Source organism: Diabrotica undecimpunctata, chromosome 6, assembly GCF_040954645.1.
Source record: "Diabrotica undecimpunctata isolate CICGRU chromosome 6, icDiaUnde3, whole genome shotgun sequence".
Lineage (NCBI taxonomy): Eukaryota > Metazoa > Arthropoda > Insecta > Coleoptera > Chrysomelidae > Diabrotica > Diabrotica undecimpunctata.
The window spans coordinates 48897165-49037245 of NC_092808.1; the positions used below are offsets into that span (position 1 = coordinate 48897165).

Below are 140081 nucleotides of genomic sequence, written 5' to 3' on the forward strand. Positions count from 1 at the left end.
ATTACAATTTAGTTAGCAAATTATAAAGTTATTCGCTGGATCTTATTAGAATTTATTAAAAATAAAACGTTAATTGTATTTTGATAGTTATGGCGATATTGCATTGTGAATAAAGTCATGAATAAAACGATACCTAGGAGATACGGCGGCAACATAATAAAAAAATCAACTAGTTCTTACAAAAAATATTTTTATTATTATTATTACAAGTGTGTACAAACATTTTTTTATTTACTTTTAACCAAGTCCTCATAAAAATCGTGATGAACAGGTATTATTAAGTTTTTATTGCACAGTTCCAAAAGGTGTTGCTTGGTTTTTGCGGATATCGATGGTGGCTTTATGTACGCCTTTTTTTAAATCGATTACTGCTTCCGCAGTTGCTGAGCGCCCCCTTGTCGATGCTTTAAAATGGACCTCTTCGAACTCATCGGCATTATAATTTATTTTATAGAAGAAAGATCCAGAATTGCTTTTGACAACTTTAATAACTTGGATATCATTCCAGACTACCTTTTCATCTTTTTTATTTTTTGCAAAATTTCCTCCAAGTTTTGAATTGAGATCTTTAAAGTCATAAAACTCTTCTGTTGACATTTGTTTTACATTGTAAGGATTTCCCTCTTTTTTGCAGATCTTGTGATGACAGGACATGGTGCAGGAACATAAATGGGACCTGTTTTAAGTACATATTTTCTTCTTTTGCCTTTCAATAGTTGCGTGCATGGCGTCCCCTTCATTTTGGGTATGTCCCACTGTTAACAATTTATGTGTGATTGATTTTATATTAATTTTTGCAATTGCATAGAGATACATGGTAACTATAAATTCATTTTTATTTTATTTAACACAATTGTCGCTATAAAATATAACGTCTTTATCATTACAATGAGTTGAACGATAATCAAACAGACACGTAGCTATTCCGTTTGAGCCGCGGTTAGCGATAGCCTCGTGCCAAAAGTAACAGTAACCACTGTTTTGTACCATCTGAAAAATTGTTAAGTTTAAGTAGTTCAGGCTGCATTTATAGTAGAAGCTTGAAACATCTCCACAAGGTGTAGGAAGGATCACCTGCAAATCAAAACAAGCTACCAATACATGAGAATCATCTTTTGCTCTTGCTACATCTTGTGCTTTTTCTTCTCTGCTTCTAATTTTATTATGGATATGTTTATTATAAGTTTGATCAAGAGTAGCTTGCTGTTCAGCAGAAGAATTTTTATATGATTCACAAACCGCGCACTGATCTTTTTTTGCTGAAAGAAAATTTTAAACTCAGTTTTGAAAATATGCTCGTAAGTGCATTTTTTAGCCACAGGCCTTCCTTCATTCCCTTCCTGTAGTTTGTAGTAGCGATACATTTGTGCGAAAGTAAGTGAACCATCTATGTATTCCTTTGTAGTTTGTGCTCTAAGATAATGTGATTCTACCCTTTGGAAAGAATTTATGTGCTCTCTTATTTTATTTTTCACCGGTCCAGTAACAGTTTCTGGTTTCATAAAATTTCCTGCAATTACCTGCAATTCCTAAATACCGCGGTTACTGCCTTCAACCGTTCTTCTGTATTTAGTAACCAACTTTTCCAAATAGGAAGCAACAAATTGTCTTTGAAGAGCGTTGTCTTTCAAATTCCAGAAACGTGAATGTATATCAAATCTATCAGCATTGCTGAATTTTTGGCTGCATTTTGTACGACATTTTTCTCCACATGCAGGTTTTAAAGTCTTCATACGTTTTTATTTGTTGCCCACGTACATTAATAGTTAATACAGTTCTGTAATTATATTTTAAGCAATGTTAAAAACTGTACTGTTTTGATATTAGTTCACAAACTTCAACAAAAAATAAGAAAGGATAATAATACAAATATATTATATTACAAAGATTTACGTTTCTTTATTTTATATGAACGAATAAAACAATTATTAAATTCTGTCGTTATCTTATCAATCAGCATACAAGAAAATAAATCAAATTATTATGATAATAAGATTATAAAGCTACATACATTTATATTACGTGAAAAACCAATTTTACTTAAAATTTTCTTTACTTGAAAAAAAGAAACCACAAAACTTTAAACTTTTGATTAGCCTAACAAAACCTCAGTTCTTAAATTTGAATGCTAATGACCATGATGTCGAAACGATCCTTCACAGATATAAAATCTAATTGTACAAACACTTACAGTTTATTTTCTTCTTGAGTTGTATGTTGGAACATACCCAGAAAAGTCCAGTCTCCTCAAAGATGTGATCTCCCCTCTTTGGCACCTCGGCTCCTTCTTTACGTCTCTGCAAACCTTCTTCAGACTACACAAAAAACACCTGATTCACTTCTCCAAACTCCGCTACTTATTTATGACACCAGGACCTCCTTTTGTCAACTTGATGCCGTAAGAATACTTTCACATATACTTTATAAAATGCCCACGGTAGATACAAGGACCTCTTTTAATCTACTTGTTATCTCCTTCTTCAAACTATTCACTTCTTTTCGTTACGCCGGTATCCAAACTCACGAACCACACCCTATCTTGAGACACACGACTGTTTCCTTTCGATGACCAAAATATGACTGACCTCTCCTCTTTCATGATCGACTCCCAAATTCCCATTTAAAACGACCGTCCAATCAAAAAGCTTAAATTGTGTTTACCATGATTTTGGAAAAGCCTAATTTCGGTTTCAGAGAAAACTAAATAGCTTACTTTAAAATTGGTTTTTTTCAATACATCATTTATACATATTTCAAAAGATTAGAATATGGTCATTTAATACTCGACTATACAAACAAAGAAAAGATTAACTTTCAGGTAAAATGTCTTCTAATTCTAAACAAAGGTTTTTTTGATAATTTTGTTTGCAACGGTAAAAGTTCGTTTGCCAAACAAATTTCTATTCTTATCTACACTAAATCTTATCTTAAATTAATATATACATTTTTGTTTATAATGATTTCTTAAAATTTTATTCCGATGGATATTTTTATTTATTTTTCTTTGGTTGGGAAAGAAGAAACATAACAAATCCCCGCCTTTGCATACGATAAAAATTACTGAATTATTTAGGGATTTTTCTCTATGCAAAAACAATAAAGAATAGTCTTCCAACATTTTTTTAATTTCTTCTTTCACCTGTTGTCGATATTTATATGGGATCGGGTACGTCTTCGATTGAAAGTTTCCCAAGTTTTTAACCTCAAAAGAATGTTGGTCCTTTTTTTCCACTCTGTTTTCCTCATTTATAAAAGTTTCGTGTTCTTTTAACATCAGACTCACCTCATTTTCTTTTTTTCTCCACATATCAATTTTCTTTCTTTTTCCTCAGATTCTTGACACATATTTATCGCACATTTTTCCTCCTCTTTTTCATCAATCTCTTCCTTAAATACCACTGTTTCAATCATATCCTTTTCATTTTCCTTTGTTGATACTATTTCTTTTTCTTCTTCGGGGCTTATCCCTTCTTTTGAGGAATCTCCGGTAGTGACTTCCTTTATCCTTTTCTTAAGTTTTCTTCCTTTTCTTCTTTGTCCTCGCTTCGTTGCCAAATTCATTTCCACTGTTTTTTCTTTTTCCGAATTATCAATTTTCTTTTTCCCATGTTCATTTTCCTGACTGTCCTGTTCTTCTTCTTTTTCCTATGTGATTTTCATCGTGTTATTTTTGAAATCTATCACCACATGTTTTTCTGCCAATTCATCCACTCCTACGATCATATCATGCGACATGTTTGGCATCACAACACATTGTAGTGCATAAAATTTCTTATCCAATCGTACTTTTATTCGTATTCCTTCATTTATCGTTGCCAAATTCCGTTTATTTGCGCCCACTAAATTTACCTTGGGAATTTTGTAAATCAAATTCGTTAAATTAACTTCCTCTATTAGTTTTCTGTTGATCAGTGTAATTTCCGATCCAGTATCAATCATAATTTTAATCGGTGTCTCGTTGATATAACCATCTACAAATTTCAGATTTGTTCCACTTATTTTGTCCTTATTTTCTGCCAATTTAATAAATTCCTTCGGGTGACAAAAAATTCCTGTTTGTTTCTTTGTCTTTAGTGAGAGCCTTCGTGAGAAAGACGCTTGCTGTTCTTGTTCGCTTCTACTTCTGTCGCTTTGTCTCTCATCCTCACATTCTTCTATGTGTGTGTTGTTGACCGCTCTTCTATTTTCTCTTGGTCTCTCGGACCCGTATCGGTTTCCGCGATTTTCCGGTTCATTCGTTCTATTATTATTTCGGTTTTCCTGATATGTGCGAGTGTAGTTTCTATTCTGATTCTCTCGATATCTGTTTTCGTTCCATTGCCGATTTCTTTGTTCATAATTTACTCTTCCGTTGTCTCTACTTTCGTTTTCCCTCCTCGGGACAAATTCTCTTCTCGTGTACTCTCTCCTAAAGTTTTGTCCTCTATCTCTATAGTCTTGATTTTCTCGTTGTCTATAATTTTCTTGCGTTCTCCTCATTTTTCTTTCTCTTAATTTTGCTTCTCGTATTTGTAAGAATTGACATAAACTGTCAATATCTTTGTAGTTTTGAAGAGTTATGTGATCTTCTAAGGTATCTTCAAAATGTCTGGCTATTAGTTCCACCAGCTGTTCGGACGAATAGTTGTAATGTAAGTGTCTTGCATTGTTGTATAGTTGTAAGGCATATGTTTTTTCTGATATACCTATACTATCCTGGTATCTCCCATTTTGTAATTCCTTGTTTATCTCTATCTGTTGTATTTTCCCCCAGAAATAATTCAGAAATTTTTGTTCAAATGTTTGCCAATTTTGCAATTCTTCTTCTTTGCTATCAAACCATAAACTTGCCTCATCTTTAAGATGGTTCCTTATCGTTTCCTTTGCTGTTTCGAAATTACCGATATGTCGTACTTTCTTTTTTAAATTGTTAATGAAAATTACTGGGTGTAATTTTTTTACGTCCCTGCCAAACTGTATTTTTACCTCGCTTGTTCCATGGATAACCATTTCCCTTCTTTCCCCGGAATTTTGTTCCTTCTTGATTTCCTCCATTTTTCTTTCTATTTCTCGCATATCTTCTTGTAACGCGTTTTCAAATTTTGTTTCTAATTTCTCTAGTTCCTTTTTCTGGCAATTTCGTATCTCTTTCATTGTATTTTGGATATCTTTAATCTCTGTCTCTTGTTTTGCATTCTTTAGGGTTATTTCTTCTATCTGTTGTGTCAGTTCTTTCTTTATCCCCTCAACACATCCTTTAATTTCCTGTTCATAGTTTTCCAGACGCTGCTCTATATTCCTGTTGTTTTCTTCCATTGTTTGTTTTGTATCTTGTTGATTTCTATCCATTTTCTTTGATGTTTCATTCATTGTTTGTGTCTGTATTTGCATCATTGCTAATAATTTTTCTAACATCCCTGTTTCTTTTCTTTCCTCCATTATTGTGGCATTTCCTGTATTATCCGATCCTTCATCAATAATTGTTTCCTCTTCTATCTTATCCTCTTTCCTTTCTTGCGTTTTACTGTGACTCCTTGTGGTCGACATGTTCGTTAGATTATTTATCCCCGCCAAATATGAAGCTTTGAAATTTGTGCAATAATATCCCCGCCAAATATGAAATTCGAGTAATGTGGCAAAGACGAAAACTTTTCCTCTTATCCCAAACGCAATAAATTCAAATAAATGCAATAAAATTTTAAAACTTTTGTCAGTTGTAAAAATCAATCAAATATCATAAATTATATCATGTAAAAATTTGTACCTAGAGAAATTTGAAATGTAATGTCATAAAAGCAAGTATTATAAACTTTAACCATCGGCAAATAAATTTTCAATCAATCTGCTTTCTTTCTCTATCCGTTTAAATTTTAACTAGAAATACTTTCTACGCCTTACACGTTGGGGGCCATTTGTTAGGATTGTTTATTTTGAGTTCAAACTTAGTTTATTGAGCCAATAAAAAAATTATAACTTATCTGTTATCAAAAGTAAAATAATCCTTATATTACCTGTGTTCGATGGATTCAAAAGATTTTCTAGTTGTCTTTTATCGGGAGAGAAGAAAGGATAATAATACAAATATATTATATTACAAAGATTTACGTTTCTTTATTTTATATGAACGAATAAAACAATTATTAAATTCTGTCGTTATCTTATCAATCAGCATCTTCTTCTTAAAGTGCCTATCCGTTCCGGACGTTGGCGATCATCACGGCTATCCTCACTTTGCTTATTGCAGCGCGGAACAGTTCAGTGGTAGTCGTGTTATACCACTTTCGCAAGTTTTGAAGCCAGGAAATGCGTCTTCTTCCCGGTCCTCTCTTACCATTTACTTTCCCTTGGAGAATCAGCTGGAGAAGGCCGTAACGTTCTTGATTTCTCATTACATGACCTAGATATTCCAACTTTTTAGTTTTGACGGTCATGAGAATTTCACATTCTTTCCCCATTCTACGCAGGACCTCCACATTAGTAACTCTGTCAACCCAGGATATACGTAAGATGCGCCTATAACACCACATTTCGAAAGCTTCGAGCCGATTCATAGATGCAACAGTCAGTGTCCATGCTTCCATTCCGTAGAGCAGAACTGTGAATATGTAGCAGTTCAATAGACGGCATTTTGTTTTTAATGATATGTCTCGACTGTTGAAAATAGTTCTCATTCTAACGAATGCTGCTTTTGCTTTTATTATTCGCTGTTTAATTTCTGTTGAGTGGTCCCATTGGCTATTTAAATTGGTGCCTAGATATGTATATTGCTCGACTCTTTCGATATTCTGTTGGTTGATTGTAAGGCGAGCGTTTAGTATTGGTTTTTTACTAATTGTCATAAATTTGGTTTTCTTTATGTTAAGAGCTAGTCCGTATCTGTTGCTGACTTCTGTTATGCGATTTGTTAATATCTGTAAGTCATTCAGATTATCGGCAAAAACTATAGTGTCATCTGCATATCTAATGTTATTCAACCATTCACCGTTTATTAGTATTCCTTTCGCACAACCGTCTAAAGCTTCCTTAAATACCCATTCAGAATAAATATTGAACAACAATGGAGACAAAATACAGCCCTGTCGCACTCCACGTTCTATTGCAATTTTATCAGTTAACTGGTCTTCTATTTTGATTTTGGCCGTTTGATTGTAGTAAATGTTTCTGATAATTCTAAGATCTTTCTTGTCAATTCCAATTTCTTGCATTAGAGTCATTAATTTGTCATCTTTTACTCTGTCAAATGCCTTCTGGTAATCTATAAAGCATACGTATATATCACAATTCACATCCCTGCATCTCTGAAATAGCACCTGTACAGCAAAAAGGGCCTCCCGTGTTCCCAGAGCATCACGAAATCCGAATTGTGTTCTTGTTAGTTGTTCCTCACATTTTGTATATATTCTTTTGTGGATGACCTTTAGAAATGTTTTAAGTAAATGGCTCATAAGGCTTATAATTCTATAGTCTTCGCACTTTCTCGCATTGGGTTTTTTTGGAAGATTTATAAAAGTTGACACTAACCACTCTTGGGGAACCACGCCCGTATCATATATACTGTTAAATATATTTGTCAACCATTTTATGCCATCATAGTCCATAAGTTTTAAGAATTCTGAGTGAAAATTATCAGGGCCTACTGCTTTACCATCTTTGGTGCTTTTGATGGCATATTTTACTTCTTCGACTGTAAATGGTGGTCCAGATTCGCAATTGGTGTTTGTTGTAATACCAGTGTTACTTCGTATATCTTCAAAAGTTTTTTCCACGTATTTGATCCAAATATCTCTTTTATGCTCTATTTCCAGTACTATGTTTCCCTGATTATCTGTCAGGAATCCAGTGTTCTTGTGTTTATATAAGCCTGCCGCTTCTTTAATCTTTTTATGGAGGTTAAATGAATCATGTTTTTGTTGTAATGACTCTATCTCTGTACACTTCGAGCTAAACCAATTTTCTTTTGCTATTTTAATAGCCCTTTTTATTTCGTTATTTATGTTGTTGTAGTAATTCTTATTATCTTTAGCGTTTCTTCTGTCTTCCATCATACATAGAATCTCCTCCGTCATCCATTCCTTTTTATTTGTTCTTTCAGGTTTTAAGTATTTTTCTGTTATTTCTTGACTTACTTTGTGCAAATTTTCTAGTTCTACATCTGTGTTATCTGTTTCTGTACGGGCCCATGGTTTTTCTGTACGAGCCCACGTTTTTTCTTTTAGGCGTTTTTGTACCTTTTCCTTTACTGTTTTATTTTTCAGTTGGTTAATATCGTACTTCTTGTAAGTATCTCTAGTACAATTATCATGGTGATCAATCAGCATACAAGAAAATAAATCAAATTATTATGATAATAAGATTATAAAGCTACATGCATTTATATTACGTGAAAAACCAATTTTACTTAAAATTTTCTTTACTTGAAAAAAAGAAACCACAAAACTTTAAACTTTTGATTAGCCTAACAAAACCTCAGTTCTTAAATTTGAATGCTAATGACCATGATGTCGAAACGATCCTTCACAGATATAAAATTCAATTGTACAAACACTTACAGTTTATTTTCTTCATGAGTTGTATGTTGGAACATACCCAGAAAAGTCCAGTCTCCTCAAAGATGTAATCTCCCCTCTTTGGCACCTCGGCTCCTTCTTTACGTCTCTGCAAACCTCCTTCAGACTACACAAAAAACACCTGATTCACTTCTCCAAACTCCGCTACTTATTTATGACACCAGGACCTCCTTTTGTCAACTTGATGCCGTAAAAATACTTTCACATATAAAAATACTTTCTTAAAATTTTATTCCGATGGATATTTTTATTTATTTTTCTTTGGTTGGGAAAGAAGAAACATAACAATATATATATATATATATATATATATATATATATATATATATATATATTGAAAAAGTTGTATTTTATTAATTTTATTTTTATTTATAATAAATGTTGTAATTTTTAAAATATGTGGTTCGTTGTTTAATTTAATACCTCAGCTAGCTCTATGTGTTCTAAGCAATCTGTCACTGTGTGACGTCGACTCTGTAGTCTCCTGGTAGAGTTCAAAAAGAAATTAAACCAAAATTTACTTTAGACTTTTGATAAATTAACCCAAATGAAGCACGTTATTTATTAATATTAAACAAATTTAATATAAACAATAAAATTCGTCTGCAACTTGGGTTGCCTTTAAAAATTTACAAAAATAGGAATCGTATAAATCTTAATGTGGTTTAGTGTCGTGACAATAAAAATTTATTACAAAATGTGGAGACTCTCTACAAGTACCTAAAAACTAAATAAATATTGCAACTTTATAAAGTGTTTAAATGAACTATAAAGAAAAAGAAAATGAACACTTTATTCCGCTGACTTTTAACTTGCATTCAAATATAATCAAAATTTCAAATGATCCCCAAAATTATTATCCAACCTCACTTTAAAACAGTTCTGATTTATTTAAAGAAAACTAACTACTTGCAAAATAATCGATGAAACTGGAATATCAATCCTCTCTTCGAATGTTAAGGTACGTACTATTCTATTTTTAATTTAATGATCATTAATATTTTCAAATTTTTAAGGCCTATCGCAATTATGGTAATTCATGAATTTTAATTTTCTCAATTTAAATGACATTTCTGTACTTAAATAATAATTTATAAGTCAAAATGTTTCTCTTACTCTCTGGAACAAATTCTGGATATCTCTGCTGTGGAAACTGTGGAAAAACTAAAATTCTAATTAGACGAGTTAAAAAACACTCCCGACCTATTCCACAGTTTCAGGGCTCCCCTTCGTCGAAAAATCCTCGTCCGCCTCCCCAAAAAAAAACTATCCTCCGTTGCTAACAGCAACCAACGTTCTTTTTCTTTTCGTCTTCTATTTTTTTTAAACCATAAAACTATCCTGTTCTGACATATTTGTCAATCCACATTAATTTCTCATAATCACTTTAATCACATCTAATTTGGGAATTTATAAAAAAAAATGTTCAGATATAAAACTTATTCTATTACAATGCTAATACAATTTATTCTTTTCATCTCCACATCATTGTAATTTCTTATTTAACAAAACCCCTATTAATTTAGCTCCCACAGACTTGCTTGACAGTTTATTTTCTGACGTTTTTTAAAATTTCTATGTTTAAATATTTTTTAAGATTCTTCTTTTTTTGTTCTTTTTAAGGTTTAGACGATTCACCTATACACTAGGCAACTATACTATTCAGAAATTATTAACACTATACCAGGTAAGTCAAAATTAATTTATTTAACAATTTACTAATCTTTTTCTCTCTTTTATTTCAGAGTCGAACCCACATTGTGATGGCTTCATGAAATTCATGAACAACAAACTCATATAAAAATCCATTTAAGTTGTATCCTTTTTAACATATTGAAATCATTTCAATATATATATATATATATATATATATATATATATATATATATATATATATATATATATATATATATATATATATATATATATCTATATATATATATATAATGGAAAAGGATAATGCGAGTGAATAATAAAAGTAAAAAGTAATGGCATGTCTCTCAAAACAGAAAACCAAAAATGGTATATCGATGGAAGGCAACCGTATATACGTATTTCTGACTATTGGTCGTCTTCAGTACGGTGCAGCCAAGTTAGAAAAGGAGCATATTAACTTGGGAAAGGATCACTACAGGAGCAATGCAACCAATTTGTGGCATTAGAGTTAGAAGACCCTGATGGTTTCCAGGGCAACAACTAACACCAACCACGGAGGAAGCTACAGCTACCTGGGGAAAGGAATGCCAAACGTTGAAACGTTTAAAACAAATGGAAAAGGATAATGCGAGTGAATAATAAAAGTAATAAGTAATGGCATGTCTCGCAAAACAGAAAACCAAAAATGGTATATCGATGGAAGGCAACCGTATATACGTATTTCCGACTATTGGTCGTCTTCAGTACGGTGCAGCCAAGTTAGAAAAGGAGCATATTAACTTAAGAAAGGATCACTACAGGAGCAATGTAACCAATTTGTGGCATTAGAGTTAGAAGACCCTGATGGTTTCCAGGGCAACAAGGTAGCTTCTTTCTAGCATTCCTTTCCCCAGGTAGCTGTAGCTTCCTCCGTGGTTGGTGTTAGTTGTTGCCCTGGAAACCATCAGGGTCTTCTAACTCTAATGCCACAAATTGGTTGCATTACTCCCATATATTTTGTTCAAATTTTTGACATCTTTTTTATCATTTATTGCATTATTATTATTTTTTATTTGTATAGACTCTAGAAGCTCTCTCTTCTTCTTGTTGGGTTCACTTCCCAGGATCTTGGTTTTCTCAAAATCAAATTTATGTTTTTTTTTCGTTTTAATGTTTTGTGAGGGCGGTTGAGTTTTTTTTTTAACTTAATTTAAAAACACATAAAAAGACAATCTCAGAACGCCTATGATGTTAAAATAACTGATTGTTTAAACGATAAACTAACATCAGTAAACAACACATTAGATTTAAAATACATTTTACATGTAGTGACTTAGTGGGTATGTCCTATGTTTTTAATATTATTTTAATTGTGACGTCTACTTGTTAGTACCGAATTTTTACATGCTTGGTAAGTCAAAAGTTTAACTTTTAAACCGTATTATGTCTGTCATAAAATGTTTTTTTAGTCAATATTACTTCTTGAAAAAGACATGGATTTCCTACCGAAACGTCGAAAAAATATATGAAAATGTCTTAGTATCAAATCAAAATTTTTTTATGAACCTAAGCCCAAGAAAATCCACTAAAAAAATATATATTAAGGTTCAAGAACTAAACTCAAACTATATATATGTATATATATATATATATATATATATATATATATATATATATATATATATATATTTTGTACACACAACCAATCTTTATGGAATCACCATGTATTTCGAACCAATATTTATTTATTTTGAAAAACTTGTTATTGTTGCAAAAATAAAGGTTTTTATTGAAAATTAAGGAATCAATATACCAATCAGATAACACAGCTCAGTACGTTATGGATTACTTGCTTTAATTGTACATTAAATGAAAACAAATAAACTTACTTTTGCGTTCAAAACCGAAAATATGCCTTATGTGGGGTTAACGCAGGTGCAAAGGGAAAATATTATTGGTCTTGTGGAACAAGGAATGTCTCAGACGGACATAGCGGCAGAGGTTGGCGTACCACAGGGCGTTGAGTCAAAAACTTATGCTAGGTATCAGGAATTAGTAACGCTTAAGAATAGACTAAGACAAAATTGACAAAAAGTAACAATCGTTTCATTGGCCAAGTAGCTAGAAGAGAGTTTCAGAGTTTCAGTTGAAATGATAAGACAAAGACTTTGTACCCAAGGACTATACAGCAGTAGACAGTTACGCGTTCCTGAGTTATCTAGACAGCTCATAAGGTGTCTTTAACAAAAAAACTGGAACATTAAAAATTGGCAAAATGTGCCATTTTTAGTAAAAACCAGGAAGTATGGAATATCAAATGATCGACGAATTCGTGTACTTAGTAAGCGAGGAAGACAAGCAAAAACGGAAATTACCAGATCAGTTCACAGATATAAAGGAGGAAGTGCCATGTGCTGAGGAGGCATTATGATTACTAAACAAACTTTTTATTTTTCATCCAACCAACTTTAACGGCTCGTAGGTATTTTGATTTAGTTCTAGAACCTGTAGTTAGGCTCTGGAGAGGTGCGATGGGAGAGAATTTAATTTTCATTCATAATAATAGGCCTCCACATACCAACAGAGTGAGTATATACTTCCTTTAAGCAGAAGTATCACTGTTCTAGAGTCACTTGCTTGCTCACCCGACCTTAACCCTATAGAGCAATTGTGGGATATGCTTAAAAGAAGAATAAGAGGTTACCGGGAGAATTTACAAATCACTGCACAGCTAGTACAAGCTGCTCTTGAAGAATGGAACAACCCGATACAACAAAATATTGACAATTTGTTTAGGAACATGCCTACGCAAATTGAAGCTTGCATAAGTGTGAGGGGTGGTTACACTGACTACTAAAAAAAAACACAAATAAATAAAAACAATTTAAACATTAGTCGTTTCGCATTAAAATTTTTTTATGTTATTAACCTTCAAACAAGTGGTTTCAATTTAATATTTCAAGCGTTTACCATTTTTTTTTTAAATTGTTATATATTGGTGATTAAATTGCTTTAAAATACATATTCTTTGACATCGTATGTTGGTTTTTTTAAATTGGTTTGAAATAATAAGAAATACCAGATGATTCCATATAACTTTGGTTGTATGTACATTATATACAGAGGGCCAGATAGAGATTCTGAGAAGCTTTGGCGCTAAATTTATAAATTAATCAAAATAAATCAAAATTAGTACTGTCATTCCAGGATGACCGTCATATGAAAATCATATATGATACTACTAGAAGAAGAATAAAAGCAATATTTTAATGCAGATTATTGCTTTATATCTTGCTGGGATGGAATGGTTATAGATTTCTAATAAGTGCTCTTTATCAGTGGCTTAAGCGGAGTTATTAGATTTCGATCACCTGCATTTTTATTTTAGTCATTTAAAAACCTCATTAGTTAACCGTTTTAATTATTACCTCATATTATCGTTAACCGCTCATTAGTTTGATAAATGTTATTTTCGACATTCAAGTTATAGTACAATGGTATTACTGATGTTTGTTAAGTTAATTAAATATATTAGTTTGTAGTAATATAGAATATACGTCTTGTTCAGTTAATAGTGATATTAGTGCCAGCATTCAACAAAAAAAAAACATACAAAAACATGACCATACGGAGTTCGATAGTTAAAGGTAACTTTATCTTTAGCTACAAGTATATTTTTGTAACGACTTTGTTATTATATTAAATATATTTCCTATTTCGATTAATACTTTAAAATATGAAATTAAAAGTGGATTAGAGTGCATCCATCCACAAAAATAAGAGCTTGCATTAATTTTATGTTTCTCAATATGAATAAACAATTTTTTTTTCTTCATTTTCAAAAACCTTTTGTTTCATTGTGAATTGTATAATTTCTAGGTGAAAAGGTAATATATATAATTGTTTTGACGGATCTTTTCTGGAATCGTTATTTGTTATTATTGATCGTGCGATTTTTTATATGATTTACTATTACATTCTTATTATCTTTCTTAAGAAACTACAACTTGTATCTTATTTTTGTTCTTATAATCTTTTTTAATTTATATTAATATACCTCTTAGATTATCCACTTCATCAAATCTTAATATATTTTAATAGCTTGTTTGATGTATCTTCAAAAACAAATTTACAGTTAAGAGGGTCGTAAAAGATGGTTACAGATTCACAGAAAGCAAATGTAGCTGTCTCTCAAAACCTGCCAGTTTAGGATTTTCTTAATTTTTGTGTTCTTTGCTTGGATAAGTCCATATTGGTAGCGTTCTTGAGTAGTGTTTATAAATTGTATTGTTATATATTGTTTATGAAATATACGTATTTGGGTTACGAAATAAGAATCAGCAGTGATAAGCAAACATGCAAAAGACGAATTGCTTTAGCGTGGGCAGCCTTTGGAAAACTGCCAGACACAGTTAGGGTCAACATACCAATTAGCCTCAAAAGGCGGAAACTATGACTCTAACCATAACCAAGACTACGGCTTCGAAATTGAGAGTGGCACAGAGACGAATGGAACGATCTATGCTGGGAGTGACGGTACGAGACCGAATAAGAAACGAAGATCTGCGAAGAAGGACGAGTATTGCTGATGTTGTGGAACGCCTAGCGGAACTTAAATGGAATGGACCGTGGAAGTGTGACGTCACGGTGGCCATATTGATATCAAAGAATATAGAGTCTATATTCTTTGTTGATATTCTCACTTTCCAAACAAACTTTGAAAAGCAAGGGTTTATCCAATCTTAAGACTTTTTAATTAATATAAACTTAAAATTTTGCTTCCTGTGCTGCTTTTTCTGCCGAAGTATAGTGTTTTTTACGATAATACCATCATAACTCGGTGTTATATCTGTATGAAATATAGTTTTTTAGTGATATTTGCCAAGCAAAGGTTAGGAACTTTTTGAACTATTGTATTTTGTTTAATAAAAATGGTAATGTGCTTTGCCCTGGATTGTAAACACTATAGTGAAAGAGAGATATGTAGAGTCTTTGTGTTTCCAAAGAAACTGGCTGAAAAGAAAAGGTGGATTTCTTTATTAAGGTAAGAAAATATAGCGAAGAAAAAGAACTGAATTTATCGCTTTATTATTGATTCACAGACGGAAAGACAGGAAACCATCTATCTATTCTTTGGTTTGTTCTTGCCACTTTGTGAATTCTGATCGAAAAAATGGCCCAACAATATTCGAGCATAACAAAGCCAAACGGTTCCTTGATGGACAATTAACCCTTACATCTAAACCAAAAAGAGTAAGTAATAAAGTAAGTAGTTTTAGTTGTATTGAGATATCTCTTACAATCTATTGAAATTTTGCAGAAATCAAATTCAAAATATGGAAACTGAAGCGTTAGTCAGTACTTTCCAGGAGCCTTTACCAGGACCTAGTACCTCTCATCCAAATCCACCTACTTCCCCAGTAAGAAGTGAAAAAAGTAAACCTAACACTGCCAATGAAGCTACTCAGTTTCCTTTGGTTGCAACGATGGAAGCGGAAAATTACTTTTTAAAGAAAGAACTTCAGGAAGCCGTAGATAGTGCAAAGAAGTTGTCTTCTTGTTTTTCATTTGCATGTATTGAAAGTAGTGATGAAAAAGTTGCGCTTTATACTGGTTTACCATGCAAAGATGTATTTATGTGTTTATATGAGTTAATGGACTCATATCAATTAAATTATTATAAAGGTTGGACTGTTGTCAACGTATCTAAAATTGATCAGTTATTAATTACATTGATGAAATTAAAATTAAATCTTTTGAATGGAGATTTAGGCATTCGATTTAAAATCTCAAGGAAAACAGTAGCTAATATTTTCTACACCTGGTTATATGCCCTACATGAAATATTATATAAAAATATTATGAAGGAAATTCCTAGCAGGAATAAAAATAAATTATGTATGCCAACATGTTTCAACAATTTTACAAATTGTAGAATAATTTTAGACTGCACAGAAATATATTGTAACCAACCAAAAAATATGGAAAAACAGAGAGCAACATATAGCTCATATAAACATAGAAATACTTTTAAACAGGTTCTAGAGGTTCAGTATCTGACAAGAAAATAGTAAAACATTGTGGTATATTAGAGCAGATGGAACCAGGTGACTTAATAATTGCTGATAAAGGGTTTTTAATTTCCGATTTGCTTCCTCCAGGTGTAAGTTTAAATATACCACCTTTTTTAACAACTACACAATTTACACCACAACAGGTAATTCAAACCAGAACAATTGCTAAAGCAAGAATACATGTAGAACGTGCCATAAGGCGCATTAAATGCTACAAAATTTTAAGTCTTATACCTGCTAGTCTAGTACCACATGCTTCATTTGTATACCAAGTCTGTGCAGCATTAACAAATTTTCAATATCCTCTCATTCAGGAAGTTATAGATTTATACAATAAAGAAAACGAATGATATTTTCTAATAATCAATCCTATGGTGCACACAATCATGGAACACATAGAATCACAAAAATATCCTTTTAAGAGACTCATATAGCCAAAGTAATATATATAAAAAATATGTAAATTATTTTGCTTATTATAATTTAATATCTAAAAATAAGTATGAGACTTAAAAAATATATTCAAATTTAAATGAAAATCCTCAATATTTTACATAAAAATACATTGTTGTAATGCACCTCCCCTGTTTTTGTATTGCTCTAACATATGATTTTGTTCCTTAGTTTAAATAAAATAATTCCCTTCATTTGGAAATTGCATAACTTATTGTCACAAATAACATAGTTGCTTTTGTACTTTGTTATACTTTCTCTGTAGAATTAGCGAAGCTTCTATGGAATTCAAACACATACCAAAGAATATAGACGCTTTATAAGCGTCTATATTCTTTGCACATACATATATTACCAATATATCTAGATGTTTAAATATTTTTTATTATATATTATGTTTTTATAAGACAATATATTAAGGGTATCTTATTTTATTATTATTGAATCAATGAGTGAATGAATTAATTCAATGATCTAGTTAATTAGTTTCAAGTAACATTTTAACATTAAAACTGAAATTAAAAGTCTTTCTATGGATGTAATCTGGTAAATAAAGACAATGTTCTCTTTTTGCTATTTTCAATATGTATAACATTTATATACACAAAATAAACAAAAAAATGTAATTTTAAAGTGTTTTATTTCCACATAAAAATGGTACATACTTATTTAAATAAAAATATTTTAATAATAGTATATTTTTTTTCCAGCCTTCTTTATAATTGACATCATAGATGATTGATTCTGAAGGAGTCCAAATCACTAAGTGGCACACCTTTCTTTTTGTGAAATACAGGTTGCCTTGTATTTGATGGTAATAATTATGTTCTGTGTTTAGTACTACCTCGTTTTTTTTATTTAAATATATGATATAGTTTATATCATTTATATCATTAACCAATGATTTGGACTCCCTCAACTTGTAAGGGCACTTCACCTCAACAATATAATTATCGCCACATAAGCCATCAGGGCTGCCTCCAAGAAATCCACATTTGTCCAGCCATATTCCTGTGGGAACAACTGTAGTTTTTCGATTCTTCTCGAATACAGAGATTCCATTACCCTCATGCTCTTTTTCCCATTTTATAGCCTTTATTCCATCCAAAGTATAGCTTTCTGACAAAATAAAAAGCGATATACTTTTGTTTTATCACTTTATTTTCTAAAAATATAATCTTCACTTAATTATAGTTCAAAATTTTAAATCAATGTAATATAATTAATATATTTAAATATTTTTAATTTATTTATAATATAATTATTTATAAAATATGTTACCTGTCAGTCTTTTAAACAAGGATGCTGAAAATCTATTCCTCTTTATTGCCGATAAAACAATTCCAAAATTGCTGGAAGTTAGCCTATTCTTTCTAGTAATCAGCCATGTTGCATTTGATGACTGCCCCACAGTTTTCCCACATATTTCATCTATTGTTGTTTGAAAAATTTTTAAGTGTTTTAGAAGATATGCCACTTTATCATCTGCATCCAGGTACTGTTGGGAAAATACAACATTCTCTACATCTATTATAACATCTGGGACCATGGGCTCCTTTTGAAGAAGCCATGTACATCCCACAACATTTTCAAATGACCCTAGATTGTCCTTAAGTCTGTCAAATGCATCAATGTTAATAGGTCCACTGATAGGTTGATATGCCTTTCCCCCATATAGCTTATCGATAGTTTATACTTTATCACATATTGGTGGCTTCTTGCTAGTCCAAGAACAAGCCACATCTGTCACAGATACATTGTGATAAGCAAAAATTAGCAATGCTGCCATATGGTGGCACATCAACTGACCTCTTGAGCAAGTGCATGTTACTTCCTCAATATCACGGTCGCTATCAAGTTTTATCTAGAAATAAAATATTTATATATTAAATTATATATTATAATCCATTTAAGATGTATCCAGAATATTATACTACCCACCTCAACCATGTAAATACGATCTCTCATACTGGCATGAACATTTCCACGAATAATAAGCAGTTGCCCATCAAACACCATGTCTTTTACATGGTTTGACTCCACGGCATTTTCCCCACGAGACACAAGTTTTGCATCTTCCTTAAAAAAAATCCATAATTGTGGAAAAACGTACAATGTGTTTTGCTGCCATAATCTGAAAATTAAAGAAGTTCTAACCTTACTTTACTGATACATGTATTTTATTGCTATTTATATTAAACGACATGCTTTATTATTTATACAATGTTGTAAAATTGTTGTAGTAACTATAAGAATACATATTGCAAAAAGCGGAAAGATTCTGTAAAAAAACTGAAAAAATTACGAAAAATACAAATTACCCACACTAAACAAGGTTTGTTTGGAAAGTGAAACTGACAGATGTCAATAAAAATACGTCATCACTTCCACGGTCCATTGGGCAGGCCATCTAGCGAGAATGCATGACTTACGATGGACGAGTAAAATTACACATTGGAGGCCAAGAGCAGACAAATGTAGTAGAGGAAAACCACCTACACGTTGGGCTGACGACATCAGGCGTATCACAAAAAATTGGCAACAAAGAGCACAAAATCGCAAAGAATGGAGAAGTTTAAAGGAGGCCTATGTCCAGCAGTTGACGTGATAAATGAAGGCTGGATGATGATGATAATGATTTGTTACCACTAGATTGTTTCCACTGACAAACTCTTGGGGACGTTCTCCCCTGTTGTTTTATTTTCAGATGTGGTTCTTTTTAAGTTTTTCCCACCTGGAGTTAAAGTCTCTAATAGTATGTACTGGCTCCTTTTGTGGTGTTCTTCAAACTGTTTTTTATCTTATTGTAAATGCCATCAGTCTCTTCATCTCTTGTGGGTATATTTAACTGAATGATATGGAAATCTTCTGGTTTGGCTCCCATTGTTATTTTTATGATTCTATCGTTTTTTTTTCGTATTGCCGGAAGTTCTCGAGTTTGGGAGAGGCCTTTGACAATATGTGTTACTATATTCATTGATTTTTTGCTTAAAAGATTCTGTGTTTTGTTTTCTTTTCTAGTCGTCCACTTACCACGTTTGGCCTGATTGCTCACGCGCTTGAATCAGCACAGCGTCGGTCGCTAACCGGATATGTTACCGGATCTTTACCGTATTTTCATATCATTTATTTATTATTATCTAAAGAATAAATGTATGATCTAGATTTTGTTTTGCTTTATATTATAAATCGTATCTTTTCTTATAACATCTTGCTTTTCTTTATAGAAGAGTATTACCTGTTTTAGTAAACCAGTAGTAGGATTGACGCATTATATTGTCACTGTGTAGTTTAGGATTTTCTTGGCGATCAGAAGTTTTTACTTATTAGTCTAATATTTTATTATGTTTGGTTATTAAATTATTGAATTTTTAAATACTAACTGACCCACAGAACTTTGTATCCTGCCTTAAAATTAAATATTGTATCATAATAAGTTGAATAAGCTTCACTTTTGAGTCTATTAAGTAACAGAAATTTCCGGGTAATGAAATGAATTACAATTACACTTTGATCATGTTGCACAAACACTCGCCTATTATTTGTCAATTGGAGCGTCTTTATATGCAGCCACAAATTGGATGATGTTAGGCATGCGTTTAGTTTGTCCCCAGCAGTTAATTGGGGAATATTTATTAAATAAGGAACAGTCTAAAAATAAAATCATGGCTCCACCAACAATGTTTTTAATTGTCATGAATATCTTTCAAAGGTCTTTCCAGTCTCTGTAATTACCTCTTATGGGCCAATGTATCTACATTCATCCCAAACGATTAATTTGCATACCTGTAAAATCCTCGCCATTGTATTTTTCATTCGCCTACCAATAAAGTTACAGATATTTTAGATGAAGCCAACGCTAGGGCTGCTGCGATCTGATCCTTGCCAATAACAATAAAATTAGTAATGTTTATTCTGTAAATCCCCAGCATCAAGGAAGTAAATCCCACCAAATGCAAAATTTACAGCTTCTATTAAAGTATCGTACGCAATCGTTTGTTGTTGATTAATTTGTAGAACATTGGTATGAACTATTTTGACGAATACTTCAGTGTTGAAATGTTGTTCTCTTTGTAACTGTTATTCCCTTTCATAAAGTCACAAAGTAAATGAATAACATTTATTTACTGTCAAATATTAATGGTGCGTCTTAAATTTTCTTTGAAAAATATATTAAGCTAACTAAAAAACTAAGTCTTGAAAATAAACTAAAATAAAAAAATAAAATAAAAGATAGACCAAATGACAGACCAAACAATTGAATTAACATATTGCGGGTCAGTTAATATTTAAAATTATTAAATTTTATTCTACTGTATTCCATTTTATTTCATTTTATTCTATTTTATTTTATTTTATTCTAGTTTATTCTATTTTGTTTAGTTTCATTTTATTTTAATTTTATTTAATTTTATTTATCACATTAAATATTTTTGTATAGTATAAAAATAACCTATAAATAAATATAAGATCCTATTTGTTACTTATATACCTAATCCTAGATTAAAAATTAAAATAAGATTATTGAAAAGAGTAAAACGTTGAATTTAATTAAATTGTTATTTAGAGAATACTATAATCCATAATACTCATCTTACAATATGGAAGAACCATTAGATATGGCTAGTTTAAATGGCGCAAATGATGAAGAAATAGAGTTGTTATAAATACTTCTAGGTTATACCGAATATTATCGGTATAACGTAAAACAATAATAATGAAGATTTACTAATTAAGAACAATAATGTTGCTAAAAACAATTCATTTAATAAAACAAAAGACAACAAATTTGATCAAATATCCATACAAATATAAGTGAGGTTAGCGGTCTTTTTTCTTTCTACACGTAATTTGACAGGTTACATCAAAATAAGGGATCTTTAAATAAAAGTTCTCTGGTCTGTATTTAATTTAAATGCAAGCGGCGTTTATTTTATTAAGGCACAGTCTGCATAAAGAACGCACGACTGCGACTGCGTATATGTCAAAATAAACGTGCTTTTATTAAAGGATGACATATAATACGTCTTTAATGACTCTCTATTTTACATAGCTTCCTTTGTGAGTCAAAATTGATGCTATCTATTAGTTATATTGCGATTTAAAATAAGAGAAAAACTGTTTCTAAGATCTTTTCGTACAATTTTTTTGAAAACTATCTTTTACACAAACCTTTTCCTGATAATAACACATACAAAAAAAAATAATAATGACCTAATTTGGTGCCGTCGTTCTGAAGTGATGCCAGTACAAACATTTTAGCGATTCATTTTTGTTAATATATATTTTAATTTTTTAAGCCCACTGTCAGAATACAAGACAAAAGGTTGCTAGGAGAAACAACCTTCTTAGTTGTACAATCTCGGAAACTTGTAGGAATCAAATGACGAGCAAACGAAGAGGTTTTGAAGTTAATAGCCGAGGCTTTGTGTTTTACAGCCGGATAATATACCTGTCAAACTACCAAACTAAACATGTAAAATAAATATCAGTTAATGAAATCGACTCCTCTACCCCAACTATACCGGGTACCGCTATCTCTTCACCTGAAGACCATAGATAGGCCTCAATATGTAGAAAAGTTCAGGCAAACTTTCGATGAAAGACACCGATTATACGAGTTCGAGGATCCGCCAGGAACCAACCGGCTTAAATCAAGAAAAAGGTTGATGAGAAATGCTAGTGTTGAACACTCCGAATTGGTCATCACATGGAATGGACCTGGACTATGAAGAGGAAAATGAATAACATTGGCTTGTCAGAAAGTGCGATTTACAAATTTTGTCAAGCTTACATTTTACATTCAAAGGACATACGACTTCTAGAAGTGTGAACAAAGGCTACAATAGACTTGGTTAAAACGGCTGTACTAGAAAGAAAACTTTAACTTAGGAATGAGCCACAATAGACCTCTTAGGTCAAGTGGAAGAGTGGTTAAGCGTCTACTCATATTGAGCCTAACCTAACCTAATATAACTACCTGCTGAGCTATCTGCAGAAAACGTGCTAATAAATATTTTTGTTCAAAATTATCTCAACTACATTTTTTATTTGAAATATTTTTTTTAACAGCATACAGATTTTTGGTAAATCGATTCTTTCCGTCCATCCCCCTACGAGGGGTTTAGGAGAAGCCTTGGGGTAGAAGCAGTAAACTTTTTTGCATCTTTTTGGGGTCCCAGAATTGACATTCTCAGCAAATTTCAGCTAGTTCGTATCATTTTTAGAGGTTAAATCTCTGGCGACTGCAATATTATTAGCAAATTTGTTAATAAATACGTCTTTTTAAACACTGGATAATGACACAGAGATATTCGTTTATGTAATTATGTTTAGTTTTGGAATATATATTTTTTTTGTAGCCGAAGTGTAAATAACTTCAAGAATATTTCTTCTCCAAGTTTTTATGACAAAGATGGCATCTAGGAATTTTAAGATAACTTTTGTTACTGAAGCATGAACAATTCATTTGTAGTCAATATTAGATCTGATAAGTGTTTTATAAAGAATGAAAAATGTCGTGAGGTCAGATCGCTAGACGCGATTTGATGTTTGTTGTTGTCTTTTTTTGCATGTTAGCGTAAAGTGTGATATGTGCTCTTTCCAAGAAAGTTTTTGGTCCAGACGGAGACCGAGGAATTTTACAGATTTTAAAAAAGGAGTTGGTATTGGGAAGATACTGGTGTGAATAGCATTTCAGGTATTTTTTTAACAAACAATTGAAGTATTCCAATTCTGAGTTTGCGGTCCATACATTCAATTACGATAGGGAGCTTTACATTATTCTTCATATCGAGTATTTTTGTGTTTTTTTGATATAAACTATCATAGACGAGCTTTGCGTGGTTTAGCATATTGTTCAATAAAATATACTGGAGACCTGAGGATTTTCCCGTGACATTCGTTGATACAGATTATTAACAACTGCTTTTAAGTTGGTGATAACAATCTATATGAATAAAAATGAATCGTCTAAATGTTTGGAAGGGCACCACTTTAGAACGACTGCACCAAATTAGATAATTCTTTTTTTTTTTTGTGTTTTTTATTATCAGAAGGTTTGTGCAAGAGAAAATTTGCAAAAAAATCTACGAAAAGACATGAAAAAATGTTGTTCTCTCATTTTAAATCGCAATATAACTAATGGATGGCCGTTTTTTTTGTGTTTTTTTTGCTTCTTCTCCTGAATATATTTTTGTAAAAAAATATTTTTAACGTTAAAAGTGACATTTCGATAGAAAATTTAATTTTGAACACTTTTCTATACACGTATATGAAAAAAAAGTGTATAGAATTCACCTAAATACACCCTAGTGCTTAGGGACTAATTCACCGTTTTCTCAAAAACACACCCCTTTCAATGGGAGCACCCTGCGGTTTGTTATATTTGTGGTGAATTAACCATATGAAACATTATATTTTTTTATTGTTGTAGTTCCTTTTAACCCCTTTTTTTTATAATATATAGCCCTTAGTTGGGTTTAAACTTTTTATATTATTAAAATATTGCACCAATTTTCAAATTATCATATTATTATTAAAAGTTAACAAATTTTTAAAAACATTTAAAAATAAGTGAAACTTTATGTGTTCTTAAAACTTTACCAATAATTGATTTAAAACCCGATTTTACCTATAGTCGTTCTCCTTGATCCAAAACCAAACATTTTTTGGTTTTGCTTTTAATGTATTTTTAAATTAATAATAATGATAGCTTGTTATAATCTTAACTTTAGAATAAATTAATTACTATTTTAATGGAGATAAGTTACAATTGAAGCTTAACATAAGTTTTTTTCGGAAATCGTTCCTAAAATACAAACATTAATAAATTTATTAATCTTTGAATTTTGAGAACGTATTTGAGAACAAGTACAAAACATGAAAAGTAATATATATATATATATATATATATATATATATATATATATATATATATATATATATATATATATATATATATATCTAGGACATGCAATTAAAAACGAAAAGGAAAATCAAACCCTAGAAATTAAAAGAAGGACACAATTATCATGGGCTGCTTTTGGGAAGTTGAGCTTCATTTTAAGACAGAAAAATCCCAATACACTTAAAACGAAAAACCTATGACACTTGTATACTACCAGTTGCAACTTATGGATTGGAAACTATGGCAATAACAAGAAAAATGGCAGAACAATTAAGAGTAACTCAACGGGCCATGGAGAGGGCCATGTTAAATATAAGCCTCAGAGACAAAATTCCTAACACCGAAATACGTCGAAGAACTAAAGTAACCGACATCATGGAAAAAATAGCGACATTGAGATGGCAATGGGTAGCACATGTAGCAAGACAAGACACCAACAGATGGTCTCATAAAGTGACATTCTGGAGACCTCGAGAAACAAAAAGAAGCGTGGAAAGACCCAAAAGAGATGGATAGACGATATAACAGCTGTAGCTGGAAAGCAATGGATGAGAATTGCAAAAGATAGGGAAGCGTGGAAACAATTGGAGGAGGCCTATGTCCAACAATGGATGAATGAAGGCTGAAGAAGAAGAGAAGAAGAAATAAAAGGAAGATAATAAAAAAACTGATTTTACAATAGGAAAACAAGAAATAATAAACACAGCATGTTAGAGAATTAACAATACACAACAACAAATAAATTACTCCAAAAAAGTTGTATAGTCTATAAAATAATATTATTTAAATAAAATAATAAGTCACAAAAACATATGTTGATTAAATCTTCCAAATTTAAGCAAACATGAATTTACTGAATATTCAAAATAAGCAATTTACACGTCATTGCAAACATGTATTTTTTAGATCTTCAAACACATTAACCTACGACCATATTGTCGTCAATAATCTCATAAATAAACAGATTACAGCTCATGAAATATAAAAAAGTCATTTAAACATAATTTAATTTAATAATCTCTTAAAATGTCTTAAAAATAAATAAATACATAAATAAGAAAACGTAAAAGCTTTTCGTTTCTACCTCAAATATGATATATAAAAGAATAACGAATAACAGTTTTTTAAATGCAGAAGAAATCATTACTTTTTAATGTATATTAAATAATAAAAAATTGAATGAAATACTTTAATTACTTCACAGACGTAAGATCACAAGACGTAATATATAAATACGTCGGTAATTAAACATACAAAGGAAAACTGGTTTCCAGGTTTATCTATTTTGCTGTTTGTTTTCCTATTTTGCGATACGTGCCATTACATTTTACTTTTATTACCCACTCGCATTAACATTTGCGAAACATGCCTTTGACTCAGTGCCGCATGAATGGCTGCTAGATATATAAAGAATATATAAAGTCAATGATAATATAGTGACCTTCGTAAGACATATAATGACAGATTGGAAGACTAAAATTCACCTAAAAATACCTGGTGAAAGCAAATATTGTAATGAAACGGAAAATATTGTAATTAACCGAGGCCTATTCCAAGGAGACTCGCTAAGTCCATTGTGGTTCTGTCTAGTGATGAACCCACTATCCCAGCCATTGAACTCCACTGACTCAGGTTTTAGCTTAAAAACAACAATACTGTAGTGGCGAAGCTTAATCATCTGTTGTATATGGATGATCGTTGACATCTGTTGTATATAAATACGTCCGTAATTAAACATAAAAAGAAAAACTGGTTTCCAGGTTTATCTATTTTGCTGTTTGTTTTCCTATTTTGCGATACGTGCCATTACATTTTACTTTTATTACCCACTCGCATTAACATTTGCGAAACATGCCTTTGACTCAGTGCCGCATGAATGGCTGCTAGATATATAAAGAATATATAAAGTCAATGATAATATAGTGACCTTCGTAAGACATATAATGACAGATTGGAAGACTAAAATTCACCTAAAAATACCTGGTGAAAGCAAATATTGTAATGAAATGGAAAATATTGTAATTAACCGAGGCCTATTCCAAGGAGACTCGCTGAGTCCATTGTGGTTCTGTCTAGTGATGAAACCACTATCCCAGCCATTGAACTCCACTGACTCAGGTTTTAGCTTAAAAACAACAATACTGTAGTGGCGAAGCTTAATCATCTGTTGTATATGGATGATCGTTGACATCTGTTGTATATAAATACGTCCGTAATTAAACATAAAAAGAAAAACTGGTTTCCAGGTTTATCTATTTTGCTGTTTGTTTTCCTATTTTGCGATACGTGCCATTACATTTTACTTTTATTACCCACTCGCATTAACATTTGCGAAACATGCCTTTGACTCAGTGCCGCATGAATGGCTGCTAGATATATAAAGAATATATAAAGTCAATGATAATATAGTGACCTTCGTAAGACATATAATGACAGATTGGAAGACTAAAATTCACCTAAAAATACCTGGTGAAAGCAAATATTGTAATGAAATGGAAAATATTGTAATTAACCGAGGCCTATTCCAAGGAGACTCGCTGAGTCCATTGTGGTTCTGTCTAGTGATGAAACCACTATCCCAGCCATTGAACTCCACTGACTCAGGTTTTAGCTTAAAAACAACAATACTGTAGTGGCGAAGCTTAATCATCTGTTGTATATGGATGATCGTTGACATCTGTTGTATATAAATACGTCCGTAATTAAACATAAAAAGAAAAACTGGTTTCCAGGTTTATCTATTTTGCTGTTTGTTTTCCTATTTTGCGATACGTGCCATTACATTTTACTTTTATTACCCACTCGCATTAACATTTGCGAAACATGCCTTTGACTCAGTGCCGCATGAATAGCTGCTGGATATATAAAGAATATATAAAGTCAATGATAATATAGTGACCTTCGTAAGACATATAATGACAGATTGGAAGACTAAAATTCACCTAAAAATACCTGGTGAAAGCAATATTGAAACGGAAAATATTGTAATTAACCGAGGCCTATTCCAAGGAGACTCGCTGAGTCCATTGTGGTTCTGTCTAGTGATGAACCCACTCTCCCAGCCATTGAACTCCACTGACTCTAGTTTTAGCATTAAAAACAACAATACTGTAGTGGCGAAGCTTAATCATCTGTTTTATATGGATGATTTGAAAGTAATGGCTTCCACTTGAAATCACTTAGATCAAATGCTAAAAGCTGTAGAAACTTTTTCAAATGATATCAGTATGAACTTTGGGGTAAACAAGTGTCGTGTACTAAGTATAGTCAAGGGAAAGGTTCAGCCCGGAGGATTTGATATGCAAAATGGCCATATGTGCTTGCTAGTAAGTAGTTTGACGTTAGTGGTGAAACGCGCAGATTAAAGCGATATAAACAAACAGACTTAATAAGTAGATTTTTAAGATTCGACTGAAATAGTATGTTCTGTCCACGAAAACTAAACTAAACACGAAAAAGTCCAAAGGTGCAAGATCAGGAAAGCGAGGGGGGATTTTTATGGTACCTTTTGTACTAATAATTCTATCTCGAAAAGTAATGTTTAAAAAATCTAACACCTTCCGTGAGTTGTGAGCAAGACAGCCGTCTACTGCAACCTAATTTCATCCATATTAATAGGTAATGCTCGAATTGTTGGAATTATGTTATTTCTCAGGAGATCTAGGTATTTACGACGACTCAAAATACCCACACTAAAAAAAGGCAATTATGTTGTCACCTAAAATACCAGCACAGACGTTGAGTTTTTGACGGTATTGTATTTTGCAAGGAACACTTATGTGCCTATTTTCTGTAGAGTACCCTACGGTAATAGATGGATTATAATGGTCAGTTAAATAAAAAGAAGACTCATCTGTAAACAAGATTTTTTTCATGAAATCTTCGTCACCATTATATCCTCACAAAACACCATCCGTCGTTCATAAGCAGCGTCGTTTTTTAATTTTAAGATCAGAGTTTTCTGCAATTTGTAGCAATGGTACCTGTTTCTTTTTAAAATATTTCGTACAGTTCTAGCAGTAATACCAGTTTCTCTTGAAATTGTGGTACTGTTACAAGGAAAATTGATTTCAGCTAGACTACATACGACAGTTTCACGCTGTTCTCGTTCTTCATTAATTGCACGATCTGGTTGATTTTCATCTTCATCACTATCTGTGCATTTTCTACAATTCTTGAGTAAACCTATTTTTTCAAATTTAAAAATAATTTGAATTGTAGATTTTGTTAGTAGAGGGCCTTCGAATGAAAACGAAAACCTACCGATTATATCGTCAGTACTACTTTCAGAGTAGTCTAAGTAGTTTAAGTTGTAAAGGTTTTTTTTTGGACTGAGGTGGAAAGATTCGTAAAATCGACTAGGGAAGGTGTCCCTAGTACTGTTGAATTCAACCAAAAGAACCAGAGACATACGCCGACGGCACGATGTCAAACTATGTGACAGAGGGCCCCCTTCGGACATCCCTGCCAGGTCGCCTACCAACTAAAACCACCCCCTCTTCGACCCGTGGTATCCCTGGACGAGTTCATTAGCGAACGAAACATGGGAATACCACGCGCAGACTGGGTTAAAGGTGCCCTTAGGGCTATTTATTTTAGTTACAGCACTTACCTAAAAGCAGTAAGCGTGTAGGAAGGAGACCTAGTTCCCAAGCGGAGAAACTTGAGAGCTTAAAAAAGGGGGGTTACCGTAAAGGAGAACATTTGGTACATTTTTGTAGAGAAAAGAAAAAGAAAGAAATAAAAAAAAGAATGTTTATGTTTTTTTTTATTATTTATTTTTGTATTTGACCCCTCACCCAGCTTGTTCGGCTCTCTATTATAGTCTTCCTTTTCATGATACCTGTTATATGGTTGATTATATTCAAAATTCTCTTTGCTGGTCATTGCAATCTGCATGATGTTGTTGGGCGCGATCGCGCCGAATCTATTCTGCAGCCTTTGTTGTTCGTAGGCGAAAACATTGCACCGGAAGATGCAATGTTCCGCATCGTCCCTCTCATCACATCGCATCAACCGTAAGTTGTAAAGGTTACAATTTACATTTAAAAGATTACATTTTCCTAACTTGAAATATCAATTTCTTTATTCTGTTTTTTTTGCGAATAAAACCAGAATTATTACTAATGAAAAAAATACACGTATATTTAACGTTTCCGTTATCAAAACTGAATGTCACTTTGACAAAACTAGAATTCAATCTAATAGGTGGTTTAAACAAGCTCGTATGTCGGTACTAATTTCATACTATATTCGGTCTCTCTCTGTTAGCAGAACAACCTCTTCTTTTCGTACTAATTATGCGTGCTATACTTCTTCTTCTTCTTCTTTTTGGCTTTTATTCTTCTGAATAATCAGCCAGTACATTTGTTTTGTTAATTTTTGGGCCACTGTCGTGAGTCTGAGAATATCTCATGCCCTATTATCAATTTATCATTAACATATAGACATTTTTTCTACAAATCTACATTTTATTTATGTTTTCTATTTTCTTATCGTTGGTTTAAATGTTAATATTGGATAGGTTATTATTAAGGTTATAATTTTATATGGTTGATCTGTAGGAATCTGATAAGAATTTTGATAATTTTAGGGTTAATCTCGCATAGAAGCATTGGTATGTTAATTGGGGTTTTAATATTAATTTTGATCAGCTCCTGATAGACATCATAATCTTTTATTTTGTTTATTGGGCATTCCCAAAATATGTGTTCTAGTGTATCCATTTGCCCACATTCACAGTATGGGTTATCGCGAATGTTGATTTTATATAAATGTACTCCTGTCAGGCAATGACCACTCCTCATTCTAATAATGGTAGTAATATGCCGCCTATCTATGTATGTGTCAAACCATGGTTTATTAGGAAAACAATTTTGTATGTTGTTATACCACTTGCCTTTATATTGAAAAGAATTTAACCAATTATTTTGATGCATAGAACATATTTTATTTTTTAATAATGGCATGATATCCTAGTTACTTAATCGAATTTTAGCAGGAATATTTAATTCAGCCCCAATCTTTGCCAGTTTGTCAGCTATTTCATTTCCCTTGATATCATTATGTCCAGGAATCCAACATAATCTAATATCTTTTCCATATTTATTTAAATAGTATAGTTTCTTTTTAACTTGCAAGACTCTGTAATCTTTTGTTGCAGTTATCATATTGTTATTAATGTTGTCTATAGCGCTCTTTGAGTCCGTAAATATTATAGCTTTATCAAAACTTTTTTCCTCACAAATCATTAGACCCTTTTGAATAGCTATTATTTCTGCTGTACAGATATTAATAAGTGAAGGAATTTTTTCAGAAAAGGAATAATTTATACTAGGTATGTGTAATGTGTATTCCTATGCCCATTTTGGCTTCCTCAAGGTTTTGATTTTTTTGTTTTTTTGAAGCATCTGTAAATATTTGTATGTAATTATAGTAATACGAATTTACAAAATTGTAATATTCCCAAAGGTTATGGGAACTATTTTTTTTTAATAATGTTTTTATAATTGGTACATTATAAGTGTAGATATCATATTCATTTGAGTAGCAGGCTGGTATGTCACTTGTGTTCATTGATGGTAAAAACTTTTTAACTTCTGTTAGAGCGTCAATCAAATATGTTGGATTTTTTCCCTTCCAATATCCTTGTTGATAACCATGATATTTTTTTAAGTCTAGAAGCATATTTAATAATGAGTGATTTGGAGTTGTGCTAATCTTTGCTATGTATTTCGTGGCAATCCATTTAAATCTATGGTGTAGATCGATAGTTGCACTTTCTGCTAAAATGACATTAGTGGGAGTAGATTTCATCATCCCATGTGTTGTTCTCAAAGCTTGGAATTGTATTCGGTTTAATTTCATAAAATTTTGTTGAGAGAAGTTATTAATTATACTAGCGCCATAATCTAATTGTGATTGTATCAAGCCATTATATATTAATTTTAGTGTTCTTGGGTCTGATCCCCACCATACTCTACAAAGAGCACGTATTATATTAATGCCCTTTTGGGCTTTATTAATCATGTTATCTATTTGGTCTGACCAATTTAGATTGTGCTTAAATATTATACCTAAATATTTTTTCGACAGAACATTAGGGATTATATAGTCATTAATTTTTATATCTGGTGGATTACTAATAGGACGGTTCATTTTAAACCACAAAGTCTCGCATTTTGATGAGGATAGTTTAAGATTATGTGTATCAAACCATTTGGATAATTCATATAGGATAAAGTTTACCTGATTTGCTATATGGTTAAAATTACTACCTTTTGTTAAGATAATTAGATCATCTGCATATGACAGAAGTACACAATTTTCAGGCATTATTGTGTATATATTTTTAAGATAAATATTGAATAATATTGGGCTTAAAGGTGAGCCTTGTATTAGACCTTGTGTAGTATGCGATGGTCCAACCATTTCGTGATAATGATTTTTAACATATAGAGTCCTATTGTTTAAGAATTGAAATATAAGGTTATTGATGTCTACTGGAATATGAAGATTATTAAGAAGTCTGTATAGTATGTAAATATTCACATGATCGAAAGCTGCTTTAATATCTAAGAAAGTAGCATTTACATATTGGTTTTGTGAGAAAGCCAATTGAACATAAGTATTTAAATAATTTAAATTATCGTTAACTCCCATACCTTTTCTAAATCCTACTTGAAATTGGCTAAATGTTTTTTGATTTTCCACGATCCAATCCAGCCTATTTTTAATCATTGATTCCAGTAGTTTTACTACACATGATGAAAGTCCCAGAGCTCTATAATTTTCTGCTTTTAAATTATAATTTTGAATTTTGTTGTTCTTAGGAATACTTATAATAATCTGAGTTTTCCACTCATTGGGAATCAGTTCACCTTCTTTAACCTTGTTGTATAAATTTAGTAGCCATATTAGCCCTATTTCAGGTAAATGTTTTAACATATTAAAGTTAATATTATCAAGGCCTGGTGATGTGTTTTTCTTTAAAAATAGACTATTTTTTAATTCCGTGAGATTGAATTCACTAGACAAGTGATCAATGGTCTGTAATTCAAAATCCGGTTCAATATTAGTTACCGAAAGGTTAGTTAATATTTCATAACTTATTTTTTCATTGGGAAGTTTATTGTTTGAAGGTTGAGAGAATGCATTTTTAAATTTTCTTATAGTTTGCCAAATAGAGCTGATGTCTACGTTTCTATTAATACTCCCACAATATTCCATAAACTTTTGCTTCTTTATTGTTTTTAGAAGTCGTTTTGATTTAGCAATTATGTGTTTTGCATTGATATAATTATTAAGATTAAAATTATTTTTAAATTCCTTTAACGCTTCTTTTCTTTTATTTATTATTTCAGTGCATTCCTGGTCCCACCAAGGTACTCTTTTTTGATATTGCAGTTTTCTTATGCCTCTGCCTTGTTTATTTGGGATAGCAATTTCTACTGCTTGGTTAATTATACTTGTGAAGTGATCATAGGATTGATTTTCTATATTTAAATGTTCTTCTATGTATTTACTATACTTGTTCCAATCAATTTCTCTAATGTTGTTTCTAAAATTTAAGTTTTTATTGGTTGTAATGCTTTTTCCTTCACTATAGTTAATTTTCATTAGAATAATTGTAGGAAAATGATCGCTACTACCACAATCTTTCAAGACATTCCATGTACATTGTATTGCTAGAGAGTCAGATACAAATGATAGATCTACAGGACTGGATCCCTCTAGTGTGGTATGAATTCTAGTGCTTCTTCCATCATTTAAGTATATATAATTAAACTCGTCAAAGATTTTGAATAAAAGGTTACCATTTCTATTACTTACTTGACTACCCCAACATGGGTGATGTGCATTCAAGTCTCCCATAATGAGCACATTGTTCCAATTATTATATATATATATTCAAAAAAATTATATGATAATTTATTTTTTGGGTTTGAGTAAATGTTTATAATTGTATATTTATCTATTTTGATAGCTATATATCTAAAGTTAGGGCTTTGCCATTTGGAGTCTAAATTAACCCTACTGTAAATTAGATTATTTTTAATGAGTGTGGCAATACCTCCTGCTCCATTTTCTATATCTTCCCTAATTACATCATAACCTTTAATTCTACATATTTGATGAGGTTTAAGTTTGGTTTCATTTAACATAATGATATCAGGAGAATGTTCTGTTATCACGATATTCAGGTTGTAATTATTGGATTGAAAGCCATTCATGTTCCATTGCATCAAACTAATGTTTTTAAGTGAGTTGTTGGTATAACTCATAATTTGTTTTATTTTTTTAATAATATTTGTCCTGATCGTCTAGATCAGGAACTGATTTGTTGAGTTCTGAATATGTTAATATTAATTCTCTAATTTTAATTTGTTCTTCTTTATTCATATTTGTAAATTTTCTGTATAAATCATCTATTGTATTACAGTAATTTTGCGATGCACTAACAGGCGTTGATTTATTAAAATTATGTTTTAAATTGTTGTTATTAATACCAGATATAGATGGAGTGTCATTAATTTGAACTGTACTATTTAGTTGAGATAATCTACCATTTTGATTTATTAATTGCGATTCATGTATAGTTTTATCATATGAAATATTTCTTTTCTTTATTGTTCCCGTTGATTTGGCTGCAGAAACGTAACTCCTTTTAGAATTTATGCACTGGCTTGCAGTAGTTCTTCTTTGATTAATATTAATACTGTTGTTTTCTGTATTTTGTTTTGGTTTTATACTTGGGAAGTTAGCCGGATGGTATTGACTATCTTCTTTTCTATAGTCTTTACTTAAATAATTTTTTGGTGCTAGTTGTGCAGCTTCATAAAATGATAAGTTTTCATATGCCATTAACTTTTTAATTTCTGTTTGTCTGGTATATTCAGGACACTTTTTATTAACTGAGTTATGCTCAGGACTCTTACAATATATACACATCGTTAGGCATTTTGCCTCTAGATGTGACTCTAATTCACCCTCTTCCACCTGTTGTCCACAATTATGACATTTTGGTTTAGTTCTGCAAAGAGTCCTGGTATGACCATATATCAAACATTTATAACATTGTGTGACTCTCGACACATATGGAATAATGTTGAATTTAAGATAACTAATTTTTATTTCTCTTGGCAATATCTTACCATCAAAAGTTATAAGTATTGTGCCTGTAGGAGCATATTCAACCGAGTTATCATCGTTAATAATTTTCCTGTTTAGTCTTTTGATGTCTATAACATCGAAGGGTGAGATTAATGATTTTTTGATTTGATCTTCGGTTAGTGACGGGTTAACATCTCTGATGATGCCCTTACATGTTATTTGATTATATGGAATATATATTTTATATTTATCTTTAAGATTGATAGGGTTATTAATAAAATTGTTAGCCGCTTCGCTGTTTGCGAAAGAAACACCAATTTTATTTATACCTTTGACTTTAACCTCCAAGATATCTTTTAAATTTAAATTGAAGAGGTCATTTGCTATTTGTAAATGATTATACTTGCCTATTTTGAATTTTTTCTCGATTCCTTCTACTACAACTAAGTATGGCCCTACAGCATTATTCTTGTATCTGTTGTCGCTTTGATTAAATTTATTTTTTTTCTCATTATCAGACTTATCATTTATTATTGTATTATTTTCATTATTCGAAATATCCATATTATCGTTTTCATTATTGATCGCTTGGAGATCAGGTGGCTTTTTCTTGCCGCCATGCGGTGACATATCAGTAGCTGATCAAAATTTTACTAATATAGAAAAAAATATGTAATGGAAAAGACTTACCAATGCTCTAGAAGTTATTTTATATATAAAGGGTTATATAAAAGTAGATTAATTATCTCTATCTCTTAAGACTCTTGTCTGAAATTTCTTTAACCCAGCCAGTAAAAATTGTAGTATATTACGTTGTATATCGAAACTGTTGTTTCTACGCTGTAATTGTGAATTATTATATATTAAATTTTGCGATATACTCTCGTAAGTATAAAGACAACCAATATTTAAATTTACCGCTAGAAAGATTCAAACTTTTGACGTTTCGGTAAATTTGACCTATGCGTGCTATATGTAGTTTTCAGGTTACCACAACTGTAAATAAAATTAGATTGCATTCCGTTTTCAACTGTTCTGTATTATAATTATTTATATGATTTTGATGATATGGGCATTATTTTAAATTTTTTTTTTTATTTTCAAGGTTCAAGACTAGGCGTCCGACACATTCAAATACTGTTTATGTTTTTACTGTTAGCTGTGGGATGTGGAATGAGAGTTCAATTCTCTGTTGCAATAGTAGCAATGACAGACAATTCTACCACAACCAATCCTAAAGTTCCTGTAGGTATATATTTAATTTATTTATAAACACTTTTAGATTTTTCGTAGTCTTATTAATTTTTGACAGTAATGGAATGTAAATGTCAATTTCGCCAATTCTGGCGTTACAATCATCTATGGACATCTATGTTTTGGAGGTATTTATAGATTTTTTTTATTAGCATGTAAGTTATTCGCAAGTGCGTGACATCCAATTTAGTTTGACGCTAACTATACTGTCAGAGATATTTACATTTTCGTACTTAGTGGATAAATTATCTATGTATTACCAGTACGACTCACTCTTTCTGCACACTACTGCGCACCATCAAAAAATTATCTGGCATAATTTGACCCTTTCCTTTTTTCTGTTTCTTGGAGTGTACATATATCTAAATTTTTTTCTGTCAATTCTTTGGTTACAGTTGAGTCCATGGTTCTTTACCCGTGTGTTATTATTAAAAGCTTACAAAATAAATCGGAAATTTACTTGCAACAGAAAGTGACAGAAAGGTCAGAAAGTGGTTACTGCTCCGATCACGGATTAAATTATAAAATTTGACGTTATCAAATAAATAGAATATAAAATGTTAGTTCTGTTTTAAAATTTTGGTGCGGGATTACAGCTACATTTGAAGTAGCTTAATCAATATTTTTAATTGAAATTGAAAAAAACCAAACAAAAAGTTCCTAATCATAAATATTTTATTACGTAATAAAGTTGGCAAGTAAATAATATTAAAAATATATATGCATCATTAAAGCTTTATAATAGTGCACATTTGAGAATTGTACTTTTTGTACCTCTTGAACATATAACAATGGTTTCAATGGTTTCCCATTTCTTTTTTCATATTTAAAGTACTGAATTAAATTTAAAACGAGTTCTTGTGCTTGTGAGGTAAAAGTTTTATTAGGCATAATTTAAAAAAAAATTAAATAAAATATTTTCTTTATGTCATTTTTTTTTACGGAAACTTAAACAAAACTATTCCTTAACTGTGCGAATGAGATTAACTTTGTATGTAAATTAATGGCAAAATAAAATACACTTACCATAAAATTTCAAACTCCAATATAAAATTAGTTGTAAAAACAACTATTTTGTGTAATATAATAAATAAAATCATGAATGTGTTGCTTGTGTGAGTCCATTTCAAATAATCAGATGAAATAAAATAAGACTTACTCATAATCAATTTAATTTTACTACCAAAACGACAGGTTTCGCTTCCTACACTTTGCAAAGCATCTTCAGGTCAAATGGAACAAAGTATATTAAATGATGCCGGTACAAGAATTATTAGTTGATGATTCGGGAAACATATGTAGTTCAAACTATCATGTATTGCTGATGATGGGTGATCTTCGGTTAATATTGTAACTATCTGACAATTAGCGGGGAAGTTTCTTAGGGGGAGAGATGTTAACAAATGAAATAGGAATAAGGTATATGTGATTGTTTGTTAAATGAAAGTGATGTTTTATATTATTTAAATTATTAAAAGTTATTTATATTTATTCAAGAGATATATTTTAGAAATGTGTGTTAATTTATTAAAATTTTTTTACAATAAAAGGACAGTTGTATGCCAACGAATGAAATTAGATGTACAATTTTGTGGGTGTGCAATTTCTTTTTTTTGTGTGTAAATGTTTTGTATGTTTTATGTTTAAATTGATTGTCTTCTTCTTGCAGTACCGTCTCCTATCGGAGGTTGGCTACCATCACAGCAATCTTCACTTTGTTGGCTGCAGCTCTGAACAACTGTACCCATACCACTCCCTTAAATTTCGCAACCAGGAAATCCTCCTACGTCTTTTTCCTTGGATTATGAGTCTAAGCAGAGAGTACTTTTCTCCTCTCATTATGTGGCCCAGATATTCCAGTTTTTTCGTTTGTATGGTTTTTATGACTTCGCATTCCTTCCCCATCTTCAGCAGAACATCTTGATTTGTTACTCTTTCTGTCCATGGTATTTTCCACATTCTCCTGTAACACCACATCTCAATTGATTGTGAGTAAGTCTAATTTTATTTCTTTTGCCTATTTATAATAAATAACTTAATGCAAAAACAGTCCAAAAAAACAGCAAAAAATTCAACAAACTGACAGCCACAAGTAAACAAACCAAAAACGTCATAAATTGTACTTAAAATCTGAAAACGTCCCCAAGCGACTTTTTTTTACTTTTCTTTTTTCGATGTACTGAATCTAGAGCGTTCAGAAAAATAACGTGTGTCTTTACTTAATAACAGGCGGTAGCTGGTTTGTCTTTAGTTTCATGCGTGGAAAAAATAATGCTAGATAAAAAGTGTATGTGTTTTAAAAACGCAGGTATTAATGACGCAGGGATAAAGAACCATGGACCCAACTGTATTTCTTGTTCTCTTGTGTTTAGTGCTGTTATATTCAAAGTAAAAAATCAAAGTACGTTTTTTGTTTTTCATAAATTCGTTTTCCCCTTTCGTGTTCTGGCCGAGAACACTACAATAGGATAAATTAAAATTAACCTAAACTTTAAAATGTTAAAGATGGAAAAACATACATAACGATGATGAGCTATGCTGCAATTCTTAAGAAGCTTAGACATTTTTGAAAAAATACTAATAAGTAATGTTAATCATCTAGAGGTAATTACTTTAATACTTTCTCAATTTGCTTACTTGTATTTTAGATTTATGATTGGAAGAATAAAAATATAATACTTTCCTCCTTCTTCTGGGGATATCCATTTCTTCAGATAGTAGCTGGAATACTAACGAGAACTTACGGTACTAAATATTTCTTGCTGGCTTCCATTGGCGTAAACTCAGTGATCTGTCTTACAATACCTACTATTGCTAAAAGATTTGGATCAATAGGAGTAATGGTGTGTAGAGCGTTAATGGGTCTTGCGCAGGGAGTATTATATCCTTCGGTCTATACAATATTATCTAAGTGGGTACCAGTTTCGGAGCGAGCACAAATGGGAGGATTTGCACTTTCAGGTAATATTGTACATTTAAGATAATATTTATTTAACTTAAACAAAATATCTAGAACAATATTTAATTATCATCAATATTATTTACATTATCAGAACAGGTCCATTTCAAAACTTCTGTTAACCGGTTAAAATACCTATGACGTATTCCTTCTCCAATGATATTTACATAAGATAAAATATGTATAAATAATTAACCATTTTCTTTAACTTTATTTCTATAAAATATCGGTATATCGTATAATAATTTATAATATTAAAGATCTCATTTACTTCTTTTAACTTCCTTTATAACTACCACGTCTCTTTGAGCTTAGACTCGCTTTCACAATACAATTTATTTTTTCTACTATGTTACCTTAAATAAACCTTCTTTCTCATCTTCTTGTTTCCTAATACCGTAATAACCAGAGTCACCATATCTACTTCTATTGCTAGTTTCAACGTATCATTTCCAGTTCCTAAACCTAGTTCTCTAAGTATCGCTTCCATTGGATTGACCTTGTGCGTTAAAATCACTCCCGACTATTAATTTCTTCTCAAGTGCAATATCTTTATATACGTTTCCCATTTGATCACAAAAAGCTCTTCTTTAATTCTAACACAGAACGACTTGACCAGCATACACTACACACAAAACATTCGTCTATTAAGTACAAGATTCACTGAGACTATTTTATTACTCATTCTTACCAATTTTACTACATTTTCTTTCATTTCATTACTTTTATGATTCGCCTCTATCTTTCACATAGTTCTTTCACCATTTTTGTCCTTTTCAATTTGTATTAAAATGCAAGCAATGTATACCTCCCTTGTTGCTTTCAGAATATGTAACTTAAGAAGATACAGTGATTTTTATTATTTTTGAAAGGGAATTTGGCCAACATACTACCAATGCACACAATGTGTAGTATTACCCCTCACTTTTCACTATTTATATTTCTGTAAGGATAGGATTTCTATGTATTCAAGAGATGCATACATTATAACGGGAATTATAATGATGTTTATGTCATAATTTGGTTTTTATTCGGTCGCGTTTGCGTGTAGTGTGAACGTTAAACCTTGGTCCATTATGACTCCTAGATATTTAGCTTTATTCTTCCATTCGATGGGTCTATCTTGCTCTGTGCGCTATTTTTTTCTTTTTACCGATATCCGCGATCTCCATCCACCATCCAGAGTCTTTCTGGATTTATACTTCATTCTTCTACTGGATCCAGTGTCGTTTTTAGATTTTTTATGGCTATAATCTAGGTTCCTGTGTGTTGCCGCGATTGCAGTGTAGTCAACATGTCGTTGGTATACCCATTATGGCCCCTGTGTTTACGAGGCAAGCAGTCTTTATACCTTGCTAAGTTTGAGGATGACACTTTTTTTCTGCAGTTTTGGATACCATACCACTGATACATATATATTTGTTGGTTTCACAACCATGTTATTATTCCTATATGATATGTCTGGTTTTAAACCCCAAATTTTTTCATGAGTGCGTCTGACTACCGTTAACGTAGTTACCGCTCTTTTAGTTATTCTTTTTATCTGCTGATACCAAGTAAGCCTTGAGTCTAATTTTTTTACACCAACATATTGTACTTCACTCATCAGACTAAGATATGTACTACTGTACAAGTATTTCGCAGGCATATAATTCTTATAACAAATTAATAAAAAATAAATAAACTGAAAATTCAGCACAAAAACAGCAAATTAATTTGCAGCACAAAACACAGCATCGGCATTATTGTACCAAAAAATAGCTGAGAAAACACTGACATGGTGCTGATATGACAAAGAACTATGGATAAATAAAAATAAGATACGGAGACTAAATCTTAAGGAATGAAAATTGGTTTTGGAACTACGGAACCCTAAAATTAGAACTTGTATCTTTTGTATATCTTTAACTTGATACCATTTATGGAGCTCTGCAGGGAAGACATGGCAGTATTGAGGGTAACTGAACTGCAATGGGTTGGTTATAGAGATGATTATTGTGTTAGTATACCTTCACATGGATTATAAAGAACAACTTCCAGGGGCTACCTCAGAGAACCTTCAAGAATATACTAAAAATCATACGAACAAGCTGAATTTTGTCAAGAGTATTAATTTTGGGACAACAAAAAAGATACAACCAAGTTTACCACTGTTACCACCGGGCTTCCCCATAAAACACCCTTGAAATATGAATAAAAAACGCAGAATTTAATGTTTTACATTGCAAGCGAAAGCACGCCACGAGAAATGCCTCCAAGAAGACAGTTTTGGATGTAGTTTATAGCAGAAGTTTGATTCTTAAACGTACTAGTTTAACTAAAAAAAAAAAAAAAATTTAAACGTTTTCTTTTCTTATGTGAAAGTTTAAATCCAGCGTTTTTTAAGCATATTTCAAATGCCTCACATTTGTTGGCAAAACTCAAAACTAAAATTTCATGCAATAGGTTTTGAATGTTAGGCTTTAGTAATCGAAACTTTATAGTGGCCAGTCAATGAAGGGGATATATTGTGTTGATCTCATGAGTATAATAAAAAATGGCAAAACTTATGCCACGTTTATTTATTTGACACCTTTATAAAATTAAAATATAAAGTTTATTGGTGGCAAAATACAAAAATTGCGTACAAAAGCTGAACTCTTTACCTTTAACACATCTTAATTTTGTCGATACGACACTTGAATGATATGATATCGAATTTTTACCGTCGAGCTAATACAAATTTTGTTGAACATTGATTTCGCGCACGTAACAGATTCAAAATCGTTGGTCGCTTCAAGCGTTGTTTGTGAGAGAACGGTTCACTCTACACAAAAAGTGCTAATAAACATTTTTGTTTAAAATTATCTCTGCTATATTTTTTATTTAAAATATTTTTTTCTCTCATATGAGGGGGGTTTTAGGGGAAAGTCCGGAGATAAAAGTGGTAAACTTTTTGCATTTTTTTGTTGTCCCAAAATTAATATTCTCGGCAAAATTTAGCTTGTTCATATAATTATTAGTATTATTGGAGCTTACTCCAAGGCTGACCACACCATTTATGGTAGCTGAGATATAAACAAGAGTAACAACAATAATGCTGATTTTTTTATCAACTTTTCCATACTGAGCTTGATTTGCTAAACAAGAGTACCCTGAAAGTGTCAGATCAATTCTTAAAAGAGAGAAGACTAATAAACCAATTTAATAAAAGTCAGTTAAATTTACCAATGGAAAGTATACAGACACTGAGGAGTAGGCTCTAGAGTATCTTCAGAGTGTTCACTTCCAGAGTTGACGCAACTGACTACTGGAAATAATCAACAAACAAACTTTAGCCCAATAAAAATGAACTGGTTGACCTTTGAAGAGATCTTTGGTAATCACAAGACTAGATGGTCTATTAAAACAAACTTTTGAAATAAAAACTGCAGCACCGGATGGTGTGTTTCTCAGGCTACTCCAAGGTAGACTTTAAATTATTGTGGGTCCCCTGATCCAATAAATTACAGCTAGCGATGCTCTGGAGTATATTTCCAAAGCTTGGAGAAGAGCGAGGGTGACGTTTATTCCTAAACCAGGAAAAACAGATTATACGTAAGTAATGTTGTATACGCCAATAAGTTTGACTTTATTCATGTTGAAAACCATGGAAATAATCTTCAATAAATACATTAAAAAAAACAATCTTAATATAAACCCATTACACCAGCAACAAAAGGCATATCAAACAGGGAAATCAGGTAAAGCCGCCTTGTACAATCTGATATCGGAACTTTAAATGAATTTACATCAGAAAGAAGTTGCCCTAGTTAAAGTTTTAGACAGCCAAGGTGTATTTTATAATACCTCTATCAAATCGTAGTGCACTGATGGGAAAGAAAGTTAACAACACAACATGCAAGCAACAACAAACAGAGCAGAATACTATTAAGATCCACAGCTACATATGAAGATGTCATAAGCCTAAGAGCAACTAAAAGCTGCTTTCAATGCGATGTAATGTCATTAACACCATAGCAACAGGGTTTGGCGGACAATAGTGTAAAGTGTAGTTGTTTTTCCCCTTTACGTGCCATATTAGAGTTATCTGACGTCGGGATCACCATTGCGCAGGCTTCTTGATCTTATGCCACATGGAATTATTGTCCTGCATTTGATATTTCAGTCTATTCACGAATGTTTTTAACCAAGAAACCTGTTTTCTTCCTACACTTGTACGGCCTTCTATTTTGCCTTGAAGGATCAGTTGTAATACCTCAGATAAAACATTTTCCAATGTTTAACAGTCTTTAGCAATTCTCTTTATTGGTTGACCCTTCTTAGTACTTCCTCATTAGTTTTTCTTGCTCTTCAAGGTATCTTCAGCAACCGTCTGTGAAAAGTGTAATTATAACAAGTCAATTAACAGCAAACCTATAATTATAACAAATCCTACAGCCTAGGTCAATATACAACTGTGTAACAGGCTAAAGTATTTTCTTTTGTGGTCTGTATTGCCGAAATCTTAAATGGAGATCCCGAAACAAAGAGAATCAACATTGATTACAAATAGCCAAGCGGCTATTCTGAACATTAAAGAACCCACTATCCAAATCAAAATTGGCGAAGAACTACAAAGATCTACTACTGTCTAAGAAAACAAACTGTCTATAGAATGAGTGCCGGGTTATAAAGGGGTGCATGGAAAAGAATTGCAGATTTGTTGGAAAAACAAGGCTCAAGATGCCTTTTAAGGCACAGAACCATTATGTGGCATTACTAAAAATTCTGCAAGAAACGAGGTTAAAAAGTGGCTAATAGGAAAAAAATTGAGAACAACTTAAGAGCTACTCAGTCAGACTAAAAGAATAATCAAGAACATTGACAAGAAACGCTCAGAATATTTGATGAACCTCAATAAACGAGGGATTACAACGGTCACCAAAATAGACTTGACATTGTCATTTAAGAACACACATATACAAAATAGGCAACATTCTAATCGATATCAGACAGAAACTCACTTGCCAATTAAGGATTGAACTTAAAGTGATTCTAACACTACTAATAAGGAAACGGCTTTAAAAAGTCTAACGAAAAAGAGAAAAAATAAACCAAGATACAAAGGTTCAAAGATCAATGATCAAGTAGAAGAAGAAAAAGAAGAATACTCTTAGTAGCATAGAAAATATTTCTATGATCATATTCATGGGTTGTGTTGTTTGAACATTTAGAACCGCTAGATATTCAGTAAGATGGCTGGGTTTTAGATAATTTAATCACTTTCTAGAACGATACTTCTTACAAGAAGATATAACGGAAGAAAATGTAGCATTACCACTAAGGCTAGAGTGAACAAGCGTTATTCTTTCCGTATATCTGATACAAGCAATTCTTTGAACTTTTTGTAACTCTATTATTGCCATTTGCTACGTTTTTGTTTTTTCCACCATACCGAAATCCCACTAGTAATTATGGATTTGGTAGTTACATATAAACAACAGCTAATTTTAATCTCTTATTTTTTCTCTATCTAGATCTCTCTATTTAACAGATGACTAATTGCGACGAAGGAAAAACTACTTTGTTGTTAATCAATATTATGTTTTAGGAGCTCCATTTGCTACAATTGTAACTATGCCCATAGTTGCTTATATTTCTGCTTCTTGGTATGGATGGCCATGGTCGTTTTACTTTTTTGGCATTTTGGGTCTTTTATGGATGGTTCATTACTGCATATGGGGAGCTAGTAGTCCTGGTTCCCACAGCACAATATCTGAAAGAGAAAAAATGTTTATTGAAAGTAATATAGATGAAGTTGACACCAATGTAAGATTTTTTTTTGATGATGGGTTTAACGAATGTTTAAGAACATTCATTTTTTGAATGAACAATAACAAAGTTTATTAAGGATCACATGGAACTAAAATGTTAAATCATAAAATATCCTTAAATTACTACTTACTTAAATAATTTCATTATCTAAAGTTATCATTTTGTAGTAGTGGTGATAATTGTATTTTTAAATCAACATACTATGAGTACCTTCTTTTTTTCTGCTTAACTTTGAACAGCTTGTCTACAAGGAGCTGTCTCCACTGTATCAATGTTTGTTTCAATTACATTTAGTATTTTTAAGGATTTGGTCTTAGCTTTAGATATATTCATGCTGTAGTTCTTTGTCACTGTATTGATCGCCTGTGCCATGCGCTGTAGGCTATTCTCATTGTCGGAGATTAAGATTTCGTCGTATGCATAGCAGAGGATTTTTATTTGTTTTTCTCGAAACTTATATCCTTGTCCTGTATTTTTAATTTCTTCTAGGATGTTGTATATTACTAAATTGATGACAAGTAATGGTCTCAAGCTATCACCTTGATGAATTTCCGAGTTAATTTTTACTTCCGGTGTTAGGTCATTGCCGACTTTATTCTGATTTTGTTCTTTATATTAATGTCTTTCTGATTCTCCGTTAGTAATTTATACATATCTTGTAATCTGGCGTAATCGAAGGCTTAGGCCAAATGTATAAAGCACATATATGCAGGCTTATTATATTCCAATGCTTTCTCAGCAATTTATCTGGTTATGAACATGATGGCTATTGTAGACCTACTTTGTAGAAAGTCTTGTTCTTCACCAATTATGCATTCTTTATTTATTTTATCAGTATTCTTGTTGAAAGTTAGAGAGTTGTGTTCAAGAATATAATGGTACCGTAATTGGTAGGATCTTTCCTGTTCCTGTTTTTTCTCTTGTTCATTGGTATTGTTAGGATGCGTTCATTACGGAGACCATCGCATGGTATCCTCGCCTAGAGCATAGCACTGACAGTGAACGCTCGCATTTAAAATAATGCATTTATTTTACGTGGCGATTATAATATAATACCATCCTATGGTCCGATCGAGGGTCGGCGCCTCGTTATGAACGCACACTTATACTCATTATCCACTGGTCTGGTATACACTAGCTATATATTGTTTCAAGAAAAAATCTCTCTTTATTTTCGATCAGCACGTCGCCGTATTCCATCAGGTTCTGTTGGTTTACTGTTTTTTTTTTTAATTTACATATGTTATTCCTTATTTCCTTTTTTTGATTTCTATTAACGCATCTACGTATAATTCATGTTTATTTTCTATTTATTCTTCTTCAGGTATAATAAGATTCTTGTTTTATAGTTCTTGTATATACTCTGTCTGTTGTCCTATTTCTATTTTATTTAATTTTCCTAATTTGTTAATGAATTTTTTCCAACTTTAAGTACATTCCAAATTTTTCTTTATGTCGTTTTACATTATCTTAGAATTAATGTAATTTCTTGTATCTCTGTATTGTTGGTAGTTGTTTGGTATTTTGTTACTGCAGTTTTGTAAGTATGTTTTCCTCTTCTTGGTCTGTAGATCTCTTTTTTCTGTATTAAACCAAGGCTTTGATATTTTTGTTGCAATAAACTTAATTTTTCTGATCCCTATGCTTCATTTTGTTGCTTGTAATATGTTTTATTCTATTACCCACACATCATTTACTTTTTCACCTTTTGTTACATTGTTTATCTCACAGCGTTATGTTTTTGGACTGTATTCTTCACTGATCCCATCTACGAGTAGATAATGATATCTGATACTGACATCTTATATCTGATGGTATTTTGGAATTTATATCAGTCGGTAATAGTAAATAAAAATGCACCTTGTTGAAAAATGTACGTACCCATTGCGTTGATTGGAATTTTTATTAAAATTGTTTTCAGTGCTAGGCTAATAAGTTTTCGAAAAAACTCTTCCCATCTCCTGGCTTTTATGCATTGCTCTACTGCAAAATATACAGATTTTTAAATACCCAGAACCGTCAAAAATAAAAAGTTTTTAACGTTAAATAAAATTTATTTTGTTCATACTGTTTGATCTAAATACATCTTTGTGTACTCGTATGTTTTTAGTTAAAAGTACCATGGAAGGATATACTTAAAAGCGGTCCATTTTGGGCTATATTTGTTAGTACTCTTGGACAAGCATGGGGATTCCAAACGATGATTACTGAAATTCCAAATTATATAAATAAAGTAATGAAATGTGATATGAAATCCGTAAGTAAATTTTTTAGTCTGGTAAATATTATTAAATTTTTTCCAAAAAGTAGATTATTGTCTGTAAAACAATTTCATTTAGCGAACTAATGTTGTGTAAATGAGTATATCAAGTTCATTTCTCGTGCTGTAAACAGGGTGAGTCATAACTATTGGGACATAGACTAAGGACAGGTTATTTGGACCAAAATATGGCTATTGCGCCAAATATGCCCTAATAAAATGTTGCTGAGAAAAAAGATACAGGGTTTTAAAGTTAATTTTTGTTTTTCGTTTTTTGCTAATAGTTTCTTTGTATATTTATAAATTCCTATCAAAATTGGCACAGAGGCATAATCTTAGACAAGAAATAGTATTTTATTTACAATTTTACGTTTTGTCATAGGGGGCGCCACGTGGATCATTCCTAATGATCAAATTGAGTCTAAATTTTTTCTGATGAAACTTTTTAGTAATTTTTATTAAAATATATGACGATAAACATCATTTTTACGTTAAATTGGTACTCTTGTTTAAACATAATAATTTCAACCGTTTTCGATAAAAACGCAGTCGAACTGCTTAGAGTCTTAAAAAAGGATTTCAAATATTATTTCATTTATGAAAAGTATGCTTTGGACTGTCAGATAATTGTTGCTGGTAAATGTCATTTGTTCAGAGTAAATTATTTTTGATGTGACAGTGTAGTGTAATGTTGCATTTTTTTAAAGTAATCATTACTTTTTTGATTGAAATGCATCTTCACAATCATTTTACTAATGAAGAAATGCGAGATATGATTTGCGTATACGCACAAGAAAATTTTTGCGGTCGCTCGGCAGCCAGAAGGTATGGAATGTTATAAGCAAATAGAAGGCAACCAAATCACAAAACTTTTGCAAGATTATATCGTATTTTAGGTGAAACTGGGTCATTTCACACTAAAAATTGGGGTGGTCGACCGAAACAAATCACACCTAATCAAGAAGAAGAACTTTTGGTTTGAGTAGATGAAAATCCTGAAATAAGTTCACGACATCTATCAACAGCAACAGGAGTAAGTCAGTCGTCTATTGTTAGAATTCTAAAAAAAGAGAACCTCCATCCTTATCACTTCACTCCTGTTCAAAATTTACTTCTAACAGATCTTCCACGACGGTTACAGTTTTGCCAACGTATTCTGAATAAACATCGCAATGACAGACACTTTATTAAGAATATTATGTTCACCGACGAAGCAACTTTTACCAGACGAGGGGTTTTTATTTGGCGAAATAGTCATTATTGGGAAGAAGAAAACCCGCATGCTATTAAAGCTAGACATATTCAGCATGAGTTTAAATTGAATATTTGGTGTGGCATTATAGGCGACCAACTACTAGGGCCTTATGTTCTTCCTCCGAATTTAAATGCAGATTCTTATTTGTTCTTTTTGGAAAATACTTTTAGTGATATTTTAGATGATCTGTCACTGGATGTAAGAAGAAAAATGTGGTTTATGCAGGATGGAGCGCCACCTCATTTATCATTAGCTGTTAGAAATCATCTTAATGACGTATTTCCTCAACGATGGATTGGCAGAGGCAGTGATTTTCAATGGCCACCAAGAAGTCCTGAGTACAACCCGCTAGATTTTTATTTTTGGGGACATATGAAGTCCTTAGTTTATGCCAATGAAATTAATACACGAGACGAACTTTGGAGATACATTCATAATGCAGCTAATCTTACAAGGGGACAGAATAATATTTTTTTTAACGTCCGAAAATCCTTTATAAAAAGAATTAGAAAAGGCATAGAAATCGGAGGAGACCATTTAGAACATTTGGTTTGAGTTTTTGTGAGTTCTTTGAAGTTAAAGTGTGTTTAGTTTTGATTTATCGTCAAAACGGAAACCTTACGTTAGTTACAACTTTGTTTATTAGTTTGGTATTTGATAGTGGAATTTCTTGTCTAAGATTATGCCTCTGTGCCAATTTTGATAGCAATTTATAAATATACAGGGAAACTATTAGCAAAAAACGAAAAACAAAAATTACCTTTAACACCCTGTATCTTTTTTCTCAGCAACATTTTATTAAGGCATATTTGGCCCAATAGCCATATTTTGGTAGAAATAACCTGTCCTTAGTCTATGTTCCAATAGTTATGACTTGTTACGTGTCTATACAAACATTTCAATATACAGTGTGTTCTAACGAAAATTTGACCCCCCAGAAACTCAGAAACCAAGAGTTTCTGAAAAATTTACAAAAACACGTAAATTTTATTGAAAGGGGGATAGATTTTCATGCAAAATTCATGCCCTTAAATGTAACCCCCTACTGCCGCGCATCAACCCCCAGTATTTTTTTAAATAGTAAGTGTGGTCGAGTGGCACATCATTTAAAAGGTATTTTTTTTTCTCTACACGACACTCTATTTTTTTAAGGAATACATTTGAAGGTAATTTTGGATTTAACTAATTTATTGGTTGAACATCAATAATAACAAACAACATAAAATTTCATCAAATTACCCAATTAAATGTTCGAAATAACCACTTGTGACCTCTATACAATAATACAGTCTATTTTTAAAACCTCTTCATACATTTGCAAATACCTCCGGTGTCAATATTCGGCATTCTGTCACAGTTCTTTGTCACAACTCTGCAAGATCTCCAGGCAGAGTGGCGTATATTTTTGGTATTAGGTATCCGTACAAAAAAATCCAAAGGCGAAAGATCCGGTGACCTGGTCGGCCACTCTATCGGACCCCGTAATCCTTCTCTTTATGCGTATATCTGCGACATTTATTAGTTGTGATCCTGTGGTATCATTATTATGACAGCCCCATATAGAGTGGTGTGCATTAAAATCACCACCTATAATTAAAGGCCCATCAAACTGTTCAAAAATTTTTACCCAATCTTCATATATTGTTTGTATTTTTGGAGGTTTATAAATAGATACAAAATTTAAAGATAAAGTTCCATATTTAACTTGTACAGCACACACTAAAATATTTTCATTGTAATTTATATTGATCTTATGTTCCACAAATTGAAGATATTTGTGTACTAAAATTGCCACACCAGCATAGCCATCGTTTCTGTCATTGCGTATTATATTGTAACCACTAAAACTATATTGTTGAGTTTTTTTAAACCAAGTTTCGCTTATAAGCGCAATGTCGATATTTTTACCAAAAAGAAATTGTACCAGACTATTTTTGTTAGCTATAGCAGAACGTGCATTCCATTGCATTATATTTAAATTGCGTATTTTAGGATTAAATTTTATTGGTTTTTCAAAGTATCCTCCAATACTTGTTCTATACTACTTGTAATTACGTTAATATCAACAGGTTGTCTGTTGTTACTTGAAATTATTTTATTAATAAAGTCCATGATAAAAATTGATAAATTGCTAGCTATACTGCTTTTTTTGATTTCCAAACTAGAGTAGTTTGGTTTATTTGAATTTATTGTCAAAGGTTGTGAAGGTCCAAAGGTAAATGGAAATAATGGTTTTTGAACAGGTGATTAGATAGTGGGAGAGTTTGATTTTCTCTTTTTTTTGGTTGGAGGTCTATCCCTCGCATGAGTTTTTTGGGAAAAGGAATTATTTTGATTGCCATTGAAATTTGTAGAGATTTGATTACGATTTGGATGAGATAACGATATACGATCGTTGTTAGGAAGTTCTGGAAAATGTTTGTCATAATTTGTTAGCGGTGAAAAGGAATTGTGACTTACTAAACTGGATAAGGAATTTTCAGATATTTCTTTGGCTTCCTTAAATGAGGTTTTTTGCTCTATCATTATATTTTGAATTTTTTTTTGATTGTCATAAGAGGGACACTTTTTTGAGATAGATACGTGATCTCTGCTTTTACAGTGTATACAAAAAATCAAATTTTTATCACAATTGTGTTTATCATCTTTAATCTCACCGCAATTTATACACCTTTCTTGAGTACTGTTACATTGTTTAGATACATGCCCATATCTCAAACATTTGTAACACTGGGTTATTCTACCTACAAATTGTTCAACCGAGAAAAAAACTCGATTAAAAGCTACGCGATTTGGTAAAATATTCCCCTCAAAAGTAACGACAATAGATTTTTTAGGTACAAATTCGACTGTTTTGTCTTCTTTTTGGACTTTTCTATTTAACCTATATATGTTAGTAACGCGTGAGTCTGATTCGATATTTTCCATGAGATAGTTGATATCATAACGAGTATCCACGTCTCTTATTAACCTGTAACGGCTAGCTCACCCATTGCACATTGAAACCCCTCAGGGGTGATGTTCGGCATAAACTAACTTAATTTGAGAAATCGGGAATTATTAATAAAATAATTTCTTTAACACATATCTTTATTTATTTATATTTTAATAATTCAAAATGTAATAACAATTAAATTGAGGTTCTAACAACAGGGAATTAAGCATCTATATAAAAAATCTCAAGAAATAAAGAAACTTAGCTCTACTCTATGAGAAATCCTCCTGCTGTTTCCTTCTCAACTCGGACCATACAATGTCTGCAAAAACCATGCCGCTAAGCCGAAACCATGTGGATCCCTCTCCAATCCAAAGCCATGACTTTCAAAATCGAGATGGATTTCTTATTCCAAAAAAAAACAATTTCATTTTTGTATTCTTCAAGGTGGATTCTCTTGAATAAAAACCAAGATGGATTCTCTTGAATAAAAACCAAGGTGGATTCTCTTGAATAAAATCCAAGGTGGATTCTCTTGAATAAAATCCAAGGTGGATTCTCTTGAATAAAAACCAAGGTGGCTAAAAAAACAAAAGCCGCTATAAAACTCGTCATGGCACGAGTTTTGTCCAACAACAGAAGAATTCTGGCAAGCGGAAAGCTCTTCTCTCCGAGACCTGTATACCGATCCAGAATTCTCTGATGTTGCCAAAACTCACAAATTAATAATTGTAATCAATAGATAAATTATTAAATGAAAAATGAAAAAGACAAAGTTGTGCGATAAATACGATTTATATTGAATTATTATTATTACAGCAAAGGTAAAAAGAAAACAAAAATTGTAAGCAGTTTTTAAGTATTTGCGTACACAAAATTATACGAAAAACTAAAAGTGTTCTTGATTAAAGTATGAAAATATGTTGTTGTAAAAAGAGCAAAGTATTAACTTACCCAGACCGTTGGAAGTTTCTGACCACGAGGACTTATATTTTTAATAATAATACCTTCTCGTTTGCTGGTTCATTTTAAAAAGGAATTAAATCGGGTCGGATTGATAGAAGTAAATTATGTAGGAGTGGGGTTTCTGTTTCTTGTACGATAAAGCAAGCGAAGGTAGGACTACGAGGGGACTTAAGAAATTAATCAGCGGATTTATTTGTAATAGGAAAATATTGAAATAAAATATAGGAATACAAACAAAGGAAAAAGAACTTATTATCAATAAAATCAAATAGTATGCACAGAAAATAGTGGAAAGTACTTTGAAATTAATAAGAACAAAAATGTAACGTTTTAAACGTTACACACTCCCCCCACCAGGAAAAAAAATTTTGAAGACTGACTGAAAAATTTTTGAGAAATACTAATCAGAAAGCAGAACTAAGAGAAAACAAGAACAGAAGGCAAAATGAGACAATAGTACAAATACCCAAAGAAGAAGGCTTAAAAGTGACACAGAAAAATAAAAAGAAGTGGGAAATACCGAACGTGACTCCTATAAAATAAATATATTCGAATTATAAGGAATACAAAATTCTACTTCATAAGAAACGATCAAAAAAAAAAATACGAAGGATCATACAATGCACATTGTAAAATAAAAATCTAGAAACGACTTATCTACAACGTGAAATAACAGAATACAACTTTTAATTTGAATTAAAGATGCAAAAAATTAGAAATCGAAACTACAACATATTTCTATAAAAGTTTTACAGATCCGAAATGTGAACACACTAAGTAACAATATTTTTTGTCTTTTTTTTTTAACTGCTGAACATATTATAAATAATAATGATAATGTAATCAAAAAGTGCTGTGTTTAGTTATATTAATTAAAATTTGCTGTAACAATTAAATTCTGCAATATAGAGAAAAAAAAAACTGTCTTTTACTTTTAAATTGAAGAGCGAGATTTTATGGCTGAAATTAAAACAATATTTGCATATCACGGTTAATCCGTTAAAGGTAACAAAAATAACAAGAAACAAATAATAGCTAATATCTCAAAGATACTCATGAAATTTTATTTATTTTTTTTTTAAATTAAATTAATATTATTGTCAACAAAAATCAAATAGTGATTTATAGTGTCACCGCACTAAAAAAACTATTCTAAAACTATAACTCTTAATAAAGTTTAGTGAAAAAAAATGAACTAATAATTCTTAAAACAAAAATAACAAGTTCTATTTTAAGTGTAAATTATTATACACCGTCAAATTAATAATAAGTTGGGGTGGGTAACTAAACGTATCCCAGGAAAAATTTAATCAGTATTAATAAAATTTGCTAACTATACTGGTCTAATACATAAAATTGCATTAGTTAAATAAAAATTACTAAATAAAATTATTCCAGTATAGATTAATTAAGTTAAGGTAAATATTTACAAAAGTATGAGTCTCAATATGTTACGCTACTAATAATCATTGAAAACAAAATAAATGAATAAATATAATCGTTTAAACATGAAATAATACCATAATCTAAGATCCTATATAGATTTGAAGAAGAAAAAGAAACAAAATTTAATTTCTCGATATTATGTCTTCCTAAATATACTACGAAAACACTCTGTTATTGAGATCTAAAACGAGTGGAAATAAAGAATACGATGCTCAATTATACCAAGAAAATTGTTTTGGACGCCAGTATATTTTTGATAGAAATATACAAAAACTAGTGTATGTGGTTGAAATAGATAGAACAAACACAAATATAAATAGAAGATAAACTGCCATAGTTTTTCTGTTAAAATGGAAACGATGATTACGCACAAATTAGAAAACTGCATAATGCATGAACCATGCGGAAAAAATACGACCAAAGGGTGCATAGTTTTATTAAAAGCTAGCAAAAATTACACCAAAACGCCATAAATTTACACTAGAGTCTCATGAAGAGTAATGCATAAAATTACTTTAGTTTCAGAAGAGGGAAAGTGTCTTGACACTAAAATAAGTTAACTTAACCTATACTATAGGAAAAGCAACTCAACCGAGATAGTTATAGAATAACTACTGGTTAATAAACAATCAACAAAATCAACAAAAAATAGAATATCCAGAATGTATTATAAATCAATATCATCCTAGAGAATAAAATAAAGAATAATCAACCACAAAAATGAACATCTCTTACATTACCAAAATGACACCACGTGTAATCCCTTACAAACACTAGGCAACAAGGCAAGGATAACAGATAGATAAAAAGGTGTAATAAATTGATTTTAATTTTTTTTTCTTCTAACAAAAGATAATCCACTATAATGTAGTGTACAAAAGATCATAGACAAAGTAAAGCAACAAAACAATGATTATTTTGAGGACTCATCTTCAGAAAGGTCAGTAACATCTAACTTGATGTCTCTAATATGGAAATCTCCTAGGATGTTGCCATCCAGATCTTTCAAGCAATAAACTAAGGGTGAAATTACCTTATGGACAATACAGGGTATAAATTTAGGTGCTAGTTTAGCTGAAAAGTTGTCGACAGCCTTGGAAAGTACAAAATTTCTCTTCCAGACCTTATCCCCTACATTGAAATGTAGTGTGCGTTTACGCAAGTTGTAACGCTTAGAGTTAATTGCATGCGAGTGACGCAACCTCTTTTGCACTTCAGAAAACAAAGGTGATAGCTCCTCAGGAGGTTTGGGAGAAAACAAATGACAGTTAATGTTAATGTCATTATCTGCTCTGTCTTCTATTTTTCCGAAGAAAGAACCGTTTGTAGAAATGTTCCTAGCAAAGGTTAAGAATGACGGAGAAAATTTCGTGACTTCGTGTTTGGCAAGTCGAATTGCCTGTGCAATTTTATAAATTTCCTTATCCCAATCTTTGTGATTGTCGTGTATATAAGAACGAATGGCTGTAGTTATGGTTTTATTTACCCTTTCTGTTGGATTAATCTGTGGAAAATACCTTGCGTTATACCAAATTTTTTTCACTCCATACCTGGACATAAGATCTTTAAATTCCTTAGAAATAAATTGTGAGCCATTGTCGCATGCAAATATCTGAGGCACTCCAAATAACAAAAAAATTTGGTTTTCTATAAACCTAACAATTCCCTTAGATGTTGCACTTGACATGGTATGAACAAACACAAATTTTGTAAACCAATCTGTGACGACTAAAAGATAACGGTTCCCGTTTTTAGACCGAGGGTAGGGACCTAATAAATCAGCGGAAAGAAACTGAAATGGATAATTAATATCTCTATAATTGCCCATTTTACCAGCTGGAGGTAGATTTGATGACTTGCAGGATGCACAAATTTTGCACTTGGAGATATATTTCACCACCGAAGATCTCATTCTTGGCCAATAGTAAATTTCAGATATTCTCCCTAGTGTTTTAGACACCCCGAAGTGACCAGCTGTAGGTTCATCATGGTACATCTTAAGGACTTCTTGTCTATTCGGTGCAGGAACAAAAACCTTCCATTCGGTGGAAGATTCACCAAATTTAGTTTTCGGGAAAACGTGCTTATAAAGAACATTGTCCTGTACTCGAAAAGAAGGATACAATTCTGGATTTTCTGAACACTTTTTAATTAATGACTTATAAAAAACATCTGGCTTTAAATTAGACAAGTTTAAGACACAAACTTCCGGTATGTTATTGGGAATTCTAGATAGAGAATCTGCCACTACATTTAATGAACCACTGCGGTGTATAATCGAAAATTTATGACAAGATAATTTCATTATCCATCTAGCTAACCTAGGTGATGGATTTTTCATCGTAGTTAACCATTGCAAGGAAGCATGATCTGTTATAACACAGAACTCAGTACCTTCAATGTATCCTCGAAATTTTTCAATGGATAGTAAGATTGAAAGCATCTCTTTCTCAGTGGTACTGTACTTACGCTGACATTTATTTAGCGTTTTGCTGAAGTAAGCGACGGGATGTTCGAAACCATCGTCTTTTTGAAAAAGAACACTACCTACTCCATGATCGGAAGCATCGCAAGCTAAGTAGAATTTTTTAGAAAAGTCTGGACTGGCTAGTATAGGAGCACTAGTCAAAAGTTCTTTTATTTTGATGAACGCTTCGTCTGCCTCTTTGGTCCAAGTAATAGATTGTCCTTTTTTCTTTCCTTTCAACAAATCGGAGATGGGGCTACTAACAGTACTGAAATTACGGAGGAAACGACGATAATATCCTATCAACCCAATTAAACGACGTATCTGTGTCGTATTTTGCGGCACAGGATAGTCAAGAATTGACTGTACCTTATCTGGGTCGGTTCGTAAACCTTCTTTATCAACTATAAAACCAAGAAACTTCAATGAGGGTCTACAGAATTCACATTTATCAAAATTAACAGTAAGATTAGCGGATTTTAATTGTCTGAACAGGTCTTTGAGTACTCTTATATGGGTGTCGAAATCTGGGGTAACAACTATAATGTCATCAATATAATAAAATGCATATGGATCAAGTTTTGGTCCAATGACATAGTCCATCAAGCGACTCATAGCTTGTGCACTATTATTTAACCCGAACGGTAAGACATTAAAACAAAAAACTCCTCTGTTAGGAATTGAAAACGCAGTCTTTAATCTAGATTCTTCATCTAGAGGTATCTGATAAAATGCATGACGGAGATCAATAGATGAAATATACTTTGCATCTCGAACCTTAGAAATTACAGTATCAACAAGTGGCATAGGGTAACTATCTGGTATCGTAACAGAGTTTAATTTACGACCATCAAAACATGTGCGGTATGTACCGTCTTTTTTTTTAACAAGCCACAGTGGGCTAAGCCAAGGAGTGGGAGTAGTTAGGGGTTGGATCACCTTTAAACGTAGCATCTCATCAACTCCTTCATTTAAAATTTTTTGCATGGCAGGAGACAAAGGATACTGCCTCTGTTTAACTGGTTTATTGCCTGCTGTATCAATGTGATGAGTGTAAAGATGAGTTCTACCAATAGAATCTACTGGACCTATTTCTTTAAATAATTTCATCACGGAATCGAGTTGAACTGATTGAGAAGGTGTTAGGCTGTGTTTGTCACTAATAGTGTTAACAACACATGTTGAAAACTCCATTGAATTGACAGAATTAAAGGTAAAATTGGAAAAATCTAAGTTAAGTTTAAAAATTCTTACAAAGTCCATACCTAAAATTATTTTTTGAGAAATAGAAGGTACTACTAAAAATTTCAATATATGTGTGATATTCTGCAAAGATACGGGTAAATCAACAGAACCGATAGTATTTTGAAGACTACCATCAGCTGTTGTTAAGCAAATAGAAACATCATAATTTAAAGTTAGCTTACACTTTTTTAATAAATACAATGATGATGAACCCAGGATAGAAACGTTGCTACCTGAATCCAAAAGTGCAGAAATAACCTCACCATCTATTGAAATAGATATATATGGACGATTATCAGAACCGTGCTTGTCCAACAATGGATTAGTAGTTAGTTTCTCAGAAGGCAAAATAGGAACTAAAGTTAAATTACTATCTGAAGTCAAATTATTACTCAGAGAAATGATAGACTCATCATCAGAATCGTCAACTTTTGAAGAATAAGTAGGTAATAAATTAGATACGTTTTTGTCTATATTACTGTTTGAATTAAATTTAGAAAAAGAGACAATTTTATTATCATTGTTATGCAATACTGTATTAGAAGACGAATGGGAATCACTATTATGCAAATTAATTTGTCGTCGGTCTATTGTCGTGACCTTTTTTGTAGAGATTTTCCTGGAATGTGCTTGTCTTTTGTTGTCGGCTTTTCTGTGTTCGACGTAGACGGGGCTGGTGGGTTGATGTTGACACCAGATTGCTCGTTTTTTGAAGAGCAACTACAATTCTTCTTATAGACATTTTTACTACCGCAACCATGGCAAAATACGGTACGTTCAGATCTACACTCCGGGAATGAATGTCCTTTAATACCACAATTCCAGCAAATCACTTGTAAAGAATTTGTCTCCTGAAATCTTTTATGAAACGTAGGATTTTGAGTCCTTATAGTAGACATAGATAAAGCTGACTCTATTTTTCTACAAAATTTTGTTAAATCTGCAATTGTGCTTACTTCGTGCAAGGCTAAGGCTTTAATGTAGTCTGGAAGAAGGCCTCTTTTGATTTCCGAAACCATTTCACATTCTTGTTCTTTATTTGGAAGCCTGTGGAAAAGCGCTTCAAAATTTGAAATAAAAGTAGTAACGGGTTCCCTAAAACTTTGCTTGGTAGAACGTATTTGATCCCATAAATTACGTTCATAATCTTCAGGCAAATAGGTATTTTTAAGAGCAGTAACAAGTTCTGACCAACCGTGAAAAGATCTCTTAAGAAAATGATTGTGCCACCAAACAAACGCAGAGCCTTCAAAAAGGTCTCCAGCAGATAGAAATAACTCCTGGTCCGTACATCCTCTTGAGGCTTTTAATGCTTCAATTTGCTCTAAAAACGGAATAATTTGTTCTTGACCGGAAAACTTTTTAATTCCCCATTTGTAAATCGGGACGGATTTAACAACAGTACCAAAGGATCTTGATGCAATAGGCGTAGAAGCGTTTTGGGGAAGCATTTCATCATTAGCGTCCTCTTGTAAGTCCACTTGAATTTTCTCAGGCAAAACTCCTTCTACGTTGACGAGGTTGTTCCTAATTTCTCGCTTAATTTTAATTTCCTCATCCTTAGTAGCATTCAATTTGGAAATCCTACCAGACAAATGTGTCAATCTATCCGTTAACTGTTTATATGGTGATGAGTTCTTTGTGCCAGTGAAATTGTTTATAATTGTAGTCAATTCCTTTAAAGTTGTTGTTGCATCTCTGAAATCTTCTTCGAATGACAAGTCATTGGAGGCAGATGAAAAGCTACGATTAAAAACTTCCTGTGTTAAAAGTCCACGAAGAACTTTCCTTTTTTCTTCAACTGTATTTGGCACATCAACATCTCTTGTCTGAATTTCATAAGCCAGTTCATCCGACTTTAAATGATTTGGATTAAACGGAAGAGACATATTGATAAATAATTATTAAATACAAAGGGCAAAAATACTCGTAAAAAAACGGACTAGACGCAGATGCATATAGGAATACAAGATAATAGCAAAAGGTATTCAAAAAAAAATATAGTTTAACTACTAGGCATGTAGTGCAAGCAGGTTAACTCACCCAAAAATTGGAATAGATCGAAAATATTGCAATGTAATGTATAATATATAAGAAGGTCTAACAATTATAGCAAAATATAAAATAAATCCTTAAATTGGAACTAGAAATGTATGTGAATTAAATTTGCAACAACATTTAAGAAGAGAGGAAACCACCTAAAAGATTGCCTTAGTTGACGCATAAAGCATATTACTTAACGCTTGTTTCAAAAAAATTATTTAAATAAAATTATAGTGTTGAACTTATATGCAAACTTTTAGAACGCGCCTTGTATTATGAAAACTAACCATTACTATAAACTTATCATCTAGATTTAGATCGTTGTGGGTATAGTATTAAAAGTTTCTTATTTTATGTAGATATCAAAATAAGATTTATTTATATATATATATATATATATATATATATATATATATATATATATATATATATATATATATATATATATACATATATAAATATAAATAGAAAAAAAAAACTTCGCTTTTCAAATATCTAAAGTAAACGTTTAAATAAATGGTCAAACAAATACCTTGTTTTACACAAAATACACATATACACAAAAACTGATAAGCTGATAACTCAAATGAGTTCTCCTTTTTTTTATTTAAATTACTTATTGATAGAAAAAAATGCAAAAAATTGAAATAGATTTTACGGAAACAAATTTAATAAAGAAAGTGTGAGAAAAATCCATTAATAAAACCCAAAATCAACAAATTAAATAGTTTACGTACGTTGGTCGCCAATTGTGTAACGGCTAGCTCACCCATTGCACATTGAAACCCCTCAGGGGTGATGTTCGGCATAAACTAACTTAATTTGAGAAATCGGGAATTATTAATAAAATAATTTCTTTAACACATATCTTTATTTATTTATATTTTAATAATTCAAAATGTAATAACAATTAAATTGAGGTTCTAAGAACAGGGAATTAAGCATCTATATAAAAAATCTCAAGAAATAAAGAAACTTAGCTCTACTCTATGAGAAATCCTCCTGCTGTTTCCTTCTCAACTCGGACCATACAATGTCTGCAAAAACCATGCCGCTAAGCCGAAACCATGTGGATCCCTCTCCAATCCAAAGCCATGCGGACTTTCAAAATCGAGATGGATTTCTTATTCCAAAAAAAACAATTTCATTTTTGTATTCTTCAAGGTGGATTCTCTTGAATAAAAACCAAGATGGATTCTCTTGAATAAAAACCAAGGTGGATTCTCTTGAATAAAATCCAAGGTGGATTCTCTTGAATAAAATCCAAGGTGGATTCTCTTGAATAAAAACCAAGGTGGCTAAAAAAACAAAAGCCGCTATAAAACTCGTCATGGCACGAGTTTTGTCCAACAACAGAAGAATTCTGGCAAGCGGAAAGCTCTTCTCTCCGAGACCTGTATACCGATCCAGAATTCTCTGATGTTGCCAAAACTCACAAATTAATAATTGTAATCAATAGATAAATTATTAAATGAAAAATGAAAAAGACAAAGTTGTGCGATAAATACGATTTATATTGAATTATTATTATTACAGCAAAGGTAAAAAGAAAATAAAAATTGTAAGCAGTTTTTAAGTATTTGCGTACACAAAATTATACGAAAAACTAAAAGTGTTCTTGATTAAAGTATGAAAATATGTTGTTGTAAAAAGAGCAAAGTATTAACTTACCCAGACCGTTGGAAGTTTCTGACCACGAGGACTTATATTTTTAATAATAATACCTTCTCGTTTGCTGGTTCATTTTAAAAAGGAATTAAATCGGGTCGGATTGATAGAAGTAAATTATGTAGGAGTGGGGTTTCTGTTTCTTGTACGATAAAGCAAGCGAAGGTAGGACTACGAGGGGACTTAAGAAATTAATCAGCGGATTTATTTGTAATAGGAAAATATTGAAATAAAATATAGGAATACAAACAAAGGAAAAAGAACTTATTATCAATAAAATCAAATAGTATGCACAGAAAATAGTGGAAAGTACTTTGAAATTAATAAGAACAAAAATGTAACGTTTTAAACGTTACAAACCCTTTAATTTCTAGTAAATGGTTCGGTATAAATGCTCTTAAATTTTCTGATTTCAGTAGTGGATGTTTTACTAAATTATTTGCCTCTAGAAGTGATTTTAATAACACTTTAATCCGGTTTCGGCCTATACTTTTAATTTCAAGAATGCTTTTAAGATTAAATTTTTTAAAAAGAATATGACCAACAGTCATTGGATGCAATCTACCTAAATTGTTATTGTCGGTACTTTCTATATATACCCAAATATTTTGCACGTTGTACTTATCTGAGAGGAGATTGAATGTTTTCGGTTCCAACTGCTTCGCTGTTTTCTGGACATCACTATCCTCACTAGATTTATTATTAATATTATTAAATTATTATAATAATAATAACGACAGCGCGTTGTGCGAAATAAAAGTGTTAAACATTTTTACCAGTGTTTATTCCGATTTTTGAGGTAATAGTGAGAAATAAAATCCAAACTATACGTGAAAAATTGTATGAGGACATAAACTCTCTGCAGTGCAAAGAAAATTGGCAAAAAGTGACCTTTCTTTTAATAACAGATAAGAAGACAAGTCTTGATCAAATTGAATGCGACGTTGCCAGTTATCCAAAAAGTTTCAAAAATCCAAGAAAGGAAATCCGCTAATTAATAATATTAACTAAATAAACAAAATTTAGAAGAAATAAAATATTTAATAAATTTAAATTTCATACTCAATTATTGCTTGAGAAGTTCTAGAGCTTCTGACGGGTTGACCGGAGAACTAGAACTTACCGCTTGCTATAATATAGAGTAAAAAATACATAAAAAAGAAATAAAAATGGATAGCGATGATGACTACACCTCAGAAGACAATAAAAAAAGAAGTCGAAAGGAAGATGATGAAGATATTTTCAACAAGAGCAAGAAACTTACCAGAACACCAACCAAACAACAGAAAGATGAAAACAAAATAGATCAGCTTTTAAAAATGATGCAAAATTTAACAGATCAAACAAAACATCTAACAACGGAGGTAAAAGGAATAAAAGAAGAACAACGAGAATATAGAAATGACCTCAGAGAATTAAAAAAAGAAATAAATGAATTCAAACAAAGTAACCAACAACTAAAAAAGGAAAATGATGAAATGAAGCAGAAACTAAAGATAGTGAAAATGAAGGTAGAACAGCTCGAGAAAGAGAGAAAGGCTAACAATGTTATTGTCCAGGGTCTACCGATGGATACAAATAACCCAAATGTAGTCAACGAGATTATGGCAAATTTCGTGGAAAAAGAATTAGGCATTAAAGTAGAAATAGAAGATGCTTATAAAATAGGCGACAAAACATGTCTTGTAAAACTAAAAAACAGAAATGAAAAAATTAAAATCATGAAGAACAAAAACAAACTAAGGGCATCAAAGCCAGAAATATACATCAATAACGATCTAACGCAAGAAGAGATGAAGATCCAACAAGAAATACGGAAAATTGCAAAATTTCAACAAGAAAAAGGTATGAACACCAGAGTAGGTTATCAAAAATTAAATATTGACGGGGCTATATGGAAATGGAACAAAGAGAAGAATGAACTGGAAAAGGCAAACCAAGACACGCCAAAAAACCGATAAAACAACAAATATCGTACACACAACAAAAAACGGAAACGAAAATGACAAAGGAAAAGGACATGAATAGATTAGATAAGATAAAACAGACGAGCAGGAAAAAATATAATAGAAAAATGAAAAAACGCGATGAACTAAAAATAAGTACGTGGAACATCAGAACAATGCTTGAACCAGGAAAAATGCAGGAGATTGTCTCAGAACTAGAAAGATACCAAATTGATATTGCAGTGATTCAAGAAATTAGATGGGCAGGTCAAGGAGAAATAAATAAAAAAAACTACACACTACAGTATTCGGGACATGGAAAACAAGGTCAATATGGAGTTGCTTTCATAATTATGGGAAAAATAAAAAATAACATTATGCAATTTAAACCAATAAATGAACGTATGGCTTACCTGAGAATTAACGCCAAACCATTTAATATATCAATCATAAACGTATATGCTCCAACTGAAAGTGCTGCTGCGGAGGAAAAAGACAAAATGTATGAGGAACTTGAACGAGAAATGGAGAATTTACCTAGAGAAGACACAATACTGGTAATGGGAGATTTTAACGCCCAAGTAGGTAAGGAAGACTACATTAACCAAGTAGCAGGTAAACACACATTACACGAAAAAACAAATGACAATGGTCAAAGATTATGTAACCTAGCAGCTAGTACCAATATGATTATCATTAGTACAAATTTCGAACATCCTAAATACCATAAAGTAACATGGATTTCCCCAGACCAAAAAACATGGTCCCAAATAGACCATATTCTGATTACAAGAAGGAAACAAACATCGGTTACGGACGTGAGAACTTACAGAGGTGCGCATGCAGACACAGATCATTTTATGGTGACTGCAAAGGTAAAACAAAAAGTCAAAAGAACTCTAAAAAACACGACAATGAAAGACAAATGGTACGTAGAAAAACTGAATGCTCCAGACATAAGGATTAAGTATGCTGATGACATGAACAAAAAACTAAAGGAACAGTGTAAATATACAAAGGATATAGAAACAGAATGGAGAAATTTAAAAAAATGTATAAATGAAACAGCGGATGTACACATAGGAATAAAAAGAAACAAAAAAAAACAAGAATGGTATAATGAAGAATGCCATAACATGCTAAAAAAGAAGATAGAAATTAGACAAATGTGGATAAGAACAAATAGACAGGATTATAGGGAAGAATACAATAGAATAAGGAATGAATGTAAGAAAAAAATAAGGAAAATTAAACTTGCCTGGTTAGATGATAAGATAAAAGAAATAGAAAAAGAAAGTAAGAACAGAAACACAAAAGCATTTTATAAGAAAATTAGCGAGCAAAACAAAACTTTTAAAGGAAAGATAAAAGGCATAAAAGATAAAACTGGAAAAGTATCAGAAAATGATGAAGAGTATAAAGAAATTTGGACTCACTATTTTAAAGAATTATTAACAGAGCAAGAAGATCAAGACCTAAATGAAAACGTAGAAGAAGAGACAATGATGTTAGGAAACCAGCTAGAAAGACCAACAAAAGAGGAAGTTGAGGAAATTATAAATAGCAGCCGTAATGGTAAATCTTCAGGATCAGACGGGATCAATATGGAACTTATAAAATATGGTGGTGAAGAATTAAAAGAAAAACTGTACAATTTAATAAAAGACATATGGGACGAAGAAAAAATGCCGGAAGAATGGAACAAAGGACAAATTATCACGATTCATAAAAAAGGAGACCAACAAATGTGTAATAACTACAGAGGACTGACGCTATTAAACACAGCATATAAAATTATGTCGACCTTAATACATCGAAGACTGACCAACGCTATGACGAATATCATAGGACACTATCAATGCGGATTTATTAAGGGAAAGTCTACAACAGATGCCATACATACAGTTAAACAAATTATGGAAAAAGCTCATGGATATAAAATAGAAATTGAACTGCTTTTTATAGATTTTCAGCAAGCATTTGATACAATAAAAAGATCAAAATTAATGGTAGCTCTGAAAGAAATGGGAATACAAAACAAATTAAGACGATTAATAAAAATGACAATGAGTAGAACTGTAGTGAGTATAAAAACTCAAGTAGGAGACACAGAAGAATTTGTCATAAATAAAGGGGTTAGACAAGGAGATTCGTTATCAGCAACCCTGTTTAATCTTGCCCTGGAATACATCGTCAGGAAAATAAACAAAGGTACCCTTAGAACTAGAGAAGGACAAATAATAGCATACGCTGACGATATTGTGCTAATAACAAAAAATAGAAAAACAATGGAAAAAATGTTAAATGAAATGGTAACAGAAGGAAAAGTAATGGGATTAAAAATAAACCAAGAAAAAACAAAAATAATGAGATTTGATAAAAACTTCGAAAACAAAAAGGTTAGACTAGGCGAATACATTTTTGAAGAAGTCGAAAAATTTAAGTACTTGGGAATATTAATAACAAACAATGGAGAAAGAGAAACAGAAATCAAAGAAAGGATTATTACAGCAAATAAGACCTTCCATGCAAATAAGAAATTACTAAAAAATAAACTATTGAGTAAGAAATCGAAAATGAAGGTATACAAAACAATAATTCGACCGACGATGATGTATGCAGCCGAAACCCTCAGCATGACAAAAAAACAAGAGGAAAACCTTAGAATACAAGAAAGAAAAATACTAAGAGCAATACTGGGACCAATAAAAATAAATGAAAATGAATTTAGACAAAGAACGAACCTTGAGCTACTGGAAGAAATTAAGGAAGATATAGTGTGTAAAATAAAACAACAAAGAGCAAAATGGCTAGGACACGTATGGAGATCAGGATCAACTACTACGATATTCTCAATATTGGAATGGACACCAGCTGGCAAAAGAAGACGTGGAAGACCAAGATCTACATGGTTACAAGAAGTTGTAAATGATCTCAACAAGGCGGGCATACGACAGTGGAAAGGAAAAACCAGAGATAGGACACAATGGAGAAAAATAACTGAGAAAATTAAATAAGGAACATGAGGACTGATCTACCTCAAAACATAGATCTAGAGAGCGTAAGCGGCGTAACCCCTAAAGGGGTGTTTAGCCACATATATATAATAATAATAACAGTGATTATAAATCACTGTTATTCATGTCAGTATCTGTCGTCATAAAAGACGTCCCTTGTTTATTTTTGTCCCCCATCGGGGACCGATATTATTTCGTATTAATTATCAGTTTACACTTTTTAATTATTGTCTATATGTAAAAAGTTAAATCCAAACACCAAGTAATTAGGAACCGGCTCGGCCTTTAACGAAATTAACGACTGACAGAGATTTTTGGAAACTGGCTTTTTACATAAGAGCTCGCATATAATTAGTCATAAGAGCTTTCGAACTGAAGCGAATTAATACATACACAGAGAATTAAGAGGTCACGGGGGCTCTTATAAGTATATGTTGAATTCTAGGCTAGAATGCCACTGCAAGAATAACAATCTGGTAAGTGAAATAAAGCAATCAGCCCAGCACAGCAGAAGAGATTACATATATCATCATTTATACTAGAGTCTTAAATTAAGTCTCGAGCTTCTGAAACCTATTTCTCCATTTGGTCCTATTTTTGTCGGCTCGGTGCTAGTTTGAAACACCGATTTTCCTGAAATACTTATCTATACCATATATCTCTTTCAACCTGGGTTTACTTCGTTTTCTAATTCCCTCGTGTTTCGCTAATACAATACGTCATCTAGGATAACTTTCATTAGCTCTAGCAAGATGTTCTGTCCACTGTAGACGTCTAATTTTTTTTGCAGTAACTATTTTTGGCTTCGGCCATTTTAATATCATTTATTGGGTCTAATATTTTTTCAGTATTTTTTATCAAATAATATTACTATTCTGTATACTTTTTATTTTTAATTTTTATTATTTGATAATGATTTCTGAGAAGTCCAAAATATGTCCAGATCTGTCTGCAAGTGTTATTTTTCAGTTAACCGCGCCAGATATTATGTTTGTTGTGTTGAGTATGTTTCCTAGGTAAGAAAACTATTGCACTACTTTAAAATTCTACTCATCAATATCAAAGTTTTATTCTATGTTTCTAAATGTGTGATCCGTACATTATGCCATGTGCTTTGTTTAACTTTCGTTGGTCATTAGACTCATACTATCTGCTGATTTGAGAATACAACGAACATTTTCTTGGATTTACGGGTTGTGCGTGAGACAAGGTCCAGTCATCTGTCAAATATCTGAATAAATTTATTAAATATTGTACAATGATTCCTTAATTACGTGTCTCGCTTTAGGGCAATTAACCATTTCTCTTCTCTTAGTCCTCTGTTGTTGTTGCATTCTGCAGAATAGATATTTTGGATTTTTTACTTTACACATGACTTTTATTTTTTTTTTCTTTACCAACCTTATTGGTTTAACAAAAACTCTGAGGTCTTGCAGAGATTTATTTTGGTTTCATAGTAGGCTGTTACAGGGTGTTCAGAAACTCTCCTGACAAACGAAAACCGGAAATTCCTCTGATAATTTTAAGACAAAAATGCTTCCTAAAGAAGCTGGAGATCTTTGAAAATGGCGCCTTGTAATTAGTTTTTTCTAGTTAGAAAAACGAAAACTGGTAGGATTATTTATTATCCAGAGTTGAATCGATTTCATTAATTGCGAATTTCTAGTACCGGCTATAGGCGTCCGTTTTGGGTAGATCAACGGTTATTTTAACGCACAATTTTTTTGTATTTATCTTTTAGGCATTCATCATACTGGATTATTAAATTTCCAGCTATTCTAGTAATTGAAGGTGCTCTTACTGTAAGTCGGTAGGATGCACCGTGTTCTAGAAAAATCGATTTGAAAATTTTTCGTTTTTTCGTCATGAAAGTTAACTTAAATCTACTTTAATTAATTTTATAAATTATCTTTTGTTTCAATAAATGCAGCACACAATTCGTAAAAAAAGTTTGGGAAAACAAACAAAAAATGAAATTGAAACAAAATTTTATTTAAAGAGTTCTAAAAACAAAGTATTTATTACGATGGAACAAAACTAACACAAAAGAACAAGTATCAAAAGTAGCTAGTTACAAAATATGCTCGATGTTGATGATCATTAGTCTATATGCATAAATTTGCCCTGTTGCTTAGAGAACGCCGAATTCTTGCAAAAATTCCAAAGTTATTTCTAAATTCATTGCAAGCATATTGTATCCTTAGCCAGAGTTGTGCACGATTTTGTATCGGAATGGAATAAACACAATAATCGCAAGGATTAAAATCCGGCGACCTTGCTGGCCAAGCAACTGAACAGCCATTTCCAATCCAGTGTCTTCGTAGTTATTATCAAGAAAGTCTCGTACATTCCTGCTAAAGTGGGTCGGACAGCCGTTATGTAGAAACCATAAGTTTTGCCGAATATTTAAAGGCACATCATCCAACGAATCAGGTAAAACAGTTTACAGAAAATGTAAGTAATCAGCACAATTTAAACGAGCAGACAATTCCACAGGCCCGAGTAGATAGTCGTTAACTACTGCTATCCAGACGTTTGTGCTAAACCTATGCTGATGCTTAAATTCTTGAACAACATGGGGTTTGTCGCCAACGTACGAATAATATTGTGCATTATGCACATTAAAAATTCAAGTTTTGTGAATATAACTTTGTCGAAAAACAAAATGTATCAGAAAAAATCTTCATTTAGATTTTTTGATTTTGTAACCATCTAGCGAATTCTTCACGAACAGAAAAATCTCCTTTTAGCAGTACTTGTACAGTAACAGTGCTTTGTAAAATAAAAAGGAACGCTAATTTCTGGATTTTTCCTAACTTCCATTAAAATAATATTTTCATGTGCTGCTGTTACAGAATCAATATTTTTTGGGACCACTGAACATGTTTCTCTTAATCGTTGATGAAGAGCTGTAAATGTTGAGTGAGTGGAATCACGATTGAGAAATTTTTTAGGGTATCTACGTTGTGCTGCTCGAGCGTTACACCTCATTTCGCCATAAACTAAAACAAATCAGCGTATTCCTCATTAGTAAAAACCATTTTTGTTGAATTGAAATTGTTATATTTGAATGCTATAAAGTAAAAAACTAAAAGAAAAACTTCGCGAACTGAACACAATTTGGCAATGAAAAACGTAGGTTATACTTCTGTTGGCAGGTCCACGGCCAACTACTACAAAAAATATTAATTTAACTTTCATGACGAAAAAACGAAAAATCTTCAAATCGATTTTTCTAGAAAACGGTGTATCCTATCGACTTAGAGTAAGAGTACCTTTTAGTACTAAAATAATTAGCGTTATTAATATTAATATGTATTAATAATAGTCACTCTCCCACCAATAAACGGCGTTAGGCTTTCACGGCCATCTTCTAACTTGTTAAACTGTTTGTTCGGGCTGTTAGGCCGTTGTATTCTGAGATTAGTTCTCGACGTTTCGCCGGTGTGCGTGGTGTTAGCTTCTTTGTTGTTTGGTGGCTGTCTGCAGCTGAGCCTGGACAATCGGGGGCGAGGGGCATGTAGGTAAACGGCTCTTTTCAGAATTTGTTGTATCTAAAAATGAAATTAGTGAATATACGTAAATTGATTTTATGTGTTTATTATTGAAATAATATATATGGAGCTTAGGTATCTGTCCGTGTGTGTAGATTTTCGATACACTTTATGTCCTAAGTAACCTTCCGTTCTATTTACTAATACATTTAGGAACGCTAGTTGTTGATCTTTTTCTGTTTCCATCGTAAATTGAATATTTGGATGTAATGTATTTATATAAGACAGGAAGTCGTTAAGTTTTTCTACTCCGTGACCCCACCAATTTCTATCTTATCGGTTCTTTACACGTGGTCATACATTTTGTTTTTTTTAGTTGCTATTGTCATATTCAGGCTTATCCTTTGTGAATTAAGACAATGCAAGTGCATCTGAAGATCGTTTTCTACTATGCTCTCATCTATAATGATATTAAATAGTAATGGGCTTAGAGTCACCTTGTCTAATCTCACTATTACTTTAATGGGTTCTGTAAATTCCCAATGTACTCGCGCTTTAATTAGATTTTTTCTGTAAATGTCTTTAAAAGTTCTGCAGAATTCTCCTGTTACGAAATAATTTGATAATATCTTCTACCTGAATTCTATTAAAGGTTTTCCGTAGGACTACAAAACACAGACATACTGGTTTACTATACTCGGCAGATTTTGGTAATATTTGTCGCATAATAAACCTTGCCTCTGTATACGACCTTCCAGATCTAAAACCCTATTATTAATTTGATAATGTTGTCTGACTATTTATTTTAAAAATCAAAAGTTGGAAAGAAAAGGGGAAGTGTTTTTGAAGTATGTAAAAGATTTTAATTCCTAGCTCAGCGCTTTCGGCTTACAAAGCCATTTTTGAAGCTATACTACATGAGAGGAATAATACAAATAACTAATTTTAATTTAACAATGATTCACTTACGTCAAATATAAAGTATCATGCTAAAAGAGATAATGTAGAAAGCAGCAATTTGCTGGTTCTATTTTTTCTTTTATTTTTTAAACAATGAAAAAATTTAAAAAAACACACAAAGGACTATACACTAGGACTCCACAAAAAACACTGTTTGAAAAATGCCAACCCTTTAAATGATTTTTCAAAGATGAAAATTGACATTATTATGTCATTAGATATACCAAATATAAAGGGATTCGAAATAGAAAGAGCTTTAAAAAAATAATTAAGCTCCAGGACACGACGGTATAATTGCAAAGCTCTTGAAAACAAGCAAGACATTAACAATCCCTCTACTAACAGAGCTATTTAATAGATGTCTCCATAATAGCAAAATCCCTAAAAACTAGAACGAGAGTCTAGTAATACTCCTACACAAAAAAGGGGAAAAATGTGATCTACAGAATTATAGACCTATATCATTGCAGGGTCAAGTATACAAACTATTTATGAGAATTATTAACAACCGGTTAACCTACAAAATGGACAATTACCAACCGGTTAAACAGGCTGGCTTCCGCAAAGGATATAGTACATTAGACCATCTGCTGACAATGAGAACATTCATAGAGAAGGCAAATGAATACCAACTACCCATATTTCTTGCCTTCATCGACTATGAAAAGGCGTTTGATAGTATCGAGATGTGGGCCATAGAACAAGCTATTAATAATTGTAGAATAGATTCGAGGTATAGGAAACTAATACATAATATATACGAAAATGCAACTATGATAGTACAGCTAGACGAAAATACAAATACCATTACCATTAAGAGAGGAGTGAGACAAGGAGACGTAATATCGCCAAAGCTTTTCAACCTAGCCCTAGAAGACGTCTTTAAAACTACAAATTGGTCAACCTATGGCATTAACGTTAATGGCAACAAGTTAAACCACCTCAGATTTGCTGACGACATAGTGATTATAGCGAGCACATTCGAGGAACTGCAAATTATGATGGGGAACTAGCAGCCAGCTCCCAATACGTCGGCCTAAAAATGAATATGAAAATAACAAAAATAATGACAAGCACAGATGACCCCAGACGTATAACTATAAATGGCAGTGGGATAGAACAAATCCAGGAATATATCTACCTAGGCCAAGTCCTGAGACTTGACAAAAAAAACCAAAGTGCGGAAATTACTAGAAGAGTAAGACTAGCATGGGCAGGATTTGGAAAACTTAGTTGGATACTTAAGAACCGCAAAATACCCCAACACTTGAGGAGCAAAGTGTTCAACCAATGAATCCTTCCTATCATGACATATGGATGTCAAACCTGGACCCTAACCAAGGCAAACATGAATAAACTAGCCACAACAGAAAGAACAATGGAAAGAGCAATGTTAGGTATACGACTGTCAGATAAAAGGAGGAACGACTGGGTAAGATCCAAAACAAAAGTCGAGGACATAGCAACAAAAATTGCCAAACTTAAATGGAGCTTCGCGGTCCACACTGCTAGACAAAAAGACCAACGTTGGAATACTACAATACAACATTAGAGACCTTACGAAAGTAAACGACCAAGAGGAAGACCACAGATGAGATGGGTTGATGACATTAAAAGAATAGCCGGAACAAATTGGAAATATGTTGCTCAGGATAGAGACCGATGGAAGGAGTTGGGAGAGGCCTATGTCCAAACATGAACGTCAGAAGGCTAAGAAGAAGAAGATGTCATTAGAAAATTGGGATTTTTTTTTAAAATTATCGAAAAATTTTTGAATTGAAAAACATATTGAAAGAAGACATTTATCAAAGACTCTCAAAAATTTAGTTTTTTTTATCAAAATTGCTTTACATAGCATCATAATGAATATGTTAAAAATTGACTAAAGGTCAAAATATTTTCAATCGACGATCGAAGTTATCCCTAAAACAAATTATTTAGATTTAAAAAAGAAATTAGATTGTGATGTTTTCAGTATGATACTTAAGTGTTTTTAAAAAATTTTGTATCTCTTGATTGGAATTATAAGAATTTTAAATAAAAATTGGAAATTTTTCTTGTTTCAATGCAGAATAACTTGTCACATGATTGATTACCAATAATTATTGATTGATTATTTGTAATCAATCATGTGACAAGTTATTCTTTATTGAAATAAGAGAAATTTTCAATTTTTACTTAAAATTCTTTTATTTACAAATTTGTTTTAGGGATAACTTGTCCATTAAATCTACTTTGAACTTCAGTCAATATTCAACATATTCATTAGGATGCTATGAAAAGCAATTTTTCTAAAATATCTAAATTTTGGAGAGTCTTTGATACATGTCTTTTTTCATAATGTATTTTAATTCAACAATTTTTTTATAATTTTTAAAAAAATCTTTATTTTCTAATGACATATATCAATTGTCATCTTTAAAAGATCATTTAAAGGGCTGGCATTCGATTTTGCTCACTCTATCTGCTGCTTTAACTCCAGTACAAATGGTCAAGTTCTGACAACCGTACCATAACCAAATTTTTTAATCTGTTTTTTTGTGGAGTCCAAGTGTACAGTCCTTTGTAGGGTAAACCATACAGTTATTGGACACTTAAGAAAATTTCAACTTTAAAAATTCGTAATTCACATTGTTCTCTGCAGATTGAATTGAAATTTATACAAAAAGGTAGTCTAAACAGTTTATTACAATACGAATAAAAGGATTTAAAGAAGTTGTTAAATATTTTTTGTCAATATGTATATATTTATTAAAAATAGTTACAAAAATTATAGTTATTAGACAGTTTATTTAGTTACAGGACACTCAAAATTAGTTATTGGACGACTGCTTTAACACAATAAAAAACTAGAAACAAATGAAAATTACAGGAAAAACCTAAGATTTCTGTGCGGTATGGGGTACCTATATACAGTTGACACAATTAAATTTTATAAATGCTTTTGTGCTTCTTTGTATTGAGTGAAAAGTTCGTCAATGTCTTCATCCTCACTGTCTTGGTTACTGTTATTAGCATCAGAATCACTATCCTGGAGATTGAAGCAGTTGTGACATGTAAATAGATTACCATGGTTAGGTATATGCTGTCTATGATTAACAGGAATACAAGATTCGTGATAATAAAGATTACAGTCATCGCATTTTAATTTGTTCAATTGAATATCATTTGAACAAATAAAACATTTGACTTTTTTTGAATTCTTTTTCTTGCTACACTGGTTTATGGTTAATTTTTCTTCTCTTTTCCGTTTCCTTTCTTGTTTTTGTTTTTCCTGCTCTTCTTTTATTTCCTCCTTTTTCCGTAACATTTCTTGATATCGTGCAGATGTAATAGCAAAAGGAAGTCGTTCCGTGTTACGTTTATTTTTTCTTTCCGGTACAGTAGGAGAAGTTAAAAAGTTACCCAACAATTCGTGTTTAACAATAATTTTACTTGTAGAGGGTAGGTTATAAACATTAGTTTTATATTGTTGAAAATGGATATTATTGGTACTGCTACTCTCAGAAATATTTACATTTTCAATACCACTCTGTTCTGATGTTTTTATTTCAGTATTTTTAACGGGAGATGTGATAACCACATTTTTAATAATATTAATGTTTGTGTCTCTATTTTTTAGAACCATTGAGTTATCCGAATGTTTTGGATCATGTTCAAAAAAAATTCCAAATTTTGAACAATAAATTCAAATTATCATCGGTAGGTAGATTATTCTTTGGATTTTCTTTTAAATTCTCTAAGCTATGAACTTTTTCAGGACCTAAGATATTTACAAAAGTATTATAGTCATCGAGCAAAAAGACAAAAGAGGGAATCTAATCGTTATGAAAAGGAGACCAAAAAAGTGGCCTCTAATGGCGAACATATCCGGAAATGCGAATGCGCCAAATTTAAATTTCATGATACTTCACAATAATCATACAGTGGTGTAGGGGTTTTAATTTATCTATTTATTTGTTATATTACATAATATTAATACATAATACACTTAAAATACTTTTTTTAACACTAGAACACAATAAAGTTTTAATTAAATAATAACAATAATAGTCAAAAGTGGGAAACAATTGTTAAAAAACTTCAATACAAATACAAATAAACTTTCATGTGACAGTTGGGACAAACAATAACATCAGCAATAACATAACCCAACTAAATTTGATTTCTTAAACAAGGAAAGAGTCTCTCTTTCCTTGTTTAATGTGGCCTCTCAAGATGGCACTTCCTGTCTAACAATATTTTTGCCCCCACTACCTTTACATTCCCTCTTTTGTCTTTTTGCTCGATGATTATAGTCCATCTTGGGTTTCTTTTGATGATCTGAAATGATTAAATTTTTTACTACTTCTTTGCCTAAACATTTTGTGTAGTCAATAGCATCTGCATTAAATGGAAACAATCCGCAAGCCTTGAAACCATTTACTACTGTTTCAGTTTTACAGCTTTTTTTATAGCTTGCTCCAATATAGAAGCAAATACAACCTTATTCACTACCCCTCCTGGATGCTGTTCTTCCCATTCTCTCACTGATTGCCGCCAAGCTTCTTTTAATGGACGGAAAATAGAAACGTCACAGGGTTGTAAAATCCTTGTGGCGTTAGGATAAAGTGCAATCACTTCAATCTGCAGTTCATTACACAATAGACTTAATTGGTAACTTAAGTGACTCTTGTGCCCATCTACAAAAAGAATAACTGGAAGCTTAATATTATTTTCAATTAAGTGTGGGTAAAAAACATTCGCAATATACTGATAGAATGTCTCTGCCGTCATCCAACCATTATCGCTTCTGCCCACACCCCATTTAGGATTAATACCTTTAGCAACCTTTTCAGGAATACGTTGATAAGGATAAATAACCATAAGCACGCAAATTTTACCGTCTGCTGAAAACGTAAACATCACAATGACGTTTTCTTTTGAAGAGCTTTTTTCAACGTTATAAACATTTTTGAAACCTTTCATAGCAAATACTTTTCCAGTAGATGGACATATTTGAAATCCTGACTCATCTCCATTAAAAATTCTTGATGGATCAGTTAGAACTTCTTCTAAATGTTTTTCTTTAACATAGGTTTCAATATTTTTAAACCAGTTTTTGATGTCTCGTTCAGATACACAAGCGCTAGCTGCCGTTACACCTTCACTTGTCCTTCTAGAAACCCCTGGATGTCGCTTCAAAAATCCCTAAAAAAAATCAAACTATGAATACAGATTAAAATACATTTTTTTGGTGACTTACTTTTAACCATTCATCTCCAGGTCGATTATCTTTAAAGTTATTGGGGCGCGGATTTTCGATTAAAAATTTTTGCACGCTTCTTTTTAAATCGTTAGCCTTTTTGGGGAAACCTTTTGAAGCAGTTTCTTGTATCCATCTGGAATATTGAATGTAAAATAAAATAATGCTATGGATTAAGATAAATTAAATGAATTTACCTAACCAGAGTATTCTCCTCCTCGCAAGTTAAAATAGGAGACGGTCCAAGTGTATCTTTATGTTCCGGATGTTTTAATTTAAATTCTATAGTGGACTTCGGAATTCCATATTTTTTTTCAGCTGTTCTATATGATTCAGTGCCATTTTGGACATCCTTAACAGCTTCTATAAGTTTCATCTTATCATATTTTCTAAGTTTAGGCATTTTACTACAATCCTAAAAAATCCATTTTTAGTGATTGGACGGTCAAATTTAGTTATTGGACAGCTGTCCAATAACTGTCAAATCGATTACTAAATTAATTTTACTGCTATCTCCAGTTAATTATACGTAAATCCGTTGAAAATTATAGAAATATGTGGTAAGTGTAGTTCTCTAGTGATTGGACAGGTGTCCCATAATAGAATTAAGCAAGTTTTCTAGTTTAGTTATTGGACAGATGTAATTAAATCCGAATTAAAATCCCTGTTACTGTACCAGATCTACCTTAGGGACTATAAGTGCCTTTACTACACCCTTTTAAATAAAATTACAATCTTACCTTAAAAATACCACGTAGTTTTAAAAAAAAAGTCAGAGCAGATGCTTAACACAATGCTTAAATGTCACTTCACTCACATAACCTAAAAATATTTACCGCCAAAATCACAGAACCCGTTAAAGGCAGAACATAGACATAAGAATGAACGTAATATAGAAACGAGTAGTGCCACCTAGTGAAATATACTCTTGTTGGCACTTGCAGAAATCTTATTCTCGTAAGTTAACACTGTAATGTCCAATAACTGTCTCGTGTCCAATAACTGGCGTTTTACCCTATGTTTTTTAATTTTTTTTTCACTGTTTAAAAAACAAAGAAAAAATGTAACCAGCAATTTTCTGCTTTCCACATGATCTCCCCTAGTAGGATACTTTATATTTGACGTAAGTGAATCATTGTTAAATTAAAATTAGTTATTTACATTATTGCTTTCTTGTAGCATAGCTCATAAGATGGCTGTGTAGGCCGAAAGCGCTCAGATAGGAATTAAAATCTTTTACACACTTCAAAAATACTTCCCCTTTTCCAACTTTTGATTTATCATAAGTGTGTAAAAACATGTCAGTCTTTTTATCTATTTATTTTAGTTAGTTATCACTTTTTGGCCAATTTCAGAATTGTATTTAGAAGATGAAAGCTTCTATAACTAAAAGGATTCCACTTATCTCCTTTCTTAAATATAGGCATGGCTATACTTAACATTTGGAATTCTATTATGTTTAAGTACCTTTTACAGCAATTTTGGCCCTTGAGACTTTGTTTTTTAACATGCCTAGTGCTTTACTAATTTACTGACTTCCTCGGTATTAATTTGTAAGTATTTATTCAACTGGATAGTCGGTGTTAATGCTTGCGTATTGCAAATCTGTTAGGCAATCTGACCATGAAGTTGTACTTATGTGTGTACCAACAACTATCTATGGATGTATATATATATATATATATATATATATATATATATATATATATATATATATATATATATATATATATATATATGACGTATATTTTATATTGCTATGTTATATATTGCCTTATTTTGGTTTTAGAATGGACTGTTATCCGCTGCACCGTATTTGGCGTGTTTTTTGTTGCTGATTGGATTTGGTTCTGCAGCAGACTGGATTATTAACCGTAAAATATTAACTGTTCTAACAACTAGAAAAATATTCACAGCAGTAGGTAAAAAAAAAGAAAATAAATTAGCCAGTATACAACAATGAATTTTGTTCCGCTAACTTTTAGCATTTACATTTAGGTATTTTTTTAATCATTATTGAAATGTCTTAGTTAAATATTATGTTTAGATGGGTTCACTATAATAAATTGGGGCTTAATTTTATATAAACATAATACTTAACTTAGACCCGTTACAAGAAATCAGTTTCAAAACATTTTGAAGAGTCTTTTTGTGACGGGCTGTTGAAGAGAAAGTCAATCGTATTGTAGTGCTAATATCAAATCTCTATGCAAAGAATATTTTTACGTTCGTAAAAATTCAAAATTTTTATTTAATAAAGAAGTGTTAAATATGATGGTTGCATTTCGATTCCATTCAAAGGCTCAATGTGAAACAATGACAAGCCACGCATGAGTTTAAAAAGAGTTAGTGCTATGCTCGATTAAAGTAATTGTATAACAAGTTACTAAAAAAATATTTCAGCCCTTTGTTAATAGATTTCGCGATAAACCTATGGTCACACTATGGACTACCTTAATCTGACGTCACAATGGGCAGGGTTTTTAAATTCCTTTATATACATTTCTAAGTTGTGTGTAATTGTCCCATAACAAGTTGGAAATATTGGTTTTTTTAATTGTTTGATGAATAAATAAGGACTTTTGGTTGTAAACATCATCCTGCGTGATTGGTATTATTTGTTGTTCGTGAATTTGTGAGGCAAGAATCAAAGTATTAAGATGAATGATATGTTAAATACTAAAAACACTCGTTTTTTCGTAGTTTATGTTGTAATATAACATTCTTTAGAAACCTTTTTATCAAATTGCCATAATGAGTATATAAAAAAATATTTTTTAAATGTTGTAATAGTTTTTGAGTTTATTTTTTAGATCTGGGCATATAATGGCTAGTAAACATATGTGTTGAAGATATACACTATTACTGAATTTTTCAGTAATGATAACGCAACTACTATTAACTATTTAAACTACGAGAAAACAAATATATTTAGTTTTTTTTGGGGAATAAAATCACTAGCACTTAAACAAGATTAAAACATTAATTTAAATATTTTCAACTTCGCAAATAAATTCAATGATTTATTGATTAATTTTGAAATAACCCAATGTTCATTATATAGGATAAAAACAACAACAAATTATTCTAAAATACAGCAAACAATAATTAAAGTTTTAATCAAACCATAACATAACGTTAAAATATGAACATTCATAGTAAATATCTTAATCCTTTGATATTCTTACCTGACAAATTAACTAACCACAAATAATACCAATTACACAAAATGATCGTTCATAGCAAAAAGTTCTTATTTATTCTTCAAACAATTAAAAAAAACAATATTTCCAATTTCTTATGGGACAAATACACACAAATTGGAAATGTTTGGTAAGGTTTTTAAAATCCCCGCCCATTGGTACCTCAAAGCTTAGGTAGTCCATTGCATAGATCTTAGTTTGTCTCTCGATATAATGACAAGCCACATAATGTACATATACAATCAATACAACAATACAATTATATATGTACAATCTAGAAGTGACTAAGTGATGAAAATATAGCGGTATGTAATTTTTTTCTTAAATGTGGATTGTCACATTATAGTCATTCAAGATTAAAGTATTATTGTAGTGGCTTGTTATGTTATTGCATTTTGCTGTAGAATGCAAAACAAAAACACACTCGACAAAACTCCAAAAAGTGATGGAGACAAAGAAATGAAATCTGTTATTAAAGAACAAAAAGAAAAATTAGACGAAATTTAGGGCAACCATATTTTATGTAAGCGACAAAACGAGCTAAAAAATGTGCCTGGTCGAGAATTGAGACCGCCTTGCAGTTGCACTAAGAAGTCTAGAAAAAACTTCAGGGTCACGAGAACAATATTTTTATTGAGTTTTGGAACCTTGACTCATGGAAGTTACAAAATAGCTACTTATTCAGTTGTATATATATTGTTAAGTAGAAAAGGTCCTACCGAAAGAAGCAAAAACATCGCATGCATAGAAACAGCAATGCAGTCTACTCCATTAATGTTAATGATAAAACTACACGTGTCTGCAAAACATGTCCATAGACTTTAATATTGTAACCACGAATATAATAGGAAATATATTGCCAGAAAGAGACAATAGAGGAAAGCATAAAAACCATGTGAACAAAATATCTTATTCGGAAATACACTGTGTTAGAAATCATATATCTCTTTTCGGATCGATATTTTATGTCTCTTGATGTCAAGAAGCGGGAATTGAACCAGTTAAGGAGCATACTTAGCGTAAGATATTCTATACCGAGTATAATATTGGTTTCAAGCTGCTAAAATCAGATACTTGCAAGACATGCGATGAAACTAATATGCAAATAGAGTAAGCAAAATTAAAACAAAATAGCTAATTAATAACTCGACTTAACTTGCACAGGTGTGAGGCTTAGGCAATGCAACAATTATACAGGCCTGCAAAAAAATATTTTTTGAAAGTTATTCGAAATTTGATAACTGACTTTTATATATTTTTCAGCGCTGATTTCAAAAATGCAATCAATTTTTGTCTATTACGTAAGGTTTTCTTACAAAATGTAGAGTATGTTTGGGTGTAATAACTAAATGTAAGCAATTTTTTACCTTTTTCCAACGTTATAAAATTTAGTTTATTTATTAATCATGTTCAAAACTACATTTCCAGTAAACTTACATTTCTCTTTAAGCTTCTTCTCCTTATTGTGTCGTCTTCTGACGAAGGTTGGTGATCGCTTCTTTAAACGCTTCCCTATCTTTTGCAACTTGAAATATCTTTTTTAACACTGAGGTTAGTCCAATCTATGATATTCCTTATCCAATATTTCTTCTTTTTTCCCAAGCCTTTTCTTCCCTCTTCTCTTCCTTTCATGATGACGTGCAAAAGAGAGTATCTATCGTTTCGAAGCATATGACCCAGATACAATGTTTTTCTTATTTTAATTGTGTTCATAAGCTTTCTGCCATGTCCAACTCGTCTTAACACTTCTTCGTTTGAAACTTTGGCAGTCCAAGGGATTGTTAGAATACTCATATATATCCACATTTTCGAATGCCTCTAATTTTTTTACTGATTGGACTTTTAGAGTCAAGCTCTTAAGCTTATAGCTTCTTATAATAACATTTTCGCTTTCTGTCGAAGCTTCTTCGTGCTTTTCCGGCTGTGGACTCGTTGAGGATCATCTCTTTTCCTCATCCAACACTAGTTTGCCATCATGCTAACTTTTCATCTTCCTTAATATCTTCTTTTCATTTATTTGATGTCTTGGTTAAATCTTTCACCCCGCTTCTCACTGACATTACCAAGGTTTGCCGGGAAGTAGTGAAGATGTAAGTGGAAAAAGTGAAGTTTAATGCTTATGTTACAGCACAGCTTTTTTAAAGTTGTCGATTGTCTTGTAGTTTGGATTTATTTTATTAGCCAAGACCAGTAACAACTAATTTAAAAGATGTCCGTGCTGCCTTTTCATTTGTTTTTATTTTGTCCACAAAGTTGAGATCTGTCATTAGTTTTCGAATGTCCGGTTCGATAAAAAATCCTTCCTTTAGGTTTCCCGTGGATAAACCAGGAAACTGCCCACAAAGATATCTAAAACACTCCACTTCTTTAGTTAATGCCTTGACAATTTGTTTCATTAGCCCTAACTTAATGTGAAGTGGTGAAAGTAATACCTTTTTGGAATCCACAAGGTTTTTTCTCACAACATTTTTAAACCCTCTTTGTAAGCTTTCTCTCAAGGGCAAAGCTATTTTTATGTAGTGTTGCTTTCTGTTTCTACTCTCCCATTCACAGAGAAAGCAAGGGAACTTTGTATAGCCACTTTGTTTGAGTATTTAAATCACTTTTAAATTACCACATAGTGTTCATTTGTGGTCTGAATAGCAGAGTTTGCTTAAAACCAGTTGAAGGTTTTATAACATTATTTCAAGTGAACCGAGTGTCCAAATGGTATATAAGCATACTTATTGCCCTTGTGTAGAAGTACTGTTTTAAGGCTTCTTTTTGAATAATCAATAAAAAGACACCACTTATTACGAGCATATTCTTGTTTTTAATGTGCCATTGGTCCTGGAACATCACTGTAAAATACCAGGTCATTTTCTTTTGAGAATAAAGATACAAATTGTGCCAGGATCGTAGCAATCACTGTCTTCTTCACTATCACCTTGCTTATACAATGGCTCGTGATCTTCATGTATATCATCGAAAGAATCTAAAGAAGAGGGTATTGACACTGCAGGTCTACGACGAACAGGGCGAATGACTGAATAACTAATCACATATGAGATATAGTTGACTGAGTGAGCTTGGCAATATTTTGACAGAGTTATTATCGGAAACATACAACATAAAGAATCCTAGTAGTCCCTATTAACAGTTAAAATAACTTACTGTTGTAGATTTCATTAATTGAAAAATGAAAAATAATCATGTGTAATGGAAGTGTATTCAAAAATTTGTACTACAAATAAAATAGATGGTTTAGGTTTGATTTTGTTACAGCGAACAACTATTCCCTCTTGGTTTCGTTAGAGCGATCTCATGGTAAGCTCTAACGAAATAAAACTTTCTCCGGCTATAAAAGTAGATATTTGAAAAATATTTACAAACAGACGCTGTAGCGACATCTACTAATGCGAATATAAATCGGAAATCGAATTCAGGATTCAGCCTAAACTTGTTTTTCTAAACGTTGCGAAATAAGCATATTACGAATGCACTGGCATGAGGTTTTATAATTATATCCACTTCATGCCAATTCGTTTAGACAGAAATCCGACAAAAAGCAGTGAAAACGATTTCCTAATACAGTAAAAACTCGATATAACTGACCTCTATTTAACGGACTTCGGATATAACGGACAAAAAATCCAGTTAAATGTAAAAAAAAATAAAAACATACTGTTAATATTACACATGCGTCTCATATATGTAATCAATATGACATAAAAAAGCAAACTTTCGGACATAAAAAAAAACAAATACAAAATAAATAAATTTGCATTCGTGTGTGATGTAGGAGAGCATAGCCATCTTGGAAAACGAATGAAATTGGATCGTGAAACTTCACTGGAAGAAGCAATCTTAAAATGGTATGGGTAACAAAGTTCTACTGGGATCCTGGTTCGAGCAGTCGAATTGAAATTTTCTGCAATTAAATTAGCACATCATATGGACATACCATTCAGAACAAGTGATGGATGGCTTTGGCGCTTTCGTAAAAGGCACGGAATCATGAATAAAAGAATTTATGGCGAAGCTTCAACTGCACCAAAAGAAGAAACAGAACCTTTTAGGTAAAAATTAGTAGCAAATATAGCAAGTAAGTAACGAAATGCTTTTAGAATCTCAGATTTACAATGTTGACGAAACTGGTTTGTTATGGCGTAGTTTGCCTGAAAGAGCACAAGCCTCCAAATATAAAAAAATGGATTATGGAAGAAAAATCAGCAAGGACAGGATCTTGGCACTGCTTTGTGCTAACGCTGATGGATCGCATAGATTGACACCTGTAGTGGTTGGCAAATCTCGCAAATCTAGAGTTTTAAAAGACATAATGCATCATATGCCCCTTTCATACTATAGCTCTAAGAAGACATGGTTCACCTCAGATATTTTCAAAAATTGTTTTTTCAAAGAAATTGTACCTTCAGTAAGAAAATTTCAGGAGAAGAAATTGGGAATACCGTCAGAAGAGGTGAAATGTTTATTGCTTTTAGACAACGCTCCTGCTCACCCCTCTGAAAATATTCTACGTTCAGAAGATGAAAACTTCAGGTGTATGTTTTTGCCATAAAATACAGCATCGCTTATTTAACCCATGGATCAGGGAATAATTTTGGCAGCCAAACGAATATATCGCAGAAAGTTTTTAGACGAAGTAATGGTTGTATTGTACGATGGAGATAATGCAGAAGATACAAGAGCGCAACGTACCTTGCAAAACTTAAGGTCTTACAATTTAAAATCAACAATTTTTAATTTTGCTGCAGCATGGGAGGAGGTGAAAGAGCAAACATTAAAAAATGGTTGGAAGAATTTGTTTGATGGCCAAGATGCAGACATAGATTTAGAAGGGTTGAAAGTTCTGTAGGACTTAATTTCTGTAGGGCAATACATAATAATGCCGGAGATCATGTAGCTGAGGAAGATGTTTTACAATCGCTAGAAGTAGATGAAGGTGGCCCTGACTGAAAGTGAAGTAGCAGATGAAATTATGAACCTTAAAAATGAGGACGGAAGTAAAGATAGCAAACAAGATGACAAAACAAGACTGTTAAAAATGAATTTATCAGAGGTAAGATCGCATCTCGACGATCTAACAACATTTATTGATTATTCATCCAATAGTTAAACTGTTTTTAGGGAGTTGATCATAGAAAAACAGCAAACATGGAAAGTGCAAACGAAACTTGTTCAAAACGGGATTACCAACAGCAAGCGCGTCGATATCCACAGCAACGTCACTTCACGACGAATGTCCGAAGACAATTACTTAAATAGAATTTTGTTTGTATGTTGTATTTTTTATATATATCTAATTACAGTGTACATATATATTTTCAAAAAAAAGTATGTTGATTTATTTTAACCATATTTTTATATAACGGACTTTCGGCTTTAACGGACACCCCCTCCCCCCAAGTAGTCCGTTACATCGAGGTTTTACTGTACTCCATATCAAGAGTAAATAATAAAAATAATATAGATGGTTTACGTTTGATTTCGTTACAGCGTACCACCATTCGTTGATAATGCATATTTCTGCCTCTTGTATAAAAAAATTTCTATTTGTATATACTAATTTATAAATGACTATAAAATTTTAAAATAAACATTTAACCCTTTGTTTTATTTAATTGATGCAATTTAATTTTGTTAGTAACTTTCAGCATCTTCCAATCTAAGTCAAAATTTCAGACTGAGTTCAGTAAATAGAGATATATATTATAGAGAATATTGTGACAATTCAAATAATAAGTGGTTAGGTGATATTTTAACCTAAAGATCCATCATAACACATATTGGGGAAATAAATATTATATTTTTCTTTAGTGTTTTCCACGCAATAATTCATACGTTGGTTTAAAGTTTAGTTTCTAAAATTACTGTATTGAAAAATATGGAGACATATTAAAACCTGTCAAAGTATATTAATAATCATTGAATCATATTGTAAACATATTATAACGTATTGAAATAAATATATCTAAAGTTTTTTTTATATATTTTAGGCAGTTTTATTCCAGCGGCTGCATTACTAGTACTAAGCTATTTACCAGATGATACTATAGTTTGGTCAGTTATAATGTTAGTGATAGCTGTAGGAGTACAAGCTGCCGCGGTTGGAGGATTTGAAGTAAATCATCTTGATCTATCCCCCAATTACGCTGGTATAATTTTGGGCATTTGCAATACATTTGGAGAAACTTTATCAATATTTGGTCCAACTGCTGTTCATCTCATCGTGATTGATGAAGTAAGTAAAAAAATAAATGATAAAATGTTCATTTTAACGATACATTGAATATGTCTGAATCTTCGTTACCTGTAACAAAAAACATCAGACAGAGGATTAATGGCATATGGTACACGTCTCTTTGAAATTTTTATTGCTGCGTTTGAAATAATTATTTGGCTACTTTTAAACGCAAACCTTATTCTTGATGTTATCATGTTCTCTTATAAAATTGCAATAATCATATAAAAAACGGCTTTGGCCACCACAAAAATTATTAAAACACTAACAAAAGGCGCAAGTCACCAAACTGGGTGTAGCCCTGAGCGGGGACTCGAGGCTCGAGCATACAATACAGATCGATAATAAGTCAATAGAGATAGTGGGAATAGAGCACCTTACGCTGAACTGCATTGTTCCGGGTAGGATTTCGTGTGAAAAGCCTTGTACCCAGGACTTCCACATGACAAGCACTTTGCTAATAGGAGAGCCTTTATATCGCATTATAGCGCATCAGAGTGCTATCGGAGGGAAAGTGGATGATCTGGAGCATTGAAGCGGGATAAAGTGTTTCTTGTGTATGTGAGTTAATCCTCCTCGCTCCAATGAATTGTATCACCCTAATGTCACTGCACATGTCACCCAACGTCACTGTCAAAGATATTGATGAAGGCATCTCAATAAATAGAGTCAAGCTCAATAACCTGCAATATGCAGATGATACAATAGTGTTTTCCAATACCATAGAAGGGCTGCAAAACTTAATGAATAAAATAACGGAAACAAGTAGAAAATATGGACTGGATATAAACACCAGCAAAACCAAGCTAATGATCAACGGCAAGAAAAACATAACTGGAGCAAATCTGTATGTTAAACAAATGAGAATTGAACGTGTCCCGCAATACAACTACTTGGGAACTATAATTAGTAGATTAGATGTCGCATCAGAAAGGCAAAAAGTGCATTCTTGACTATGAGTTCTGTGTTTAAGAGCCATGACCTCACCCTAAAAACAAAAATAAGGCTCCTTAAATGTTATGTGTACTCAGTGCTTCTGTACGGAGTAGAAACGTGGACATTAAAAGCGGAAACTTTATCAAAACTTTAGGCTTTTGAGCAATGGTCATACAGAAGTAGTGCGGAGGATGAACACAACTGCGGATTTGGTCAACATCGTGAAGAGCGGTAAGCTGCAGTACTTGGGACATATAATGAGAAATCAAGGCAGATACGAGCTACTTGAATGCATTTTGCAAGGTAAAATTGAAGGAAAAAGGACCCCAGGACAAAGAAGAATATCCTGGCTTGCTAAGCTGAGAGCATGGTATAGAAAGACCTCAACACAGCTATTTAGGCTTCGATACCGCTGCCCTGAACAGGTCAATATAATTACATCCAAAACAGGCCGTCATGTCGTTCAACCAGGAAATACGCCTCCTTTCTCGACTTATTTCTCCTTATAATAAGTAAGCTACTTGAAGCAAGATATATAAGCCTCTAATGATATGTTATAGATAATGTAATTTTATAATATTAATAGTGTTCAAAACTTCCTGTTTCTTTACCATGTTTTTTAGCACCTCGTCATTCGTGATTCGACCCCGCTTATTGTAAGTACGCTTCTATAAGTCTAAAATGTTAAATTATCAGCTGAGTTCTATTAACTTTTATAAGCAGCGCTTTTGAGCACTAAGGTGCTCAAGATGGGATGCAATGGAATTATTTACAAGAGGCCTATGACAGTAGCGGGCTCAAAATGGCTAATGCTAATAATGATTATTCGTAACTTTTTAACAATTCTAACAGGAAAATTCTATAAGGGCGCCAGTTTCGCCAGCCTTAATTGCCACAGAAAAACACACGAATACCGTAATAGATTCCTCGACGTGGTCTATAGGTCGAGGAGATCATTAGTGGCACATAACTCCAAGTGGTCAGAATAGAGACCCAATAAGAATCTGCGTTACACCAGGGAAAACCAACTAAATAAAGTTCGGTCTTGGATATGCAACAGACAGGAGATGCGATTGCGGTACCATACTCAACACGGAACGTATAGTGATCTATCCTAAATGGCCTATCTTGTACCTGCAATCTCGATAAATTTCACTTTACAAGCAAAAGGTGTTGGACGTAAAAAAGTACTTGGCCGAAAATTTTAAAAATCTAGACACGAAAAATAAGTAAATAAAAGTGGAGAGGGCATTGCCAGGAGATATTGAAGACTGCAGAAATGTCAGAGCTCCAATAAGTCATCTAAATGTACCCTCAGATAAGTAATCACTAACTTCAATAGGAGTCAGGTTGTAATGGTAATTTAACTTGGAGGGTAGAAAAAAGGCACATATTGTTCTTCCTGCTACCCAAGCGAGATCTGTCTCTACGAAAAAATTCTTCCTACGCGGTACCATGCGAAGGGAGGAGTCTCGAGAGTTTTTTTTAACGCTTAAAAAAGGATGTGCCAATAGGTGGCCTATCTCGATTCAGAAATCATTTATTGTTTTTAAATTACTGTGGGCGAAACAGAGAGGAAACGAATTAAGAGAAAGACAATAAATAACTATGTCGTTAGGGGCATCTGGTAATGTAAACAAATACTTATGGTTCTGCTAGCGTCATTTTACAATGCAAAGAAATGATTAGATTTTGTTTTTTTTTCTAATTGATGATTTTGAGATGCAATTCTAAAGGATTTACCAGTTAAAAAGAATAATGCAATTTATGCAACGCCGTTTGGACTAAGTATAAAAATATTAAATTTTAACTTATAAATATGCAATGTAAATGTTTATAAAAACTCTCTTTTGGATAGTTGAAATACTTAAATGAAAACCTTATACAGAATGGAACAAAAAATTCTACAAAATAAATACAGTCAGAATGGCGAAAGTACCCTAAAACAACCTTTTGAGGATACATTTTCTCGAGTCTAACATAAAACTAATACCAATAAACACATGAAAGCAGACGATACCCGATATCATGACGTGGTTCTAGGGGAAATTGGTGTGTGCCATAAGAAGTGGTAAACCAGAACAAAGTCAAATGCGTGGTAATCTCATTTCAGCCTTAGAAATCACCAGGTTTGAACGGAATTTATCTAATACTTCTATAGAAGGGAAACGACCTTATTTACAAAAAATATGTATGATATTGCAGGTTAGCTTATGACTGGGGTATATATTAAAAGCATTCTTTTGTCTAATAAAGGTGACTTTTATATCCAAACCTGGCAAAACCGGACAAGAAAAAGCTAAGTGCCTGAGGCCGATAAGTCTGATGTCATCATGGGCAGCATAATTATCGAACAGGACTCTCTAAAGAAACAGTACTGCACCATCACGTAATAAAGCTGTAGTACGTTCTGGAAAACCAAGAGGTGATGTTGGGTGCATTTTTCGATATAAAAGAAGCATTCAACACCTTCTACGAAGCAATTATAGGGGCAATTCGATTAGCAAAAAAACCAGCTGCAGATGGATAGACTACATTCTGAGGAGTGGTATGATATACGTGAGGTTACTTAGCGAAACAACTTCATCCCAATTAGCCAGAGGCTGTCCGCAAGAAAAGTTTTATCTTCTCTATTGTGGAATCTGGTGATGAGCATATGACATTTTGACAACAATCACCGCAGATTTTAAATTTTCCAAAACCATGTTTGCGATAAATAACGTTCCTAACTATTCTGGATGGCTATGTCAAAATTAGCTACAATAACTTTTGGGTTCAGATCGAAACCTAAACTGTAAAACCGTTTTCTAGTATATGTAACGTAAAAAATTGCAAGAAATGGTCGGAACAATAGCTGAATTTAACATCGACAGATAATTTGATACTATTATATAGAAGAATAATATTTTTTTGACCCGTAAATAGGAAAATTTCATTACGATCGTCGGTAAAGAACACAAAGTTTTCTTCTTGTATTGTAGAAATAGTCATTGTTTTTAAATAAACTCAATAACTTCTGCTCTATTTTTCATTAATTCTAGTAGAACTTTCCTTCTGTTGTTATACAGCTTATTTCGAATATATTGAATGTCTTCGACAGTGACAGTATTTAATTGGGCAGTACGTTCCTTTAAAGATTATTCAAGTATTACCTACTAGTCAGGATTTAGGTCGGGAACTTTGATCTTTGTTAGCCGGGTCAAGTAAAATAAACTTGTGTAGATGAAATAATGAAGCGGCTTCCAGGTAGACAGTAAAACCCTGAATAATACAGAAATCTTTCTATACTTTATAGTCAAATGTATGGGGGTAAAATTAATATAACTTACCGCACAACACCAGTTTTTTCACTACTGAATAACTGATTAACCTATTAAATTGACAGTAGCGGCCATTGCGATGACAAACAAAGGAATGAGATAAAGTCGGAGATTGGTTTCTTTTTATAAACGGTTGCAAAACTATTTAGGGTAATAAAAACATTTTTAATGAGAGCTTAAAAAAGGAATGCGGCTGAGTTTATATTACGGGTTAATTTCACACACTTACATACGTCTTATACCAAATACCGACCAAATCAATATCATTAAAAACTAAAGTACTATATTCTTAGTACTTCACAAACTGTCTACTATATGTCTAACAGTCTACTATATCTACAGTAGGGTGGATTGAAAAATCGAAGTTTCGAAAACTGTTTTGGAATAGTGCGCAAAAGTTGCCAATTGGTATTACAAACCTAAGCTTTATTTGCGATTTTTCAAAAAATGTTCATCTTCTGTCCTCTACCGGAAGTTGAAAAAATAAAAAAAATACGAACTTATGATTTTAATTGAAAAGTTCAGTAATAAGTACATGTTATTATTATAAATAATTATATCCAATTGGATTATCTTTGAAATACGTCATTTTTACTCCTCTACCCTCCCTTTTAATTTTGATTATTTTTTTTTTGCTTAAATTTGGCATATCTTTGCGCAAATCAATTTTCGATTTGATAAAACTGTCTCTTTTTTGTGGCCCAACAACCGATAAAGATGCTGTTACGAGTTTCACGAATCTCTCTACAGATTGGGTGTGACAGGAAAATGTATCAATGTCGGTGATTTTTTCAGGAGAACTGGAAATAATATTTTTGAAATCCTCTCCTTTCAAACTTTGAAGCAATGGTGGGCAAGTTATTTTATTGTTTTGCCAATCAATCAGACCAATATGCGTCAAAATTAATTTGAGGAATAATAAAAGGTCGGATATAAGATAAATCATTATTTGCCTTAGTTTTTACAATGAGAATGCGACAAAGACAAAGTTCAAGCTCTCTTATATACAGGCGAGTATCATGCAGCATACATAGCAGAAGATTTTCCGGATATACAAAATAGGCATTCCTTTGAATTACAGGGACTATAACACTTTTCAAATTTTGCTCTAGATATCAACTACGTTTTATTGTTTGTAAAACATGCTTTGCACCAGTTACACTTAATTTAAATTAGCATTTAATCTTCAACCATAAAAAAGCATAAACCGTGACAATAAAGGTCAATTCCTTTAATTCTAATGTTGGATTTTCAGTACTAACATAAAGACGTAGAATGTTATTTGCCAACGTGAGCTATCGAGAATGATTCAACTTTTCAGGGTTTCAGTTTATTAAATCGACAGACATTACCTGTAGAAATTGCGATACAAATTTGAAACAAATATTTCTGATCGGCTCTCAAGTCAATTAAATCTACTTCTGGTAACTCACAGTCAATATTTTTGCACTGCACTATTTGATTTCCCATTGTTCCTGCAAAGCTCTTGGACCTTGAGTTTGACCGTTAAGCTTTTGGAAAAGATGCTTTAAAGGCAATTCATTAGCGTAAAGCTTTTGTAAAGGGCTAACTTTAACTTTAGTTAAGAAATTACACCATTTTTTCTTCCCGTTTTTACCACAGTTCCGTCATAGCCTACTACCCTAGTTTTTCTAAATTATATTTATAACTCTCTAAAAAGTTGACAATACTTTGACAAACGTTTAGAGTCGATTCAGAAAGGGGTGCTGTGTAACCTAAAAATATAGAGCCTGGCTCATGAACTAATTAAACATGCTTTTTGATTGCGATTCTTTTGTGGGGCTTACCTTCAATATTTTCGATAACGAAGGTTTTATCTTTCCTTCCGTCAAAATATATGGCATAAAACCAGTTTTGCATAAAACCTTTTCTTGATTGGTATCTCTCTCTTATCAGTTTATTTCTGGTCTATTACGTTTTTCGTGTTAGCGTTGGTAACAATTCCAAAGTATAGTACTGCCATTGCCACAGCTGCTGCAGATCGGTTCGATAGTCCATATCGGTCACAAACTTTAACCAAGGTAGGAAGTTTAAAATAATTTTGTGTAAACTGCATTTCTGTGTTGATATTGGCATGCGAAGGCATTTCATAATCTATTTCTATATCAGTTTCTAGCTGTCTGTTCTAGCTGTGGCTTTCTTGATAAGTTAATGCTGCTTTCATGTTAAACGAATTGTTGTAGTTCTTTTCTTTGCATCTCTATTTCATTCTTCTGGCCTGATTTGTTATCTTTAAGGTTTCCTTTACATCGATATTTCCAATAATCATTTTCTAGGTCTTGTTTGACTTCTTCTATCATTTTTCTTAACTTCCGTGTACCTCAAAAGTTTTAAATATTTGTCGTGATGAATTTTTATGAATTGTAAAACACGTTTACTTATTATGGTAGTAATAAGCCACATTTGTCAGCCAGTATGTTTGATATATCAAAAACCGTTGGTCCTTCCCTGAGTTTGGAGATTTTAAATTATACCTTGTCCATAAATAGCACTGTAAAACATCAAAATTGGAAGGAAGTACGTTGCCCTTAAAATTTACAGAGACACCAGTTAACGGATTTATGGCATAACGTATCTTTGAAGAAATATTTTACTAATGTACGTGCGCGACGTGCGGACTTACTGAAAGTCGCAACTCAGCACTCCCGCAGATGAGACTAGACTAAACAAACCAGGATCGATTCTGTTAATAATGCCAACATTTTGTTTTTGTTTTTTAAAACCCTGTAGAGGACAGAGGATGTAATTTCATCCAAAAGTCGTAATAATGCTTTTTTATTACCGTTATTAAAGGTAACTTTTGGTGGGTATTCCAATTCAATTTGTCATTTTTTTTAATTTTGCGATTGTTACTCCAACATTTTTTTTTTCGTTTTTTTAAAGGATAAAAGATGTAATTTCATCAAAAAGTCGTAAGAATACTTTTTTATTGTCTTTACTAAAGCTAACTTTTGGTAGGTATTCCAAATCTATTTGTCAATTTTTAAAAATTTTTGCGATTATCGATCCACCCTAATGTACAGTGCACACCAAAATTTTAAAGACTAAAAAATTTAACCGCGACAGTGGGTTAGTACCATAATTAACAGAACCACAAATTGAGGGTAGGATTATTTATTATTATCAGCTAGGGGACAAATTTGTTTTTATGTCATGTCATATTGGTTATGATCGGACAATAAATGGACCATGATAACAGAGATCAAATCCAGAATTGAGAAGGCAATGCCAAGTTTCATCAAGATAAATTACATATTTACTAACAGGGTCTTTTGTATACCAATACTGATAAGATTATTAAAACATTATATATTCACAGTTTTACTATACTGTATGGATTTACCAAGACAAAACAACTACAAAAAAATTACTTACCGAGAGTATGCAAGCAACAAGAAATTCCATTTGAAGAGGAAACAAAGCAGGAGTACCTTGGTCATCTGATCTGATCTGCAAAAAAGGATGATGACAGAAGAGATCCAGGAAAAAGAAGAAACTCTGGTGTAAAACCTATGCAAGTAATTTAGCCTGATATCTGTTAACAGCCATCGTCCAGATTTGATAGGGTAATAGACGAAGAACTTTTTTGCTAATTAGCAACGACCAACCTGATGGTGGTTAAATATTTCTTTTATGTTGTTACATAATATAAATTTTGTAAATTATTTAGTTTGTTTCAATTTATTACAGTACATTTTTTAAGCTTCTATATATTTTTGAGAACTTAGATGACTAAAATTTATCAGAAACGTTTGTTGTAGGTTAGACAACTCCAAACATTGATTGTGGCTTTTATATGAGTTTTGTTAATTAAAGTGTTAAAAACAATTGTTTGTTTGTGTATGGATAAATTTAAAGCCAATTAACTTTGTTTAAAAATAGCATTGCTCAATAATTTTGACAAATGCAGCAATAAAAATCTATATGTTTTTATTTTAGTAAAAGGACATAACAAATATATTCTTTATATGTGTGAATATCTTCCTCTCCTCAATACTTCATTACGTCCATCTGTTTACCAATGAACTCAAAATCACAGACAAATATTTTCCAGTACATTGTAATATTATCAAAACAACAGTTTAGTCATTAAATGCTTGATTTCGTTTTTGTAAAATTAGCCATATCGTTGGACTATCCTTTCAAGCCCTTTTGACACCATTATATTTATTTTAGATTTTTTGTTTTAGACTAACAAGAACCAATGGAGAATAATTTTTATTGCAATGGCAGTATCATATATGGTTACATGCTTAATATTTGTTATCCTAGCTTCCTCTGATGTACAAATTTGGGATTCAATAACCAAAAACAAAACAAAAACCACGACAAAAAATAATAATAAAATATACGAAGGGAGAGAAGTTGACGTATCTATTTAGTTTGTATGTTTGGTACAATATTAAAATATTTGGATAAGAATAGGCCATTTAAGTTTCTGACACTATTCCAAATACGTAGACAAATAAACTAGATATATATTTTTTACCACTGTATTTGTTTTATTATATATTTCGATAAAATAAATGACATAAACAAATCTGTCGAATTCATTTGTTAAGTGTACGCTGGTTGCAAAACAATATTTAAAGACATAGAGGAAATATCGTGCCAAAATGATAAAAGACATTGAACTCAAAAGTGCTGACGTTATGTTTGTATAATCGTGTAAAACTTTATAATTACAATTTTTGTATGTTTACCTCTTGGCCGTAATTTTTTTTATATATATTTTAACTAACAATCTCTATTTTGACTATTATTAACATATTTTTCATATGTGTAAAACCATATTTTTCTATTTAAAAGCTATTTTTTGTATGCACCACCCGTGGTACCGTTCGCGTCATAAAAAACTGGTACAACTCTTATAACCAAAAACCGTATTTTTTAAGTTGTGTACGTTGGTCTTGTCACATGTGTCATTCTAATTTCTATGGCACTGTTGCCAGTTCAACAAAATATTACATGAAACCAACCAGCTAAAAGCAGGGCTGTGCGACAGACTGCCAGTTTTGAGTATACTAAAAACTAAAACATTATCGAACATTCTCTATCAGTCAGTCACATTTATTTAAACATGCATCCTAAAAAATTCTCCTGTAAAAAAATTCTCTTGTAATTTTCCATAATCTCAATTAAGTACCCACACATTGATTCGTGTTTTATTATAATTTATGAAAATATTTCAATTCAAAAATAATGATAGATAATCAATCTAGACATAACTTTAAATTATTATCATAAAACATTACTGTGAGATATTGGATTGTAACTGTCACGTTTTGAAAAGCGTTTTTTCGTTCCGGATATTTTATAGTTTATAATCTACGTAGGATAAAGTATAATGTTAGTTTTTCACATTTATTGTTCTTGTAATAAATAATAATTTAATTTTGGTAGTTTGCCTGTTACTAAACTTATTGACACAAAATACAATTCGTGTTCGGGTAATTGAAGTATAAAATTACAGTATATGCATTCCAATGTTCCCTGTGCCAATACCCTAGGTTTAAAGATCCTTCAAACATTTTGGATATTAGCTCAACCCTATCTCTGGTTACTAAATTTATTAGATACGGTTTTTTGTTGTTAATGATAAAAATAATACCTATCTAAAAACTTTATACATTTTTGAACGTTATTTTTTATATATTTAGATTTTGTGCAATTCCGTTATCTGCGATGGCAACAACGAATTGATTCACGGACCATTGTGTCCAGTCTGAACACAGGTTTACATTGGGAAAAAAAAGTGTACCACTTTTATATGACGGGAAGTGTACACGCTCAAGAAAAAACGTCGTATACCACCGGTGGGTACAATTAGAAGTCGTGGGTGTCGTAGTACGAGAGGCGTACGTAGCACTAAAGGAAGCGACTACAAAAATGTGTTTAATAATAAACACCAATAAAACAAAATACATGAAAATAGGTAGGCAACCACAAATACTACGGCCACTTGTTATAGAAAACAACGTTAATGAATTTGTATCCCTGGGAACGCCCGTCAATACTGAAAATGACACTACCGCAGAGATAAACCATAGAATTTGCACGGCTAATAAATGCTATTTTGGCTTAATCTCCTTTTTAAATCTACAGTTATATCAAGAAATACAAAAGTAAAACTCTACAAAACAATAATACGCCCAGTCCTAACATATAGTTCAGAAACCTGGACTTTAACAAAAAGCAATGAAAACATGTTAGGATGTTTCGAAAGAAAAATCTATGAGGCGAATCTATGGAGCGGTAAATGAAAATGGTTTCTGGAGAAGATACAACTTCGAACTCTATATAGAATATACCAGGAACCAGATGTCGTAAAACACATTAAAATAGGACGTCTGAGGTGGGTAGGCCATGTAATGCGGATGGAGCAAACCGACACAGCTAGAAAAACGCTCCTTGATAGACCTATTGGTCAAAGAAGAAGAGGAAGATTCAGAACAAGATTCCTAGATAACATAGATCAAGATATGAGAAATATGGAAATACGTGCTTGGCGGAGGAAGTCGATGGATAGGGACGACTGGAAAAAAATTCTTGGGGAGGCTAGGACCCACACAGGGTTGTAAAGCCAAAATGATGATGGGTGTCGTAGTATTTTATTGCATTTGTAACGGTTTTTTGCCCGTTTAGGTTACTGTTGAAGGTTATACATGTAATCTAAACATATAGGCAGGTAAAGGTGGTTCCAATATACCTGACAATGATTTTGGACATTCCTACAATATTTGCATGGAATTACTTGAGGGGCTTTTGTATGAAGAAAGGACACTATATATTGATAATTATTATACTAATGTAAATTTATGTAAAAAGCTTCTTCAGCGTAAAACATATGTTTGCAGAACTCTTAGATCTAACAAAAAAAATCTCAAAGCTGTATGTTAAAAAAAAAAGAAGAAAGCGCAAATACATAGAAAACACAATGATGAAGGCAAAAGAGTTGCCAAATGAATGGACAAACGTCCTGTAATAATGATTATTACAGTTTTCAGCCATATAATAAACCTCCAACGCTCCAACTGACAGGAAAAAAATAGACAAGATGAAGACATTCTAAAATCACCTGAGGTTATTGCGTATAATAAGGCAAGGAAAGTTGTGGACTTATTTGATCAAATGTCTTCATATTATACCCCGTTAAGAAAAAGCATTAAGTGGTATAAGAAAGTGTTTTTCGAAATTTGTCTTGGCACATGCGTAGTAAATACGTGGGTTCTTTTCAATAATTATGGCAATAATCCTAAAACATTATCTTATCTATTCGCGAAAAAATTATTGAAGGACTATTACAAAGTAAAGTTATAGTCCTCGTGAACGAGATACTGTTCCAGTAAAAAAAAACCAAAATTGTCTTTGGTAACGCATAAGTTACAAAAATTTAAAGGTAATGCTAGACAAACAAGAAGACGCTGCTTTTCATGGTATAAGAAAATTCAGGATACTCAAGGATCAAAAGCAGCCCGAACAAAATTAAAAAGAGTGTGTACATACACGAATGAGAACAAATGCTGAGGTCAAACAAATGTATAGAGCGAGCGATATAGTCCAAGAGATTAAATCCCAACGTTTAAGATGGGCTGATCATGTCCATAGACTCCTTAATAACCGCCTTGCCAAGTTAATATGAGAGAAAGCCCCCACACGATAAAGGCCCTTAGGACGTTCTATTTAGTAGGATTTAATTTTTTTTGGGCTATTAAAAGATGGAAAAATATATAAGAAAGAGTGATTGGCAGTCTTGGAATGAGGAAAGTATGCGCCAAGCAGTGGAAGAGGGTCTTGGCGGAAGAATGGGTTATCTTAAGGCGTCTAAAGAATTTATGGTACCTCGAACAACTATTGAAGCCAGAGTAAAAAAAATTAAAAATGGAACTCTCGAATGGGAAAATTCAGGAAAGAAAGGACTAGAGCGTCACAGACCGGTTTTCACAGCTGAACAAGATGAAGAGTTGGTGGAACATCATCATTCAATCTTCGCTTATCCACTGCTGGACATAGATCTCCCTCATAATTTTCCATCTATTTCGATCTTGTGCCTCTTGCATCCAATTCCTATGACAACGTTTTAGATCGTCAGTCCAACGTGTTGGTGGACGACCTCTGCTTCGGTAGGCATCATCTCTTGGTCTCCATTCCAGTATCCGCTTTGTCCATCTATTATCTGTCATTCGAGCCACGTGACCTGCCCAGTTCCATTTCAGTGTTGCTACTCTCTCTACTGCATCAGCCACTCCTGTTCTTTGTCGTAGCTGGCGATTTGGGATCTTGTCTCGTAGTGAAACGCCCAACATAGCACGCTCCATCGCCCTTTGACACACACGGATCTTTTGAACTGTTCTCCTTGTCATGGTCAACGTTTCGGCACCGTAAGTTAACACTGGCAAAACACACTGATTAAACGTTTTTCTTTTAAGGCATATTGGTATATCAGACGATTTGAAAATATGGTTCAGCTTGCCGAAGGCTGCCCAAGTCAGTCTTATACGACGGAGAAGCTCAACGGTTTGGTTATCTTTTCCTATGCGAATCTCATGACCTAGGTATTTATAGGCCATTACCTGGTCTATGGATCTTGTTCCTACGCATATATCTTCGCTGACTACAAGATTTGTCATCATCTGGGTTTTAGATATATTTATTTTCAATCCCCCTTCTAGCGAGGAAAGGTAGAGCTGATTTAAAAGTTCTTTGGCCTCATCTATCCTATCAGCTATTAGTACAATATCATCTGCAAACCTTAGATGGCTAAGCTTTTCTCCGTTTATGTTTATGCCCTTGTCGGTCAGTTTTGCCCTTTTACATATATATTCCAAAAGCGTAGTGAACAGTTTCGGCGATATGGTGTCCCCCTGGCGTACTCCACGTTGTATCGGGAATTTCTGGGTTTGACGATCACCCACTCTAACACTGGCTGTTGCGTTTTGGTATATATGTTTAATTATATTTATATACCGATAGTCAATTCGGCATTCTGTCAAGGCTTCCAACATTTTTTGTTGATTTACGGTGTCGAATGCCTTTTCATAGTCGACAAATATTAAAGCTAGTGGTTTATTATATTCAGTGCATTTTTCTATAAGATTTTTTATTACCAGTAGGTGATCGTTTGTTCCATAGCCTTTTCTAAAACCCGCCTGTTCTATGGGCTGATAAACACTTGGTGGAACACATTTTGTTAATGGAATCACGACTATTTGGTTTTTCTCTTTTTAAATGATTTTCGAAGTTTGGCTTTTAAGTTGGCTTAACGCAATGGATTAGATAATCCATTTAATAGGGACAAAAAAATAGCTGGCGAAGCTTGGTAATAGAGCTTCCTAAAAAGACATTCAACAGTTAAACTGCGTACCCCTGAGCCAACATCTCTAGCTAAAGCCATGGGTTTTAATAGGCCAGCCGTAAAAAATTATTTTTCCTTGCTTACTGGCGTGCTTGAAAAATATCAAATACCACCCGAACGGATTTACAACGTTGACGAAACGGGTATAATGAATGTGTCAAAGAAAAAATCGAAATGTGTATCATTGCGTGGGAAAATTCAAGTTAGGTGTATATCTTCAGCTGAACTTTGTGTTCTTGTTGCTGTAGAAATTTGTATGGGCGCTTCTGGTGTATTTATGCCGCCTATCGTCATTTTTATGAGGTCCAGAGCAAAACCTGAGCTGCTAGATGATGCACCACCCGGCAGTAAAGCTTTCTACCATTCTACCGTCAGGATGGATGTAAAAAGAATTTTTTTTAATTGGTTTGGTCATTTTATTGAGTTTTCAAAACCCTCCAAAGAACATCCTGTTCATTTACTTTTGGACGGACATACGACCCACACAAAAAATATTAACGTCATAGAGAAAGCTAGAGATATTGGTCTTGTAATGTTGTGCTTCCCTCCGTATACCACTCATCGATTGCAGCCTCTAGACGTCAGTTTCGTATCACCACTCAGCACTTATTATACGTCAAAAGTTCAAAAATGGATGCAGCAATATCCAGGTCGGCCAATCACAGTCTCCTAAATAGGAAAACTTTTCGGAAGCGCATATATGAAAGCTACTGGCGTTCAAACCGCTGTGAATGGGTTTAGAAATACTGGCATTGAACCTCTCAATCCGAAATATTTGAAGACTGGATGTTTGAAGCAGCTGAAACCACAGAAACACCGATTAACTATCCGATGATTGGTCCCGTTTTAGAAAATAATCGAAATTCTCCACCTCGTACAACACCATTATCACAAAACCAAGTTGATGGCGATGCAGAAGATGAGAATTGTCCAAATACATTGCCTTCAGATACTTTTACACTACAAAAATCTCCTAAGGTGCTTGAAATTAAGGAAAATTGTCATACTACTTCTCCTCCTCTTTCTTGCAACAAGTTCTATGCTAATGCGATACACTCTTGTTCGTACTCTGTCAATAAATTTCAAGTCACTCCCAAAGAACTAGGAACTTCCTCACGCAGAAAGAAAAATTTACCCTAATGATAAAATGAGAGGAAAAACAGGTGTGTTAAGCTTAACACCTTATAAAGAAGAACTGGAAAGGTCTATAGGTAAAAAGCCTATCAAGAAACCAAAAATAAATTTGGAAGAAAAACCAAATTGGAAAGGCAAAGGAAACAATAAGAAATATGTTCCAAAACCAAGAAAAGAAAAAAGAGAATGAAACAAAAGGGATAGCAGTTTAGATGATGAAGACGAAGACGAAGTTTGCATTATTGCTCGGAACTGTATTCCAAATCAAAATCAGATGATGGTTTGGTAATGTGTGGGCAATGTCGACTTTGGGCTCACGAAGCTTGCGCCGAGTTAGAGAATGATGGTGGGCCATACTCATGCAATTTTTGTCGGTTTTAAACTATAAATTTATTTATTAATAATGTTTTATTTTTCAAGTCAATATATTTAACTTCAATATCGTCTTTATTCACATCCAAAAAGCATCCCGTCTTACCCGACCAGGTGGACAAAACGTCATAATTTGCCATTTAAAAAAATGACTTTTTCAACGTTATCGTCAAACTATTTAGGCCTAACTATACTTAAACATAGGAAGTGATCAATAAAAAAGTTACAGTAAGTAAGAAGTAGATATCAATAGCATAATCAAATAGTTGTGAGTCAAATAACGTTGGCTATCCCGTTTTGTCCAACTCTCCCCTAATATACAACGCTCCGGAATCTCTTTCGGCTTTCAATAATACTTTTTTTTAACCTTAAAATTGTATTCACTCTTTCCCGTCATTTCATCAGGTATAGTAGAAATCCTCAATTTAGAAGAGTGATTTCATAGTTTAAACGCCGAATATCCTCAAATTTAAATGTACACAGCGGCCCTCAATTACAGAATATATAAAGTAGTATATTTATTTGTGCTTCTCTATAGTAGACTTGACCAGAAGTTGTCGTACAGTGTAGCCCATTCTTCTTCACAAGTAGTAATTATGGTCATGCAAAATCTGTATTCCTCCACGCAGCGATTATTACCTTCATAAAAATACCAAAAAACATGATTTTTTCAATAGTAAAAATTAAGCACAAAATTGTAATGAAATAAATTTTATTTGTATTTTCCGTTTCGTTACGTATTTAAATTTATAAAATAAAAATCGATATTTTGAAACATTATTTTTTAATAGTTTGGCAATGTTGGAATTAGCGAGGAAACTCCGTTTTACAATTCGGATCCAGACATGCAGTAAAACTAGTTTTTATTATTTTTTCGCCGAAGAAATGGTTCATTTACATTGGCGTTTCTATGGGTAGTGCATGTGTTTTTGTGAGTATATTTTATGTGATAAGTTTGTAAACTTATTGTTGTCAATACTGTTTTATCAATACTGTATTGTAGTATTAATAAAACGTGTTATTGATAATAAGAGTGTTATAGTTTGTCGTTTTATAGTAAATTTTTAGTTTTATTTGTATATATAGTATATATAAAGATTATTGAAATACAATGGACGAAAAACCGAGTTGTTCCAAGAGAAGACAGCAAAATTCTGATGTTGATTCCAAAAATGAAAAGCCGCAAAAGAGACGGAAAATGTTAACGTCCGAAGAGAAGGTAATGATACGAAACGTTTATGAAGGAATTGTCGGCAGAAAAATGGCATTAAACGTTAGCCAAGCAGTCGACATTTGTAGTAGTTTAACAAAAGTATCCGTTAGCTGTATTTATCGTGTACTTAAAAATACATCAGAAAATAAAAAGCAAGAAAAAGGTAAAATTAGAGGTAGGAAAAGCATTGTTTTGGATGACGAGACAAGGAATATTGTACGTCGAAAAATTCATTCATTTTATTTTTGGAGTAAAATTCCAACACTGAAAAAAATTTCTCAAGAGCTCTAAAACGATGACTCTTTACCCAAGATATCTCGTAGGGTCTTAATCAGGACCATGCGCGAAATGAACTTTCGATATGTAAAACGCAACAGAAAAAGTATGCTATTAGAAAAAAATGAAATTATTCTGTGGAGAAGAAAATATTTAGAAGAAATACGAAAAATTCGCAGCACTGGACGCAAAATATATTATTTGGATGAAACCTGGATTAACGAAGGTCATACAGTTGGAAAAGTTTGGCAAGATTTAAATGTAAAAAGTAAACGCGAAGCATTTATAGAAGGCTGGTCTACAGGATTCAAAGCTCCATCAGGAAAGGGACGGCGTTTAATAATCACCCATATAGGAAGTGATACAGGGTTCCTTGATGATGGTTTGCTTCAATTTGAGTCGAAAAGAACAGGTGATTATCATGAAGAAATGACTTCTGAAGTATTTGAGCGCTGGTTTAAGAGAATCTTACCAAAATTGGAATCTGGGTCTGTGGTTGTTATGGACAATGCAGATTAGAAAAATTACCGACGGCGGCATGGCGGAAAGGGAGAATTCAAGAATGGCTTACAGAAAAGGGAATTGCATACGAAGAAACAATGCTCAAAATTCAACTACTTGACATTGCACGGTTAAGGAAAAGTGAATATCTTAAATATGTTGTGGATGAAACTGCAAAAGATTATGGTGTCAAAGTTCTACGTCTACCACCTTATCATTGCAAACTTAATCCCATTGAACTTATCTGGGTGCAAGTGAAAGGAGAAGTAGCACGCAATAACAAAACGTTCAAATTAAACGAAGTTAAGGAACTTTTGATTCAAGCAATTCTTCATGTAACTCCAGAGAAATGGGCTAAATGTATAGGCCACATAACTAAAGAAGAATATCGTATGTGGGAACTTGACGCTCATGTCGAAGTTTTACTAGAGCCAATTATAATTACACCAGGTGAAGATAAGATAATGACAGCGATAGCAGCACTGCATCTTCAGATTTAGACAGCGAATAATATTTTGTCATAGTTTAGTAGGAACATCAGCATAAAAAAACCAAAAACAAAAAAAAAAAAATGAGAAGAACATAGTAAGTGTGTATAGTGTTTGTGTTTAAATAGAATAGTACAATGTTTTGTTACATCCAAAATTATTTTTATTTTGTTTTTATAGAATTTTATTTTGTTTTAGAGGATTTTATTTTGTTTTGTTTTATAGGTACTGTTTAAGTGTTTTGTTTAATGGGACAATATGGCTCTTGGCGAACACCCATTTAAAAAAAAGTAATGCGCCACAAGACATACCTCTCGTGTGGTGTGGAAACTGTCTTAAAATTTGTTTTAAAAACATTTCATTGTGTAACTCTTTATGGGCGGGTCACGTCAAAAGACGTTTTAGCGTAACTTCCGCGACAGCCCGGTGGCATCAGTAAGCTTTCTGCAAAATTACTTGTTTTTTATAGCTTTTTGTTTGTGGCATTCTGTATTTTTACTAGACTGTATGGAATAAGCCACAAAATATTTATTTTGTGGCTTATTACTAAGTGATAGTAATATTTATTTTTCTATGGCTTTTTGCTTGCCGTTCTGTATATTTAGAAATAATGTTGGGAATAAGTAACAATATATTTAATTGAAATGTTTAATTTACTGACGTTTTGATCTCTATATAAAGAGATCGTTTTCAAATATACAAATGATAGCAATATTTATTTTTCTGTGGCTTTTTGCTTGTGGCATTGCGTATTTTTAGGGAGAATGTTGGAAATAAGCCACAACTCATCTATTTACATGTTTATTTTACTGACGTTTCGATCTCTATTACAGAGACCGTTTTTAAAGTTAAGAAAAGAAAAAGAAAATAACATAAGAATATATAAATATATACTAATAAACAAATAAAATAAATATAACTATAATTTATATCTTTGAAAACGGTCTTTGGATATAGAGAGGGAAACTTCAGTAAAAACCTGCAGATAAATATATTGTGGCCTATTTTGAACAATAATATTTAAACAATATAATATAATTAACGTTGAAATAAAAGTGAGTGACGCCACTGGATTTTCATACGTCTTTCACCACTTCTACGCCTTCAAACGATGAATCACTCTCCCAAATAGTGAAATTAAGGTTTAGTTTGATTTTTTGTTAGTTTTATTTCTGTTTTAATCTGTAATTCTAATAAAAAAGTATCATTTGTTGTTACTAAGTTTTACAACTTACTTCTACAAAAATATTACTTTTATGGTGTTTATTTAAATATTGCCAATTTTTCTATAATTTATTTTATTTTTGATATAAATCGTAGAAAGTTAACAGCACCTATTTAGGCCATAGTTGTGTCATTTTAATTGTTAGTATATTATTTACATATAATTTAATCTTATCAAATACTAACAAAACTGAATACGTGATTGTCATCGATAAAACAATCAATAAAATTCCATAAAAATAATTACGATATTGATCAATCGTTTATTATCAACAATTATTACTTAACTACTTTACTGGATTGTTGAAGAATATGATTAAACAAATAATTAGTGTATGTTACCAAACGCACTTGAAAATTGAAACATTTGGTTGAAGAAAATGGATGTGCTACTTTAGATTTGAGATAGACAAGCAAAAACTAGTATTTATCATAAAAAACGTTTATAAGTTAAAATTGATGGGTGTCTGATATTCTAATCGTATAGTAAGAACGTTGATTCATATATTATACAAAATAAACTATAAAACAAAAATTCGTACAAAAATTTTTCAGATATAAATTTTCTATTAACATGACATCGATCATGGAACCAAATAAAAAAACATGGCCAAGTAATTTTATTATGTATTATTTATACACTCATGAACAAAAATATCGAATATTTTGGAATTTTCAAATTTTTGTTTTTTCAAAATAAATTCTGGTCAAGCAAGTCGTTTATTGTAAAATAGAGTTTATTTTACCAATGTTTAATGAACAATTTTAAGTTTTTATGCGGAGAAAATTGTGAAATAAATAAATGTTTAATATTAGGTAAATAAGGTTATTTTACGCTAAACCTAAATAATTGCTTAAACAACTGGTTTAAACTGAAAGAAGTGCATGATCAGTAACGAGTATTCCCCCCTTTAGCTCTTATTACTGCTTGCATCTTTCTCAGCATGCTTGCAAGTAAATTTTGGACATATCCTTGGGAAATTGCATTCCATTCATCCTGTGCAGCAAGCCGAAGCTGCTCTATCGTATTTAGAACGGGATTTCTTTGTCGTATGCTGCGTTTTAGGTGATCCCACATGTGCTCTATTGGATTTAAATCCAGGCTAGACGGTGGCCAATCCAATCTTTGAATTTGGACCTCATAAAGATAATTACTCACTATGGTAGCGGCATGTGGTCGAGCATTATCGTACATTAACGTGAATCTTTCATATCCAATTTAACCAACATATGACAAAACATGATCTTGCAGGATGTTTTAAACGTAAGAATCACCAGTCATCCGTCCAATCACTTCCACAAGTGCGGTACGTACCTCCCAACTAATGCCTTCCCAAAGAATTATGCCATCAACACTAAAACTAATGGTCTGGACGAGACTGCAACTGGCGAATCGTTCTCCAACTCTTCTGTAGACGTATTTTTGACCATCTGGCTTCCATAATAGGATTCTGGTCTCATCAATGAAAAGAACGTTTTTCCAGTTGTCGATATTCCACTAAATATGTGTTCTTGCAAATTCCAAACGACGAGCTTTATGATTTTGGAGAAGATGTGGAACTTTGGCGGGGCATCTGGGCTTGTTTTGATCTTCGTCTAACTGTTTGTGAATTCACATTAACTTGTCTAACATTTAATAGCTCATTTCTGAGGTGCATCGATGTCAATGAACGATTTTGTGTAGAAGTAAGAACCAAAAAAGGTCATCAATTGCGGTTGTGCACCTTGGGCGTCGTTGACCAGGCCTTCGTACAAAATTTCCTGTTTCGCTGTACCTTTTTAGAGTATTTGAAACTATAGATTCAGTTCTGCTGAGACGTCATACCTTTTTGTGCATATCCTTCCTCGTACAAAATTGCAATATGTGCTACTTGGACTTCATCGCAGTGCCGAATTGGTGGTATACTTGTTTTAAACTTAGTTAAATTAAAACAATATTTAATTAAACTTAATAAATTAAACTAAAAATAACAGAATTAGTATGATTTTTCCTTTACGTGAAGAAGGATTTTTATGATAAAATGTACGAATGACACTAACCACTGAATAAACGTCAAAATAAACATCAAAATATTTAAAACCAGTTGAATACATCAGCCTACTATATGAGTATTATCAGTAATCTAAAATTATTTTGAAATATTGAGACTACAAAAAAAATTGGAAAATTCCAAAATATTCGATATTTTTGTCCATGAGTGTATTTTAAACAAATTATATTATATTAAAATAATTCAATAAATTATTACGTTTGCTCCTAACGCCAACCGTTAACGTATTAACAAGGCATAAGTTGTTTACTTCTGACAGACCCGTCAAACTAAGATGAAAAATTAAATTATTATTAAAATATAAATAAATATCATGTGATAGTAAATTTTATTATTATATAAACTGCATAAGATATTTAAAAATAATAATTGTATTGACATGAAATTATTTTATAACGAGAAGTGCCATAAAAATTAATGCAGATGTTTCAATAATGCAATTATTTGAATGATATTTATGACTTTTAAGGCTGTTTTATCGGTGACATAGAACGGACATAGACATTAATGAACTGACAAATAAAAGTTGATATCTGATATCTCATGGTTTACTGTCGTTAGTATGTAATTATTTTTATATGAGCGTATCATTGATGTTCAAATAAGACAAAAAAGATACACAAAACCTAAATAAAATATATTTCAATCTGATTTAAATAATAATAAATATAACACCATAAAAAGCTCTTAAAGTCATAACATATCTCCATTTTACCTTTTTTGAAAACATCAATGATACGCTCAAATAAAAATAATTATATACTAATGACAGTAAACCATGAGATATCAGATATCAACTTTTATTTGTCAGTTCATTAATGTCTGTGTCCCGTTTTACGTTTTGGTAAGTCAATATATACATATTTTACAATAACTGTTTGTTCTTATACATGTACATTATACATAGAATCTTGACAAAGGCAAGGATTTGATGCCGAAACGTTGATTGCTATGGGAAATAAAATCTAGTTCCACAAGTAATATATATTTTATTGAACCTAAACCCAAGAAATACTAATTTTATATTTATAAATATATATATATATATATATATATATATATATATATATATATATATATATATATATATATATATATATATAGCGTTGATTACGTTCTTCACAAACACCCGTTGTTCGTTTTATTTTAAAAATATTATAATAGTTCATTTTCAGTAAGTTCATATCTTTTTCCTACAATAATTTTGTTTCTTTCTCATATTTTTAGAAACTTAAAAATCAAAAAAGTTACTTTAAACAAAAGTTCTTTATCAAATAATTCCTTCCATCAAGGATTAGCAGAAACATCTACTTTACCTAGTTGTAGTGTCGATTCGTAAGTAACCCTTTTACAAATGACTATATTTTATGATACCTAATTGGTAATAGTATTGAATACTTAGTAAAGTAAGTAAATACAGTGTTCATGACCTTACATATAATTTGTTTATGGTCAAAACATTACCAAGGTTTTACTCTTAAATAATAATAATAACAAATAATATCATTTGCAGAAAATACTTTAAATTTTATCGTTATTTCTAGTGACAGCTCTCATTCTCAGTCAATTGAAATTGCATCTCAGCAAAAACCATATTTTTCGGTAGAAGGTAGAAGAATAGTGGACATGAACTTTTTCATTAAATCGATTCAAGGTTTGAATGATCATTCTCCATTTTCATGCAACTTTTCTTATATGGAGATTATCAAAGAAAAAATGGACGGACTGATAAGTACATTGACTTTTAAATGTAAAATGTGCAATATTGAAAAGGAGATAGCAACAGAGGATTCTGGTAACAATTCAATGAACTTGAATGTAGCACAAGTGATGGCTACTATATCCACAGGGTCTGGTTATTCAGACATACAGCAGCAACACGCTGCATTAAATATACCTGTGATGTCCTACAGGCAGTATGCAAAACATACGGAGACAGTTGCAGATATCATCTGCCAAACACTTTGTGATTCCATAGAAGAGGCTGGACGGGAGGAATTAGCTTTAGCCAAAGAAATTGGTGAAGTAGATTCCGACGGAAATGGGTTAATAACCGTTATAGCTGATGGTGCTTGGTCCAAAAGATCGTATAAAGTAAACTACGATGCTTCTTCAGGTGTAGTAAGTGTGTTGTATTGACAAGATAGACAATCTTTCTATATATTTTGTTTTTTAGGCTTGCATAGTCGGTGCCAAAACTGGAAAGATTTTATTTGTTGCTACAAGAAATAAATACTATATTATATGCGCGAGAGCTGCAACAAAAAATGAAACAGTTAAATCCCATACATGTTCTAAAAATTGGGAAGGATCATCCACGTCCATGGAAACTGATATAATAGTTGAAGGTTTTAAAAGAAGTGTGGAGATGCATCGATTAAAATACATACAGTTAGTGGGCGATGGAGATAGTAGTGTATATAATTCATTATGCATTAAAAAACCATATGGTCCAAATATTTTAATAAAAAAAATTGAATGCATAAATCACCTTTTACGCAATTATTGCAGTAGATTAAGAGATTTGGCAGCAAAAAAAATTTCAACTAAAATGAAACCTGTGGCGCCAGAACTAAGAAAACGTTTGTCTAGTAATATACTAAGATTAAGACTAGGAATCAAAACAGCGATAGCCTACAGAAGAAATGAAACAAATAATATAGAAATTCAAATGAAAAACCTAATAAAAGACATAAAAAATTGTCCGTACCATGTCTTTGGACAACATACAAACTGCGATCAATATTTTTGTAAAGGATCCAAAGAAAACGAAATAAACTTTGTTATCAAATTAGAAGAATGCGGATTATTGAATGACATTCTCTCGTGTGGGAACAGACTAATTCAACATACTCATAGCTTATTATTGAATATGAATAATAATGCAGCAGAAACATATAACTCTGTGATTTCAAAGTTTGTTGGGGGTAAAAGAATTAATTTTGTTTTGAGAGGTAGCTACGATACACGGTGTAAAGCTGCAGCGATATCATTCAACGAAAGAGAACATTACTTTAGCGACCTACATAAGAAAATGACCATGAAAAGTCCAGGAAAATATACAAACAAATACATCGATCAAATCAAAAGAGTAAGGAACAAAAGAAGACTGCGTAGAGAATTACACCCAGTAATAAAGAAAAAAAGAAAAATTGCACATGCTGATAAAAATTACGGTGCATTAGATATAGAAATACCAACAAGCGAGAAAGAGAGTTTTTTGGAATCCTTACAAAAAAGTAATGAGGAGATTGCAAAAATAGAACAATCTACCAGGGGTCAATCTACAAATTTTTTGTGGAAAGAATACAGGCATAATCGTTTAACAGCCTCTAATTTTGGAATTGTATGCAAATTGAGGAAATCTACAAATCCTGCAAACACCACAAAAAAAATATTGTTTTCAGATTTTCACGGATCTGCTGCTACAAGGTGGGGACAAGATCATGAGGCAATTGCAAAACTGGAATTTGAAGCAAAATATAATTTAAAAGTACGCGAATGTGGATTATTCATTTCTGCAGAAAATCCGTTTCTTGCAGCGAGTCCGGATGGCATTATTGATGACGATCATATCGTAGAAGTAAAATGCCCCTATTCGGCTTGTAAGTTGACCCCAGAAGAGGCTGTTAAATTAAAAAAAATTAAATACCTAACACACGAAGAAAATACGTTAAAATTAAAACACACCGACAATTATTTTTATCAAGTTCAAGGACAGCTAGCAATAGCTCAGAAAAAATATTGCTACTTTATTGTTTGGACACCTATGGGTTTTATTGTTGATAAGGTACGTATTTATATTAGTTTATAAACGTATTAGAAACCTTTTTTTTCATGTCAGAATTTTTAAGATATTCAAACAATATTTTTATGATTACTATTATTATTATTTATGTATCATTATTTATCGTATACTTAATACTGATACCTGCACATACTAAACTACAACAACTAATAAATATTTTCTAATTGTAGATAGAAGCCAAGCCGGAATTTTGGAAGCAAATATTGCCAAAATTGAAAAATTTTTATATTGAAAATATGTTGCCACGTATTTTAAGCAGTTAAAAACAAAAGCATCTTCAGATTACTTTCTTCTTCAGAAGAAAATACAAAACAGGGTGTTTTAAAATAAGAAAGAAAATTATCCACGATTTATGTTTTATTCATCAATTGGATACTTTTCTTATGTTACTGCAACCTATAAATATATTAAAATAATGTATATTCCATTCAGAGAACTTTTTCCTCACAGTGCGTCGCCTCGAAATACTTGCCAGATAAATACATTTACTATTATGATGGTTTTGCAGGTACCAATTTTTTATAGATAAATAAAAATATTTTTTGTTTAATTTTTACTAGGTTAATATCGTTTTCTCTAACAAATAAATAACTTCATGGGATCATTTTTAAGCTATAACTGCGAAATTGTTTATTTGTTTGTGACAACAAGTTGGAATTTTTTCGATATTTTTATGTTATTTTAAATTTATTATAAATAAACACCACGATGTTTTTTGCAGTCACGTTTCACAAATTTTTATTCAATACTATATTTAGCTAAGACATATAAATTAAAAATGTGATAATTCTTTTTAAAACATTATCTACGATAATCAATCTGAAAAGGTATTCCCGACAAAACTTATTTGAATGGAGAATAATGCATTTGTTGTCATTAAACTACCCGTCGGCCGGCGCCACTGAGTAAAGATCGAAACAAGTTAACACTGTGTAGATTTCAAATTAGGGAGTTACGTAGGTCTGACGTAAGCAGTGTAGAGAAGTAAGTGATACGCCCATTTCAAATCGCAGTGTACTTCAACTGCTAAAACAGCCTTAAATTTTTACAATCTTTACAAGTCCAATCTTTTGACAAATATACTTTTATTTTGTTAGTTTTCATTTAAAATTTTTACTTTGTTAGTTATTTTTTATACATTTTTAAATTTAAAACTGATTAGAATAAATATATGATGCCTAGAAGTGAATTTATCGAGGATAGTAAATCGATGTGAAGTACCGTTATTTCGTGACGATACCCGTGACGCCTTTTTGTGGTGCTAGTTCCGTGACACTTGCCTGAACACTTTACAAAAAAAGTAATACAGTGCCAGTATAAAGCTTCGCTTCCAAAAGCAATAGTAGAAACAAGTCAGAAAGCGATCTAAAGAGTCAACAATGAGAGCGAATAGAAGTAAAGGATTGGTTTAATGACGAATGCCAAATAATAGCAAAGAAAAAGAAGGAAACAAAATAGCAGCTAATAACGGCCAATACAGAAAATAAAAATGTGAGACAAATCTCAAGGAGATATGAAGAAAAACGAAAGGGCAATAGAACAAGAAAAACCTAAAAGAAATTAACGAAAAATTCCAAAAAAAGGGAAGTGAAGTCATTTTACCAGGAGGTTAAAGAGATGGGAAAAGGTTATCAAAATTACTGTAGTTATATGAACACCAAAGACGGAACACTAATTAGTAAATCTAAAGAAATGATGGCAGAGTGGACAGGATAATTCTATTGGAAGGAGGAATGAGGAAAGAATCGGATATCAACGGGACAGCTACTATATAGACGATACAATAGAGAGCCAATCAACAGACGAAGACGTGAAAATAACCATCAAAGAAATGAAAAATAATAAAAGTCCTTAACATACAAAATAACTTAACATAAAAATAATTAAATCAGAAAAGGAATTACAGAATAGAATTTACGAAGTGTTATAACAAATTTAGAATAATTAAAAAATGACAAGGGATTAGGATAAAACTAGAATATATTCACTATATAAGGTAAAAAATTGAGATTTCACAAATATAAGGGCATAGTACTAGTAAAAACCATGTACAATCTTCTTCTTAACGTGCCCCATTCCTAAGGACATTGGCGATCATCATGGCCCATTTGACTCTATCTGCAGCCGTTCTGAACAGTTCTATTGACGTTTTCCCACTCCATTGTCTCAGATTCTTCAGCCAGGACGTGCCGTCTTCTCCCCGGTCCTCTGTTGCCTTCCACCTTTCCTTGTGTGACCAGCCGCATCAATTCGTATTTCCCGTTTCTTAGTATGTGACCAAAGTAGCTCATTTTTCTTTTCTTTATAGTGTTGAGTATTTCTTTATCTTTTTTCATTCTTCGTAGCGTTTCCGTATTTGTTATGTGTTGTGTCCAAGATATTTTTCACATTCTTCGATAACACCAGATTTACAAGATAATGAGTTTTTTCTTTGTCGCCTCTGTATTTGTCCAGGCCTCAACTCCATACAACAGGACAGAGAACACGTAGCATCTCAATACTTTAGTTCTAATTTCGATGTTGAGTTTTCCATTGCATAATATTGCTTTCATCTTATTAAAAGCACTTCTAGCTATCTCAATACGCCGTTTTATTTCCGTACTTCTATCCCATTCTTTATTTAGTTCGCAACCTAAGTACTGATATCTGTGCACCCTGCCTAAAAGTTTTCCCTTAGCATAAACACTGTCTTCCTCAATCTTGTTCTTGCTTACCACCATGATTTTTTTTATTTATTTACGCTGTAACCACTAGGGTTATTAGCGAACTAAAAAATATAATACAGGTAAAGTTAAAAAAAAATTACAATAATTGATACAGTCCTGAGTCTTTTTAAGATAACTTATTGTGTTTTTAATGTTCATGTTTTTTCCTAGGGCTTCCTTTATATTATTTGGGATAGTGTGCTTCATTCTTGCTGCTTCATATGTTTTGCACTGAGTTAGTATATGCTTCACGGAGAGTGTTACTTGGCGATTTTTACACATTGGTGGTACAGTTTGCGTAAAGAGGTGTTTATGTGTAAAGTTACTGTATCCCAGTCGCAAACGTGTTATTCTCACTTGGTCGTGTCTATCAGCTGTGGGTTGGAGCCACGGTTTCAATAATTATTTGATTTCCTTAAGTTTATTTTGTGATGAACTCCACTTATTTTGCCACGCACTTAATACTTTATATTTTATTTCTGACTTGAAGTCATCTGAAGAAACCTCATTGATAAGAATGGAGTCCTGGCTGAAGGATGCTAAGCGGGCTAGTTCATCTGTCCCACCATGATTTTTGTTTTATTTGTATTCAGTGCCATTCTATATCTTTCGCAGTATTGGGTAATGCGATCAACCAAGATCTGTAGTCCTTCTCTGCTGTCCGCTAGGAGTATTGTATCATCTGCGTATCTAAGATTATTCAGAAGTGCTCCGTTAATAAATATGCCTTCATTCACGTCTTCTAGTGCCTCTTTAAACAATTTTTCTGCATACATATTAAAAAGTAAAGGGGAAAGCACACATCCTTGTCTTACTTCACGATTTATAGGTATTTCTTTCAATTTTTGTTGGTCTATTCGTATTATGGCTTTCTGATATCGGTATAAATTGGCAATCATTCTCACGTCTTCGTCATCTAATTTTGTGTTCTGCAGTATTTTTGCCATTCTTCATTAGTGTTTGTACAGTAAATAATGCTTCTCTGATGCCAAACCCTTTTTTGAATCCCAATTGGTTTTCAGCTATTCGATTATCTAGCTTTTTATAGATACGTTCGTGTTTCACTCGTAAGAACACTTTTAGAATATGGTTCATCAAGCTAATTGTCCTGTGCTGTTGACACTTCATTGCGTTTGATTTTTTGGGTATTGGAATAAATATTGATATTAACCATTCTTTCGAAATCTCTCCCGTATAATAAATGTCATTAAATAATTCTATTAGTATGCCCATATGATTTTTTGTTAATATTCTTAAGATTTCTGTAGGTATTTCATCTGGTCCCATGGTCCTTCTCATTTTTTATACGTTTTAGCGCTTTCTCAATTTCGTCTTTGGTGATTGGTGGCCCATTTCTTCCTCTTGGTTCAATGACCTCAATTTTCTCGTCGTCTTCGAATAGCTCTTTTATGTATTCCTCCCATTTGTTTATTTTATCTGTATATTCCGTTATTATCTTGTTATTTTTATCCATGATGTATCCGATAGGTACCCTTCTTCTTGTATATGCCAGCTATCTCTTTGATTTTCCGGTGTATGTTAAAACTGTCATGTTGTTTATCTAACCTTTCTATTGTACAATTTTGTAGGTACAATATAATAATATAATAATACATACTGGTACGGATATTAAGAAACAGACTAAATGAACTGACGAAAACCATCCTTCAAGCCATCCGATTATCCGACGAAAACAAAAAAAATCGTGCCGCGTTTATGAAGGAGTAACAGATCGACAATTAATCAAATCTTTTCCTTAAAAGCAATCTAAGAAATGAAAGTAAAATGTCACTAGATGCTTTATCTATAGCAAGCTTACGCCAAGGTGGATAGAAAGATATTATAATTAGCGATGGTGTAATAATTGGAGATCCCGAAAAAGCTGATCAGCTTTGATGACAAAAATGACATTAACTAACACGACATATGAAATTGCTTGAAAAGGGACAGAAATAGGAGGAGCTTTCTGTTAGTCAAGATCTGATACAGGGCGACTCCAAATCCACCTCATTATTCAATATTATTATGAAAATTGTAGTCAGGAACAGTAGAACTAAGACAAAAGAAAACATTTTAAAAATCATGCACCAATGTATAGTTTTCTTAGATGACTTAACGATATTAGCAAAGGGCGTAAAAGAACTAAAGAGTGTGAATATAACTGCGAACAAAAGCAAATAAGTGATCCTAGGAGCAACAAATAAAAATAAAAAAATCAGTTAATAATAAATTTAGCAAGTGACAGTGTGACTCTGTTACACAGCAGACTCAGTAAAACATAGGTTTATTTTAATTAAATATATATATATATATATATATATATATATATATATATATATATATATATATATATATACGCTAAAGAGATAAAGAGATGGAATGATCTGGTTTATATCAAATGGGACAAATCGATCAACACTCAATCCAGCAAGGAGCGGGAAGTTACTAATCATCAAAGCTGCCACCAGATCAACACTCTAGCGGAAGCGGTTGGCCTTTGGTCAATACCCTAGGGTCAGTAGAGTTGTTCCCAGATCAACATTCTGATAAAACTCCCAGGACGGTTGGCCTTCAGTCAATAACCAAAGGCCCGGTAAGGTTTCCACCAGATCAGCACCCTGGCGAAGCTCCATTCTCTCTTCCATCCTTCAATGTTTATTCGGTATTAGTTAGGATTTCTTTATTCGGAGGGAGCATTCAACATGCGTGCTGTCCCTGTTTGAGATTTTCATCCTCTTCGGAGTCATTCCCTTTTCCGGCGTAAGTTGTTTTATACCGTTGCCGGCCTTCCATCCTCTCCAGCGCACATCGATGGAATTTGAACTTAGCGGTGGGAGTGCATGCGTACGGAGCGTTGGCAGGACGGTGGCGATAACTGGTGATGACATCGTTACAGCAGGGAGTATAAAATATAAAAGAGCCAAAAAACAGTACCTGCGAGTGGCGATGAAGAAGGAAGAGAAAAATATGAGCTGGAAGCACGAATAGTAAGTGGTAACAATAAGTTGGGCTGCCTGAAAGCACATATGAAGTCAAAGTACATGTATAGAAAGTGGAAACTAAAAATATACTAAACAGTGTAATGATAAAAAAGCTCAAATTTTCATAGGAGAAGATTAGCTGGTAACAAAAGAACAATACAAACGACTCGTTGTTTAGAACTGGGAGCGTCATTGGGGTGAGTAAGGATAACAGTCTGACATAAAAAGCCAAGAAATACTAAATACAGGTCAACTGCAAAATATAGAAGCCAATACATATTTACTAGAGATATATAAAGTTGCCACTAAATATATAAAATCAATATATAAACAAAACTGTTAAATTTGACATGATAACCTATATAATGCAAAAAAGGTATATCGCCAATAAAATAAAATCACCAAAAAAATAATATGTAAACTTAAAAAAAGTATTTATTTATTATTAAAAAAAAAAGATTATTCAAAAGGTAAATTAATTCCTTAAAACTTTAAAGTTACGGGGTAAGAACCACAATCTGTCAAACCAGAAAAAGCTTTTTAGTTCTTCTACATCGCATTCATAAAGTATGAAAACGGTTGATTATCTCATGACTTAATTATTTTCAGAAATAAAGCTCTAACGGATCGATTTATATTTTAGCTTTATAACCTTTTTGGAAAAAAAATAACTTTACGCCCACTACCTTAGCAGACGTGACGCCATCGATAATCGATCGATTTTTTTAATAGAAAGGGCATATTTTTATCTAAAATATTAAAAGCTCATATTATTCTGAGTACAACCTTACCAAACTCATCGCATTCAAACTTCAGTACACAGAGTGTAAAGGAAACCAGTGCTCATATTTCTTAAAATTTAATTCAATATTTATTTTACAAAGGAAATTATTAAAGAGGTCATTTCATATTAAAGAACAAATAACATATTTACAACAAATACTCGAATTAAGCTCCTTAATTTATTTGACAGTATCCAAGACGTCCAATGAATTCTTGGGTTATGTTTGACAACATCAGTGGTGTAATTTGTTGCATTTCAGTACGAATTCTCTGTTTGACGTCTACCAAATTGGTATGTCGGTTTACATATACCTTACTTTTCAAATAGCCCCAAATAGAAAAGTCCATGGGATTCAAATCTGGCGATCCTAGCAGGTCATTCAATGTGGCCGCGTCGTCCAATCCATCTTGGGAAAAGTTGCATTTAGAAAATTTCTAACCACTACAGCATAATGTGGACTTGCTCCATCCTGATGAAACCAAATGGTCGTATCTATTTGACCGAGATAACTGATATCTGAAAATGGTACGGTTAAAAATGGAACTACGTAGGTTTGCAACATCTCTAAATACCTTTCACCAGTCACAGTGCCGCCAAAAAAATACTGACAATTTCTAACAATCACAGCCCATACATTTACTTTTTGGGGATATTGTGTATAAACCTCCATTGTCCAATTGGGAGTTTTTGTTGCCCAATAACGACAATTTTGCCTATTAACGGTACCATTTAAACAAAAAGTGGTCTAGTCGGAAAACAAGATATTATATTCACATCCATTATTTCGATTACACAATTCTTGCATATTTTCGCAAAACTCCATGCGTCTATCAAAGTCGTCTTAATTGAGTTCAAGTATAAATCTAATTTTATATGGATATAATTTGGCCTTTTTTAGAATTTTATGAACAGCACTACGACAGATCTCATTGTTAGTTGATAAAGCTGTAATTAAAGAATGAGGATTTTCTTCAATTTCAAGTAATACATTTAATTGATTGTCATCAGAACTAGTGGGTCTTCCACTTTTGAGCTTATCTCTAACATTGCAAATATCATTAGGTTTGTGTAATATTCCGCTTACCGTCACTTTATTTATTGGTACTAGATCAAGATATTTTTCATTAAAGATATCGCAAACTTCCGCCATACTTCTTTTACGATCGCCTTAACCTAAGATCATCAAAACTTCTATTCTGACAGCACCATCGTAATTTTAATTAATTTCTATTAGGGCAATATTTCTCAAAAATATACTAGTGTAGACTTCTAAATCGATTTGACACAACAAATCAATTTAATATTGACATATCCAATGGTAACTACGAAGTTACTCACTGGTTGCTAAGGAATTTAAACATGTCTTCACAGCCTACTTGATTTTTGACAATATACTGAGTACGGTCGTTACCACTTTATTTTATTGTATTGTTGATCTGCAGCCCATTACAAAGCCATTATCATTTGAATGGAATTGGTTATCTTTAATAGATAAACAATATACCTTCTGTATCGTACAACAATAGGCCACTCTATTCGAGCATTTGTTGTAATTATGTTATTTGTTTGTCTTTAATACGAAATGACTTCTATAATAATTTTCTCTGTAAAATAAATTTTGAATTTAATTTTAAGAAATACGAGTACTGGTTTCCTTTACACTCTGTATACTGAAATTTGAATGTGATGAGTTTGGTAAGGTTGTAATTAGAAAAATATGGGCTTTTAATTTTTTTGATAAAAATATGTCCTTTCTATTTAAAAAATTATCGATGACGTCACATCTGCTAAGATAGCAGAGGTAAAAGATATTTTTTTCCAGAAAGATTAAAAAATAAAAATAAAAATCGACCTATGAGAGCTTTAACTCTGAAAATAATTAAATCATGAGATAATAGACCGTTTCCACAGTTTATGAACACACTGTATAATCTTATAGTCGGACAATTTTCAATTAAAGGTGACTAATCTACAAATTGAATTAAACGGTAGCGGCAACCATGTAAAATGTCAGCAGTAAATTCTTACCGGGGTCATTTTTATTGTGTATGCTTCGCCCATGTAAATAAGTTAAAAAGTACGATAATTTCCATAAAATGTGCCCCCGTAACAATATAAATTGGTGCGATTTACTAGTGTATAGTGAGACAAGTTCATTGAATAGTTTGAAAGATCGTCAAACTTATCAATATTTTGCTGGTCTATATATATTTACGTTCTTAGAAAGAATGGGAATGAGAGAAATATGATATTTTAGTTTATTCGTTCTACCTTTTATATGTGCATAGGCGTAGTGTGTTCTATTTCTTGGGAATATATTTATTATTAACTTTAAAATAGTTTTGAGGTAAGTAAAGTAAATTTGAGGCAAGTTTATTCTTTATATAGTAATAACCCATTAACGGCCGCTCAATATACAAAGAGAAATTTGACAATTAATTTATTAGATTGGATTAAAAACACATAAATTAAGACTAATTTACAATAAAAAAGATTCTTTTCTCATTTTCAAGGAACACAGTACAATTTTTAATAAATGAACATATTGTATCTTAAATGTAAATTAAATTTTAAGGTGAAAATTTTCAAAACATTCGTGGTGTAGATGCATTCTATACCTTTTACATAAATAAATAGTATTACTTTTGCACATCCTACATTCTTGCACTATCATCTCTTTTTGTAATGTGGCCAATATTGTCGAATTTGGTTTCATCTGGTAAAGCAAATTTAGATTGACGTTCATGTACTAAGTTTGACACTAATGTAGCGGTTTCTTCACTATTATAAATATAAATCTATGTCGGCTCATTCTTTCTCTTATAATGTACCCTTCTTTATCCTCATCCGTTGATTAACTTGAATCAGAGTGTGAACCAGATAAAATACATATGCTAATAATTTTTTTTTAAATTTATGTTATTCATTTCAAAATCATGACGGTTATTCTGCGATGTATAAATATTTGTAAAATATCGAATGGTCTCAAATACAAAAAAGAGTGAAAAAATTTCAATATATGACTGGCTTTCATGGTTGGTTTTTATATTATCTAAATATCAATCAGACTGATGTTGAATTACTACTGAGCACGAAGGAGTATCTGTTGTTACAACTTGAGACAAATTTGGATTTACTATTTTTGCCTATTTTTTTTTTGGACGTTTTATCTGTGGTGCAGAGGAATATTATAATCAAAATCGTCAGAATTCCCAATCACTTGTATTTCATATAATGTACCTGTAATATCCGATTTTAATAATTCTTCACAAATAATATTATCAACACTGTCTTCTACATCAGAAACTTTCTAATATAATCTCGGCGGCAAATAAACTACAATAAGTGAGTAAGCATTTTCACAATCTGAGTTTTCTTCTAACAAAGCTATTAACTCTTTAGTAGTTAGTGCCATCTTCATTTCATATTTCGAGAATTTACTGAAATAAACAAATGCACTACTATATACATACACGTATTCACATGATAATAGTTTAGCTTACTTCATTTTAATTTATATGAACTTCATAATATATTTTTATATTTATATAAACAGGGAAACTTTCAAATTAAGTTAAAAAAAAACAAATATAAAGTTTACAGCACACAGCAATTCTATAAATAGAGAATGATGTACAATGACGAGATCATATGTTAAAATTTCAGATTGTTTAGCCTAATGAAAAAATTATTTCCAAAGTTTTCTGTTTTTTGAAGTTCTGTATTAGGTACTCTCTTATAAGAATAAAATTTTACTTTAATTTGTACAACTATAAGATACCTGTCAAAAACGTCAAACAACTGTCAAAGTGTATAGAAGCATTTCAAAGTTTCTCCTTAAAATTTAAATATTTAAACGATTATTTCTTAAATTCTGAACGTGTAAATAGTGAATAGTAGTAAAATCAACATCCTATTCGAGTTAATTAGTTCTTATTGGGCAAAAACAGTGTTAGAATCAAATTCATCTAGGATCAACGGTTGAATCTGCAAAAACCAAGTCGTAGCAGAAGCAACTCGAAGAGAAGGCAGTAAAAAATAGACATGGAGGAGATTCCGCCGAAGCCTCCAGATGGAGGGAAGTTTTATATAGAATTGGGGGAAGATAGGATGATGGAAATTGAGGAATTGAAAAGGAATAGAAGTATTAGGGTGAATGATGTAAAGGTAACAACAGATCAGGTAACAGATAGATCAGGTAATCCAAATTTAAATAAAGTTATAAATTTAAGATTAAATAATAGATATAAATTAGGAGATAATACACCATATATAGTACATATAGAAAATAAAAACGGTAATATCGGCAAATTACACAGGATAGGCACGGCCCGATTAATTTTACGTTCAGTACCTGAAATTGAAAATAATATCACACAAATTACGGTAGTTGGTAGGAATAAAATTAAGGTAGAACTCAATAATTTTGCTAGTGCTAATAAATTAATTGAATCTGAAAATTTAAAAAGCAAACAGTACGAGGCATATATTCCAACGTTTTTTACACAAAGGAAAGGAGTTATATAAAGTCTGTAGATAAAGAGATAGAAGAGGATGATTTGTTATCATTAATTCAACCTAGGTTTGGAATGAGGTTTGAAGTCTTACATGTAAAAAGAATAATGCGGAAAGTGGTACAAGAAAATGGATCTACCATTTATGTAAAAACTGGAACTGTAATAGTAACGTTTAAAGGTCAGTCTATACCTACAACCGTAGTAATAGAAAAAATGATATACGAGGTTGAAAATTACACACCCAGAATGTTACAATGTTTAAAGTGCTTGAGATTTGGGCATATACGTGCTCAATGTAGGGGAAAAGATAGGTGTGAAAGATGCGGTGAAGAACATAATAAATCAAATTGTACCAATCCGAACAATTTATTTTGTGTATTGTGCAAAGGAAAACATAGCCCTACTGACAAGGGAGCAAATTGTATGGAAAGAGAAAAACAGGAGTATATTAAAAAGATTATGAATACTGAAAATATAACATATTACGAAGCTAATAATAAATATAGAAAATATTATTCAACAGTAAGTAAAGAACAAGAAAGTACTTCCAATAAATATACAATCTATAAACGAAAACGATCAAATAGTATTGATTCTAGTAATGTAGACAAAGAAATAATGGAAGCGCACAGAAAAATCTTGCAAACACCAAAAGTACAAAGTCAACCTTATAATTTTAACAACCCTATTTATTATAATAAAACACAGATACAAAACGATAATCAAAGTAATATAGGAGAAATTATAGTAAACTTTATTTCAACAACTTTAAATCAGATTAATCACAATTTAGACGAAAAAACATTGCTGTTACTGAAAAACAATATTTCACAATTATTATTAAATCGTGATGGCTAACATATCATTTCTTCAATGGAATGCGCGGTCAATTAAAACAAATAAGGGTTATTTAGAAAAAATTTTGTATGACAATAAAATAGATATAGGACTTATATCAGAAACATGGTTAAAAAAAGTAACTTTATTAACTTTACGGGTTATAATATCTTTAGGAACGATAGGGATGATGGATATGGTGGTGTGGCCATACTATTGAAAAAAAAAATAATTTTTATAATAGTCCTACTTTTCATCCAATCAATGACGTAATGTGTAATAGCATATCGATTAAAATTAAAACCGGTAAAAAGATTAACATTTATTCTATTTATGTAAAACCAAATCTCAAAATTACAGTAAATGAATGGAAAAAGTTTTTTAATAGTATGGAGAAGCCTTTTATAATTGGTGGTGATTTTAATAGCCACAATTATGTTTGGGGTTGTAGTACTGTAGACACTATAGGAAAAAATCTGTTAGAAGCTATTGAGGACTGTAATCTCGTACTTTTAAATAATGGCAAAGAAACTTTGCTGCGTAGACCTAACAGTATTAATAAATCGGCAATAGACCTTACAATATGCTCAGCAAATATTAGTCACTGTTTCGATTGGGATGTTGTGGACAATACTTTGGGATCCAATCATTTTGCTATTGTTATAAAGTCAAATATTGATGTTAATAAAGCTGAATGTGTAAATACAAAATTCCAATGGAATATAAATTTTTTTTAATAATTTTTTTTAATTTTTTTTTAAAAAACTCGTGTAATGAGGTGAAAGTGATTGTGAAACCACACAAATCTTTGCAGTTAAATATAGGGACATAAACAGTAAGAAATTTATCTTCCTAAAAGTAGTTTTTGATAGAATTTTTAGTCAATATTTAGTATTTATACGTCCTAACCTACAATTGTAACACCAATTAAGATAATAATAACCACAACGAGAATTCTTAATTACTGTATAAATACATAGGCGTATCTTCAACGGTTTTTATCATGCCTTCGACTTCGAATATAATTTGTTCCTGCTGTAGTAAATCGTATAAATCGAATTTAATGATAAAATGTTCCGTTTGCAATAGAATTTTTAGACATACCTGTGTGAATGTTAGTAATGTAGAACTGGAATTGTTTAATGATAATGATAAAGGATTCGATTGGTCCTGCATGAATTGTAGGCAGGTTGGGAACCAAATAAAGGATCTGAAAGCATTAATTTTAACTTTACAAACTGATATTCAAGCGCTTAAAAATGAAAACCAATCAATGAAGAATTCTTCAACCATGTTGGTTATGGAAGAAGTCATTCAGGAAATAAATGAGCGTAGAAAACGCAAATGCAATGCTATTTTATTTGGTGTACCTGAGCAAAATACTCAGCTCCCTCCCAATAGTCGCAATGATAATGATACACAGGAAGTCCAAACAATAATTCAAAGTATGAATACTGGCGTAAATGTCAATGAACTCAAAATATTTAGGCTTGGACAACCATCACCAGGTAAAAATCGTCCGATCAAGATTACACTTAAAGATGAAAATGACGTCTCAGCATTAATCAGACAATCCAAGGTTCTGAAAACTGATATCTACAGCCATGTGTCAATTTCATATGACCGTACGAAAAAAGAAATTGCATACTACAAACAATTAAAGGAAGAACTAGAAGCTAAGAACGCTAACAATACAGGACAATTTAGAATTAAATACTTGGATGGCATCCCAAAAATTGTTCCTTTAAACAGATAAGACCCAACAGTTTTACAAGACAGGATCTTCAGGTTTACTATCAGAATGTGCGTGGTTTGAATTCCAAAGTAATTGATTTTTACTCTAGTGTTAGTGAATGTGAATTTGATGTCATTGCTCTAACTGAGACTTGGCTCAACTCTGATGTTATTAGTTCGGAATTGTTTAATGATGACTATCAGGTTTTTAGAAAAGATCGAAAGTTCGATGTAGTTAATAAATCGACTGGTGGAGGTGTACTGTTGGCACTTAAGTCAAATTTTCAGTGTATTGTTGTTGATGTCTCAACATTTGATTTACATTTTCCACTAGTTGATTTGTTGGTTGTTGAGTGTCGCACAGGAAATAAAAAGCTTTATGTTGCAGTATTATATATTCCTGACAAATTAAAGTTAAATGATTTTGAATATTTTTTTGAAATGTTAGAGCAACTTGAATTATTTAATGACACTGTTATTCTCCTGGGCGACTTTAACATTCCAAAGTATATTTATCAAAATAGATCTGATGTGAAGACATCGGCAGTGCTAGACTTCATGTGTTTGTTTAATTTAAATCAGTATAATCAGGTGGGAAATAATTTAAATCGATTGTTAGACTTAGTTATATCATCAGATATATGTCATGTGAGTCGCGATAATGCACCACTTGTTCAAGAAGATTTACATCATCCAGCATTAATGATAAATATTAATGATTTTCAGAAAAAGGAAACCAGTTTTGTGGCTCATTCTAAAACTAAAAGATATAATTTTAAAAAAGCAAATTTTCCTTTACTGTACTCAGAATTTCTTAATTGCGACTGGAATTTTTTAGATATGTCTGATGATGTAAATACAGTCCTAGAATTATTTTATGCTAAGATATATGAATTATTTGATATGTGTGTACCAATATACAGAAATTATAAACATCAATATCCTACATGGTACAATGCGGAGATAATTAGAATGATAAAGTTGAAATCAAAAAATATCACAAATTATAAGAAAACAGGTAATATACTTTATATGCATGAATTTAAAAGGTTGCGAAAAATAATTAAACAAATGATTAAAACTCAATATAACGTTTATCTTGAAAAAATTCAGAATAGTATTTCTAACGAATCTAATAATTTCTGGGCATATGTTCATGCAAAGAATAAAACTTCTAGAATCCCAGGTGAAATGTGTTACAACGGCGATACATTTAATAATCCTCGCGATATAATCCAGGCTTTTAAGATGTTTTTTGAAAAAGTTTATTTACCTGTCGACAACAATGTATTAAATAATCAAGAATGTAGTGATATCTACTTACCCACTATTAATTTTAACGAATTTCAAGAAAACGAAATTTTAGTAGCATTTAAAAGAATTAAAAATAAAATGACGTCCGGACCGGATAATATTCCAGCATTTTTAGTGAAAGATTGTTCTCGGGTATTTGTAAAGCCACTTCAAACAATTTTTAACTTATCAATAAAAACGGGAACTTATCCCGAATTATGGAAAAATGCAAAAATATGCCCTGTATTCAAAAACGGAACGAAATCTGATGTATCCAATTACAGACCGGTATCTTTGTTATCCAATTTTTCAAAGGTTTTCGAAGTAACTCTATATAATCGTATTTACCCTTCTGTTAGGGGATGGATATCACCTTATCAACATGGCTTTATAGATAAACGTTCCACTGTATCAAACTTAGCTGTAATATCTCAATATATTTCAGATGTTTTGGATGTACAAGGTCAAGTAGATGTGATATATACTGATTTTTCTAAAGCGTTTGATAAGGTTGATCACAAATACCTTCTCTTTAAATTATCAAATTTGGGATTTGCTGGAAACATTTTAAAGTTACTGGAAAGTTACTTAATAGGTAGGAACCAATTTGTATCCTATAATGGTTTCATATCAGAATTAATCTGTACTACATCCGGTGTTCCACAGGGATCAAATTTAGGTCCATTGTTGTTCCTATTATATATCAATGATTTATTTTTAGATATCAATAACAGAAAATTGTGTTTTGCGGATGATCTTAAAATATACTGTGAGATTAAAACAATTGCTAACTGTATAGATTTACAGAACGATCTAAATTATATAGATACTTGGTGTGTAAAAAACAAACTTTTTCTTAATGTCAATAAGTGTAAAGTAGTAAGTTACTCTAGAAGGGAAAATAAGGTTGATTTTAATTATGTAATTCAGGGGTCAGATCTTGAAAAATGTAATAGCATTAAAGATTTAGGAGTTATATTTGATTCAAAATTAACCTTTAACAACCATATTGAGCAGAAAGTATCCGATGCTATGAAAATGTACGGTTTTATCATCAGAAACTGTAGAAATTTTAGCGATATAAGACCGATTAAACTGCTGTATCTATCGCTGGTGCGAACAAAACTAGAATATTGTAGCTTAATTTGGTATCCCATTTATAAATGTTATATGCAACAGATTAAAAAGGTACAACGGAAACTTTTAAAATATTTAGCTTTTAAGGTTGATGGAGTATATCCTGTGCATGGTTATGATTACGATTTGTTATGTAACAGGTTTAATATTGTAAGTTTAGAGTTAAGAAGAATTATATTTTCGGTTTCATTTTTATATAAGTTGTTACACAACTGTATTGACTGCAGTGATATATTAGGTCAAATTAGATTTAATGTGCCAAGAATTACTTCCAGGGCGACTATCGTGTTTACTTGTCCACGTGCGAGAACAAATATTTTACTGAAGTCACCCATTTATATTATGTGCAATAATTATAACAAAATATGCAACCATTGTGATATTTTCTCATGCTCAATTAATCATCTGGTTGATACCTCACTGGTTTATGGAGTACATTAGATTGTTAATTTTTTTTTGTGTATTTTTTTTATCTCTTATATACGTAGTGATTTGTTTGATTGTATTGTTCTCACTCTTTATTTTGTTTTTCACCTACTTATTTTTTGCACTTATTTTTTACTTGATATTTTTGTATCACCTACTAATGATTTATATTAATATTAATTAAAAATGTATCTTAAATTTTTACCCTAGAAATGGGAAACTGTTGGGTAATAAAGCTATTATTTATTTATTTATTTATTTATTTATTTATTTAAAGCGGACTGGTCTCTTTTCTCTTCTATCACTGATAATTTCATGGAACTCGATAATAATTTAAATTACCAACAATTTTTAAATAAATTAAACGAATATTGTAAAATATGTATACCGGAGAAAAGAACAGGGACTAGTCCACGATTTAGGAAAACTTGGTGGAATGACAATTGTAAAAAGGTTATTCAAGAACAACAACTTGCTTTGCGCAAGTTTAAGTTACAGTCCAATATACAAAATTATATAAATTATAATAAATGTGTAGCAGAAACCAAGAAAGTTATATTAAGGAGTAAGCGTAATGCATGGAAAAATTTTTGTGAAACTTTAAACAAAAATACACCAATAAAAAATATGCGGAATCAAGTCAAACGTTTAAATAACATCTTTAAACTACAAATAAATCCAGTGACCGAAGGAGAATGGGTTGAGGAGTTTTTGAGAAAATTATGTCCAGATAATATATTTTCAAAAATTAATGTAATGGAAAGGAAAAACTCTAATCATTCACTTTCAGAGCCATTTAGTTTATACGAATTAGAAATAAGTCTTAAGAACAAGAAAAACACTTCTCCGGGAATAGATAATATATACATTATATTATGTTGGCAAATTTACATCAAAAAGGAAAAGAAACACTATTAAAAATTTTTAATCAAATATGGCAATCAGAAGATATTCCAGATAGTTGGAGAGAGTACCGGGTGATTCCTATTCTTAAACCAAATCGAAATTCTGATTCGGCAGAATCTTATAGAGGTATTTCATTAAGCTCTTGCATAATAAAAACACTGGAAAGAATGATAAAACTTAGACTCGGAAGATGGTTAGAAAAAAATAATAAAATATCACAAACACAATTTGGATTTCGAAAAAATCATTCTACTGTGGAAGCAGTGAGCCACTTGGTAACAGACATAAATTTAGCGTTTACGTCAAATTCTTCAGTAACAGCTCTTTTATTAGATGTTGAATCAGCATACGACAACGTTAATTTAAGTATACTATATAACAAAATGACACAAATAGGTCTTCCCGAATGTTTCTGTCAAAAAATAATAAAACTATATGACTGTAGAAAAATTTATGTATCGGTAAATGGTAACACAATTGGTCCAAGGTTAGCGATGGATGGTTTACCTCAAGGAGGAATATTAAGCCCGTTGTTATATTTGTTGTTGTTGTTTGGGTTTATATGACTGCGGACACTAAATCCATTCGCCAATCTTACAATTTTTACTCATTTTTTCATTAGTCATTGTTTCTTATACAATCTTATCCTAAATCTATTACTAAGTAGTATTTATCTCTAATACATAGTCTCTAATAGTCTAATTCATAGTCAATACATAGTCTAATTCATAGTCTTTTTCTATCAGGTGCTTTTTAGTTATTTATAATTATAAAATAGGTGTTGAGGTCCTCAGAGTTCCACAGCAAACTCTGCAGCTATCTACTTAATTCAATAGCTACTTTACTGTGGACTGTCCAAGTTCCTCATTTTTTCTCTTTTTTTTTTTATTTATTTATTTATTTTTTTTTTAATTATTATTTATTTCTTATATTTTTTTATTTATTTTTTAATTAAAAAAAATATAAGAAATAAATAATAATTAAAAAAAAAAAAAAAAAAAAAATAAATAAAATTTATACTGCTGATCTAGCAAAAAATTTAAACTCCACAAGAATTTTACAATTTGCCGATGATATAGTCATTTATAAAGAACATATTAAAATAGAAAATGCAGTCAAATCCATTGAAGAAGGAGTCAAACATATTAAAACATGGAGTAAATTACATGGACTAAATATATCTGATTCCAAAACTAAATTATGTATTTTTACAAGAAAACGAAAAGAGATACCCAAATACATCTTAATAAACAATGTCTACTATCCAGTGCAAAGTTATGTTAAATATTTGGGTATTACTCTTGATAGACAGCTTCTCTGGAAAGAACATATAGACAACATAGTTAAAAAAAACAGAAAAGGGAATAAATCTTCTTCGATTCGTGTCACACTTACGGTGGGGAGCAGATCCAAATATTTCTTTGTTATTATTTAAAAATAATATAAGAGCTATTATCGACTATGGATCAATATTATACAGTGACGCATCACAGTGCCATTTAAACAAAATAGACAAAATCGTTAATAAATGCCTTAGATTGTGTATAGGAGCCCTAAGAAGTACACCCATTAGTAACCTACAAGTCGAATGCTGTGAAATGCCAATGGATATAAGACGAAAAAAACTTGGCGTCAGACTTTTAGTTAGATTGTACGAGAAAAAGTCAAGTTTAATATCCAAAATACACCAGCTGTTCTTAGCAGACTTAACAGAAAAATATTGGATAAAAAAGAAAACTCTAAATATAGTAGATTTCTATTCAAAAATGACAATATATGATAAACAACTATATAAATATGACTTAAACCCAAATTACAATATTGACTTTAATACTCTGGAACAAGTTCAGGTATACTTCTTAAGGGATTACAGCAATTTACCTTTATCTTTAAGAAAATTAATGTTTATATCTGACAGTTCACAATTGTTCAAAGGTTATTATATGCTATATACAGATGCATCCAAAAGTATCGAAGGTGTGGGATGTGCATACTGGGATAACAATAATAAAAACAGTAACATGTTTAAACTCAATTCCATCATGAGTATATACACAGCTGAATTAATAGCTATAGTGGAAGCACTAAAATAATTATCTAATATAAATCATTCAAAGTTTATAATTTATAGTGACAGCAAAAGTTCTTTAAGTAAAATTGGTGCCATAAATCCTAAATCAAAAGTAAATTACATTGAATTATATATAATAAATAAAATTAAAGAACTTCAGCAACAAGGCAAAACTGTTAAGTTGGCATGGATTAAAAGCCACTGTGGAATAACTGGAAATGAAATAGTAGATGAATTGGCAAAAAACGCGGTTACACAAGGAGTATTAACTTATTATCTTTGTACGTCTAGAGATATAGAATCAGACATATACAAAGAGCTTAAGAAAGAATGGAAAGAAAGGTATATTAATGAGAATATAAATACAGGTAACCATTACAAAGCAATCAGAAACTATATTACGGATAAATCTTGGTTTTCTAAAATGGAGTCGACAAAGGATATGACAAGAACTATATGCAGAATGAGATTTAACCACTGTCTTACACCATCATATATGTTTAAAATGAACCTAGCTGATAGTCCACAATGTACGTGTGGTCAGATAGGTAACCTACAACATAAGATTTTGGACTGTTCTCTTATATCTAATAAGATTAATAATTTTTTAAATTCGCTGTATTCTTTTACCGATGTCCACCATCCCATTAATTTAAATTATTTATTAACATTAGAAAACAATGAGGTTTTATATAGATTATTGTATAAACATGTTTTAGATATTAAACTCAAATTGTAATTGTAAATATAGAGTAATTCTTTGTAATTTGTTAGAAAAAAAAATAAATAAAAAAAAAATAAAAAAAAAATAAAAAAAAAAAAAAAAATAATAATAAAATAAAAAAAAAATTAATAAATAAAAAAAAAAGAGAAAAAATGAGGAACTTGGACAGTCCACAGTAAAGTAGCTATTGAATTAAGTAGATAGCTGCAGAAGAGTTTGCTGTGGAACTCTGAGGACCTCAACACCTATTTTATAATTATAAATAACTAAAAAGCACCTGATAGAAAAAAAAAAAAAAAACTAGAAACAAATTACAAAAAAAAGACTATGTATTAGAGATAAATACTACTTAGTAATAGATTTAGGATAAGATTGTATAAGAAACAATGACTAATGAAAAAATGAGTAAAAATTGTAAGATTGGCGAATGGATTTAGTATCCGCAGTCATATAAACCCAAACAAACAACAACAACAACAACAAGATACCTGTCAAAAGACACATGATAATTTAATAATTATATCGGTCTTAGACTTAATTTTTACGTAATTACTTATGTGTTTAAATAAATAATTAAAATTTTGTTTTGGTACGCCTCTGAAAAATTGATAAGTGGAATATGATTTCGTTGAAAAGTTATCGTTAAGAACTTCGTTAAGTGCGATGTTGACAAGTAATCACTTTCAATTAAAAATTGTTTTAGTGTACTTATTATAAATGTCACAATATTTTACTCTAATTCCTATAATACTCTCTAATAATAACCACAATTCAGACTTATAATATTCTAAAAAAGGCATGTAACTTCTTAACAATCAAACTACATGAGAATTAAGTCATAAAAGGAATTACATAACTGTTAATCTTCTCAAAAAATATGTAATTTCCATACAATCAAACTATTGAGAATTCAGTCATAAAATAAAATAAATTATATAACTATTAATATCCTCAAACAATAATAATGTGTAAAGCAATTACTATTTCAATGGGAATAAGCCACAATTGAAGTTTAAAATAAGGTTTAAATATTGACGTTCCTAAAATACAGACATTAATAAATTAAACGAATTTTGTTTTTCGTTACTTGAACAAAAATGTTTATTATTCTTTTTGTGTAGAATGAACCGTTCTATCAGAAACAACGCTTGAAGCGATTGGCGATTTTGAATGTCAATTACAACTGCGAAATCAATGTTTAATAAAATTTGTATCAGCTCTACGGTAAAAATTCGATATCTTTTAATTAGATTGTCGTATTGACAAAGATTAAGATGCGCTTTAAGGGTAAAGACTTTTTGGGGTAATTGTATTTGCGGCAAAATACAATTTTCGTTTTTTTTTCCTTTTAGTTTAATTGAATTGCTAGAATAATTAAATATATTAATCAAAATATAAGTATAAATAAATCCATTTGTTTTTTTTTTATTTGTCGTTTCTTGAGGCAGAAACGAAAGTTTTTTTGTTACGAAGTTCTCGATAAATCGAATATTTACTTATAAAATAACGCTTTTTAAATTTATTGATTGTATTCCTTTTGGGTCTATTTTTGCTGCTTTAGAAAAAAGTATTTTAATAACAGACAATAATTTACAATGAGGCTAGATCAAGTAGGGCAAGCTGCTGCTCTGCATAACGATGAGCATTCCATTCGGTATAATAAAGAATGCTAGGCGTTTTTCGAAGTCTTTATGGAAAAATAAAAAAAAAAACTGGTTCTAAACCCAAAAAGACCTGGACCAGGAAAACCAAAGGCAACAAACTCCATGGAACGTTTTTTAGACGCCAAGAGCTTCGAGAGTGGACAGTTACTGTATGAGCTTTGACTAGAAGAGTGAGATATGCTTATGGTACTATTGATTTACCATGAAATTTATTATGATGTGTATCTGCTACAGGCCCTTTATTGGAGACAGTTCATCGAAGACCATGCTTGAAATTTTCTCTTGCTTATGGGTATTGGGATATAGAAGATTGGTGTCCCATTTTATGAGTGCAAAAGGCCTGGATAATGCTATGCTCAATGTTGCTGCTCTCCTACAATAGAGTTTGCTGGTGGCGGTACAATAGTAAGGAGAGTTATTTCTCTGCAAGCACATACATATCTTGTTAAGTTAGAGAAGGTGGATTTAATGCTTATAAGAATATTAGGGATTGTCTACAAGGATATCCTTATATGTATTTTGTAGGTAAAATTGTATTCCTAACGCAGAATATTGCTTGGCTGCACATAGCCAAGTATTGGTGCAATACTTTACAGATTTGGTATTTGCTACTAGCCTGGTCTTCTAAAAGTCCAAACCTTAACCTCATAGAATATTTGTGGGACTACTTAGGAAGAGTAGTTAGGCAAAATTATGGTGAGTTTAAAATTTTGGTAGCGTTATAATCTGCGTTGGAAAACGAGTGGGAACAAATACTGCAAAACGAGATTGTTTCTTTTATCCAGTCTATGCCAGAAAGGATAAGAGCTGTTATTCGAGTTTAAGGAGGAAATACTCAATCTGAATATCCATATTTTAGTATTATTTTATGATTTCGATTAGAAAAATATCTCAGAATAAAAAGAAATTGTAAATTTTTATTTGTTGTTACATTATTTAATATTCTGCAGTTTGTTTTTATTTTATGTTTTTTTATGGAATATATACATATGGAATTTTTTTTATTTTACAAAATAATATTAGTGTACGGTGAATTTTGCGGGGCAGTGTATATATACTAAACCATAAACTGTATTGACTTTAGGATAAACAAATTTCTTTGGTAATTTGTTAGACACTTAAATGTAATTAATATCAAGTGTTTATTTAAAATTCTACAAATATCTATTAAGTTAGTTATTAAATAATAACTATCGGTTATCTAAATAATTTTAACAGGTGTTATTGTTGCATTTTTATATAATAAGAGAAAAACAATTAAATGGCAAAAGAAACATAATATACACACAACGCAAAAGTCTAAGGATATTTTAATAATTTGACAATACCAATGACAGAAATTTCATGACCATATAAATTTGCTTGTACTATAATTGTTAATACAGACACTCACATTTTATCACAAAAAAAAATTGTAAAACTGTTAGCAATACGTGTTTTAGAATGTTTTTTATAAGGGACAAAAAAATCGACATTTTTATGTTTTGTTTATTTTTAATTTTAGTGACTTTATACCATTCTTGCTTAATAGGTGAGTTAAAGATATTGTCTTTTTACCATGCAACGACAACATTTAACGTTGGACGAGATGAATAGAGCCGTGAGCCTCCTTCAAGCTAGTATGCGACAAACTCAATTTGCTGATCAGCTGGGTGTCTCCCAAAGCGTCGTAAGTCGTTTGTGGCGTCGGTTTAGAGACACTGGGAGTCCAGCCGAGCAACATCCAGGACGTGGTCGCTCTACAACCGTCACTCAAGACCAATATTTAATTTTAAATGCCAGAACGCAGCCAACAATCACAGCACCCGAGCTGGTTAATGAATTACAACTTGCACATAATGTAACAATTAGCAGCAGTACTGTGAGGAATCGTCTCCATGAAGCCAATCTTCGTAGTCGGCGACCACTGGGATGTCCACCTCTATCTAGAGGCAATCGCGCTGCAAGATTAACCTGGTGTCAAGAGTTTCAGAATTGGACTGACAATGACTGGGCCACAGTTTTGTTTAGTGACGAGTCTAGATATGGATTTCATCCAGTTCTCGTCGGACAAGAGTTTGGAGACGACCTGGAGATGGAGAACGATTACGACATCTTCAAGAAGTGTATGCACATAGAGGTGGTACATTAATGGTATGGGGCGGAATCATGATTGACGAAAGAACTGACCTCGTTTTCCCACGTGGCTTTCTCACAAGTCAGCAATATTTGGACACTATTCTTGAACTTGTTGTGCGCCCGTTTGCTGCAGCTGTTGGAGAAAATTTTTACTTTATGCATGATAATGCTCGACCACATGTTGTGCATATTGTAACAAACTGGTTGGATAACGAGGGTATGGATGTATTGTCGTGGCCAGCACAATCACCGGACTTGAATCCCATTGAGCATGTATGGGACATAGGTACTTCAACGAAGAATTGCTCCACATATGGGCAATATCTACAATGAGTTTCCATTAAAAGAGCTTCTGAGAGAACAATGGACACAACTACCTCAAGCAGACATTAACAATGTGATTCGGAACATGAACAGTAGATGTATAGCTGTGATAAACCAACGTGGTGGCCATACTTTATTTTAAGTTTATATTTTTTCGTATTTTTGACATTTTATGGTGGTATGTGAAACATGGGTGATTTTTAATATATTTTTTTGCTCCAATTTTCTGTTTTTTTTTGCAATTTATGGTTTTTGACATATTAAACAACAATTTAAACTACAAATTTTGTATTACTTTTTTTAAGTTGATTACAGATAAACAAAATACGTCTATTTATAAAAATATCCCTAGACTTTTGCGTTGTGTGTATTTATCAAAGTCACTTGACGTAAAATTAACTGCAATGATAAAAAGGTGGAAAATACACACATCAAAAATGTCTAAGGATCTTATTATTCCACTTTTTTCAATAAAAACTTACAAACTTTTTGTGAATACAAACCATTCGATTTGAAAACTTGTTCTCTACAAATCAAGATATTCGTATATAATATCATGAAAGAAAATTTTTGCCGGCAATATTTTCGAGTGGTATGAAAGTTCGTTGTCTGGCAATTTTCGCGAATTAAATTTTGACAGTTAAATCATGAGACGTCAGTCGAGTGATTTTGTCCAAATTTCATAAGCGAAAATTACCAAAAGGCAACAAACTTGAATAAAACCAGAAAAAAATTTTGCAGGTAAATAAATGTCTCTCTTTGCAAGACTATTTCACGAGACAATTAATGCGCCATATCAACGAAACATAATCTTTATTTATTTGTTAACAATATTTAATGCACAATTATTATAAGCTATAGTAGTTTGCCTTTATTCCAAAGCATGATTTTGTGTATTATTGACTTGTAGCATTTTGGAACTCGAAGGTCCAGCTTCATTTGTTGTTCTAAGATTTTATATCAACTTCTGGTGGTGACTGGGATCCAGCTGCAGATATGGTTTTAGAGAGTGTGTCATTTGAGTGATCCGTTAAGTTAATTAACTCCTGTTCAGAAACACCTTACTTGAACAAGGCTGACACAGCTGAAGATCGATGAAAATGGTTTGTTATTTTATGTTTTTTGTGTCTGTTCCAATTTTTTCAGCTGACATTTTTGTCCACTTAGATACGGTGTTGATTCCAAGTGGACAGTTTTTGAACCAAGATTCATCCTTCCAGTTGGTGTGAACGGTAAGAAAGAGTCTGTCTGATAATATCTCCCCCCTGTCCCCTTTTTCCATTAATTTCAAAAATAATCTAACTAGGCATAAATTGTCGTTTAATGAATTTCTTACCAGCCATTTGCTGCTTGCCAAACTTTTCGAACCGCCTTGATTTATTTTGGAAAAAATGCTGTTCGGCCCGTAAATTCTCCCATAACATGAAATTCCTTCTAGAAAAAGTGAATATTGCAGTTTACGGCCTCATTGCCTCTTCAAGAAAGTTCAAATGAGGAAAGGTGAAAAAACTTGTTTTGTGTTTCATCTAGGGTTTCCTCGTCGTAGCTTTGGATGATTTTTAATGGCCTTTCGGTGGATAATGCTTTTGAACTGAGTTTTCTTTTTTCTTGAATACTTTGAAGCTGCCTCTGCTTGGTATTTCTAGCCAATCTTGCACATTTGAAAGATATATCTGTGAAAGAGTCGATGTTTATGCCGTACTTCGTAAAATATTTTTCTTGTACAATTTTTGCTGTAGTATTCCACATTAACTTTACAGACGACTCTTTATAGTCTTTGTCATTGCCTTTTTTCATGTTAAAGGCATAACCCTCGAGAATTTTTCTTAGTTACATTATTGTAGTACATCTTTCAAACGTAAAATTTCTCACCCGTAGCAACTCCGAAAAAAGGGTCCAAATAGAGCTTCTGGACCTCTGCGTGTTCAATGGAACATTTTCTGCAACCAATTTTTTAATTTTTTTACCTGACTGCCGTCCAAATCTTGATTTTTTGTCTGGATTTATTATATCTGTCCAAAATTGATTGTGCCTCAATGACGTTTTTCAAACTGACGGGTTTGTCATAAATTTGTCGCTGAGAAATCACGATTAGGAAGGAGTTTTGACAGTAGGAAACATGGTTTTATCGGTTAAAAATAGTCTAGTGAAATAGTCCATGTAAAAATGTAAATAAATCCGTCAATTGCACTGTTTGATTGAGTCAAAAGTGAAAGCGCCTCAAATTTATACGATTAATTGCTTCAATTGATAAAGAAATAGTGCTTCAAATTTAAGAGATTCTTCTTAGGGTGCCTGTCCGTTTCGATCGTTGGCGATCATTCTGGCTATGATGAATTTGCTGGTTGCTATACGGAATAGCTGTGTTGAAGTCATTGTATACCATGCTCTCAGGTTAGCAAGCCAGGATATTCTTCTTCGACCTGAGGCCCTTTTTCCTTAAATTTTACTTTGCAAAATGCATGGAAGTAGCTCGTATCTGCCTTGATTTCTCATTATATGTCCCAAGTACTGCAGCTTACGGCTCTTCACGATGTTGACCAAATCCGTGGCTGTGTTCATCCTCCGCAGTACTTTTTCATTGGTGACTTTGTCTATCCATGGTATCTTCAGGATCCTTCTGTATAACCATAGCTCAAAAGCCTGAAGTTTTGATAGAGTTTCCGCCTTCAATGTCCACGTTTATATTTCGTACCAAAGCACTGAGTACACGTAACATTTAAGGAGCCTTATTTTTGTTTCTAGGGTGAGGTCATGGCTCTTTGACTATTAGTTCTGAACACAGAGCTAATAGTCAAGAATGCACTTTCTGTGTTTCCGATGCGACATTAAATCTTTTTTATATTGTCCCACGACTCATTGATTATAGTTCCCAAGTAGTTGTATTGTGAGACACGTTCAATTCTCATTTGGCTCACATACAGATTTGCTTCAGTTATGTTTTCCTTGCCGATGATCATTAGCTTGGTTTTGCTGGTGTTTATATCCAGTCCATATGTTCTTTAGAAATTCTTTATTTTAGAGATAGTCTGTATTTACTTCAAAATTTTATTAAAACAAGATTATTAAACACAAAGATAGTCATGTAGCGTCCATTGACGCACCTCGGAGCATGATTTTGCGTTTTTTGCGTCAATATAAACAATTTGGTGATGTCGCTGAAAGACATGGTGGGTCTTCAATGTGAAACTACTCCTCGACAGGATCGGTATGTGGTAGCATTAGCTCGTCGAAATGTGCATAACTGCACGTGAACTCTATGGGGCTTTAAAAAGTACCTAAGTATAACATGACTGTACGTGACCAAACTTTGAGGAATAGATTACATGAAACTGACCTGAAAGGCAGACGTCCATTGAGGGTTTCCATAATATATCATGGAAGTCGTGGGCTCAGATTAAGGTGGTCACAAGAACATGTGCAGTGGGGCTTGCAAGATTTGAGTTCTGTGTTATTTACAGATAAAGCTAGGTTTTGTCTATATCCTGATTAAAGAAGAGTGAGAGTTTGGAGAGGACCTGGTCAAAAAGAGAGACTCAGGCATGTACAAGGTGTTCGTCGATACAGTGGTCTACAAGTTATGAAGATGTAGGCTGGAATAATTTTCCATTATCGAACTGTTTCCGTTTTTGTAGAAGGCACTTTGAATCAATTTCAATATATTAATCGTATCAACCTTTTGTTCTTCTATTTGCCACTGCAGGTCCCGATTTGCGCTACATGCAGTATAATGCAATACCACATACAGCAGCAACAGTAAGAGGTTTGATTGGCTTTTACCGTAGCTAGAGCAATCGCCAAATCTTAATCATTGTGCAGATTGCCTCGCATCTGCACTACAATGCACTAGACAAGGTCTTCAACATCTTAAACAGAAATGGGTCATATTGCCTCAAAACGAAATTGATAAATTAATTTTAAGCATGCCAAGGATTTCAGACTATAATTAATGCTGCTGAAAGAAACACAGATTACTAAACACATTTTTGTTAGATTTTTATGTTTTATACTGACTTTCATGTTAAAAATTTACATTGAATTAGAACACTGCATAACTTTTGTTTAATTATTTCCCCATAAAAAAATCATAGTACACTAAAACTAAGCTGAATTTAAGCTGACGTATTAGGCATTCTAACGGCACATCACGTTTTAAAATCTAATTAAAATTGATGTATATATATATATATATATATATATATATATATATATATATATATATATATATGTTCGGAAAGATTTCCGCGGTTAGTACAATTAAACTTAGAGCTAAGATTAATATTATTATAAAAATTAATATTAAACTCACCAGTCTTCCGGGTTGAACCGCGTCGATATCCATTTTGCCGAGCTTTCGACATCCTCTCTGATGTCTTCTTCAGGGCTTCCGAGGTCTCAGTCTCCCGAGCCCCCAGACACTACTACACTCACTAGTCACTTCTAGTTCACTCACTAGTTCACTACTACTGTATTTCTTTATAAAGTTGAATTCTTATAGGAGATTTAAGAAATACTTTTTTGACACTGGATATCATGGTATTTACAAGAGTAAACTTTTTTCGTATTTCCTCTGCAACTCTGTTTAATCCATGCGCTACACAAGTAACATGTATTAAATCTGGGAAAAATATTTTTAAATTTTGTCCTGCTTTCACCATATAAGGAGCAGCATCCGATAAAATAAGCAGTAATTTATTAGAAGGAATAGTTGTCGGAAGAAAAAAAGTTGCTAATGTTTCTTGTATAAAACGCGAAATTGTTAAAGCATTTGTTTTCTCAAGTTGCTGGCATGAAATAAGATGAGATTTTGGTAAGGTATCTTCTTTAAGAACACCAATCAATAAATGAGCAATATACTTTCCTGAGGAATCAGTGGTTTCGTCTACAGATATGTAAAAATAATTATCTGCAATTTCTTCCTTAATATTAATTAACACCGACGAGTATAGCCCGTTCACATTATTTCTTCTTAGAGACCGATCACTTGGAACATTAAGTTTGCAATATTTTTTTAAAAACGAACTAAAATTTACATTTGCTAATTTTGAAAGCGGTATGTTTGCAGACACTAATGCGCGACACAAGTCTTCATTAAAAGTTTCATGCTCATCTAATTTTTTTGAAGTAGATTGGAAACATTTAGCCATTGAAGTTTGATGTTTTCCTCCTATTCTTCCTTTTTTTGCAATGTGTGAAGCAGTTCTCACATGTTGGTCTATCTGAAATTTCTTCTCACATGCTATCTATAAATAAAAATAAAAACCTTTATTTTAACCCAACCTTTAAAATATAAAAATATACAAGGTGTTTTTGGTTAATCAAATAACTGGTTTGGAAAAAAAAACACTCGCTAAGTGTTTTAAATGCAGTATTAATTCACAAATTAGTTTTTGTTACTAACCATTAGTACATCATATAACTTATTTTAAAATCCAACAAAAGTTTTTTTTTGTTAATTCAATTACAATAAAAATAATTGTGTTTTAGAATAGCTGACTTTATAAAAAAAAGTAAAGGTGAAAAATTTTTCTAAATACACACCATTGTATTGTACCATGGACAATTTTTTCTCACTAAAGGAAGCTATTTTTCAGTCTAAGGAAGTCTAATCATCACAGATAAAAATCAAGAAATATGCATATGGGCCAAATACATATAAGAATTCTTTGATTATAAGTTCTATATAAGTATGTAATCACCACTTACCAATCACATCAGATGAAGTGAAAAAAGCAATATTACAACTAAAAGATGGCAACCTGGACCTGAGAATGCATAAGCTGAACTCATACGGCTATTTAACACCGACGGTACTCAACCACTAACAAAAATATTCAATGATATATTTAAATGGAGTTATACCAAGATCATGGCTGACGTCAACGTTTATTGCTCTACCAAAGATAACAAAATCCGTACCCTGCAATGATTTCCGGACCATCGGTTTAATGAGCCACATTTAAAAGTTATTTTTAACTTTCAAATGTGGCTCAAAACTCAAATTTCACAGTGTGAACTTCTTTTGAATTTC

The 140081-nt window shown here is 32.0% G+C and overlaps 3 protein-coding genes across 4 annotated transcripts; all 3 read left to right on the forward strand.

The window, feature by feature from the left end:
* Nucleotides 1-13656: 13656 nt before the first annotated feature.
* LOC140443426 (putative inorganic phosphate cotransporter) lies at nt 13657-93967 on the forward strand. 2 transcript variants are annotated; one of them, XM_072534678.1, is made up of 8 exons: nt 13657-13828; nt 35836-35975; nt 38633-38945; nt 44516-44733; nt 46850-46996; nt 77476-77608; nt 84886-85130; nt 93598-93964. In XM_072534678.1, the coding sequence occupies exons 1-8, from the start codon at nt 13801-13803 to the stop codon at nt 93787-93789; spliced, it is 1416 nt and encodes a 471-aa protein (XP_072390779.1). In that variant the 5' UTR covers nt 13657-13800; the 3' UTR covers nt 93790-93964. The 2 variants fall into 2 exon arrangements, with proteins under 2 accessions (XP_072390779.1, XP_072390780.1); XM_072534679.1 differs by lacking the exons at nt 13657-13828; nt 35836-35975 and adding an exon at nt 36032-36112 and having other exon boundaries at nt 93598-93967.
* A 4832-nt stretch (nt 93968-98799) lies between these two features.
* LOC140444333 (uncharacterized) lies at nt 98800-99435 on the forward strand. Its single transcript, XM_072536084.1, has one exon. The coding sequence runs from the start codon at nt 98800-98802 to the stop codon at nt 99433-99435; it is 636 nt and encodes a 211-aa protein (XP_072392185.1).
* An 8036-nt stretch (nt 99436-107471) lies between these two features.
* Nucleotides 107472-109059, forward strand: LOC140444335 (uncharacterized). Its single transcript, XM_072536085.1, has 3 exons — nt 107472-108142; nt 108198-108926; nt 108976-109059. The coding sequence occupies exons 1-3, from the start codon at nt 107648-107650 to the stop codon at nt 109057-109059; spliced, it is 1308 nt and encodes a 435-aa protein (XP_072392186.1). The 5' UTR covers nt 107472-107647.
* Nucleotides 109060-140081: the final 31022 nt, after the last annotated feature.

Bases quoted from the DNA above. Each gene is read 5' to 3' on its own strand.
- LOC140443426 (XM_072534678.1), top strand. From the start codon at position 13,801: ATGACCATACGGAGTTCGATAGTTAAAG. The intron at 77,609-84,885 runs GTAAAAAAAAAG...TATATATTTTAG, and splicing joins AAAAATATTCACAGCAGTAG to GCAGTTTTATTCCAGCGGCT. The intron at 85,131-93,597 runs GTAAGTAAAAAA...TTTTTGTTTTAG, and splicing joins ATCTCATCGTGATTGATGAA to ACTAACAAGAACCAATGGAG.
- LOC140444333 (XM_072536084.1), top strand. From the start codon at position 98,800: ATGGGTTTTAATAGGCCAGCCGTAAAAAATTATTTTTCCTTGCTTACT.
- LOC140444335 (XM_072536085.1), top strand. From the start codon at position 107,648: ATGAACTTTTTCATTAAATCGATTCAAGGTTTGAATGATCATTCTCCA. The intron at 108,143-108,197 runs GTAAGTGTGTTG...TTTGTTTTTTAG, and splicing joins ACGATGCTTCTTCAGGTGTA to GCTTGCATAGTCGGTGCCAA. The intron at 108,927-108,975 runs GTGATTTCAAAG...TTGTTTTGAGAG, and splicing joins CAGCAGAAACATATAACTCT to GTAGCTACGATACACGGTGT.